Source organism: Polyodon spathula, chromosome 4 (assembly GCF_017654505.1).
Source record: "Polyodon spathula isolate WHYD16114869_AA chromosome 4, ASM1765450v1, whole genome shotgun sequence".
In the NCBI taxonomy this organism is placed as follows: Eukaryota; Metazoa; Chordata; class Actinopteri; order Acipenseriformes; family Polyodontidae; genus Polyodon; species Polyodon spathula.
The window spans coordinates 46,865,956-47,010,134 of record NC_054537.1 but is presented as its reverse complement, the minus strand read 5'-3'; the positions used below and the strand labels follow the sequence as shown (position 1 = coordinate 47,010,134).

Here is a 144,179-nt window from a genome sequence, read left to right as displayed (position 1 = left end):
CAGTCTCTTGGAAGAAAGTGACAACCGTACTGTGTTGTGGGTAGCAAATCTTCGGGACACTCAGGAGAAAGGCGAAGACACTGAATCAACACTAATCATTAACAAAGCACCAATCTGTAGTTTTCAGGACAGTGATCTATCTTACTCTGTCGCACCCTTGTCTCCGTCTAGTGAAGAGCCTTCAGTATTGTTCTCACAAGTACGCCAAGATGTTGACTCTGTGGCACCCTTATTTCCGCCTAGTGAAATACTTCCAGTAGTGTCCCCTACAGACTCACACACTAACATGCAGCAACCACCTTTGACACAACATGTATATACTTCTCCAGATTCTCAAGGTTTGATTAGAACAAGGTTAGGTAGAATAATTAGACCTGTAAATCGTCTAATCCAAACAATGGCCTGTCAAAAATTGTTAACCCATTTCAATGTCAGTGGATGATCGTATTGTAGTTTTATTTATATATTATTTTGTCAGTGTATAGTAGTCTGAGTAATAGGTAAGGTACAAATGGCTTAGTAGTTGTGGAGTAGGAAAAAGAGGCATAACATAAGTTTCAGTTGTGTATATGAATTGATATGTATAAGGGCATATCTATCCATGGGTTTAACCACTTTTCTACTTTAATCTTGTATCAGGATGGCTTCAATAGCAGGCAAACTAAAATACCAACTGAATCACTCATGTCAAAATGTTGTGTCTTTCTGAGACCTGTAGCTTGCTACTACTATGGTGCAAATGTATATGTATTTTATGCTCAGGACCGATGAAAACTTTATGCTAATGAGGTAATAGTTAACATTTATCTCAATTCATTAAAACCATGCCATCATAGACAAAAATCGTTGGGGCTTAACGACGCATCTGAATGATCTCTTATGAAAAGCAACTGTCGTTAAATAGACGGCTATGGACAAAATCCGATCATGTACTCTTGTTATCTCATTTCGACAGACGTTAACCTTTTATTATTAGATCCCCAAGTTTCTTATTTCTAAAGATTAACAACGCCATACTCTAGGCATTCTCCACTGTGAAATGCTAGGTTGTTGACACTTCTGCCAAGCTGTGACACCCCATGCTTTCAGCCCAAAAAGCACCCTGATCATGTTGAGTATTACAGGACTGTATAATGGGAGAACAGCCCCGAACCCGAATTGTTTTGGTTGCAACCATACTTTTCACACATTCTTCATGCTTTCAGCAGTCCTAGTGCACAGACTGTTGAAAGCATGAAGTATGCGTGAGTGTATAAAGCATAGATTATTTTAACTATTTAGGGTCCAGGGCAGGTACAGCAAGTAAACTTAGGAACTTGGTCATACCAAAAGCCCTAAAATGTAACCCAAAATGACTCAAAGGTGCAGCAGCACCAGAGCCAACTAACGTAAACTGAGACTTAGAGTTAAGTTGTAGAAAGTTGTTATCTAACCATTCTTTTATTTTCAGTACAGCAGCATCTGCAGGCTTCAAAGACAAATATAATCGGTTGTTAACAGAGAAATTGAATTCTACTCCAAACAATAGGATATGCCCTAGAGGCAGATATTGTAGTAAACATTTGCAAACTGAACATTTGCCTATGGCAATGTAGCATTGCATTTTCGGTAGATGGTTTAAATGCAGTGCCAGGCATACATAATTGGTAACTATCAAGTACAGCACAAAGATTAAGAGGTATAAAAATAGACAACAGAGATAATACAAGTCAAATGGATGTTTAATATGGAATTGTTAATATTCAGAAGAAAACTGCCTTAGGGGTAAGTATTATTTCCATACTGAAAAAAAACCAAAACAAATTCACATAGTATGCAGATTCTATGCCAAAACACAGTGTAATAGGACTTCAAGGTGGAAGGTAAGACCTTCAAAAGTACAACAATATACAAACAAACATAAGAATAGAAGATTGACATACTGTTGAGCTATTCAAGAGAAACTTCCAAACATGGATTTTAAAGGACAATAGGGGTTAGGCAAATTCTTCCCTACAGTAACCAAAATGATCAGGTGGATCCACCACTCTAAGCTGTTCGAAATCTGCTTTGCTTTGAATAGAGCATTATATGCTTCGGTATCATTTCTTTGTTATCCAGAAGGGAAAAGTGATTTATTTCCAGAATGTAGTCCAGGCCCTAAAATCAGATTTCAGATTTTTGTTTGAACCCGTGAGAAATATAATGTTTCTCATATTGCTTTGATAGCGGGATTCCTGGGGCTGGTATTATGACGAATTCAGTGCCCCTTAGGATTCATGTGTCCCTGATGGATGTGTGCATGCGCTTGCAACAAACCTTGCTATCTGCCAACAGGAGCCTGTGATTCCTCGCTCACGGCGCAATGCACTTAATTTGTCATTGCAATCCACATTAGACAAAAGCAGCGCCTGCTGCAAACGGGAGCGAGTTTATATAGCTTCTGGGCTGCAGGTGTTTGTGTAAACTTGTGATTTGGTGATTCCACATCCAGAATAGATTGTTTAAAAACTAACAAAAAAACCTGCAACGATTCAGGTGGGTAATTAAATGAAGTGTTGTGACAAATTGTACGTGTATTTTTCACAGACCACAATAAACAAACTGAGACATGGTCATTTATATTTATTTATTATTACTACACAAGTAATCTACCACATGTAACTGAATCCAGTTATTGTATAAGTCAGTTAAATGCAGTACAATCTTCTAAATGTTTATTTACTTATTTGTTTGTAAGTAACTTAATTCCTACCAGCTTTTCAGAACTGTCACACACAGATAAACCAACAGCAACGTTGAACTTGAAAGGAGATTATAATTATTATTTATTTGCGATCTGAAAAAGAATCATAGTAGTGCATTTTGCCGTGTAGTGCATTTACAGTTCTCAGCCATGCATTGCCATGCAAAAACAAGGGGACACTGAAATGTAGTGTCCCTCCTGGAAATCAAGCAGCAGCTATCCAAAAAGTACCAAACTTAGACAGTGTGTATGTGTGTGTCTCAACTGCATACTCAGTAAGGTTTGCATTTGCACTCAGTAAACAAGGGGGCACCATTTTTTACATTTGCCCTGGAAGATTTGGTGTCCCCTCTGTAAATCAAGCATCACTCGCTCGCGCTCAGTGTGTATTGGCCTGACGCAAAAATTTACAGACCCCTAGTGCCTGCTCGCTAAGGGTCTGTATACCCCCTTTGATTACATGGACTTCTAAATGTTACACTGCCGTTGCTTGAGGCCAGTGTGGATCGGCCTTTATAAACGTACAAGATAAGAGGAAAATACCCCGAGAAGGCCACGAAGGGGGAAAAATTCATCATCCGGAGGATGGCAGAACAATATGTGGTTCAAGGTAATTCAAAGCTTGGATGGGTTGCAAATGTATATAAATTCAAATTAAATTTCAAAAAAACCCCAATTGTGTAGCTATCTTATCAGGAGACGTGGTGGTGGCTGTATTTGCCAAATAAATAATAGAGTAATATTATTTTTGTCGCTTTACAATGTCTAAGGTATCTTCACTACAATGAAAACATAAATAGCCAACGTAACTTATTTTCAGCAACAGATGGTACTGTAATCGTATTAGCCTAATACTATATTGTTGGAAAGCTGTATATTAACTTTGTAATTCACCAAACCTTTCGTTTAACAGAACTCATATATTCATCCTTAGTAACCTATCTCAACTAGAAAAAAAGCAGGCACGGCTAACTACAGGACTACAGATCAAAGTCACAGCTATAGCTGAATATATGTTTACAACCACATCTTAGTGTTTTTTTCCTTATTATTTTCTTTTGTTTATTAGACGGAGAGCTCTATTATATACATAAGAAGGGTACAGAACCATCAATGAAGGTGAAGGTGGCGCTGAAGAGGCACACTGTCTGTTCCTGGAATTTCATGCACGTGCTATAGGGGCACACTGTGGCCGACATAGAACCAGAGAGGCAATTTCCTCCAGATATTAATGGCCTGGAATGAGTTCCGATATTGATAATTGGGCAAGTTCTTTTTGATGGGTGTACATGACCCACACAGTTTTTGGTTATAAAAATACATAAATCAAAAGGAAGTTTAAACAACAGCTTAACTGAGTTTTCTTAGCATTGTAAAATCTTACACTCTGTGATAAAGTTTAAAAACATTTTTATGCAAGTGCCATACTTTTATAGGCTATGAGACTGACACCAGCTGTTTGCTAAATACCTGGTAACATTTCATTAAATTAACAAAAAGAAAAATTCCAATAATTCACACTTTGGTATCATAATATGAAAGAGAAATGCGATGTGAGTAATCATGTGTTTAGACTAGTATTCAAATATATATATATAGTTTTTACTATTAATGTGCATGTTATTTTGCCAAGGGCAATATTATAGTTGTAGGAATACAAACAAGAAAACTTTTCAATAGAGTTTATGTACTCCAAATAAAATTTAAATTTAAGTTTTTCATATTTTAAAAAAAACTACAGAACTACATTAATCAGGTTTTCAAAATTGTCTTAATTAACTTGATGCATTAAACATTCTTTTTGATCTCTCTAGTCCAACAAAGGCTGTTGAGATTGTTCCTAGTTCATTTGTAGTGTAACAAAAATATAAACTTAGAGCAACTATTTTAAGAACTAATTTTACGATTATACTGTATTTACTAATAGCCATTTTCTATACTTTTGAGGCATAAGCAATTAGGAAATAACACTTACTACCCAGGAACAAAAAAAAAAAAAAAAAAATTGTTACACGGTGTTATTATTATTATTATTAGTATTATTGTTATTATTATTAATTGGTATTTATTTGCTTGTTTTATGTGGGTGTGTGTAAGCTAGAAAATGGATGGAGACTATCCATTGTAGCATCTGGTTCAGTCACTGCAGAGGAGGAGGCCCTAACTGAGGAGGAGATCGAGAGCATAGACGCCATGGAGGAGGACCTCCCTGATGAACAGTTGCTGCAGGATGATGAGGAGAATGATCTGGACGAGCCCCAGCACTTCAACTGCAGGGTAGTTTTGAAAATAAATAAATACAGCAGAATATGGAAGGTTTTTTTGTATCCCTTCATCCCAAATAAAATTCTTAATATCAGTTTTATTTGTAATATTTGTAATATGCTTTTTTTTCCAAACAATGAAAGAGACACATTTTTACTTGACAATTTGTGTGTTGTTCCTTTATTTTTATACTGAAATATAATTGTATCTCTCAAACAGGGCAATAATGTTTCCAATCTCACCTTTTGGCAAGTCTTAGCCCTGGTCTGCCTTTGCCATTTCGGAGGTTGATTTTTGTAAAATACGTTGCATTGTAAAACCTTATCTAGCTCTGCAACTTGCAGGTGTTATTATACCACATGGTGCTACAGAAAAAAATGTAACAATGACAAAGAATAAAATTACTTGAGAAGAAAAAAATTAAAGCCATATAATCGTAATCAATACAAACTTTCACCTCTAGACTCTAGTTACACTTAAAGTATACCTTTTTCAATAGGAGAACAGAACAGTTGAGGACGTGCTTGGGGAAGAAGTTGCGTTTCCATGTATAAAATTACAGGACAAAATTTATGAGACCGTGAAGGCAAATACACAAACAGCAGTAAACAAAACAAAGGCCCGAAAAGAAACTGCAGGGGTGGTCAGACACACATTCACAGTAGGTGAAAAGGTACTAAGGAAGAACAGCAGGAAAGGGGGGAAAATGGATTGGGACCTTCTGGGCCCTTTCACCATTACAGCTGTACAGGGTAAAAGTGCAGATTTGACCGATGAGAAAGGAAAGGTCTTTCCAAGAATCAGCTTGGGTGACTTTGTGCCCTATACAGAAGCGGTTCCTCGTGTACTACACAAAGTACTTTCTAGGGTTGCTCCAAAAAGACCTGCATCTCCCGCCCCAGCTGTAGTCATTCCAGGATCTCCGGCCCCAGCAGAAGTAGCCAGTCCAGGATCTCCTGCTCCAGCTGTAGACAGTCCAAGATCTCCGGCTCCAGCAGAAGTAGTCAGTCCAGGATCGCTGACCCCAGCTGTAGTCAGTCCAGGATCTTCAGCCCCAGCAGAAGTAGTCAGTCCAGGATCGCAGACCCCAGCTGTAGTCAGTCAAGGATCTCAAGGCCCCAGCAGAAGTAGTTAGTCCAGGAACTCCGGCCCCAGCTGTAGACAGTCCAGTTACTCTTGAGAAAAGTGAATTGCGTAAAGTTTTTCTTGTCATACAACTGTGCATATTAAATAATTCTCCATGGGTAACTTTTTTTGACAACACAAACTATTCACATATAATATGTGAATAAATGAACCGTAATAGAACAAATACAAAATTGTAGTACTCTGTAAGTCTACTTTTTAATGTGTCTCAAAATGTGCAAACTTTTTGCAGATGTTGAAGCAGCTTGGTCTGGGAAAGGAAGCCATGTGTTGCTGTCGAAAATTGGCCCATATAAATTATTTTACTGGGACATAGAACGCCTTGCCTCTGATAGGGAGCTTGAGGGTGAGGTATGCTGCATTCCGATTCTGTCTGAAACAAACAGAAGTAATGGTTTCATATGTACTTTATGCATTCAAGTAAGTAGAATGTATTGTATTAACTTGCTTGCTTATATTGATTTTACCTGGCACCTAGTGTGTTGAGACATAAAGGGCTATGAATAAAATAAGTTTAAAAACAAACTTTCTGCTGTCTAGTCAGCATTATAAATATTTTATTTGGTATTTAGGTTTGAATATTTTTGGTTTCCTCTGCGTTCAGAGATAGTGCAGGCATGCAAGACACATTTTAAAAGGACAAAAATACACCATGATATATATGTACATGATTATCTTTTTCAAGGTAATAAATGCATATATGACAGCACTGGTGAGGAGATTTAATCTTGAAGGGGACGAAAAAGCCTTCCTCATTGAATCATTCACCATAAGCAAAAATATGGCAGGGCTCATATCAAACACTGAGAAAGGTACATCAAGCCTCATTTCAAAATACAGCACCTTGAGAATAATAAAAATCAATAATGGATATGTTATTTTACAAAAAGAGTTTATATTGGATACCTTACATGCTGTTATTAATTTGTTATATCTCTATCTATTTCAGCTTGATCCCAGCAAGTACAATTTGATTTTGGGCATTATAAATGAACATCACCATCGAGGAGGTTGATTAAAGAAACTTAGTCTCAAGAGTTGTAGTGTAGTGAACAGTTTTGTTGTGTTTTTAAACTTTTTCAACTCCAACTCCAAACAGTCCTTTTTGTTATGTTGTACTGTTTGCTCCTCCAATAAAAACAAGAAAGTTGTTATGCAAGTGAGAGCGAGAGACGCTAACAGTATAAGTTTGGTAGTTTTTGGAAAGCTCCTGCTTGATTCACAAAGGGGACACCAAATTTTTGCAGTGACTGTAAAAAATGGTGCCGTCTTGTTTATTGCGTGCAAGTGCACACCAGAAATGACAAACCTATTTAGTATGCAGGTGAGAGAGAGACACACTAACAGTATAAGATTTGTACTTTTTGGAAAGCTCCTGCTTGATTCACAGAGGGGGCACCAAATTTTCCAGGGCGACTGAGGGAAATGGTGCCCCTTGTTTATTGAGTGCAAATGCACAGCAGAGTGACACAAACCTATTTAGTATGCAGGTGAGAGAGAGACACACTACCAGTATAAGTTTGGTACTGTTTGGAAAGCTGCTGCTTGATTCACAGAGAGGGCACCAAATTTTCCAGGACGACTGAAGAAAATAGTGCCCCTTGTTTATTGTGTGCAAATGTTCACCATAATGACAGACCTATTTAGTATGCAGGTGAGAGAGAGACACACTAACAGTATAAGTTTGGTACTTTTTGGAAAGGTCCTGCTTGATTTATTGAGGGCCGTGAGTGAGGAATCACACGCTCCCGTTGGCAGATAGCAAGGTTTGTTGCAAGCGCATGCGCACATCCATCAGGGACACATGAATCCTAAGGGGCACTGAATTCAAAACTTTGGTAATCAGATTTCCGCGTTTTGATCTGCATTATATTACACAATTAGGTTTTTGAAAACATCAACATCGGGATTACTGAGATCTGGATTTCGTTTTGGTATCCGATCACACTTTTAATCACGATTAAATGTTGTAGTTGGGTTTTTTCAGAGATCAGGATTACTTTGATCCAAAATACCAGGATTAATGTGATACTACTGTGGAGTCAGAAATTTAGCTTTTAAATAATCATAGAACAGCGATATTTGTTTGAATTGTCATAGCAATCACACACTGTATGTCAAAATCGAGTGTTTTAATAGAACATTTACATTTTTGTATCCATTCAAGCAAAAAGGAAAAGAATATTTATTAGCATAGCTTTAATAAAAAAATATAAATAAAGCATACGCCTTCACATACGCCTCCTTCAAGCTTGTCTGAGAGATGCTGGACTCCCGATCAACAAGGAAGATGATGAAGTAGTCTAAAAACACATAATTTTTTCAAAAGTTTTATTTTTATTCCATTTAGATTTATTTAATTTAAGCTAAGTAGGGATACATAAAATAACCACTATTTGCATGTGTTATATGTGCACCAACATTAAACATGATTTTGTTAAAAAATAATACAAAAAAGTTAAGTATTGCTCATTATTACCACAATCATATTTCTTTTATTAAATTAGGTTATATGTTAAATAATGGCATCTTAAAATAAGTAAATAAATAAAAACTATAAGCTGTGAAGAACTAGCCTACTTAAAAAAGCTGGATTTCATAATCAAGATTATTTATTATCTGGATAAATGTAAATATAGGATTACAAAGCACTTTTATCCTGGGGATCAAAACGGTGTAGTGTGTCGGTGACAGATCAGCGGCAGGGCTAAGATATAACGTGATTTGTAGGAGCATGACATGGCCAATATTTTTTGAATTCGGATCATTTAAAAAGGTCTTTGGACTTGTAACAGGGCAAGCAGCCCTGATCAGTATTTATTTTAGAACAGGGTTTCCCCCTCCGCCCCTCTACTGTGATTTGTGTTTGTTTATTTATTTATTATTTATATATATAAATGTGGGCAAAGCGCCATGTGGGTTATTGTTTTGATTTTGCAGGTAATGGATTTAACATTAATTAAAACTCATGCAGAAGGTGGCCATCTCCCGAATTAATTAAGTGATTAATTTGTTGCTAATCGGGAGATGGTCACCTGTATAAATACCGGCAAATCTCTGCACTTCTGGGTGGGTGTACAGAGGATTGCAAAGAGTACTGAGATCAAGAGCGAGCACAAGAAGCAAAAGTTACTCAGTCAGTGAAGTCTATGACTATGAATCAAAATGGATTTAATTAGGAGTTTTTGCCACTGATCAACACAAAAAAGTCCATAATGTCAAAGTGAAAAATAAAATCTACAAATTACAAATACATAAAACAGAAAAAAATTACATAAAATACAAAACAGAAAATAATTGATTGCATAAGTATTCACCCCCTTGAGTCAATATTTGGTAGAGGCATCTTTGGCAGCAATTACAGCCATGAGTCTATTTGGATAAGTCTCTACCAGCTTTGAATATCTGGTCACTGCAATTTTTGCCCATTCTTCTTTGCAAAATTGCTCAAAATCCATCAAGTTGGATGGGGACCTTTGGTGACCAGCAATTTTCCATGCTTTCCACATATTCTTAATTGGATTGAGGTCTGGGCTTTGACTGGGCCACTCCAGGACATTGACTTTTTTGTTTTTAAGCCACCAGTGTGGCTTTGGTTGTATGTTTGGGGTCATTGTCCTGTTGGAACATGAATCTTCTTCCAAGCCCCAGGCCTCTTGCAGACTTCAGCAAGTTTTCCTCCAGGATTTCTCTGTACTTTGCTGCATCCATTTTGCCCTCTATCTTCACGAGCTTTCCAGGCCCTGACGCAGAGAAGCATCCCCATAGCATGATGCTGCCACCACCATGCTTCACAGTAGGGATGGTGTTCTCAGGATGATGTGCGATGTTAGGCTTGGGCCAAACATAGCGCTTAGCGTTGAGGCCAAAAAGCTCTATTTTGATCTCATCAGACCATAGCTATTCAATGCCTTGGAAATATTCTTATGTCCTACCCCTGATTGGTGCTTTTGAAAAACCTTATTCCGGATTTGCTTTGAATGTTCCTTCATCTTCATGATGTCGTTTTTGTTAGGAAATGTACTAACCAACTGTGGGACCTCCCAGAGACCTGAAATCATGTGAAACAACTTAATTGCACACAGGTGGACTCCATTCAACTAATTAAGTGACTTCTAAAGACAATTAGTTGTACCAGAGCTTATTGACGTGTGTCATAGCAAATAATAGTGAATACTTATGCAATCAATTATTTTCTGTTTTATATTTGTAATTAACTTAGATAATTAACTTATCCAGATAGACTCATGGCTGCAATTGCTGCCAACGGTGCCTCTACCAAATATTGACTCGGGGGTGAATACTTATGCAATCAATTATTTTCTGTTTTATATGTGTAGTTAATTTAGAACAATTTGTAGATTTTATTTTTCACTTTGACATTATGGATTTTTTGTGTTGATCATTGGCAAAAACTCCTAATTAAATCCGTTTTGATTCCATGTTGTAACACAATAAAATGTGGAAAAGTCCAAGGGGGGTGAATACTTTTGAGAGCCACTGTATACCTCAAGTGTTGAGACCTTAGTAAGACCTCATCTAGAATATTGTGTTCCGTTGTGGATACCTTGCTACAAAAAGGATATTGCTGCTCTAGAAAGAGTGCAAAGAAGAGCAACCAGAATTATCACAACCAGACATTAGACAAAAGGGCATTCTGAAGAGAAAATAGGAGGCACTTTTTTACACAGAGAATTGTGAGAGTCTGGAACCAGCAGCGGGTGCATGCAAAGTAAACCCAGCTCGATGGCTGCTACGGCTTCGGCCATCAGACCCAATAATCTTTGTCACAACACCAAGGTCACCTTCGACTCTTGTTGGAACAGGGAGAGGCATTCTTGAATAGCTCCTACCCTGTCGTCCAACAAGAATGCACGCATCATACTGGAGTCCAGCCAGAGCTCCACCGGTGTAAGCCGAATCTTTGCTGTGTCACAGTCGGAATGTAGGCCACTGCTCCCGCTCGTGACTGGGAACAAATCAACCAATCGTCGAGGTAGTTCAATACTCTTATCCCCTGCAACCGCACTTTGAAAATGTATGAGGAGCTAAGGAGAGGTCGAACGACAGCACGAAAAACTCATAAATGCTCCCCTGAAAGGCGAAGTGGAGGTACTTCCTGTGCGTGGGATGAATGGGAACATGGAAGTATGCGTCCCGTAAGTCCACTGTGGTAAACCTGTCACCCTGCCGGATGGACTGGAGAATGTGATGGTGATTCAGCATTTAGAACCTCCTTTACTTCAAAAACTCGTTGAGGAGTCTCAGGTCTAGGATGGGACAAAATCCTTCTTGGGTACCAGGAAGTAGAACTCATCTCCATGGGATGTGGGATCTACAAGACGAATGGCTTACTTGCGCCACTTCCTGCTGATGTTCTGAGACAAAGAGGGTCTGTCATGGATGTGTTTGTAACCCCTCGGATGGGAGGAGGCTTCGCTTTCTCGGTGGGAGCCCTGCAGGATCTCCACTGCTGGGTTTGGGCACACAGTGTCTTTAGGTTATCCCCCCCCTGGCAAAGTCTTGACCAAGACCGCAATGGTGGAATCAACTGGGGGAAAACCTGCCAGGCCCAGTTTCTCTGTGCCTTCCAAGGAAGCAAGCTGGGTCATTTGCTTTAGCACACTTGGTGCTGAGGCCAGATGATCCCAAGAGAAGCGCACCTCCTCCATGAAATCGGGGAATGCTGGGAAGGGCTGCATCCGGAACACGGTGCGGCATGGCTCAGCCACTGTCATCCAAAGGACCTGCAAAATGGTTGCAGCACGTCCCATCAGTGCCGACATGGGGGCACACTAGCTTCCGAGGCAACCTTGGAACTAGGCTCTGCCTCAGTAGAGTGCAGGCTCCTCTCCTTCCTCCACCTGTGGGGGAAATAGCCCTCACCCCAGGAGGCCGCTATCAAAAGCGCATCTTCCTCTGCCATCAGTGTTGCGATTCCCGCTCACCCTAAGCTCCCTTGGGGGAGACAGGACCTGGGCCATCTGTGCCTTGAGGTCCATTATGTCCCTCACCTGCCTCAAGCACTTAACCAACTTTTCTTGTGGAGATAGGGAGTGGCTACGAGGGATTGACAACCAAGCCTGTGCACAAGGAATATCCTGCGAGGGGCTCTGAGTCAATTGAAGGAGCAAGGGGACCGGGGCTCCAAGGCCCGTTGACGGCTCGGCCACAGGACAGAGCTTCCACTCCCATGACTGTAGCCAGCCTATTGCAAAGCATTCAAGGCTGAAAAGCCACACAGATATCACCCTGCAGGACGTGCAAGCATGAAACCACAACATGATTGCTGTCACTTTTTAATACTGCCAGGTATTAATAGTGGGTGCAGAAATTTTTTTACATACCACCATTGGCCTCTAGAGTCCCACTTTAGTGCCGCTAAACATGGTTTGCGGGTGCTTAAACACCACGTGCACCAAGGTAGGGAGCACGAGGCACTAAGTACCGCATGCACTGCCAAACACTGTGGACTGAGCACTGCGGGTGCTATGCACACCAAGCTTACTCAGTGCATCGAGCACCACATGCACCTAGCACTATGTGTACCAAGTGTATCAAGTAATACAATGAGGGCTAATCCTCCACCGTTATTTAAGTAATGCCTTGTGGCAATGTGCCACGCCGCTGTATGTATTTTTGTGTTCTGTGTTGTGTGTGGTGTGTTAATGTTGGTGTATAGGTATTGGGACACAGGATATAAATGGGTCTGTGTAGCATGAGTGATTTAAAATATATAATTGTATTTAGGCACAGGGATTGCACTTCATTTAAAGTATTTAATAGTATGTGAGCACTGGGATTGCACAAATTAGTTCACGTGCTGGGATTCAAGTGAATAATTAATTAGTAATTGAATCCCAGCACAACAGTATATATATAAATGCACGTTTCACTCACTCGGGGTTGGGTGTTCGTGAGTGGAGAATGGGTTTGGAAACGGAGGTAATAATAAAAATAATAATAATAATAATAATCAGCATAAAAAAACAACAACTCACCGTGTTTGTCTGTATAGTCCGTTTTGTTTTTTCTCTTTGTTTTGGCTACCAGTGCCATGTTTTGTTTGTTTTCTTCACCCTTTTACAATAAACCGGCTCAAGCAAGCACCTTTTTGCACCATACCTGCAGTGTCTGTCTCTTTCTGCTTCTGGCCTGATGTCACCACTCATGTCATCCTGTCACATGCCTACAGAATTTATGTTTTGGAATATGGCATTCTGGTATTTAACAATACTGGTTCAGGCTGTATTGTTAAATTCGAGTTTGAAAGAAAACGGTAAAAAAAAGGGACAGAGGGATTTTTTAAATTGGAAGGGATGGGGCTAATTTCCCCTACCTGCCTGGGTTTATTATGTTCAGGTGGCTGGGGTTTGATTAGTTGATTAGATTATTAGTTTAATTAACGATCAATCAGCACCCAGCCACCTGACATAAAAGGAGGCCTCTGCTTCCCATTAGAAGGAGGGAGTTGAGGAAGCAGGTTGGTGGTTTGTTGTTTGTATTTTTGAAAGTTTGAATCCAGTGAAGGCATTGCCCAGCCTGGAAACCATTTTTTTTTTTTTTGTAAATTTTGTTTTGTTGTCTTTTCTATTTGTGTTTAAATATCTTTGTTTTGCCCTTGTGCACTTTATTTTTGTGTTTATTGTAAAATTGTTATTTTTTTGAACTGCAGTCTGTCTCTGGGCCTCTATCTACTCGCCAGCCTGCCACGGGGACAGATGTAGCTAGAACAAATACAGAACAGCTGGTTGTAGGCACATCTGAATGATGTAGCTATATTTAAAATCATAGAGTCAGAAATTCAGACATACACATTAGAAATAGGAAAGTTGTAACTGTATAAGAATTTAAAAAGATATAAGTTGTAGTTAAACTGTAGACTGTTCATATGAAGCTGTATAGAGTTATTGTTGTTGAACATATTGCTGTAAAATGGAAAGATTTTCCACCTGTTTGACTGTCATGGATGTAAGTAAATAAAACATATTGTTTCGGAAATTTGAAAAGTCTATACGCCCAGAATTATTCTATATGAAGTAAGAAGTTAAACTAATATACGAAACACAGTAACTGGATGATGCGTCGCAATGTATAAGCAACCTATTACAAAGAAGTGGTACATTTGTTTATTAAAAAGCCACCACACATTCCATATTTTATTCCTTTGTCCTGGTGATGTATTTCTAGCTTGTAACACATCTTCATGTGTTAGAAGTACTGCTTGTACCAAAATCTCCAATTCCATATTGGTAAATTGGTATGCATGCACCGAAGTACTGTGCACACCAAGCATCGTGCGCACAGAGGCACCGAAGTACCCTGACCACGTGTAGTCACACACCTGGCCAGTGCACAGCATATACCAGGGAGACACACAGGCTGAAGCCGCGGCGGGTAAGTGAAAAAACAACAGGGGCCCAACACACTAAGATGGGTGGACTGAGGCAGCCGGTGAGGTCTACTCGACAGCCGGGCAGGTTAGAACGCAGTCCTGGAGGATGAATTACATGGGTGACTGGCTGCTGTTGTGTAGTTTGTTTATTTATTTATTTATTTAAACTGTACTGCAGCTAAAATTCACAGCACAACACAGGCAAAGGGGGATTGTGTGACAGGCAACAAAAACAGTACACAATAATATTTGTTTATATTTCGCCCAAGCTGCACGCATGGCTGGTGGTGGAATCACTCAACGGCTGGCATACAGCAGAGCCTAGCCCCGGCGGAGGAACAGCGTTCTCCCCAAGAGTGTAAGCTTGAAAAGACAACACATATTCACCCCTTAATCAATACTGGTGAGGCAGACTGTGAAGAAAGGGCAAGAAAGAAGGTAAGAATTAAAGCTGTTGTTTCCAGGAAAGCAGCAAGCCAGCTTTCAGCATGAATGCTCTTTCAAAAAAGACACTCAGTTTAGTAAACACTGATGCTTACCTTACTGTAGGTGAGAGGCAAAAGAGAATATGGCTTCTGTGGGTTGACTGTAATCCCTCGGTAGGCTGGACCGAGGACGTCACTCCCCAGAGGGGACTATCAGCAGCTCTGACATAAAATGCTCAGTGAATAGTTACCTACGTTAGGCATATCACATAAGTTTGTTAGTGGTCATCTTCAAATTGAAAGGGAACTAGTGTTGTGATGAACATTGGTCATATGAAACACATCTTCTGCTTTAATAAAGTGATCATTAAATGTCAACTTTTTATCTGTCACCACTAGGTTGTTAGAAATAATTGCAGTAGATAATAGAGATTTTGGGCGACAGTTTTAGTAGATTTTTTTGATACTGATGATATTTTTGGTTTTGAAAGATAACACCGTGTAACAATTTTTTTTTTTTTTGTTCCTGGGTAATAAGTGTTATTTCCTAATTGCTTATGCCTCAAAAGTATAGAAAATGGCTATTATTCCCCTACTGTAAATACAGTATAATCGTAAATCTCGAAAAACTACTCACTTCTAAATCTTTTGTAGTCATTTTTGTATTACTTTAGTATAAATACATGTTAATTTGGATTCATATGTTGTTTTTTTCTGACTTTATGTGAACGAAAAGACACACATTTGCCCGTTTTCCCATTAGAAATAGTGATATTTAAAAATATCACTGCAAAAAAAAAAATAAAGCAAAGTTTATGGGGAATAATAGCCATTTTCTATACTTTTGAGGCATAAGCAATTAGGAAATAACACTTACTACCCAGGAACAAAAATTGTATTACATAGTGTTATCCATCCTTGTTCACACACAGAAAAAATAAACTAATAATAATAATAATAATAATAATAATAATAATAATAATAATAATGACTGTTCTTTACACACACACACACACACACAAAAGTAAACTAATAAAATTTTAACTTTATATATCATAATATCAATATATATATATATATATATATATATATATATATATATATATATATATATATATATATATATATATATATATATATATACACACACACACACAATAATAAAATACATAGCTAAATAATAATCTGATGTAATTTATAACAGAGACTAAAATATTGTCTCTGATTTTTGTACACACACAAACACACACACATACACATTTGTAAACGATTATTTTTGCTTATTATGGCCGTAATTATGTACCGAGATACATTTATATTACAAGTATTATTATTTATTATTATTATATTAGTGGATCCTTATTTAAATAATAATAATAATAATAATAATAACACTATGTAACACAATTTTTGTTCCTGGGTAGTAAGTGTTATTTCCTAATTGCTTATGTCTCAAACGTTTAGAAAATGGCTATTTGCTTTTGTGACCAGGACAGTGATAGTTCAATGTAAATACAGTATAATCGTAAATATCGAAAAACTACTCACTTCTAAATCTTTTGTAGTCATTTTTGTATTACTTTAATATAAATACATGTTAATTTGGATTCATATGTTGTTTTTTTCTGACTTTATGTGAACGAAAAGACACACATTTGCCCGTTTTCCCATTGGAAATAGTGATATTTTGAAATATCACTGTCCTGGTCACAAAAGCAAAGTTTGTGGGGAATAATAGCCATTTTCTATACTTTTGAGGCATAAGCAATTAGGAAATAACACTTACTACCCAGGAACAAAAAAAAAAAAAAAAAAAATTGTTACACGGTGTTATTATTATTATTATTATTATTATTATTATTATTATTATTATTATTAATTGGTATTTATTTGCTTGTTTTATGTGGGTGTGTGTAAGCTAGAAAATGGATGGAGACTATCCATTGTAGCATCTGGTTCAGTCACTGCAGAGGAGGAGGCCCTAACTGAGGAGGAGATCGAGAGCATAGACGCCATGGAGGAGGACCTCCCTGATGAACAGTTGCTGCAGGATGATGAGGAGAATGATCTGGACGAGCCCCAGCACAGCAATTCAACTGCAGGGTAGTTTTGAAAATAAATAAATACAGCAGAATATGGAAGGTTTTTTTGTATCCCTTCATCCCAAATAAAATTCTTAATATCAGTTTTATTTGTAATATTTGTAATATGCTTTTTTTTCCAAACAATAAAAGAGACACATTTTTACTTGATAATTTGTGTGTTGTTCCTTTATTTTTATACTGAAATATAATTGTATCTCAAACAGGGCAATAATGTTTCCAATCTCACCTTTTGGCAAGTCTTAGCCCTGGTCTGCCTTTGCCATTTCGGAGGTTGATTTTTGTAAAATACGTTGCATTGTAAAACCTTATCTAGCTCTGCAACTGTACAAGATATTTCAATTCTGTTTTCAAATTTGAAATCCTTGACCAATTGTAAATTGTAAGTTTTTTTTTTTTTTTTATATGAAACTTGGAAAAAAGTTGAAATTGACCATATTTAAAAATAGTACTTATTATTTTACATTTGTCATTTCAGAGATTGATTTTTATAAAATACTATGCATTGTAAAATCTAGCGCCACAACTGTACAAGATATATCAATTCTGATTTCAGATTTGAAATTCTTGGAAAACTGCAGCTACAATATGTTCTAAGTTTTTATATATATAAAAAACACCTGGAAAGAGGTTGAAATTGGCAATTTTAAATATTATTTATTATTTTTCATGTCTCATTAGTCAAAGGGTTTTTTTTCCTCTCCACTGAGCGTCACGTACACACATAACCATCTCACACTAAACTTGTCTAACCTACTCTTCTTGTTTGTCTTGTATGTACTTCTTGCTTTTATGTTATGCACTGCCGCGCCTACTGTTGTTTGTCTCACGGTGGAGTTCTGTGGGGAGCCAGGGAGCCATCCTTTGGGTGGCAAGTCTCACTTTCCCAACCTCAGGTCAGCTACGCTACCTCTTCTTTCGCATAGGGGGGTTCTCATGATGTGTCAGAGGAGACCACTGGCCAAACTATCCTTTCACAGCTCATGCCTCATGCCTAACTTACCTCATCACGTGCAGTCCCTGCTCTATTTCCTTTTGGGACATGGCCCGTTTTACGCTCCCTGTGCCCAAGTCCCAGACTAACCCATCTGCTCTGTTTTACAGGTTCTGTGGGACGCCTCTCTGCTCCTGGCTTTGGAGCCCTGAGCCTCACCTCACCCGAGTCAAGGAACCCTTTACTGTCATTTTCTTTCAGGTCCTAAATGCACCAGGACTGTTCCTATCGCCCGAGAGGCGCCTCTGCCGAGTTAGAGCCCTTTTATGTTTTCAGATCCTTGGGCTAGCATGTTTCAAGACTGAGCCCTCTTCGCAGAGCAGGACGGCTCTCCAGTCGGCGATCTCTTCCTTTCCAATTTCCAAGTCTGGGCCTTCTCAGCCCGGTTCTAAGTCCGGGCTAGCAGCTCACTCCTCCTCTCCACCCGCTATTGTCCCACTAACAGCTTGTTTCTGCTTCCTGTTTTGTCCTCATAGCACCAGCTCATGTCCTATAAAATGTTATTATTGTCCCAGCTGTCCTTAAAGATCTACGGTGACAGTGACTATATCATACATCATACACCTTACATACTCCATACAATATCATACTCCTTCTCAAAAATGCAGCAATAGGCAAAACATTTATGTTCTTTGTAGGCAAATAAAGTCATTTCTTTTAAAAATAGTAGAAGTACAGTTATATAGATACATAGAGGAATAGGGCAGCTATAAATAATTTAATAGAGTATTTACATCATATTTTTTTAAAAGATTATAAACCTCACTTTCAAGAACACTAGGAGAGAAGCAGTGGGGAAGGGCTTGCAAAGTTTGAGAAAGCAGCAGTTTGCCAGTGGGCATAGAAGTTGGCATGGAAGAGGTAGAGTCAGTGACATACATTCTCGACCAGGCTGTAAATACAAATCTAGAGAAAGAGTAGTATTTCAGCAATAATTGGTAAGCTTCATTCTATATACAGTCAAACCTGCTTAATATCACGTCAAAAGGGGCTGAGCATAAACTGTGACACTAAGCAGAATTGAGATTATTAGTAGTTCATAACAACCTAACAAACTAAATGACCACATACACATTTAAACCAATTTAAGTTGTCTTTTAAGTCCTCATACTTTCCAGTACGCATTATTTTAGTAGTAGAAGTCACTTGTGATAGGCACTCAAAATTGCATTCCTGTTTTTAAGAAGCTTTAAGATCGCTGATGGGTCCAAAGAAAATTTGTAAGATGGAGTTGGTTTGTTTTTTTCTCTCCTTTCTTGGATTGAGCAATTATTTCAGCCTTAGTGGCTATGTTTAAATCTTTTAGTTTCTGAGTCTTTTTCATCAGCTGGGTGATCATGTGACCACAAGGATGTCAGTATGGTGTATACAGAATGTGTCAAAATCCCGTACAGTTGATGCCGGCATTTTGAATTGATATTAAGGGGGATGGAAATGAATTGTATGACTGTTGCATTTCCTTGATATTAAGCAAAGTGTGAAAATAACCAAACTTTCCACTGACTCCCATTATATTGTGGTCTGGATGATAACAATGTGATGATAATAAGTGGGGTGTGACATTAACCGGGTGATATTAAGCGTGTTTCCCTATATGGAAAAATGCAAAACCTATATACATATGTACACAAAGACAGACCTCTCAATAACCTGTATTAAAGAAAACGTGTCATCCCTATTTAATACAAGGAGGGACTTACATGGCATACCATTGACACATGTCCATGCGTGCATTCAACTGTATTGTAGAATCCAGCTATCACATCCAGATATAGGATTTAATTAATGTATGTAGCTATCATGTGTCTTTTCATCCTCTCCTTCTATATCTGAAACTTTATATGCACAGGTGTGACAAATGTATAGACAAACAGGTCCCTCAACTGGGGATGAGTGAAGAAATGTAATATTTTTTCTATTATATAAAAACACAAACACAATATTCCCTTTGCCACCCCTTCAACCAAACTTCCCTTAATAATTTACACAATTATATTCCCTTTATTCCCAATATCTTTAGTTTGCCCATTTGCCTTTTGTTTGACACACTGAATAAATATTGACCTAAAAGTCAGGAACTAAAATCAAGCTTTCGAAACTGTGAGCTTTAAAAAAAATTATGATTCCTACATAGCAAATAGCTATGTGTTAGTCCCCATCTTATTATTTAAAGATTGTAAACACAAGGCATTCCAGTAACACTTGTCATTCAAATGATACATGTAATAAACTATTCAATTAATATAAAGAAAACAATATATTATACATTATTCATAAATCATCCAAAGCATTGAGGCCTGTCAGAGTTTGGGTAACTGCAAGGTAATGACACCTGGATTGTGCCAAGAATTGCTGCATTTCTGTCTACTGGCATGAGAGGATGGTGGACCATATTTTGAACTTTACCAAATGCTGTTTAGCTTCTATGTTTGATGCCACTTTCAGTTTTCCACTCTGTGGTTTGTTTTTGTTTTTTTTGGGGGGGGGGAGGGGGGGGCAGACGGACGACGACACTGTAATTGTGTTGCAAAAAAAAAAACCGCATATGTCAACATGACCTACACGTAAAATAGTATAACGTCAATTACAACAACAGACAGGTGCTTCTCAAGATATTGCCTTCAATACTTTAAAAAATAAATAAATTATACAGCATGTTGAATAGTAACACATTACCAACTTTTATAAAATTCAGATGTGTTTAATTAAATTCAGGCAAATGTAGCTTTCAAAAGATCTGCCAATCAGGTCTGACCGGTAAGGCAGTTCTCACACACATACAAAATGTCCTTATAATCTTGCAAAAGGAAAAGGCAAAGGGATACATTTGTATAAACTCACAGTATGTGGGACAGACAGAGCAGTGGACATTTAAATACAAGATTAAATGTACGTATTTTACTGAATATATGGGAAAGTCCGGAATTAGCCTACTGCTTGAATGAGACTAACATTTCTCAGATGACTTGATTTATAAAAATGTATAAAAATTTGCCCAAAATTACAAATAATGCTTTTAAGTTATTGCTTGATCTTGAAGTAGTACTTTAGCTAACACTGGTTTTGAATTGAACTTTATATATTAACAAAAATAAGTGTTTTTTTTTTTTTTGTATTGAGATAATACAGTTCAGACAGACACATTACACGTTTATGCCATTTTTAAAGAGACAACAATTTTTTAAAATCATATAAAAAAGCTACCACTGTATTGTATGTTTAAAAATAATAATAATTATATTATAATATTGGGGGAGACTGTGAAATAGCAAGGGTCTCTGCAAGACAATTCTGTACGTTTTAAAGGGTTGCTCCTAGAAAACATCAAATATTAAGGTATTTTAACAGCCTAATACAAAAATATTCATATTCTTCCCAGAGATTCATGATTCTTCAAAATTTAAGGGTTGGAGTTTTTTTTTTTTTTAAACTTTTCAATACTAAGAATAAATGTCTCAAAACCCTACTCTCTCTCTATCTATGTGTCCACGAGTATTCAGATCCTCATTCATTTATGGGGATTGCATGTTCTTGCATAGCTCAAGAAGTTTATTGGGGAGATCACCTTTGTCCTGCAGGGCTTTCAATAGCTTTCCAACTGTGGTGCCTCGCTGGCCTTCCCTCATTTTCCACATCTCAAGCATCTGGTGAACCTTCTCTTTCAGTCCATCCCGTTCGTAGTCGTGATCAATCTCTTCAATTTCTGGCTCTCTAATGCCAAGTTTCCGGGCACAGTGTTTCCAGTTTCTGCCAAGGTTGTCTCGAAGCAGTTGAAGATGTTCTTCCTCAACTGGATTATTCTCTAAATAAAAAAGTAATTAAAAAAAACACAAAAATGCATAAGGGTATGGTAATAAAAATAAACATATGATTTACAACCTTGTATGGAATTTGACAAAAATGCTACTAAACACATTTAACCAGTGGCGGCTCGTCATAAGAGGCTATGGAGTCCAAGACTATGTGTAATTTTGTAAAAGTAAAAAAAGCTTACCTTATGTCATGATTTCAAAGGTCTACTGTATTGCTATTGGCTAATGTAGCCTCAAAGTGGCTAAATGGGTGGGGGGGGAGTCTTCCACCTGCAGTCACCCTCACAGTTTTACTGTATTTGCATTGGCTACACGATGCAGGCTTGCAGCTAGCTTCTACCACTCATAAATAGACTTAATCTCGATGTGTCTGTTGCCAGGCAGGTTATGTGTGGTTACTACTCCATTAAGTTTTGATTTCCGTAGAGTATGTTGTAGATTTTTTAAAATTCATACACCTTTTTCCTTGCTTTCAATTGAGAAAAAACAAGAATAAAAAATAACAATAAAGTTGGACCCAAATTGGACCTTCTTCAACAGGGCGGACAAAAACAAAATTGCCTTTTAAATGCTCATGGTATGAAAAAACAAAATGGCTGACTGCAAGTATTTACAGTTTGGTTTTTCAAACTGGCTCATCTTCCAAATATTTTTTCTACAAATGACATCACTCAGGATTCATCAGCCAAGTTCATAATGTTTTTGTTATATTCTGTTGCTTGACGTGTGTGCTGCGTATACTATATTACTGTATTACACTTCTTATTAAATTACGAAGTACCTTCTGAAACATGTAACATTTTACTGTGTACAATCTCTCTCTCTCTCCTAATGCCATAAGGACCTTTTTTTATTGTGTTACATGTTCCCATGTGTTGCTGCAACTGTTTACGTAAGGTGTGTGTTTTTACATTTTGACCACTTTTTTAAAACTTTTACAGGCATTCCCTGTCTCAAGATGGCTTCAAGATGGATGATAGGAAATGTAGTTCTGTGAGGTGCAATGCAATATAAAAGTTTTAAAAAGTGGTCAAAATGTAATTAAAACAATACACACACCTTACGTAAACAGTTATAGCAAAACATGGGAACATGTAACACAATAAAATAAAAAGGTCTGGCAGTGGCAGTGGTGCTGCGTTCCACTGTAGTGCAACTACTGAGGGTGGAGGTGGTCTCCTCACCTTTCCCCCCTTCTCTGTAGCAGGCTCCCTTCCCTTGGGCTCCGGCCCCAGAATTTCTGGCAGCGCAAATGCTGCTGCTGGATACAACAAAGCCCCTGGTAAAGACAAGCAGGCATCCCTGGGCGGTGACAAGCAGACCTCCCCAGGCGACGGCGAGCAGACCTCCCCAGGCGATGGCGAGCAGGCCTCCCCAGGCAACGGCGAGCAGACCTCCCCAGGCGACGGAAAGCAGGCCTCCCCAGGCGACGGCGAGCAGGCCTCCCCAGGCGAAGGCAAGCAGGCCTCCCCAAGCGACGGAGAGGACATCCCCAGGCGATGGCGAGCAGGCCTCCCCAGGCGACGGAGCGGACATCCCCAGGCGATGGCGAGCAGGCCTCCCCAGGCGATGGAGCGGACATCCCCAGGCGATGGCGAGCAGGCCTCCCCAGGCGACGACGAGCAGGCCTCCCCAGGTGACGACGAGCAGGCCTCCCCAGGTGGTGCGGAACAGGCCACCCCGGGCTTTGCATGCTTGGCCTCCCTGGGCATCGCAGGCTCGGCAGCCCTGGGCGGTGCAGGCTCGGCAGACCTGGGCGGTGCAGGCTCGGCAGACCTGGGCGGTGCAGGCTTTGCAGGCTATGGCCAGGAGTTGATCCTTGGGAGGTAGCTTCAGCTTTTCTGGTGGTGGTGGCAGGAGCAACATGTAGTCTCCCTCTAGCGGTGGAGGCGGGAGCAACAGGTAGTCTCCCTCTAGTGGTGGAGGCAGGAGAAGCAGGTAGCCTCCCTCTAGCAGTGAAGGCGGGAGACTGGTGCGGCTCTTAAATTAGGCTTTGGCTGAGGGCACTCGGCCTCCCCCTTCTTGGGCTTGTTTATGCTTTTAGAAGAAAGTACAGTATGTAATCAATCGAGTCAAGCGCAGCTATGCTCTTTTTTGCAAAACCAGCAGAGATGCCATTTTGCTTTTTCTGCACTGCTAAATACAGTGGCGACGATCTGCAGTATCATGACGGTAGATCAAAACATGTGGACAATCTTCCGACCAGCAGGCTGGTGAGAACGACTTGAATGGTCTCCAAATGACTGAATTAAAAATGAATGTACACAGTCATATATGTGTCTTTGTCATTTCCTGAGATCTGGAGTGCCAAAACACACCAACAAGACGTTCAGTATAGGTGGAAAACAAGTTGTGGTCGCACTGTGGCGTTTGGGGACACAAATGTGTTTTTTTTCTTACCACAGAATATTAAACAACTGTACTTTGATTAAATAAAAAAATTAAAAAGTATATATATATATTTACTATTGTTATGAATTTACTACTCATTAATATCACAAAATCAACTTGACTCATCAGGCACCTATACTTTTAGCCATGTTTATCACATGGAAACATCTGATAAAAGATGCCATCATTACTTGCGCATATATCCACTGAGCACTTACTGTGGTTGTTTTAGTGCCGTTTTAACACACACAAACTCACACACACACAGTTGCTGCGCATTAAGTAACAAAACTGAATTAATAACAAAACTCACTACTCGTTCCTAACTGGATTAACTAGTGTGGTTCCCGCTGCCTTTTGCAAACCCAACGGGGTGTCTACTTAAACATTATTAATAGCAAAAGGTGAACTCGCAACCACATTTAGGCTGTGTGTGTAGATGCCTAAGTGTGCAATTACTGTCAATTTACTACTACTGCGGCAGAAAAAAATGCCCAAGCAATTTGGAAAGTAACTGAAAAAAAAAAACATTTCATACAGGGTATAGAACGCGAAAAACTATTTACATATATCTCAAAAATAGATACAAATCTTCATTTATTATTATTTATTTAATGAATAAAAACCAAAAAACAGCAGCCCTACTTACGATCCTTAGACTTACATTATAGACATGTAGCCCTTAACAGTCCTTAACACTGTTTCTCAATTTGCCACAACCCTTGGACAATGTTATGATTAATGCCACAATAACTGGCGAACTCCGTTAGTTAGCAAGTACAGTACTGTGCTTCCAGCTCTCAGAACTGTTGTCTGCAAAAGGTAAGATGCAAATTCTTCAGACAGTAAAGGCCATTGTACAGTGGATCCATTTCGTCATTTACATCCTGCATCCGAAAAAGTGCGCCAGTTCATTACACACTAGATGTGTTAATATTGTATTTCAGAGTTTTGATGTGCAGTGGAGGCTTTATAGTAAATATACCTAGCTTAGGTATTTTAATACAAAATAAATACAATTCTGTTGTTAATTCTTACATAACTTTGAACACAAAAAAATATTAAAATGTAGTATAAACTTAACCACTTCAACACCATGACGTACGCACGTACAGCAAATGAACACGCACTTACAGTACCATGCTGTACCTGCGTACGTCAAGTTTCCCATTGTATTCTATGAGCGGTTTCTCAGTCTAGCGTTTCAGGTTTCATTCCCTAAGGCAGTGCTAGTGCTGTGGAATGTGCAGTGAAAGTCGGGGGAGGGTCAGGTGACATTTGTATCCAATTGCATTTCATGTAGCAATTCCAATCTACCTGTAGGCTTTTAGAAGACTGAGATACATCACGGGAAGCCATTCAACTTTTACAAGTATATATATATATATATATATATATATATATATATATATATATATATATATATATATATATATATATATATATATATTATAATTTTTAATTATTATTATTAGTTTTACTTGTTAGTTGTATTTTATATAGTTTTTAGCGAAAGATAAACATGGCAATGTACGTGGTCTTTCTATAATGAGCAATGGGAGTGAAGTTGGTTCGGAGGATTTCGATACCAGCGACAGTGATGCTGACTTATCACTCAACGAGGATGATGAAGAGGCTGTGGACCGCAAAACAGGTGCAGGGTCTAATACGAAAATGAAAACAAAAGTAAAAGACACAAGAAAAATGTGCAGCGGTTGCAAAGGCAACCCTGGGTTCTGTTGTATTGAACATTTCAATAAATGGCACAAAGCAAGTCGACAATGGCACATGTTTTGATGTTGTTTGATTTTTATTTGATAATTACTGTTTACTGATTATTATTGTTATTAGCGTTCTTAGCAGCGTTTTTATCTCTATATTGAGCATGGGTATGTGGTACACAGGAGCATAAAGGGTTAATGAAAAACAGTTTAGGTCATTCATTTGTGTTTTATTCATCATATAGTAACATGTTAAACCAATTACAGGTTTGAAAACATCATTACTATTTTCAAAATCTGGTACCTCGGAAGGGGTTTCATTTTTACATCTGGAGTTGAAGTGGTTAATGATCAGAAAACACTGATGAAAGTTAAGATGTTTGCTAATTATTACGGTTCAACTAGATCATCAATAATGTTGTTACGCAATACATAATAAAAAAGTTATAAAAAACATATGATATTACACAACATAGCTGTTATAGCACCAGAAACCATATGACCAATATTTAATTTTTCAAACACTCGATCCTGTAATAAATATATCTAAAAGTTGGGAAGCTAGCAATGAGCTACCGAAAATACTTTACCATAATGACCTTCTATTCTCTGTGTATGGAGCCAGAAATTCCATCACTTTCATGTAGTGCCCCTTTTTTCTGACTGTTAAGCCCTGACCGCTCTTGCCCTGTCATGCTTCTTTCTCTGATATGTGTCTCCAGGTTAGGCCATTGTTTCTTTACTTCCTCGACTACAATTGAAATAAAAAGTATATGCTTGTAATAACCTATACTGCACTAAATACACATGTTTATGCATGCTATCAGTTCATAATTTCATGTTTTATAATACGTATAATTCATACCCAAGCCCACGGCAATCTTTCCATATGTTTTCTTTTTTTCAAAGTCTTTGTAATCTTTGTTGGATTTATCAAACACATTTTTGCTTGGCAACACACACAATTAGTTTCTCCATTTGGTTCAGGGAACTGCAAGTCGTTCTTGTCGTTTTTCATTGGTCAATGTCATTTTTAACACACAGCAAATCGGATCAAATCGAACTTGTTTTGATTCTAGAATTGATGCATCACCGTCGTACAACAATTACGGACTCGGTGTGCAAGACACAATAGGGGTGCACATTGTTTTTTCTTCTTACGCACACGTTAAAATCTGATGCATGATTGGATCCAGTGTGCAATGGCCATGTGCAATGGCCCTAAGAAACACGTGTTTCTTAAATGCCTATATACCCCTAAAGAAGAGACCTTGAAAGTGAAACTTAAAGAAACAGGGGTTCTTTACAAATCAGACTGCAGGCATAATGATTGCATGTCCCTGCTTCAGCTTCATTTAGTGTTCCTATGTGGTATGTACAGTAATTTCATATGATATCGCACTGTGGGTGGGGGCGTCGTCACAGCCTGAAACATTTGCAAAAAAAGTTTGAGAACACCCTGCTCTAAATCACTGTAGGAAGAGTGATAAAAACAAAACATAACAACGTGTTCTTGCTTTTCTGTTCTGTACCACATCATGGATGATTACTACTTTGTTACCTGTCTGACAATGTGGGCAATAACCCTTACACTATCAGTGCACTACTGTGGCAATTTTGAAAAGAGCTTTGAAACACACTTTCAAGTTATAAGTGTAAAAAGTTGTCAGGATGTTAACAATGAAAACAGTTGTGGCAACACATGGAAATGTGTAACGCTATATTTTTCGGAAGCCTGCTACTTACTCTTTAAGTGAAGATCCTGACCCTTCAAGCTAGGGGTGCACAACATACGGTCCACTGCCTCCTTAATCCAGCCAGTAATCATTTTAAAATGATGGATTAAAACTGACCCGCTGGCAAGCACATATTACAGTTGTTCTGTAACTAATCAACACAGCCAGGTTCGCTCTCATAATACAAAACATGTTTTGACGGTCTTTGCATGCATCATAGCGAGAGTTTCAGAAGCGGGAATTAAATGTGAGGTTTTCAATGGTTCAGTGGTGGCGATTTTTCTCTTCCAGACAAAAAGCAAAACACAAGTAAATGAAACTGAGCTGACCTGAAAAGAGAAAGGATTTGTTTTGGAAAATATATACTGGGTGAGAAAATTCACAAATATGTCTCCATTGAAGCCAGACACTGGTAAAAAGAGAAAGATTCATCATGAACACCGGCAGTTTAACCCAGGGTGGACAGAAAGGCTGGATGTCTACACTTGTCTTTTCTGACTTGAATGTACTGCCATTCTGAAAGAATACAATTTCCGTTGTCATCATGAGACAAAACAGGCAAAATACACTTGCTGGGAGAGCTAAAAAAACTGAACATCTCAGAATGTACTTATCAGGCCAGCAAGGTGTTTTTGAACATAAAACACAAGGAATCTCAATCTGCTACGATAGCAAGTTTCAAAGTCGCTCAGCTCATTGCAAAATCAGGATGCCCTTTCGCACATGGAGATTTTGTAAAAGAATGTCTGACGGAAATATGTGAGGTCATTTGTAATACCTAAAAATGTCTACATTTCCAGCTGATGAGCGAAAAAGCTTATGTAATGATTCTGTGTACTTCTCAGCTGCACTTGATGAAAGCACGATGCCAGAGACAGGGCACAACTTTTAATTTTCATTCGTGGAATAATGAGAAAATCTGAAGTCCACCAGGAGATGGCACCGCTTTTATATCTGCGTGGCAGAACCCCTGGCTCTGACATTTTTAATCCATTTAAAATAGCAGTAGAACAATTACATTTGCCCTGAGACAAGCTGGTGGGGGTGACTACCAATGGTGCACCGGTATGACAGGTGCTAGTAAAGGGTTCATTGGATGTGTAAAGAAGCAGATCGGTGAAAGAGCTGATCTACTGAAGTAGTACCAGGTCATGGACTTTGTTGTGTCGACAGTTAACTTCATTCATGCACGTTCTTTAAATCATCGTGAATTTCAGTAATTTTGTGAAAACATAAGTGCCATTTATGGTGATGTTGTGTATCACACAGGTGTCAGATGGCTTTGCCGTGGCAACATCTTAAAGCGTTTCTTTGCACTGAGAAATGAAACAAAAACATTCCTGCAAAAGAAAGGTTGGAACACCTCTGTTATAGAAGGCAGTGAATGGATTCTTGATCTTGCTTTTTTAACTGATATTACAGCTCATCTTAATGATTTAAGCCTGAAGTTACAGGCAGTCAGCTTATTTCTGATTTGTTTGAGGTTGCCTGTGATTTTGAAATTAAATGAAAGCTGTTCACAAACCAGCTTGAGAAAGGGCAACCGACACACATTGAGGCATGTCAAGAAGCTTTTCCACAGGACACAACATACAAATGGAATCGCCATGTAGGTGTACTAAAACAATGGCAGGAAGTGTTTGGCAGCAGATTTGAGCAGTTCAAGAGTGAGCCAGCCTTGTTTAAACTCTTTTTAGACCCTTTATCTGTTGATGCTGAACGTGTCCCTGACGAATTCCAACTGGAAATCATTGAACTGCAGTGTTCCAGTATGTTGAAGAACAAGCATACAAAAGTGTCGTTGTTGGAATTCTACTGATCTTTGGATGATGATTAGTTTTCCAATCTCTGCAGAGAAGCTTTAAAGTTGGTCTTCTTGTTTGGCAGGACTTCTGCCTGTGAGCCGGTGTTCTCCATTATGAGCCTGAACAAGACTGACGGATGATAACCTGCATGCTGCACTCCACTACTTCACTGGAGCCCAACACCCAAAATCTGGTGTCCCAGAAACGCTGCCACTGAAATATTTACCAGTCGGAGAGGGTGAGTACTAAAAATCATATTATTATTGTCTTTAGGTACCAGGGTTTAAAAAAAATGCATATGGTACGCAATATGTGGGAATAATTATTTACCTCATGAATTTTGGCCCTTGGTTAGTTGGCTTTCTCTGTATCTGGCCCCTCACAAAATATAGCTGTGCACCCCTGCTTTTAAGTGGAGCATTTCCAAATGAGAAATTCTGTTTCACCATAAAGTTGTTCCCTAAGCCGATGTGTTCTCTTAGGAGGTGTTCCTATATGCAGAGACTACTGTATATAACAATTTGCCATATCGTATGTATTGCCGATAAGCTTTTCCCCCCTTTTTCTCCCCATTTTCTATTACAAAAAAAAAACAAAAAACAAAACTTCCAAACACTGGATCACATTGTTAACTAGCTTGTTAAACCAAGATCCAATTCCATAGCAAGACTACCTGTAATGGTCTTTCACAGTTCTTTCCTACTCTCTAGATGAATGCGAACAGAAGCAGGGTAGGGTACTGAAAGGTAAAAAGCTCGAGAGGCAGGCAAGGACTTTTGCTGTACATACAGTATTGTGATTTGTGATTCCTATGAAAATTGAAGATTCTACTGAATCGACAGGGTCAGGTTAACCATTAATATATTAAAAAATGTGATGCATCGTCCCTGCCTAGTTTACATTAGAAGACCTTTAAAAGAAAAGTGTTACCACATTCCTCAAGTCTCTATTAATACTAAAGAGCCAGCTGCTATTGATCCACTATTGCGTTTTTATCATTTTATCTGCTTCTTTCATTACGCTTGTCTGGAAAATTATAGCTGCCTAGGACTGAACTGACTTACTAATTCCATTCAAATCATGTGAAAAAATGGCCTTTCAGCTTGGATGAGGTTAAGCCAGCAGTTGAAAGGTCACATTGTCACATGGTTTGAATGAAGTGCACGTTCAAACTAAGAGCGACCGATACAGATAGAAACGATAACACAGCAATAATGGTCACAAAACCAATAACCAAACACACTGATTACAAACACATAAAAAGTGTGTTAAACAAAATTAGAAGTACAGATAGCTGCGAAATCAGTGGAGGAAAATGTATTTAAAAACGGTATGTTTAACAACAACAAATGTCCTTGCAAAGTCTGACCACACACAAAATATAGCCTTCACTAGCCTAAGCGGTAAGACAGACAGCATATCAGAGTTAGACTAAATGTATCTACTACATGGTGGCATCTTCTGTCTGTCTGTCAAATTTGAATTTTTACATGTGCATACAATAGACTGTCGTCTTTTTTTTTTAAAATCTATCTCATGTAACTGCTAGCTTACATTTTGCGAATAAAGCTGTAAAATGTTATAACTATAATGGAAATGTTTAGCTTCACTTACATTTACCCTGTCTGATTAATATGGTAAGTGACTCTTTTTTTTTTTTAACAAAATAGCATACACTGCTGGGAAATCCTTTCACAAATTTAAAATGGAGATCATTTAGTTTTCAGATTAACATATGTTTTTTAATCCTTTTTTTCCTTCAAAAACACAAATGAAATGAATTGTCATTTTACAAACGGGTCCTGATATAAAAAAAAAATCACAAGGTATTACTCCTCACCAAACATTTGTATAATTTCCACAGGACAGTTGTTGCTTTGTGGGCTAGACGGGCATGGATCTGAACTGATGGTCTGGCTTCCGATGCTCAGGTGATTGTAATTGCCTATCTGCACTCCACTGGCATTGTTTATAATCCAGTTTCCTGTCCCTACAAAAACAGAAGACCAGAACATACATAATTAATACTGTTTCCATGCTAGGCAATAATATTGTAGGTAGAACAAATTAATTAGTTTGGGAGATCTTGTGAGCTTGAGTGTAAAACTGACAGAATATTTTTGCAAAAGGTGAATAACATTTTAATGCATCCACATCAACAGGGGCCAGCATGCATTAAAAAGGATTGGTTTGATGTCACAAGCAGGCAAATCAGAGGGTTAAATCCTTACCTAAAAAGTCATTTGGATTTAGCAGTCCTGGTATTGAAGCATGAGAGTTATTAGGCCATACACACTTAGTAGCATTGGGGGTGGTGATGTTTTCTAAAATAAGAATGGGGAGGAAGCATTAAATTATTTTTAGGTTTGAAAATCTTTTCATTCGAAATGTTTCTTCTTCCCCTACAGTACTGCCACTGGTTGATCAGCAGTGACATGTCTACCAGCATTAATTCCAGCAAAAGTCAAACTTTAATTAGTTAACTACTGTGACAGAGATCAAATGAAGCTTGGTGTGAGATCTCCTTCCCAACCTGTGAGGGCACTAGAAAGAAGGAACAGAGTAACCTTAAGTAAATGACAAGACAATTTATTCCGTAGGGTAGGTGGAAGTCTGCCATTTAGAAAGGGGGCGGAGCTACGGCACCCAAGCTCACTGACCCGGACAGTAAGAACATAAGAACATAAGAACATAAGAACATAAGAAAGTTTACAAACGAGAGGAGGCCATTCGGCCCATCTTGCTCGTTTGGTTGTTAGTAGCTTATTGATCCCAAAATCTCATCAAGCAGCTTCTTGAAGGATCCCAGGGTGTCAGCTTCAACAACATTACTGGGGAGTTGATTCCAGACCCTCACAATTCTCTGTGTAAAAAAGTGTCTCCTATTTTCTGTTCTGAATGCCCCTTTTTCTAAACTCCATTTGTGACCCCTGGTCCTTGTTTCTTTTTTCAGGCTGAAAAAGTCCCTTGCGTCGACACTGTCAATACCTTTTAGAATTTTGAATGCTTGAATTAGGTCGCCACGTAGTCTTCTTTGTTCAAGACTGAACAGATTCAATTCTTTTAGCCTGTCTGCATATGACATGCCTTTTAAGCCCGGAATAATTCTGGTCGCTCTTCTTTGCACTCTTTCTAGAGCAGCAATATCTTTTTTATAGCGAGGTGACCAGAACTGCACACAATAGACTGCGTGGCATCCGAGGATTGGAGGAGCGGATGTGCTTGTTAACCTAGGGGTCATGGGCGAGGGTATAAATAGGGTGTGTGGCTTCAGTGATCTGTTCCTTTGCATTTGGTTAATATAAACAACCTAGAAGGCGCCCGTATTGTCTGTACCAAAACCGTGAGTGTTCTGTTTCGTCTGTGTAATAACACTGTTTGTCTTGTGTGTTGTTTCTCACATAGAATACTGAGCACGATCCGGAGCTGCAGCCACAGGCCAGCGTAAAACCCGGACATCACCACTCACCGTTCCACTACAGGAACTGTCTTTTTGCACCACTAGCACTAAAATCACGCACTATTAGAATTGTGTCTGTGTTTTGTGTTTTGTGTGGGTGAAAGAACCGGACTTTGGGTTACGTGTCAAACTCGTGGGATTACAAACAAGAGTGATACACGCCGCTGTACCACTTCCATCATTATTATTGTTTGCAGGTTTGCCATAAAGCTCTGGACATTACAATAATTAATAAACACCCCTGCACCTGTAAATCATTCATCTGTGTAATTAATCCGCTCTGCACTGCACTCGCCACTTTGCCACACTACATATAAACTGCTGCATTTTGAAACAATCATCATACTATGTTAGAACAAACCAAACACTTAACCAGTGGCACGCCAATACAAATCACGCTTACAGTGCATCTCTATATTTACACAACCCTGCTACGACTACCTTCAATTTTAGTTCAACCACACAAATACAACAACATCATTGTATCAATCAAATTCAGGAGTGTTCACAACAGTAAAGTTGCAGTACCCATAAATAAGCATTAGAGAGCAAAACCATTTATTCAGCTGCAAACCTCTCATCATCTGAAATGTCTTCAATTAGTCTTTGCTTTGCACAGTATCATTAGACAGCGGGACACATTTGATTTTTGGTGCAGCCTCCTTACTTAGCATTATCTTCAGGGATGTCCACACTGAGGCAGGTCACCAATCTCTATGGGGCTGTTTTGCTTTTGTAATACAGAGAGATGCTAGAGAACTTTTTTTTTTTTTTAAATCGAGAAATTGAGGACAAACTTTTTTTTTAAATGTTTCCACCACATTGAATAATAAGCAAATGGTGTGTAGTGAAAGTAGCAAGATTTCTCTGAAGATATTTCTGATAGACTTCCTAATAATATGACAAACAGTATTTGTGGTTGACTCCATTGTATAAGGCGAATAGTGAACTGTTAGACAAATTCTTTATAAAACAAAAAAATCTAGTAATTTGTGTTTTTGAAATTTTTATTACAAATAAAAAAGAACACATATTACCGTGCTATACAAATATATTTGCAAGTGTTAACTATATCCTGTTCACAGACACACCAAACTAAATTACATGATTAGCCATTTTTCATTTATGATATGATAAGGCTTACATCTTAATAACAGTAATCTTAATATAGCGCCTTTCATAGTGGACCACCATCACAAAGCGCTTTACAAGATACGAGACTAGGATGTGTGAACTATGCATCAGCTGCTGAGTCACTTACAACAACGTCTCACCTGAAAGACGGAGCAAAAGGAGGTTAAGTGACTTGCTCAGGGTCACACAGTGAGGTAATGGCTGAGCTGGGATTTGAACCCGGGACCTCCTGTTTACAAGCCTGTTTCTTTAACCACCGCTTTGCCCCTCGAACACATTTATGTTGTAACAAACGTGTGTGTGTGTGTGTGTGTGTGTGTGTGTGTGTGTGTGTGTGTGTGTGTGTGTGTGTTTGTGTGGTGTGTGTGTGTGTGTGTGTGTGTGTGTGTGTGTGGGGGGGGGGGGGGGGGGGGGGGGGGGGGGGGATGTGCAGATGATCCACCAAGTACAAGTATTAGTAATGCAGGCCTTTTGTTTTTGTGAAAAGATAAACTAAGACATACCTTTATCTTGTGATGGGTAACGATTTATAGGACTGAAGGGCATCCCCTGCATAGCTTCTGACTCTGGAACTGGAAACCCAGCTGGCAAAGAATTCATGCGTTGAAACAGAGGATTATATGGGAATGGTGCGCCCGTGCTGTATGGATATGGACTACCCGGTACAGGCCCCACAGTTCCAGGACTGTTATACATGCCAGGGTAGTTGAATGGTTGGTTAACCTCTGTCTTCTGACTTGTATCACTGGTATTAGGATATACTTTGGATTCTCCAGGGGAAGACAGCCCTAGATAAGGCTTCCTCTTGGGCACCTCTTTATTCCTGGCTGCAGATTCTCCAGTGGAAGCCTTCTCATAAGAAGGATTGTTGGAGACTCTTCTGTTTCTTTCTTCTCTAAGCGGATCAAGTGTGCTGCCTGAGGCATGCTGTTGATCCATGCGGCTACCGTACTTGTGGTATTTGTACTCCCCGTCTAGTTTCTGCTGCAGAATGTTCTCACCAGGTGTAGCATCAATCTGGATGGAATTCTCAGAAAAAAAGATGTCCTCAACGCTGGTTTCAACAGGCGATTCTTGGGAGCTGCGCAAGGAACTAGGGTGATCTAAGCAAGAAAAATGAACACCCAATTACCAAACAGATGAAGTCACCTACCAAGATATTAGTGTAAACAGATTTTAATGCACTGTAACAATTATATTTAACAAAAAAATGTAAAAGAAAAAAAAACCTCAGAGAGAAATGTGGTGTGGCGAGAGCCTTGCACTAGCTCTGGATTTTGGATTGAATATTTTTGTAAGAACACTTTGTAGTCGGAAATGTGCAGGGTATCTTATTGTAGATGATTTACTGATATTTTGAAAATTTACTCTACTAAAAATTTTGACTGCATGAACCTACCATAGGCATATTACATGTGCTACTGGACAGTATTTTATGTGGGATTAATTTATTCACATTTATTTTTCTTAGATATTTAAACTGATCTATATTCAAATGAGCAGTTACCCTATTAAGGCAAGTACCGTCGGTTTACTCTAACAAAGTTAATGTTAATGAAAGACTACAAAAGCCTACATTTACTCACTAAGAACTGTTTTAAAAGATGAAGTCATTGGCAATGCAGCTCAACTGTTTGTAACTCAAAGTAGCATACTCACTGTACAGGTACTAGCATATGGGGGACCTCTGTGCAAACAATGGTTATCTATATACTGTTTAAACAACTTTCTTTATAAATATTTTTACCTGTGCAAATCTGTACTTGACTGTGCACAAAAGGAAAAACATCCTTTCGTACTGCCCTATGAGCTGTGCCGATCAAGTTGTAGTTTCACACAATGAAGCCCAACCATTTTTTATTTGTTAGCAAACAAGGCAGCCATTGTAAGAATTCTTCTTAATGACGATTGTATTTTACAATGTGTTAGTATGTGGCGAGTCATTCATTTACATATAAGAACATAAGAAGAACATAAGAAAGTTTACAAACGAGAGGAGGCCATTCGGCCCATCTTGCTCGTTTGGTTGTTAGTAGCTTATTGATACCAGAATCTCATTAAGCAGCTTCTTGTAAGAACCCAGTTTCTTTGGGTGTGATATATGGAACCATCGCACAAAAATGTGCAGCGGCCGAACTACCTCCTCACTTAGTAATAGCCCATCTAAACTGAAATTAATGGCATATCTGAGAAATACTTTTAATTTGGAATTGTTATTTATGTTAACTGTCATAAACTGTGTAGTACCTTGTGTGGGCTCTAATGTCAACAACTTCATTTTTTCCAGAAAATCTTCTGGTCCTTCATATGCTTTCTGCAAGTAAAGAAAAAACAGTGCTTTGAGTTACAACCGTTAAATATATATTTAAAAATTCTATGACATGGTCGTTGGATTCCTTGGGTTAAGAAACTGAGCAAACGTCCAAACTGATAAAACGTGGTAAGATTAGAGACCAAGAAGACAAAAAATTAGGGTAGTCAGTTAATTACAGTTAACTTCCGTGATTAACACAATCATTTTTTTGGATTTTTTTAACGCATGTTAATCACACTCCTGTCTTAGCATCCCGCAATTCATTTCCTGCAGCGCCATTTTAGTGCATGCCAGGATAGGATTAGTGTAGTCTTCGTTTGAATATAACATGTCACTGAACCGTATTATGTAATAAAGCACTCAAACGGAAGGACTTGTTAGGGGGCTTAGGTTGGCCAGGGTGTCCTCGGCTCACTGCGCACCAGCAACACCTGTATCTGGCAGAGCGGCTGTGGGCTTGCCTGTAAGCTGCCCAGAGCTGCTTTGTCCTCTGATGCTGCAGCTCTGAGGTGGCTGCATGGTGAATCCGCAGTGTGTAAAGAAGCGGTCGGCTGACAGCACATGCTTCGGAGGACATCACGTGCTCATCTTCCCCGCTCCCTAGTCAGCACATGGGTGGTAGTGGTGAGTTCTAACAAAAAATAACTGGATACTCTAAACATTAAGAATGTACAGTTGCTGCCTCAGCTTGCTAAGACAGCTTTGCCTGTGTCACAGGGATAACCCTCAGGCATTATGCAAATAGCAAACAATGTACAGTAAAAATGTACAGTTGCTGACTGGGAGGTACATTAGTGCGCAATGGGGGTTACATATCTCCTACGCCCCCACTCCCATTCTAGGCATCGCCCCTGCTGAGGCTGGGCACGTCTGCTGAAGCAGCAATGCCGTTGTGTAACAGGGAGGGAGCTGCAGCTCCTGTATAAAGTATGTACTGTAACAGGGCTGGTGCAGTATACAGTACTTGTAACAAAATCCTGCTGTCTCAAACAACACAACAGCAACCCTGCTGTACTGTATGTTACAGGCAAGTACTGTAAAACAGCTAAAAACAGCGCGAGTCGAGCCTCAAACCGGTTGGCTGATCCTGGACTCACTGTTTTGTAGCACAATATCACTTTTGAACAGAGTCTGAGCGGTGATAAACCGAGGCTGAACTGAGCAGACAGTAAAATGAACCGAGATGAACCGATCAGTTCACAGCCGGATGTTGCTGTGCTGTACAGTACCTTGAAAGGCACAGTTCAGTGGGTGGTTATACCCTGTATGATAAGATTCGGGTACACCGGTGCAGCAACCTCGTTCACTGTTGAGTATGTATACAGGGTCGGGAACGGAGCAGGTCTGTGACCCACAGTTACCGCAAAAGCAATATATAGGGGTGCCCACTTATATAGCTATAGGCAAACCAACACAGCCTTAAGACTAGGGAAAGCCCACTGACAGAGTGGCTACAGCCTTTGTAATGGACACTGCAAGCAGAGACCAAGGTGGCACGAAACACTGCAGGAAAGACTGCAAGCAGTCAGACATAACGCTAGCCTATTGACTGTGTAGTGAATCGGAGTGGTAACCTCGTTCGTTGTACAGAATTTGTACCGGCGGGAACGGGGTAGGCATGAACATACATTTACCACTTAAGCAGACTATAGGAGTGTCCACCTAAAGCGCTTCTGGCACACTCTGTCCTAAGACTGGAGAAAGCCTGCTGTAAACCGTGTCAGCCTTCGCAATGACACTGCAATCAGAGACCAGGGCGGCAATGAAACACAACGGGAGGGGCTGGGGACAGCCAGACCCAAAGCAGAGCTGAGCCCAGCAACTGCTAGTGAATTAGAATAGTAATCTCGTTCGATGTACAGTGTACCGGCAGGAACAGGAGCAGGTCTTACCACGGGAGCAATCTAAACCGGTGCCCACCTACAGCGCTCTTGGTTATTCCAACAGTCTGAAAACTGAGGTAACCTACTATTAGAGCCCTAAAAGTCTTCACAAAAATTCTACAAGCAGAATTAATGTGGCAGCAAGACAATTAGGCAGAAAACCCAAAACGCATGTCTCAGTCCGACAGGTGCACTAGAATGTCTGTGAAAAGAAATAGAAAAATACACACAGAGAAACAATTTTTTCTCACACAAAAACATTAAACACTTGATTATCGTTAGTCATGTATAATTTTCATAATACAAAACTAAATTTTTATATTCAACTTCAACTAAACTAGCAGCCTGAGCGAGAACACAAGTAGCCGAATTAAGGTTGTTCTATCTTGGGGAAGTGGCGACGGAGCCATCGGCCTCATACGGGGCACTGAGAGACTTAACTAAAACCATGGCTGAGTGCACAATACGTGTAGATAGCAATTACTGTAATCACATAAATATAAATCACAATAACAGTAGAATTATGCAAGCGAATAAGCAGATAAAAGTAAATCCATCACTTATCTCTTCGTAGTCAACCTTGTCACAGGTCAGATGAAAGGAAAAATTATACTGAGATCTGTGCGTGCAGTCTATTTATGCCCTCGGGGTGGGCATGACTGTGTCACAGGCTCTGACAAGCAGTCTTTGTTATATCTATGATGATGATGATGATGATGATGATGATGATACTAATAATAATAGCATCAGTAATACAACAAACCTAAATGAGGTTGATGCAGTAACTGTATTAATTAAATATGTGATTAAAACCAAGATTAATCGTGTTTAATTTTTTTTTTTATCTCTTGACAGCCCTAAAAAATTAAAATGATTAAAATTGAAATGCTTAACAGCAACACAATTAAAAGTAGTCAGCTTTCGCTACAGTAAAGGACATTGCAAATTTAAGTAGAGAGCATGTTCTATGGCAAATGACTCCAAACTGTGTTATACAGAAAATAAGTCAATAAATGGCATGTGAATACTTGCCTTCAGGTTTTCCAGGTCTCTTTCTATGTCTTTGGTCAGGTGCTTTGTGTAAAAAGGAGTGAATTTTTTTAAGCAGTCTACAAAAAAAGGGGATGAAAGACAGGAAACACAATTAGATTGACATACAATACCAGGGCGTGTGTGTAACATTTTTCAATGTTGTTCCTGATTATGTTAAAATCTTGGTTGCAGTACCCATTGCTACTGTACTTGCCACACCCAGAACATGTGTGTCATTTCACATTAGGCTAGGCTAATTCATTATCATTTGACTTCTGGTGGCCTGGGCTTGATTGAGTTTGCTGATCTCAAGCTAGACTCAGTGGACATGATCCACATCCCAAAGCCACCACACAATGTGGTATTGTTTGCAGTCTGCTTGGGACTTACCATTTCTGTAAGTATTACTTTCAAGTCGGAAAGGCCAATTTAGGCCAGGTCTTATACACTCAGCACTTGGATATCTGTTACCCCGATGCACGTCAGTCGTGTTTTACCGCCCTTGTATTAAGAATAAAATCAATCCCCATTATACATATGTAACAAATTAATGCACCTACCCATCACACGCGACCACTTTTGTGATACAAAGGCAAATCTCTTCAATGTTACAATTTATTTGAATATCTGTTACAGCTCGTGTTTTTTTTTTCTCTCCGCATGCTAAATCAGTCTGAGCAGTTGCTAGTAATTAATAGATACAGACAATAATTCTACTCGCTACCAAACCACGCCCCAGTCTTGACTGCTCATGAATATGCATGACAGTGGCAATTTCTTTATATTTTATCTTTATCTTTAATTATATCGTTGTTGTACTTTACTGTATTTTGCTTTATATGTTACTGTTTGCGTTTTTTTTTGGTGGGGGGGGGGGCGGGTTCCGGTAAATAGTGAGACTCTGCAGTTACAAAGCGCTTCCTCCATTTTCACCTGACAATGCAGCCAAAATAAAGCGAAGAGACAAGCTATGGTAATGTAATAATTATGTAATTTTTTTAAAATATGGGATCTCTAGTTGTTGTGCATTTTCATTTGCAAGCGAACAGTGACATTAGGGCCTTATCGAGTACTATATTCTGGAATGTTGAATACTGTCTTTGGATACTGTTTTAATTCTGGAAACTTTTTTTTTATGTTTTGCTAAATAGCATTATCTTTTATGTTGTACGCACGGGGAATTTTACATACTGCTACAATATGAATCAGGATTTAAAAGTATGTCCTGTATTACAATCCACGTATCGTTTTTTTTGGCAAGTGATATTTTCATTATCACATCGTTCTGAATTAAAATACTTCTTTTGAAAATATAGAACTGTACCAACAAAACCAATACAGTACATCTAAATGGAAGGCTACTTATTTTCAGATATGTATTTTTGATATTGCATCATTTTTGTGTTCCCTGAAAAATGGACAAGGGTTGGAACAGGCTAAAATGAAATAATCAGATATACACCATTTTAACCATCTTATATTTTATAGGATTGGATATGCGAGTGCTGACTGTAGTGTATAACATTATGAAAATATCTACTTGTTTATTATGTTACAGTAACATTGTCAGTATGGTAACATTGTCAAACCTGAGTTGATATAATTATATTATTATATTATTATTATAATAATATAATATATTAGTATATTAATATATTTATTTGGCAGGTGCTTTTATCCAAGACGACTTACAGATGTAACAGGGTAGTACAGCGTTACAATGCAAGCTTAATATTTAAGTGCAGTATATTTACAATAAGTGCAAATAATACAACTATAACACAATATGAACTCAGATGTAACAAGTTAGGATTACAACACGCTGTTGTTAATAGGCATCCTTTATTTTTAACATTAAACATACTTACCTGTGAATGCTGGGCGCTTCGTAGAATCAGCACCCCAGCAGAGCTTCATTAAGTTTGTAATCTCCTCTGGTGTAGAGACGGGAATGTCACTCAGGTCTGGACGATCACCTTTACAGACACTATGGTAAACATGACCTTCATTGTGTGCATCTGGAATAAGGAAAAAGGGAAGACTATTGACTTTCTTTTATGGCTAACTTTATAATGTTTTTCTGGTTTTATTAACTTCATTTTTCTTGCTTACTTGTAGCTTTTTTTTGTTTTGTTTTATGTTAAACTTTTTTTTTTTTTCGGTACTTTCACTTTTATATAACCATGAAATTATTGTTTTCAGTTACTTTCCAAAATTCTTGGGTGTTTTTTTTTTTTTCTGTCACAGTATGTATAGCAACTCGACAGTGCTTTCACACTTGCACCTTCTTTCCTTTGCTGTCTTCCACAACTAAATCCTTATGTTCACAGCCATATTCTTCTCAGGTTCTGTGTGTTTAGGCATTTGTTTACATTTCGCACAACTTGCAACTCTGTTTAAATTCCACAAGCATGTAAAGTAACCCTACTGAACTGTAATATAGCTTTAAGTTTCGCAAGAAAGAACAATGCTTTGTATTAAATCGTAATGGTGTTTTAAATCTCACAAGCGTGTTACAATCCTCCAATAGAAATGTAGAAATGTGCTCCCACTCTGTAGTTGGAGTTGGTTTAAAGTATTCAGACTGAATCAATGTGAGATATCAGTCAGGAAGCATGGACATTGCCCAACTGCACTGGGAAAGTATTTTTTAAATTTTTTTGCAGGTTATTTTATTTTTTCACAGAGAAATGGGTTAAGTCAACATGAATTTAGTAACCATTTTCTGTGTTTTTCTGGTGTTTAATGGATATCGATTTCATTTTTTTGTATCGAGAGGGGTGTTTTATTGATTTTGAATCGGATAATCAGATTTTGAATCAGTTTAATCGAAAATCAGCCCTAATCGTGTATCAAAATAAATACAATTACATACAATTCATATTGTGTTATTGATCCTGAATCATGATCAATTTTGACCAAACATAGATTTTTCTAAGCAGTAGCTTCATATGTTACAATAATTCATATAAGAAAAATATCAACACCAAAGGTCCCGGTGTCCTGACATTTTACTCAAAAATGTTTTTTTTAAGTCCAGTTTTTCAGCCTCTACCTATAGCGAGACATACTCTGAATAACTTTTGTCAAAATAAAACAAGTATTGCAGTGAAAACAAAATAATATTAAAAGACAAGGTACTAGGGTAATGAATGGTGAATCGTGACTATCACAGACATATGTGCTTATTCCTTAGTGCGCCATGTACTTTCATTTAGTTTATAGTCAATATGAATCTACATTTATGCAATGTGGTAATTTTGTAGCTGTTCAGTTCTGGAGGGATTTAGCCCAGGCAGAGCAGCGAGAGGTTGCAAGCATCCAAATTCGCCAGGTAAAACTACATCAACAACATTAATAAATAGAGCCTGACACAGTGAGTAAAGAAAGAAAGAAAGAAAGAAAGAAAGAAAGAAAGAAAGAAAGAAAGAAAGAAAAATGCCAAAATGTACTTTTCATCATCATCATCATATTATTATTATTATTATTATTATTATTATTATTATTATTATTATTAATAATAAATAATAATAATAATAAAATAATAATAATAATAATAATAAACTCAACTCAATATAAAAGTATGGAATATGTGTAACACAGACATTAGCTAACTTTAAGAAAAAAATTTCTAAGAGTGAGAGGGTGGCTATTTAAATAACCATTAAAATAGGCTATGTTTAAATGGTTTAATTAGTCTTTTCAATTATATAATAATGTGTCCCAGTTTTGAGCTTTGAAAATCTGATCACCCTATCCCATTCTTTCTAACCACAACATGATTCTACAATAAACTTGCCAGTGTCAGTGGGTGACATTATGATCATTAAGAAGCTCTGCTGTATGCAGATATTTTTAATTGTGCATTACAAAAACCAAGACCAAACACAAATCATTGTTGGATCCCGAAGGTTTGTACTTACTCTCGTATGGCTCCTTATTTGCCAGAATGACCCAGACTACAATGCCAAAACTGTATACGTCTGATTTTTCAGTGGATCTGGTGTGGATGCTGTCCAGGTGTTCCGGGGCCATGTAATAAAGAGTGCCTGCGTTGGTCTGTGTTTTCCTATGTGAGCGGCTCTGCCTTCTGGACTCCTCCTTGGTCAGTTTGCTCCAGGCTTGACAGGTGGCCAGCCCGAGGTCTGCAATCTTCATCAGTAAGAAAACCAGACAAAGTACATAAGCAACATCCACATCACCCACAAAAGATACAAACAAGAACAAAATATCTGTGGCGCTGAAGTTTCTCTGTCATAAGATCTACATAGGCACAATCTTTAGTACTACATCATTATGCAGATCATATTCAGAGAATACCTAAGAACTCTTGATCAACTAAAATTCAAAATCCAGTTTCACTGCAAAATTTGTATTTCTCATCATATAGTTAAAAAATATCAATGTAGTATGTGTACCACTTACATTTCTAGAACATTGACAGTACATGCAGTTCCAATGTGTTACAAAATATTCATTTTCTACTTTGTAAGTAAATGTAACTTGCTTAGATCTAGTTATAAGCTGGCTGTACAATAGTACAGTAAGTGTATGGTTAGTAACAGTGAACTGCAGGCCCTGAAAACCATTGTTTTATTTGTATAAGAAAGTACCTTTACATGAACATCTTTATCAATTAAGATGTTCTCAGGTTTAAGGTCCTTGTGTACAATGTTTTTCTGGTTTAAATAAACCATCCCTTCAATGATCTCTAAAATGATTCTTCCCTTTATGGAAATTGGCACAGATACCTGAAGCAAAGAAAACATGAACTGCATTACTGAAATGTTTTTTTTTTCTGTTATCTAAATCATTTCATGACAAAATCTTCATAGGGAAAAATATTTTCACCAAAGCTTAATTGAAGCCTTCTGCTAATATAATTGCAATTGGAGTACAAAAATTGAATACACACTTAATTTATTGCATTACATTTAAAGCAAAGCCTTTTTTATTTTAAAAATAAGCAACAACACAGTTCCTCTTTAAATACACACATTTTTGAGCAGCATAAGCAGGTTGCCTTTGGGAATGTACTCCATCACAAGGGCGTGGTTGCCTTCTTCTAAGATCACACCAAGCAGCTTTACAATCCTTTCATGAGTCAGTCTGTTCATTATTTCACCTTCGTCCAGGAGGGCTTTAGAGCTGAGGCAGGAAATCAACAGTGATACACTAACCATATCAAAGCAGTGACCTAAAGACCTGGATCTAATGTCTCTACCTAAAATTCTACAAAAATCTAACACACATTCCAGCTACAAAAGTCACCTAGTCATCTGTGCAACTTGTCACTGTACAGTACACACATAATTAATTTTCTGCTAAGTATATCACATGTTAAAGAGTTCAAGATGGTTCCTTAGTTCCATGACAGCAGTCTCTCCTTGGGTATCCCTCATAGCAGTACTACAAACCCCATGAATTGACTTACTCAGTGCATAGTGGTCCTGTGTAGACTGTTTTTAACACCACAAAGCCATGTGTCTCATGAAGACAAAGTGAAACCTTCCCAAATCCCCCATAGTCCAGAAGCTCTTTCTTGGTGAACTCTTTGGAGCTCATGCGGATACTGTCCAATGCCATGGCTCTTCTTCAAGTACGTTACCTTATTAAAAGACTTCAGAGGGAAAACAAGGCTATTAGTAATACTGTAGCAATACATTTGCTTCATTCTGTTTAAAGTGGTTGTCGCTAACAAAATAATTGTCTTATCTGTCGCTAAAAAACATACATTTTTAATTTGACACATCTGTTTTCATGCCTGATACTGTAGCTGGTGCTTAATTTGTACAGAAAGAGGTGCTGGGGCACAAGCAATGACAATATAAACGTTCTTAAGAACCGCACATTAAACATTATAACACGTTTATTTGAAAGAGTATTGTACGTACTAGTGTTAGATGTTTAAAATCACGCATTCTACATCACATAGAAAGTAGTAGTATGTGCAGAAAAATAAATTAAAAACAACTGCATTAAAATAAATAAATAAATATGCTTGTAAGTATACATAGGCACTTAAACCATAGGGCAGAGGGGGATGTGCCACCTCCACTTTGATTACGGGGGGGGACAGACTATCTATATGTTTTGCCAAACAATTTTTTTTGCAGTGTATAAACAGTATTATTCGTTTGGTTTTGCATTTAAACGGTTTAAAATTAAACACAAAAATGGAAATGCATTTCTGAGGGCTCCAGACGCCCAACACTGATTGTGGCAGGGCAGGGCCCTGTCTGTAAATATTGTGCTGTGGTGATTTGGGGGTGGTTGGCAGGGATGGGGTTAATTTCCTATCCCTGCCAAAATACATGTGAGAATGTGGCTGGAGGTAATTGCCTAATTGATAATTAGGCTCCAGCCACATGAAGCGCCGGTGTTGTATACAATTGTTCCCACCATACAAATTTTCCCAACCCAACTTCCGGTTCCGTCGCAGGATTCTTTTTTTTCCGTAAGGGAATGTTAACAGCACAGACAATGTTTTCATGTTGAAAAATTAATGAAAAATTAACTAACCTTAATACTGTTGCTGAATTACTGTGGGCTGCAAACAAGTAATACCGATCGGCTGCTCACTATACTGCCTCTGAACAGACCTTTGAACAGCTGAGCAACATTACAGATTTGATTGTGAGACTAATTGCATGCTATGGCGATTTAATGTTAATTAAAAGAAAACAGTGACATTGACCCATTAGTGACTGCAAGTAAGTAAGTAATAATTACTACTATGACTACTACTACTACTAATAATAATACTAATAAAATATTATGCAATGCATTTCAAATACTGACAATTAAAAAAAAAATATAGGCCTAAACAATGAAACGTAGGGACTGGGCGAACCCTGGTGTCATTAATAATGTATTTTTTGCTAATAAATATTTAATTACTACAAGCCAATCAGAGCTTTCCACTATTGTGATATCAAATCCTGTGACGGGACCGGAAGTTGGAGTGGGAAAATTTGTACGGTGGGAACTACTGTATACGACACCTGAATGCTGTGTTTCCGTTTTGTTTGTGTGCATACAGAGGGCGAGTACAGGGGAGCTGCAGCTGCAGAGCCAGCACACACCCGATCACAACCCTCACAGCACAGCACAGACAAGAAAGACATGCACCACCATCCCGGGTTTTGGAGAGCACCTAGATTGTCAGTGTGTTTTGTATTTAGGACTAACGTGCTGTGTACCCCCCTGACACCATCGCTATTAGAGGGACAACTTTATTATTTTAAATAATGAGACATTTTGCCACTAAAAGTACTGTCTAGACTTGCAGTCTATCACCCACTTACCACCTGACAGAGCCATACCGTTATTATCATTATTATTAGGCTTCTGAGCAGGGCTTGGGAAGCCTATTGTTAAAGTTTTTTGTTTTTTTGTTTTTTGTTTTTTTTAGGCTTCCCAGCCAAAGGCTGGGAAGCCTATTGTTATTGTTAACAGTTTTATTTATTTTAAATTTTTTTCTTTCCAAAACTTTAAACTGCTGCTGCTTCGAAGCTGTGTGACTGATCAGGTTCTGACTGGGCAGGTAACAAGCTGGATACATTGGCTGTCCCTGCAATCGGCGCTGTGACGCATTTTTCTATAAAACCTTCTTCTAGAAAGCTTCTTCTTGGGAACCGGTGAAGCGATTGATCTGAAACTTGGCAAATATCATCAGCATCCAAACCCGCATTAGGTTTGCGAAGCAGAAGCTGCTGTGATAAATTTTAATGTCAAAATGGCTGCCACAATTCTTATCCAAACGCTCCCCTAACAACAAACTGCTGTTTGAAAACCATTTGACCAACAAACTGAAGATAGCCACCAGTTATACGTTTACATTTGAAATGCATTTCAAAGTTATTTAAATTTTCCTTTTAGCACCCAAGTCAAAAAATTACTTGTGCTCTTTCCAAATCCAAGTCTTAATAATTCTCAGGAGCTTCCATAGTCATGTTTTTCATCCTCACTTAACGAGTGTTTGCTGGTCTGCGAAAGTAGGAAAGATGTCGGAATAGTTCTCAGTAAAAACCCTGTAGGCCTCATCCATGGTCTTAAAGCCATGATTTCTGAGCATTTGTCATACTTGTCCAAATTCTTGGCTGAGAGTTAACATGTAAGATGCTCTGATACAGATTAGTGAGTCGATGCGCTATCAGGGATGTGCACAGCACTACATGGGACACGGACCTCTGCAGGGCTTTATTTATTTATTTATTTATTTATTTATTTATTTATTTATTTTAAACAGGATGGATGCAGGGAGTAGTGTGGAACCTTTGTTTCACGTTTTATTGCATAAAACTACCTCATAATATAAATGAAATTATTGGACAGGGATGAAAAGGGGAAATTATATCTTTTACATCTGCTTTTTAGAAACGCACTGCTGTTATTCTTTGCATTTTATTAAAATGTCCTGAAATGCCCGGGACACATGTAGTTTTTGAAAACGAAGATACCCCGGGTACAAATGTTTAGTTGTACATGAATAAAAAACCCTTAAAAAAAAAAAAAAAAAAAATATATATATATATATATATATATATATATATATATATATATATATATATATATATATATATATATATACACACACACATATACACACTGTGTGTATATATAATATCCCCCTCTATTCACAAATTACACAGAAAAGAAGCAAATTTTTTATATTTTTCTAAACAAACGATTTGCGTAAAAGTGTACTGGTTAATTAGTGTTTATACATAATTTATTTACACATATGCATTCTCTGAATTAATATTGAATAAAAACAAAAGCATCCTTTTAAAATGATGTTGTATGTATTCACAGAGATAATAAACCGCTTCATTGGAGTTTATACGTTTAAAATTCCCGTCCCCAATAAGTAACATCCTGTACACTCCACATCATTTGTTTATTTTTCAAATTGATTCCCACCCACCACTTCTTCATATTCCATTGTTTTTTATAAGTACTGGGACCAGCACTGGCATTTACATTAGCTGGATCCGAGGACACCCCAAAGCCCCAGTGCATTATTTATCAGGAGGTTTTGTTAAACAACTCTTAAACACAGCAAATTGAGATGTCATTTATCTACAAAGCATTCAGAATGTGATTTTTTTTTTTTTTAAAGAAACAGGAACTTTGCCTTCAACATTCCTTGCTGACCTGATAGTGAAGATCAAGCCCAGGAATCTCATTAAGTTAGGTACGTTATATATTATATATATATATATATATATATATATATATATATATATGTATGTATATGTGTGTGTGTGTGTGTGTGTGTGTATATATATATATATATATATATATATATATATATATATATATATAATATGCTTTACTTTGTACATGTACTTAAACATTTACACATAAAAACTAGTTTCAAAATGCTGATGTGAAAAGAATGTGTGGCAAATGATCCATGGGAAAAATCCAAACACTAAGTGGTTCCTACACTGAAAAAGATTGGGAACCACTGATCTAGAATATCCATCAATAGCACTGTTAATGCAGATTCCATAGGGTTTCGGTCAGTTTATCGTAGGAATCAAGATGCCACTGAAAATGAGGGCCTGAGTTATGGTATGTTCTGTGCCTTAACTGAACACCTTGGCTGTTAACAATATTAAGCAAAGGGTCTTACGTCATTCTGGCTGACAACAAATCTTACTTGAATGCATTTCAAGTGCATTCATTTGTATTAATGCAATTGTCCAGATTGTTCAATTTCTTGCATTAAATACAGAGCTAAGTCTGTCAGATTGGTGCTTACACCTAAGTGTTCTACTGCATAACACTTCCAATGCACTAAACAGTCCAAAATTTCCTGAGTTGTGAAAATTTACTTGAGCTAGTGAGATACCGCATTATGTATTTATGTATTTATTTGGTACAAGGTGACTAGCAGGTGTTACAGGGCAATACAGGGTTACAACACAAGCTTAATAAATACAGTTTACAGTAAGTGTAAATAATACTGTAGCAACCCTGGTTCTGCTGTAACTGCATTCGGGAAGGTTCTGTGACCCAGGGTCAACAGTTCAATTGCAGCAGGTGTTCAGCGACGCTGACACCATGGTACAAAACAACATCTAAAACAACCTTTTCATTTTGTTCTACTGTATACTGCATTTACTTATGTCTTATTACAAACATATTCAGACAAACTGCAACTAAACTGGGGAAAAATTAGACACACATGGCAGTATTGTCACTCTCAATCATGTGTAGTTTTATATCGCGTAATTAGCTTTAGTAAGTTATACTTTTTATTATAGTGTGTTTGAGGTTCTACAGCATTTTGGTACCTTAGATACATATAATTGTCTACAGCTCTTCACAAACATTTGTAAGTTTCTGGTGGGACTATCTTACATGGAACTTGCCGCAAAACTTTACAGTTTACTTTTTTGTATTTTTCAGGTGCTGTATTTTAGGTGTGCACGATGGGCCCATGTCAGCTGCGTCAGCATAGCTGAAAGTGCCAAGAACCTCAAAAACATTGATACTGAGTTTATATGTGCTAACTGTGCAATGTAGCCTCAATATTGACGGAAATATTGTTTTATTTTCCTATAAACCATAAAAAATTAAAAATGAGAACCATATTTTTTGTGTTTATGTACAGTGGCTCTCAAAAATATTCACCCCCCTTGGACATTTCCACATTTTATGGTGTAACAACATGGAATCAAAATGGATTTAATTAGAAGTTTTTGCCACTGATCAACACAAAAAAAGTCCATAATGTCAAAGTGAAAAATAAAATCTAAAAATTGTTCTAAATTAATTACAAATATAAAACAGAAAATAATTGATTGCATAAGTACTCACCCCCTTTGCTATGACTCACCTAAATAAGCTCTGGTGCAACCAACTGTCTTTAGAAGTCACATAATTAGTTGAATGGAGTCCACCTGTGTGCAATTAGGTGTTTCACATGATTTCAGGTTAAATACACCTGTCTCTGGGAGGTCCCATAGTTGGTTAGTACATTTCCTAACAAAAACTACATCACGAAGACGAAGGAACATTCAAAGCAAATCCGGAATAAGGTTCTTCAAAAGCACCAATCAGGGGTAGGACATAAGAACATTTCCAATGTTCTTGAATATTCCACAGAGCACAGTAAAGTCCATTATTAAGAAATGGAGAGAATATGGCACAACTGTGAATCTGTCTAGAACAGGCCGTCCTCAAAATCTGGGCAAGAAGGTCACTAGTCAGGGAGGCCACCAAGAGGCCTACGACAACTCTAGAGTAGTTACTGTCTTCCACTGCTGAGCTGGGAGACACTGTGCATACAGCAAAAATAGCCCAGGTGCTTCACAAAACTGGCCTTTATGGGAGAATGGCAAAAAGAAAGCTGTTGTTGAAAAAACTCACCTCAAATCTCAGCTAGAGTTTGCAGAAGGCATGTGGGAGACTCTGAGACCAAGTGGAAGAAGATTCTACGGTCTGATGAGACCAAAATAGAGCTTTTTGGCCTCAATGCTGAGCTATGTTTGGCGCAAGTCTAACACCGCACATCATCCTGAGAACACAATCCATACTATGAAGCATGGTGGTGGCAGCTTCATGCTATGGGATGACTCTCTGTGTCAGGGCCTGGAAAGCTCGTGAAGACATAGGGCAAAATGGATGCAGCAAAGTACAAAGAAATCCTGCAGGAAAACCTGCTGGTCTGCAAGAGACCTGGGACTTGGGAGAAGATTCATCTTCCAGCAGGACAACGACCCCAAACATACAACCAAAGCCACACTGGAGTGGCTTAAAAACAAAAAGGTCAATGTCCTGGGTGCCTCTACCAAATACTGAATCAAGGGGGTGAATAATTACGCAATCAGTTATTTTCTGTTTTGTATCTGTAATTAATTTAGAACAATCTGTAGGTTTTATTTTTCACTTTAACATTATGGACTTTTTTTGTGATCAGTGGCAAAAACTCCTAGATAATTAGGTAACGGCACCAGTACCGAACCCTGTACTTATTAAAATTGTTATTGTTATGTCAATAAATGTTAAGTTTTACAACAACTTTGTGTGTGTTCTTTGCATTTAAAAATGGTTTAATATAGTTCAGAACAGGATAATAAAAGGTCGACCAGCTTATACAGAGCCTTTTTGAATAATCACTTGGGTTGTTGTAAAAGGTAGGTGTGTACATTAGAAGTCAACGCTTGTTTAGCAGAGTCTGCAGTTCAGCTTTCACTTCAGCCTTGACTTTGTTGTACGTCTGTGGAACTATAACCTCAGAGAATTGTTTCCTGCTGGGTACTTGTTATCGTGGGTCCAGGATGTACACCAAGCCTCTGAAGTCTGCAGAATCAACCATTCTGTTTGGCCTGAGTTCTTTAATTTAAAAAAACGTTGAACTTTTCCGTGATCATTTTCACCTTTGCTAAATTAGCTGGATAGTTCACCCCGAGTATAGATGTGATTGTCTGCTTGCCTGAAATCAACGTAATTAGCCTTTACTTGTTCACTGGGACTCAAATTTCCTTCTGCCAGTAAGACCCCTGGGTGATAGCGGTGAACGTGATATACAAGGTCGTTGGTACTGCTGTCATGCCAAATCCACCCCCCCCCCCCATAAAGTAAATTAACAAACGTTATTAATATGCATCCAAACAACAAAACAACCAGCACTATTGGTGTGTCTGTATGAGTTACACGTAAATACGTAAACATACTCACATATCTATGGTTTAATTTTATATATATATATATATATATATATATATATATATATATATATATATATATATATATATATATTAGTACAAAAGTGTTTCATGAAAACTAACAAAATGTGAAATGACAACATAAACAAACTGGTCGTTGAACAAAGTCATCAAATAATGTAACGTGTTTGCGATTAAAACTAAGAAGGGTTAATGAATAAACTTGTAAATGATAACTGTGTGTTAATGAACAAATAAGTTTGGTTTAAAATAAATATTAATGTACAGGAATAATACATTGGGGCCTTATGAGCCTGCAGAGGTAAACATTAATGTACAGGAATAATACAATGGGGCCTTATGAGCCTGCAGAGGTTACTGGAGTCAGGGTTGACTTCAGACTGAGTTAATGTATGTACTCCATGTACATAAGCTTATATATTAGCATATATTAATTAATGTAAACATGTATTTCTATTTTATAGTTGTCCAATGAAGACATAATGTATTGATTCATTATATGTACGTTATTATGTTGCCTTTAATTGTTGTTTGGAATAAATTGGACTACTGTGCTTAAATTGTAGTACACTTCCTGTTAATAAAAAGAGCTATTTATTGAACCGCTGTCAAATAGTACCGCGACAGCTGTTATTTTGGTTCTTTTTTAAACCTATTTCTTCAATTTTGGAATTATGTAGGCATTATAGCTTGTGTGTTGATGTAAAGTATAACAGTGTAATTGTTTAATCTTTCAGTAAATAACGTGTATTACATTATTAAAATATACGGAAATGCCCATCCCTAGCCAAAAGCTCCACTTTGGAGAAAACGTAACACATACCGAGGAGTTTACAACTCTGCATTACTATATAATATCAAGGTAAGTTGGCTTAGTAACATTTTAAAATCATTGTAGATGAAGTTCTAATTGATTTTCACATTTTATTTCCCTTTATTTCACTTGTCGAAACTGTCTCGCTAGAAGTAAGTACATGCATTTATTTTCCATATAAATCCACCCTCTATACATAAGTCCATGCATCACGATTATCCAGAAAACTGGGCTGCTTCTAAAGGACTCCAATACATTTCTGAAGTGAAGTGCATTTAGAAATGGCTATGGAATGCAACTTTAGATTCGGTCTACAAACATGTCAGCGTGTTTGCGTTGTTTCTGAGATTTAAAGCCACACTTTTTTTTTTTTTTTTAATTACTGTTTTTCTGACAGTACCGAGTACTTTAATGTGAAAAGCAGTTCGCAGTGGCCCAAGTAAGTTTCTCTACGCTGTCTTCAAGAAACACATCACTCTACAATAAAATGTGTATATTAAAAAAGAATAATTCACTTATACTCACTTTGATACATTTGTTTTTTGGGTTGTTTTCTAAACTTCTTAGTCTGTGTTTATTTCCTCTTCACAAGCCAGTGTGAAAGTGAAACTGCGTTGCGTGTTTTAAATTCCAGTAAAAGGCGTTACTATTTCCCTGTAGACGTAGCTAATCAATGTCTGTAACATGGATTTATCTTTCTTTGCATTCTGCGTTTTTAATTCCAGTTACATTGATACAAGTTTTGCCGTTTAAACTAATCTAAATGTTGTTTTAAGAAGTAGAAACAGCGTCTATATGTAGCACACACTTATAACACATTGTGTACATACCGTCTTTGTTATGTAAATAGAATCCCAGACATTTATTCTACATAAATGGACATCCATAACTCATAACCTAGTCAGTTGTGGCAGTTTATCATGACAATCTCTTCATGGAATTCTCTTGATAAATGTTAAGGAGTGTCAATATTAATATTAATAAAACAAAGTCATAACATTAAACAATGTCAGTGACTGAGGTGTTTAGTTTCAATGATCTTGTGCAACTTTTAATTTTATGCTTGAAGAAGCTGGATGCTTAAAACTTATTATAGACATTTGAAAAATGTAGGTAGAATGAATGTTTTTTGCAAAATATTTGACTGAATTGGACTTGAACAGCCTCATTCCCAACAATCCTGTGTGTAAAAAAAAACAAAACATTCAGAACATTTTATGAGTGTGACACTTTTTAAAATTAATTGGTGGCTCAGTTGATTAGGACAGATGTCCCTTACTGTGTTGGTAGTTATACAGTAGTTAAGGTTCACCTACACAATTCAGGTTTATCTTTCATTCCCTTATGTATGTGTTTGTAACTTTGGTTTTACTGTAGTTCCTGTTGCTTGTGATTTATGAAATGGATGCCTATGTCTCTTACACATTTCTGATGTGTCATTTTTGTTTCTGATTTAAACTTCTGAGTAATACATGTTTTTTATAATTACAAAACTTTAGAAGTATCTCTCTGCGACGTAAGCATTTGTTTAATCAAGTTTATGCTTATTTTTCTTCTTGCATCACAGCCTCTCATAAACCCTGTATAATAATACACATTGGTTGTCTTTCAAATGCTTGTTAACTTTTATGAATTAAATCTCCATTATAGGAACATTCCTTGAGAGATTTCCCATTACAAATCTAACAAACTCACTGTTTCGGGGTGGGGGAGGATGGGGATAGGGGAATGACTATTGCATACCCCATAGTAATCATTTTTAAACTAGCCTCATTTTACAAAGCTTGTCCAGGCTTGCTCAGACAGTGCTTTTAAAAACCTGGTAATTTTATTACAAATATGAGATATATAATAATATATTTTATAAATTTTGAGTCTATACAATTTGAAAGTCAGGCCTATTGAGTGTGTTACTACCAAAGAAAAGAGTAGATGAATAGCAAACCAAAGAACAGAAAAAGAGAAGAGACACAGAATTCTAGTTTTTTTCAGAGCAGAGAAAAAGGGAAGTTAAACCACAGCAACTACAAAGTGCAAAAAACAAAAAGAAAACTTCTGTGAAGGTTCTGGAGAAAACAATGCTTAGACAAAAGTGAGCAGATTTTATTCTATTAGTAATTAACAGCTATATTTAATTTTATTAGTAATTAACAGCTATATTTAATTTTATTAGTAATTAACAGCTTTTAAAATACACAACTGAGTACCTAATCCCCCTTTTCACACATAAATGCTACTCGAGACGTTGCAAATACCCATTACACACCACAAAACTGTATAATCTATGCTGGTATAATGCTGTCATAACCCTTTTACACAGCCAGAGGGATCATGTGAGTACAGCTTTCAAACCTGTCAGTCTACAAATCATTTTCATTGCAATGTAAACGAAACAAAATCCCAAAACAAAATGACACCTTCGTTTGTCGAAGAAGTACATTTGGCTGCATTTTGTTTGCTTTTAATTTTCATATTACACAATATAAAAACATGTTAAGTGTCAAATTGCACTAGCGACAGGCACAATGTAGGACACATATTTTATTGCAAAGAAGGCAAAAAAGAAAAGATTACTGTAGTGTACTGTAAACTTCCCTGTGTTTGCTTTGTCCTCTCCTCTCGATTTAATATATATATATATATATATATATATATTATATATATATATATATATATATATATATATATATATATATATTTATATATATATACCACATGGTGTGTGTTATAATACACCACACGAATATTTTTTTTTAAAATGAAAATTTTTAAATATGAAATGCATAGTTTCGTTATTTTTTTTTTTATACTTGTATTAAATGTATTCATCTGTTAAAAAAACTAGATCAGATTTGTCTTTTCAAAGGCGTTGATTGCGCATTGCATACTGAGTGCCAGCAGTTCCCTTTAAAGTATGAAATGTAACCATTACTGAATGGGTGTTTAACTACTAAAAAGACCTGAATCCTGAACATTGTATACTGTAATGGGGAAACAATATAGGCAGAGGAGATGTTGAGTGACTAAGGCAAGAAGAGGAGCAGTACACAGTACTTGCAGCTGAATAAAGTCTTTATTTCATGCCTGCAACTGGCCGTGGGCAAAGCAATGCACAGTGTCCAGGCGATTTTGCAAGCACCTTGCTTACTCAGGCCCTGGGGTATCCTCTGCAGCATCGGGTTGCTGGTCAAACAATAACTCAGCCAGGGCTCTGATCTCCCAGCCAAGCATCAACAAAGTACGGGTTCAGCTGGTAGACTCCTACACGGCAGGCTAACAGGACCAGGGGCAGTTGGTGGCTAGCGGTGACAACAGCCAACTGGCCGGAGAGGGTACGGTTAACTGCTCCACCAGCCCATCGCTCTGGGGGTGCAGAGGAGTGATGCGGGTCTTATGTATCCCCAGGCAATGTCACATCTCCGCAAGACCCGGGACTCAAAGTTGCACTGCCTGTCCATGTGCAGCTCCTGTGGTACTCCAAGCCGGCAGAAAAAGCCTTCCAACAGTACTTTTGCCACTCTCTGCGCTTCTTGATCTGTGGTTGCATATGCCTTTGGCCACTTTGTGAAGTAGTCCATAGCTACCACAATGTAGCAGTTCCCCCAACCAGACTGCAGAAAGGGGCCCAGGATATCGACCCTCGATCCATCTCAGGGGCTCCCTGACTGGAAACTGCTGCAGTGGGGTGTGCGACCGGCTGACGCACTCACCACAGCGCCTGCAGAAATCCTCCACGTCCAGACAGGAGTGGCCCCAGTAGAACGCCTGTTGGAGCCACTTCAGTGTTTTGGCAGCCCCAAAGTGTCCTGAACCTGTGCCATGATGAACATGTAGTACTGTGGTGTGTAGGGAGTGCAGCACCACGATCTGCCACCTCACCTTCCAGCCTGCTGGCTTCTTACCCGCAGTATACCCCGTCCCTGGCTAGACTGCTCCACTGTGCCCAGAGCGACTTTGTCTCTGGAGACTGCAGGGCTATACTGTCCCACAGTGGACTCTGGTGTTCCTCCAGCCAGTGCAGCACTGCCACAGATCAGCATCCCGATCTTTCTTCCGCCTCCACCGATGCTGTGACCATGGTCAGCTCACTACAGGTTGCAGTGGTCAGGTCTCCCGCACTACCAGGTGCTGTTCTTGGTCCCTACCCCCTCTCTGCTCGGTCACAACCAGCTCTTCCTCCCGGATATCCTGCTTTTGTCAGTGCCTGCAGTCCTCAGTACAGAGGTGACGGGACAGCACGCCCACTTTGTTGTGGCGAGTCCCAGCTCTGTGCTGGATTCGGTAATTGAAGGGCGGTAGCATCTCGATCCAGCACCCCACCTGCCCCTCTGGTTCCCTTAATGACAGCAGCCATTGCAACGCAGCATGATCCTTTCGTAAGAAGAAGAGCAATCCACACAGATAGTGACAGAAATGGCAGCGCGCTGCCACTACTGCAAGTAACTCCTGTCAGGTGACACAGTACTGCTGCTCTGCCTTGTTCAGGGACCGACTGAAATAAGCCACTACCCGCTCTCACCCTATTGTGACAACACAACTTCGATCCCTTCATTGCTGGCATCGTTATCAAGTAGAGACGGGAGAGTTTGATTAGGGAGAAACAGTACAGGTGCCATTTCAAAGCAAAAGAACTCCAGGACAAAGTTATTGAAAGATACAGATCAGGGTATGGGTATAAAAAAATATCAAAGACCTTGAATATCCCTTGAATGGTTAAGATGATTAAGACCATGCTAGATCAGACCTTCCCTCCAAACTGAATGATCAAGCAAGAAACTGCAAGAGCTACAGGCTTTTATGGCCAAGACTGGTCAAAGTGTGCATGTGACAACAATATCCCAAGCACACCACAAATCTGGCCTGTATGGTAGGGTGGCAAGAAGGAAGCCATTACTCAAGAAGGCCCACCTTGAATCCCGTTTGAAGTATGCAAAAAAACACTCAGGAGATTCTGTAGCCATGTGGTCTGACAAAACTCAAATTGAACTTTTTGGCCTAAATGCAAAGCGCTATGTTTGGCGCAAACCCAACACCGCGCATCACCCAAAGAACACCATCCCTACTGTGAAGCATGGTGGTGGCAGCATCATGTTATGGGGATGTTTCTCATTGGCAGGGACTGGGGCACTTGTCAGGATAGAAGGGAAAATGAATGGAGCAAGGTACAGAGAAGTCCTTGAGGAAAACTTTCTGCCTTCTGCAAGAAAGCTGAAACTGGGAAGGAAGTTTACCTTCGTGCATGACAATGACCCAAAGCACACAGCCAAAGCTACACTGGAGTGGCTAAGGAACAAAAAGGTAAATGTCCTTGAGTGGCCCAGTCAGAGCCCCGACCTAAATCCAATTGAAAATTTGTGGCATGACTTGAAGATTGCTGTTCATCAACGCTCCCCAAGGAACTTGACAGAGCTTGAACAGTTTTGCAAAGAAGAATGGTCAAATATTGCCAAATCTAGGTGTGCAAAGTTGGTAGAGACCTATCCCAACACACTCACAGCTGTAATTGCTGCCAAAGGTGCTTCCACCAAGTATTAACTCAGGGGGGTGGGGACTTATCCAATTCTGATCTTTCAGTTTTGTATTTTTAAAATATCATTTTTTTCTCAATAAAACCTTTTTCCCCCTTAACAGTGTGGAGTATGGTGTGTAGATAAGTGGAAAAAAAATCCTAATTTAAATGCATGAAACTCTGAGGCACTGACACAACAAAATGTGAAAAAAGTTCAAGGGGGTGTAGACTTTCTATAGGCACTGTGTGTATGTGTGTGTATATATATATATATATATATATATATATATATATATATATATATATATATATATATATATATATACACACAGTACTGTGCAAAAGTTTTAGGGAGGTGTGAAAAAATGCTGTAAAGTAAGATTGCTTTCAAAAATAGACATGTTAATAGATTATATTTATCAATTAACAAAATGCAAAGTGAGCGAACAGAAGAAAAATCTAAATCAAATCCATATTTGGTGTGACCACCCTTTGCCTTCAAAACAGCATCAATTCTTCTAGGTACACTTGCACACAGTTTTTGAAGGAACTTGGCAGGTAGGTTGGCCCAAACATCTTGGAGAACTAACCACAGTTCTTCTGTGGATTTAGGCAGCTTCAGTTGCTTCTCTCTCTTCATGTAATCCCAGACAGACTCGATGATGTTGAGATCAGGGCTCTGTGGGGGCCATACCATCACTTCCAGGACTCCTTGTTCTTCTTTACGCTGAAGATAGTTCTTAATGACTTTCGCTGTATGTTTGGGGTCATTGTCATGCTGCAGAATAAATTTGGGGCCAATCAGATGCCTCCCTGATGGTATTGCATGATGGATAAGTATCTGCCTGTACTTCTCAGCATTGAGGAGACCATTAATTCTGACCAAATCCCCAACTCCATTTGCAGAATTGCAGTCCCAAACTTGCAAGGAACCTCCACCATGCTTCACTGTTGCCTGCAGACACTCATTCGTGTACCGCTCTCCAGCCCTTCGGCGAACAAACTGCCTTCTGCTACAGCCAAATATTTCAAATTTTGACTCATCAGTCCAGAGCACCTGCTGCCATTTTTCTGCACCCCAGTTCCTGTGTTTTTGTGCACAGTTGAGTCGCTTGGCCTTGTTTCCACGTCGGAGGTATGGCTTTTTGGCCGCAAGTCTTCCATGAAGGCCACTTCTGACCAGACTTCTCCGGACAGTAGATGGGTGTACCAGGGTCCCACTGTTTTCTGCCAATTCTGAGCTGATGGCATTGCTGGACATCTTCCGATTGCAAAGGGAAGTAAGCAGGATGTGTTTTTCATCTGCTGCAGTAAGTTTCCTTGGCGGACCACTGCGTCTACGGTCCTCAACGTTGCCCTTTTCTTTGTGCTTCTTCAAAAGAGCTTGGACAGCACATCTGGACACCCCTGTCTGCCTTGAAATTTCTGCCTGGGAGAGACCTTGCTGATGAGTATAACTACCTTGTGTCTTGTTGCTGTGCTCAGTCTTGCCATGGTGTATGACTTTTGACAGTAAACTGTCTTCAGCAACCTCACCTTGTTAGCTGAGTTTGGCTGTTCCTCACCCAGTTTTATTCCTCCTACACAGCTGTTTCTGTTTCAGTTAATGATTGTGTTTCAACCTACATATTGAATTGATGATCATTAGCACCTGTTTGGTATAATTGTTTAATCATACACCTGACTATATGCCTACAAAATCCCTGACTTTGTGCAAGTGTACCTAGAAGAATTGATGCTGTTTTGAAGGCAAAGGGTGGTCACACCAAATATGGATTTGATTTAGATTTTTCTTCTGTTCACTCACTTTGCATTTTGTTAATTGATAAATATAAACTATTAACATGTCTATTTTTGAAAGCATTCTTACTTTACAGCATTTTTTCACACCTGCCTAAAACTTTTGCACAGTAGTACTATATATATATATATATATATATATATATATATATATATATATATATATATATATATATATATATATAATGTGTGTGTTGATATAAATTTAAATGTAAACATGACAAATGTAACAACTGTATTTCTCACACTGCGTGGTTATTTTTTAAATGTAGCTATACAGCACCATCTTGTGGAAATCAAAGGTAATTAACATCTGTTTAGATTCAATTACATATTTTTTTCAATCACTTCTGAAAAATGCTGGAATTAACATATGAATTTAACATTTATGTAACTACAGTCCAACCTTATAGCAAAGTAAAGAAAAGGGAGAATATCTCATACAGATTTTATGTATTATATGTTAGTTATATTAATATCAATATTCCATACCTGAATGGATTGGCTTAATTTACTTACTTAAAGGACCGTTTCCACCTAGTGGTCACACATTGTACTTTCTGCATGCGACCTTCTCTGGCTCTATGTACTTATTTATGTATGTATGTGTGACAGGCTGGCGAGTGGATAGAGGCCCAGAGACAGACTGCAGTTCAAAAAAAAAAATACTTTAATTTTAAATAAACACAAAATAAAAGTGCACAATGGCGAAAACAAAGATATTTAAACACAAATAACAAAACACAAAGCAAAACTTACAAAAATAAAGGTTTCCATGCTGGGCGATTCCTTCACTGGATGAGAAAATTCACAAAATCGCCAACGCCAACTTGCTTCCTCAGCTTCCTCCTCTCCCTAATGGGAAGCTGAGGCCTCCTTTTATGTCAGGTGGCTGGGTGCTGATTGATCGTTAATTATGCTAATCAACCCCAGCCACCTGAACACAATAAACCCAGGCAGGTAGGTAATTTAACCCCATCCCTGCCAATATATAAAGGGCAGAGCTCTGCTCTGCCACAGTATGTTACTTGTGAATTTCTAGCCTCCTTTCTTTGTAGAATTTTTGCATACAATGTATTAAACAGCTCTTTTTCGTGAACAACTACCGTAATATCACTGCAAGTTTACGAACAGCATAAATTATTGCTTATTATACAGGAAAGATCAGAATTTGCATCTCATCTCAATGCCAAAAGTCAAGATTTAGAACTTCCCTCTGGCAAAGATAAATGAGTGGTATAGTGAACAGGAAGAAGTAGTAAGCAAATATAATAGGATCAAGCTATGGCTACTGCAGACTCCGACCTGCATCTATGGCAACGGTCAAAAAGAAAAGAAACTAATTTCCACGAAGATAAAATTGACTTGTTAGTTAGTGAAATGGAAAAAAAATCAGGAAATATTATTTAACGCTTTTCAGGGCCAAAAAACATTAAGAAACTAAACATGGCAAGAAATAACTAACAAAATAAATTCACTGGAACACTGCAAGCGACAGACACTTGACAGTAAATAAATAGACCTTAGAAGATTACAAAAAAGAAAGCAGTAGAAAATAAAAAACAAACAGGATAAACTGAATGTGATGTGTTCAGAGACACTGGAACAATAACCCCTGTATATGATGGAAGCTACCGCACCCCCTAGTTCCAGATCCCCTGGATGTGTTAAATCCTGGCAGATCCTGGCACAGCAAAAACAAACCAAAATGTAAATCTAAAAGAAAGGGTCCCCAAAAACGGAAAGCATAATTAAACCTAAGCTTGTTTCTATATATGGACGTTTATCATGTTTGTACTCATCTGTACCCTAACCATGCTTCCCTGTGCTTTCAGTGCTTTAATTTAAGAATATCACCTAAGAATTTTGGAATGAGGGAAAAAGTTACAACAATTATTTATTTCAGCAATTTTTTTTGTAAAACTTCAGAAATGCTAATTTAAAAGTATTCATACCCTTTGATGCTGTTGTAGTATTGTCTACAAGCTGCTACAAATTTGATAATTCAGAACCTAATTCTAGAAAATGTTGGATTGTATGTGAACATTCTAAAAGGGTTAGTTATAGGATCATTGCTATCATTACCAATAAGTCAATATGGAAAAAAAGTGAGAAGTGAGTAGTTTGAGACTTAAGATTATACAGTATTTACAGTATAATCGTAAATCTCAAAAAACTACTCATTTCTAAATCTTTTGTAGTCATTTTTGTATTACTTTAGTATAAATACATGTTAATTTGGATTCATATGTTGTTTTTTTCTGACTTTATTTGAACAAAAAGACACACATTTGCCTGTTTTCCCATTGGAAATAGTGATATTTTGAAATTTTGTGGGGAATAATAGCCATTTTCTATACTTTTGAGGCATAAGCAATTAGGAAATAACACTTACTACCCAGGAACAAATTGTGTTACATAGTGTAATCAAAGTGAATTAGCTGCAGGTGGGACTGGGGTTTCCATTTCAACCATAGGTCGGGTATTGCATGGTGAAGGTCTCAACGGTTGCAGGCCAAGGAAAAAGCCTTTTAGGAAAAAGTCAAAAGGTCAAAAGTTCTGGTCAAAGGTTTTGTGGAGTGATAAAACAAAAGCTATTTGGTCAGGCTGATAGTCGTTGCGTTTGCAGAAAGTCTGGAGAGGGGTACAAAGAAAAGAACAACATAACTTCTGTCAAGCATGGGGTTGTTTTTCCCATAATGGCACAATAAATTTAGTTCCAATTTAGTTGGTTAAAAAAGGATAAAATCAAGGTTGTGTAATGCCCTAGACAAAGTCCTGATCTAAATCCATTTGAAAATATTTGGTATGTTGAAGAAGGCTGTGCACAACAGAAGTCCTCAGAAGATGAATGAACTGGAACAATTTGTGTTCAAAATTCACTAAAGAATCATCCAAAAGCTCATTGACCAATATACTAATCATTTTAAAAGAGGTTATTAATGCTCAAGATGCCTCAACTATCTATTAATTTCATGTTTCTTGTCAGGGTATGAATACTTTTCAATTAGCGTTTTTGGAGTTTTGCAAACAAATTGCTGATATAAATAATTGTAGAAGTCCTTGTAACTTTTTTTCCTCATCCACAAAAGCAAAACTTTTGCTACAAAAGATTCTTCCTATATTTTTTTTTCAGAAATATCTAGAAATTTCCATTGGGGTATGTACACTTTTGACTACAATTATGTTCCCACTTGGTCAAATTCTTAGACATCATGGTGTGAATTTCCATCTCAATGCTGATGACACTCAGATTTACTTGAAAACTAAACCTGACATTGAAGTGACTATTTCCGTGCTTACTAATTACAACTGATATTAAACTTTGAATGCAACAAAATTGTTTGATATTGAACAGTGAGAAAGCTGATGTCATGTTACTAGGTTCTCCTTACCAACAGTGTAAATCTAACAGTTTAAGCATGGCTATCGATGGTGTACAGACTGAGTTTTGGTGTACTGACTGTCATTTTTGGCCCTATCTTAACTTTTGAGCCTCATGTACAGAATATCGCCAAGATGTCCTTTATTTCATTTTAGGAATATCGCACAGCTACGTCCTGTTCTCTCTATGCCTGCTGCAGAGAAACTGGTCCATGCCTTTGTCTCGTCCAGACTTGACTACTGTAATGCCTGAAACAAACTGCAGTATGTTCAAAACTCATCAGCCAGGGGTTTTACTAGCTAGTGATCGTATTCTGAAATCCTTACATTGGCTTCCTGTTAAGTTTCACATTAATTTTAAAATCTTGCTATTGACTTTTAAGGCTTTGAAGGGTGTCTCTCCCCTTACATAACTGACATTTTGTTTATTTATACCCCTAGATGCAATTTGTGGTCCACTGATGTTGAACTCTTATGTGTCCCCACAACTAAATTATGAACTGTGGGTAATCGGGCCTTCTGTTCCTATGCGCCCAGGTTGTGGAATGTCCTTCCCAAAAAAATGAGGGACTCTGAATCCTTGGGTGTTTTTAAATCTCGCCTTAAAACATATTTGTTTAACTGGCTTTTTTAATTTAATCTTTTGATATTTTTCTTATTGTTTTATTTTGTGTTCTTATGTACAGTGTTTTGTGATGACTTGTCTTGAAGGTGCTTTAGAAAATGAAGATTATTATTATTATATTATCAATTGTTAACGGTAATCAAGAGAAATTACTATCATGGTGGTAAAAAAAAAGGTGGAGGTACAAGCAAAGCTAATCTGAATTCAGTACAAGCAAAAGCTAATCTGAATTCTCTGAGCAACTGCATCCCAGACTGTAGCTATAAATGGAATATTAAGCATCACTGTGATATACAGCTTCAACCAAAGGTAAAGATCAATAGCACATCAGATCTTTCCTTACCTTACCTTAATATCATGAAAATGCATAAGGAAGTGGAAATGGAAAAACTTGGGTTCTTGGCCCAGTTTCTTGTATACCCAGAGAGTGCATGCAATCAAACTGTGTACCTAAACTCTAACTCAATCCCAAACTCTATTAGACTTAGAGGTAGATGTACTAAAGTGTTGCAATAGTGGCAAACCAGTTGCAAACGAGCCTAGGGTGAAATGTACTAAACACGCGCAATGCCATTAGCGACTTTTTAGGGAATGCTTTGCGGCAGAATTTTTCTTTGTGCTTCAACCTTAGATGAATATGTAATTATGGGCGTTCCTGCCTAAATTGCAGGAAACTGGTGGAGACAGTGCAAATCAAGGTTCTCAAATATTATAATGACAAGTACTAAAGCTGCCGGCAATTGCGACACTTACAATTGCATCAGAACTTTTGAAAGCATGTTTTAAACAGTCGCAATTAGCAAACCTTTAAAAGGCAGGATGAAAAACACTGTCCCCTAACCACGGCCGCTGTGATTGCAACAAGATGGAGACAGTGCCTTCAGCAAGAATGACTGATTTGTAGGATGAGAAGAGAAAGGATATTTCATACCCGCATTACCCTCTTTGATTTCAATGAAGACCAAGTTAAGCACAAGTACATGCTCAGCAGCAATGTCATTCTTGAGCTGCTGTCTGATTTAAAAGATGACCTGGAGCCTGTCACCCAGAGAAGCCATGCTATTCCTTCAGTGGTCAAACTATTGTCCACCCTGCATTATCTTGCCTCTGCGTCCTTGCAGGAGACTGTGGCAGCTGTTGCTGGCATTTCCAAGTCTATTTTTTCTCATGCATTGCCAGTTGTGCTCAATGCATTTTTGAGTCGAATACCGAAATACCTATTTGTTCCTAAAAGCAGGGTGTACTTACAAGCCATGAAAACAAATTTCTATGACATTTCTGGTTTCCACAACGCGTTTGGAGCAATAGACTGCACACAAGTGCCGCTAACTCCTCCAGCTCATTCTGAGCATCTGTACAGGAGTAGGAAACACCGGTCCTACTAATTACCACAAAGTACCACAAACTATCCTTAGTAACATAAACAACAATGCATTTTACTCTTAGAAAATCATGCATGCTAAATAAATAACAGACACAAAAACATATATAATTTGAGGCAATATACTTTATTGCCTTGCAGTGAAGTACTTCATAATAAGAAAACTTGATGTTTATATAAACGAGGATAACTAAAGGTAACTATTCATTTTATTTATATATATATATATATATATATATATATATATATATATATATATATATATATATATATAGAGAGAGAGAGAGAGAGAGAGAGAGAGAGAGAGAGAGAGAGAGAGAGAGAGAGAGAGCACACAGGTAATGAAAATAAACATAGAGAACTTCATGTAATGTACTATATTAGATAAAGACTCAAACACTGTTTACTAGTAGGCTGGTTTACAGTGGGATCCTGTCATACAGGGGAGATATAGGTGAGAAGAGAGAAGAAATATATGGAAGAAGGATAGTTTCGATCATGTTGTGATGTGATACGTTCTCAATGCTTATTTCCATTAATGGTGTTTAAAAATTCATTAATAGACTTATGTTTAGTTATCCTCATTTATATAAACATGTTAAATATATTCTTGTGAAGTACTGCACTAAAACGCAATAAAGTACATCGGCTCAGATGATACAAATGCATTGTTGTTTATGCTATTTAAAGATTGTTTGTGGTAGTTTGGGGTAATTAGTGGGACTGAACACACCATGGGCCCGATATTCGAAAGTTTTGCGCACCACGCAGAGGGGTATGCGCGTCTGTGACAAAGACAGCCGTAGTGGGGACGTCAGACCAGAAGAAACACACAGTACTGACAGAGGAAATGATAAATGGATGCGCTGCTGCACAGTTTATTATTACAAAATAAAACAGGACAAAAACAGGACATGGCACTGGCAGCCAAAACAAAGAGACAAACAAAACGGACTAACACTAAACAAAACACGGTGAGCAGATATTTTACTTCTATTATTATTATCACAATTATTACCTCCATCTTCTATCCCATTCTCCACTCACCGAACACACAACCACGAGTGGGTGAAAACATGTTGCATTTATGCAGCTGTACCGAGACTTGATTGCTAATCAATCATTCAATTGGAGTCTTGGTACAACTGCACGTGAATTAATAAGTGCAATTCCCCGTGCTCACATATTACTTTTTACTTGCACGTGAAGTGCTGTGCAATCCTCGTGCCTAAATAAATATACATTTTAAAGACTTATGTTACACAGACCCGTTTATATCCCGTGTACCAATGACTACACACCAACATTAACATATAACACAAAATACACACAGGGGCAGGCACTTTGCCACAGCGTCGCAAATGGCCGTTGTACCGAAATTGTGCCAAGTTCCCATAGTTGAAATGTCCTTTTGCGCTGTGCAGAAATAAAATGTATGCATCGCGCAATATGGGGGGAGTGGCTGATAATATGCGTGATCTTGATATATTCAAAGGTATGGCCAAGCACAAAACCAGGTTTGTGATGCGCAGAATAAGGACTGTAAAAGGACTGCGTTAACACTACCATTACAGCACTGACTACAAACAGGCAACAATGGGAAACATGGGTAGCATGCAGCGTGTCCGTCGACATTTGGATGTGAATCATGCAAGGCACACCCAGCAACAGCAACCCCGACATAGGCGAAGATATGCTGAAAGGGTGTACTGGCCTCGGCACACATATGAGGAGCTCAGTAATGAGCAAGTTGTGTCCAGGTATAGTCTCGACCGAGACATGCTGACTCATCTATGTCACAGGCTGCATGATGACCTGGACAGAACAAACCTGCACAGTCATGCCTTGTCTGAGCAACTGGTAGTGTCTGCCTGTGTGTGTATCCTGGCTACCGGGACCTTCCAGAAGGTAACAGGTGATAGAGAGGGGATCACCCAGTCAGCCGTGTCCTGCCAGCTCAACAGGTTCATAACCGCATTGCTGGAACATATTAAATTCCCCAGTACCAGAGCAAATGGAAGAGATAATGCAGGGTTTTTATGAGGTTACGCACCTATCGCACGTGGTAGGTGCAATTGACTGCACCCATATTGCTATCCGGGCATAATTCCGGTTGTCCTGTTCTATCAGGATTCCAGTTGTATTCAGAATAGTGGAAATTTGAATAGCTACTCCATGCCATGTAAGCAGGATATTCCGAATGAATCCGTCCGTATTGTGGATACCAAATACCGACTTAGTATTAGGATACGATAAGTTTTTTAGTAGATCAACAGTCAATACCAGGAGATTGTCATTGTCATTTAGTATTGTCATTTAGAGCATTTATTTGCAGAAAATGACAACTGGTCAAAATAACAAAAAAGATGCAGTGTTGTCAGACCTTGAATAATGCAAAGAAAATAAGTTCAGATTCATTTTTAAACAACACAATACTAATGTTTTAACTTAGGAAGAGTTCAGAAATCAATATTTGGTGAAATAACTCTGATTTTCAAGCACAGCTTTCATGCGTCTTGGCATGCTCTCCACAAGTCTTTCACATTGATGTTGGGTGACTTTATGCCACTCCTGGCACGAAAATTCAAGCAGCTTGGCTTTGTTTGATGGCTTGTAACCATCCATCTTCCTCTTGATCACATTCCAGAGGTTTTCAGTGGGGTTCAGGTCTGGAGATTGGGCTGGCCATGACAGGGTCTTGATCTGGTGGTCCTCCATCCACACCTTGATTGACCTGGCTGTGTGGCATGGAGCATTGTCCTGCTGGAAAAACCAATCCTCAGAGTTGGGGAACATTGTCAGAGCAGAAGGAAGCAAGTTTTCTTCCGACAACCTTGTACTTGGCTTGATTCATGCCAAAGCTGCCCGATTCCAGCCTTGCTGAAGCACCCCCAGATCATCACCGTTCCTCCACCACATTTCACAGTGGAATAAAAGTATAAAAATGCTTGATTGATGTTTACTGCAGGTGAATGACCTCGTTACATTTACAAATCAGAGAGTGTGCTACCACAGCAGACTTTGTCACGGCACGACTTATATAAAAAAAAAAAAATAATCATTCAGAAAAAAAAGACAGTATCCAAAACCTTTTTAAAATTTTACTTCAAAAGCATACAGCTATGTCTGATCAGCTGGTCTTTAAAGAAACCTATTTAGTATTTCTTTGTAATACAATACTGTCCGTTTTCAATAAAACAGTGGCGTTATCAGTACATTCATTTGAAAACTCGGCGCCTAACTATGGAGCCAGTTGTGTATTTGAATGGTCTGTATGTATGTGTGCACGATAAATTGTGTGGTCTCGTCTGCTGTCATATCGGTACATACTGTGGCGACACCAATGATAGTAGCTTGTCAGGGTAATGCCATTACTAATGGTGACTGTCCATCATTCTGCATTCTCGCTTGGCTGTTGTGTGCAGTTGCTATATTGGGAGTGAATCCGCAGACGATTTTGCGAGGCACAAACAGATTTGCGAATTGCTCAAAAAACTGCTATATTCCAATGTCACGCAACTGCTTTGTGCTGTTTTGGAATCCTCTCATTTTGTGCCAAAGCACTATTTTTTTGCGAGGCACAGATTTAGCGAGGGGATTGCGGGAAGATCGAAGATTGGGCCCCTATTCTATTAATGTGCAGGGGGTTTGTAATTGTGCACAATTTAGCACTGCACCACTGACTAACATAAAAAAAAAAAAAAAAAAAAAAAAAAAAAAAAAAATGACAATATAGATTTGGCTTATAGGCTACTCATGATTATATGAATTAGTGGTATAATGGTAAATTTGTTGCTGGTCCCTTGAAATTCGTATTAATGAGAATTGACTGTCCTGCTATAAGTATCATAACTTGTCAGTGCGACACCATGATCTATTTTGTGTTAATTGTCTAGGCTAAAAATAATAATCATTTTAAAAATTCTGCTAAAATCATGTAGTTTCAATTTAAAATAATATTTTGTTCATATTGTACACCAATGTGTACAATGCATCAGCATGGTTTATTTTGTGTTACCGGTAGCCTACAGCAAGCTAAATTAAAAAAAATAGAGTGTGCTAGGCATTCATTTGACTTTACTACTGCACTGTATATTGTATAGGCCTACTGTACAGATTTATATTTTTTACATCATAAAATAACATTAGTGTTATTTCAGTGCTGATTTGCGATTTTATTGGGTTTTTTTTAAACCCGAAACCTCCTTATGTCAGATAAACATGTCTGGTTTAGTGAAGGGCTACTGTGTGATTTTATGAAAAGCTTTTTGATAGAAACACATTTTTTATTTGGGGGTAAAGGTGGGAGGCCCACTATAGAATCTGATGGGAAAAAACTGACTGAAATAAATGTTGCACGACTCTCGAAATGCTAAAGATCTCACTACGACGATGCAACAAATATTTTAATTCGTATATTATGGCTCTCTTCATTAACATATTTTCTCTCAGTACGTACGACAAAATGTATACTTTGCAAATTGTCACAACGAAAATGCAAATTGTGGTATCTTTGCGCTGCGACTGGCCCATCTTAGTACATCTACCCCTTAATATCCTTCCAAGTGGCTTACTTTTATAGTCTGATCTTTGAAACTGTTTAGGCCTGAGTATTGTAATGTTATAGTGTCCTTTTTGCCCTTGCTCTTTGCAACAATTTGGGCCTTTGTTTTATAACAGCAGTTTTGTGTTATAAAACCCAGGCAACAATTCCATTCAGCCCTTGGATAATAGTCGTTCACAATCACATCACCAAACCACCAATACATTTTACGCATTTGGCATTTACAGGATGGGCAAGCCTATAATTCCTTTACACTTGCTTCAGTGACATCTAGGATAACTAATGAGCTCTTCATCTCCCTAACCCAATTTATATTACACATTTTAATGCCATGGCTTATTCTATACTAAAATGTACTCTTGATACACATCAGTCATCAACTTTTTTGTCATATTGATTTTTTGTGCCTACCTGCAATGCAGGGATCTATATTACTGACTTACTTGTTTGCACTCGTATCACAGGACCAATTTTGTCTTTTGGTTCTTTTACCCAATTTGGAATATGGAAATATCTCCAAGCAATACCAGATGGAAAGTTATTGCAGCTTCCTGGTACCTAATCACTTCAATGTTTTTGGGTACAAAACACTGTAGCTTGTGTATCTTTTGCGCATGTGAAAAAAAAATAAAATGTTATGTGATGCATTGACAGACTGACTGCATATACTTTATATAAACCAATATGAAATTATGAAATGGTATGATCCAATTTGTGGAAAGCAAGGAAGCATAAGAAGAAATACATATAATAGCATATACAGATGCTTATAAAAGTTTCCTATGCTTTTCCCATGGTTATACTATACATTTACCATAGGTTAACATGCTATTTTCATATATTTTAGCATGCCTATAAATACTTTATTGCACTTTGATTTGCTTTTATAAACTTGTATAAGGGTAAGCTTAGATCTATTATAGTTAGAACTATTTTAATTTAAAAACTAACAAACAAAAGTATGTCATTATTTATTTCCCTTTGTTGTTTTCTCAATTTAGTGGGGTACCCCCACCCTCCACATAGAGACACCTACAGCAAGAGAAAACTATGAGAACAGGTCAGCTTTCCTCAGAGCAGCAGCCATTCTTCCATAACCTCTACCCCTAACACAAACCCTTTCACGTTTCAGAATCATTTCCTTAAAGTACAGCTGCAGAGTATGTGTGCCCCCCGCCCTCCCACTGCTTCCTCCAAGACGCCCACAGACAACATAGTGCATCTTAAAAATCCCCTTCAGCTCATCCCGTCTGTGATTCAGCAGTCAGTGCCATGCGAAAGAGCATTATGGGGTTTTCCTGTTAACTTATAATGACCCTCTTGAATGCTAAAGAAATGGAGACCAATAGCTGCGTCAATCAAAACCACATTGTTTATAGTGTCATTGTTTTCTCTCTGATTTACTGCTGTGGTTTTTGTAAAACTTAAAGAACGGTAACACTCAGATACCTGGGAACTAAGTTGGGATGTACAAAAATACAGAACTATTGTTTAATTATTTTTCCAAATATTGGATGCTGCTGAATTTCAATTTTGACAAAGTGTAGGATTTGTCAGAATTAAAAGTAGGCTGGCCAGCATTCATGTCAAATTTGTCATGCAGATTGACACAATAGCATGCAGCACATTATGATGAAATACAAGTGTGGACGCATAGAACAAAAAAGGGTTAGAAGAATGTTATGAGAATGTATGCTCTGTTTAATGCCTATATAGGCCCTGATCTAAGAGAAGCACAGTTGTCCAGTTGTCACACAACTTCTTTAGCGCTTTAAGCTTGGTAAAGAATAGATGATAACTGCATAAATTCACTGTAGTGTCTATATGTTGACACAATATATAGTATTGTAACATAATATGGGTGCATTTGGAGACATCCTGCTTCTTTTTCTGTGTCTACATCCATAAGACAATACGTTTTTGCATATAGGTGTGGGGTTACTTAGTTATGATGTCTAGACCATGACCCTGTTATCATTCTGTATTCTTAGACTGCATTAGGATTAAGAGTCAGGATAAAGTTGAACCATGCCTGCTGCTACGAAAGACCTGTTATGATTCTAAAACATTGAAGCATTTGTGCAACCTTTTCTCCAGAGAATTAGCAATTCTGAAGCCTGAAGTAGTTTAATGGTTGGGCTTGTAATTTCATCTTTGAAGAAATAATGACAGCAACTTTAAAGACCAATTAAAACAGGTTAGGTTAAACTTGTTATTTTGTACTTATTTTAAGCTGCTATAAAGATAATGACACCATTATTTAAATAATTGTAGGCTAATTAGTGGATTTGGCCATGATGGGGTTAACAACTCCAGCTCAAGAATTCCAGGTGCACTTGGATTAACTGAGTGCTAATTAACCTGACCACATGTAAAAAATTTAGATCAGATAGCTGTGTGGGTTGCTACAGAGCATGCATGTTAAGAAAAACTGCTAAAAGGTGACTTTTGTTTTGGATTTTGATTTTATTTTGTGATTTATCAATAAAGGTGCATGATCTTGTGAATTAATTATGTTGTTCCTGCTTGCTTGCCTGCCCATCAGCCACCCTGTTACACTATAGTTAAGCACTGTATTGTAAATGGATGAGAAAGGCATGGTAAGCAATGGTTTGCCTGAAGAGAACTTTGGTTTAAACATTGAAGTTTGTTTTACAACAAAACTTTTTTTTTTTTTTTCAGACAAGAAAAACACCTCCCCTAAACAATTTGCAGGAAAAGGGCTTTTAAAACTACACTTCATTTTCAATTTGAATGTGTATAATGCATCTTAAAAAAGACAATTGTATGAAGTCACATGGAAGAAAAAAAATTGGACTCTTGATAATCTCTTAAATATTTAACACATTTTGTATACAATGAACAGATTATACCCACATACAATCCTCAAGGAGGCAGTACATCTATGGCAGTTATCATGTTCACTATGTAGTGTGGCAGTAGTTTTAAATGATATTTCTTATACAAAGGCATCATCATGCTTAATAAAATAAAATATAAATACATTTGAGGTCTTAGTCATTACGACTGTAATAACCATACACCCCCATTTCATGTTCAACAAACAACTTAAAAAAATACAAGCATTTCAATTTACCGGCACAGTGAATCATGTACAAGTGTGAAGGGCCGCTTCATCCATTGATCATTTTCACTTTCTTTGTTTATAAGCTGGGAAAGCACCAGATTGGAACTGCCATGAAACTGGCAGCAGCCTGTTATAATTGCTACACTCTGAATTGCTTTCAAGTACTAGAAAACTGTCTTCTAGTTTCAGTAAACACCCCCTCTCTGTTTACTCTTGTGTTACCATATAAAACCACAAATCGAAACTATCAAACCCAAGACAATGTGTTACTAAAAATATAACATCTGAAGAATAGACTAGGGTAAAAACATAGTATATACCTACTGGAAATTACATGGCAAACTATGTATATTTATAACCTGTGTATCTCTTCATATACCCATATGAAAAACAACCACTGTGAAAATGCAGTAGGTTTATAGTAACAGCAGAGTGCAGCTAGACAGTGTGCAATAAGATCTTATGATAAAATGTATTCAATCTGTAATCGTACTGTATACATCCATCTATACATACATGATTTAGCAGGCCACATTCCTAATTGAATTATGCAATGTGTCTTGAGGCGAGAGTGTTCCTGTGATAAAGATATAATTCTGTTTTTATTGGTGATATCTTAACAATGGAACCCCACCTGTATGGTGGTTATCTGTTAATGCCATTACACTTATTGGCATAGCCACCATAAGTTGCCTTAGTAAAACCAACTTTAATTTCTAGTCAATGTTTTTATAGCATTTATTATCATGCTATATGTACACAATACAGTTTTTGAGGTGCTGTATCATTTTAAATCACTGCCACTATTACCCCTTCTCCATCAGACCCGTGAGGGCTTGGTACATTATGGATACAGGTATGTTGGTTTTCCACTGATTATTTGTCAAGCTGAGCAAGAACCAAACCATGAAACTCTGGCCTCACAAGACATGTGAATCTGGCTCGGAGCCAAGCTGGGCCAGGGGCGGGGTTAAGGATTTTCATCATTACATTCCATCAGTCAGCACACTCTGGAAAGACAAACAGCAAACAACATGGTGGGCAGCAAGTGAAATGAGAGAAAAGTACAGCCATGGGATGCTGATGAAGTGCAGGCTCCAGTTTCTAGAAAGTAGAGAAAGTTTATGCCCGAATTTATGACGATTTGAAGCATAAGAACATAGACCACAGGTACGGTACTGTGAACAGGATGGCTGGTGGTGATGTCAGACCTGGGAAAAAAGCACACAGTGTGCTGAGTGAATTGTGAATTGTGCTGTTGCACAAGTTTATTGCAAAACACAAAGGTTTAACAAGACAAAAACACTTTGTAAAATAAAACCGCACAGTAGCCAAAAACAAACAAACACCGGACGAAACAACAAACAAGGATCGTGCTGATTCCACTCCCACCACCATAACAATTGTCATTGTTTATTATTATTCTCCTCTCTCTTTCTCTTTTGCCCTTGAACACAAAACCCAGAGTGACTCTTTTTATGCAGCTGTACTGAGACTTGATTACTTATCAATCATTCAATTGGAATCTCGGTACATCTGCACGTGAACTAATTGTGCTCCCCGTACTTCCATCCTAATACCCACTATAATTTTATGTGGAGTGATTGTGCATTTTGACACAACATGCCATCTCACTCACTTGGAGGGAGATCACTGTCAAAAATATTAGTATGCATAAAAATAATTACAGGTACAAATTAAAAATACAAGTACAAATCAAAAAAAAATTCCAAGTACAAATTAGAAAATTCTGAGTACAAAGTAAAAAATACGAGTGCAATTCAAAAAATACAAATATGAGTATGACTCAAAAAAAGCTACGGGTACAAATCACAAAGTTACGAGTTGGACAGAGTGTGAAATCACTGTAAAAAATATATCACAGGACAGGCTGTTGATTGGGAGAACAGCCAATGAGATTGCTGATATAGACGGGAAGGAGTGGCTGCATACGTGTTATTATTTCTACGATCTATGTATTCACTTGAGAAGAGCTTTTTATAGCCGAAGTGCTGTCCGAAATTGCCTGCTTCATGGTTTGATCTTTGGCTTGGTTGTCAGGGATGGGATAGGCAGTGATCAACAGTGATATTGGTGGCATCTCAATTCTTCAACTTTTTTGATAGCGGGTTAATTAGGTTAATTGATTATTAAGTATATTTTTTATTGATTATTATCATCATTAATATTATTTCAATCACTACAATTATTAGGCTTAGGCCTACTATTGACCTACTGAGATGGAGCCTGGTGGATCACCAGCTCATTACTGCATCGCCAAAATGATACAGACAGAGACAAGGCATTCTCTGCATCCACTGATGCTCCAAGGCCAAGTATGTTACGATCGGTTTAGATTCTATTCAACAAGTATTTCAACAAAACTACAGTTGCTATTGTAAAGCATGGGTTTTAAATGGTTGATTCTCTTATACAGTATATAAAATATGAATAAAGCTAAATAAATACAGTTCACCTATTATAATCACACTGCTGCCATACGTTGTATGGAATATATGAATATTCATGAGCAGGCAATTACGGACAGCACTTTGGTGATAAAGAGCTGAACAAAGACGGCTGGAGTGGGGGACATCAGACCAGAAACAGGAAATAAACGACAGAGAGGTGGAGCTGGGTGGAGCTGAGTGATTGGTACCGCTCAGCATTTAATAATTTAAACAAGCAGAAAATTAAAGGCTGCAACGGCAAACAAGACACAGGACACGGCACTCGTCGCCAAACGGACTATACAGACAAAACACGGTGAGCTTCTATTTTTAACTATTATTATTACAATTACCTCCGCCTCCAATCCCGTTCTCCACTCACCGAACACATAACCCTGAGTGAGTGAAAACATGCAGCTTTTATGCAGCTGTACCAAGACTCGATTGCTAATCAATCATTCAATTGGAGTCGCGGTACAACCGCACGTGAATTAATAAAGTGCAATTCCCCGTGCTCAGATATTCCTACATTTTACTTGCTCGTGAAGTGCTGTGCAATCCTCGTGCCTAAATACAAATATACAATTTAAATACTTGTGTTACACAGACCTATTTATATCCTGTGTACCAATGACTATACACCAACATTAACACACAACATACAACATAAAATACATACAGGGGCAGGCACTTTGCCACAAGAGCCCTTGTCAGGCCAAGTGAATATATCAATTGTAGAAATAATAACACGTATGCAGCAAGACACCTATCTCCACTGAAGTCTGGGGATGCTGTTCACATGAAGTTGGATGGACAGCTGTTGTTACTGGATGCAACTTTACACCACGATCCCACAATCAAAACAATACAAGGAGCCGAGTTCCGACGTAACCGTCATCACCTACAGCGGTTGCCAGCAGAATGTTCGCCTCATCTCCCAGTTCTGGATGATGGCAATCCTGTTGTGAGTCTAGAGCCCGGTATGCCAGGGCCTGTTCCACCTGGGACTCTTGCCCTTAACAAGGTTACCATGATTCCTACCTCCCGAGATGGACTTACAGTTACTCAATCTGGTCATGTAGTTCGACCAGTGATTCACTTAGATTTGTAATAAAAAAAAGGGGGGGGGAAGATGTCATGTAATTGTTAGAATTGTTTACTGTGCCTTTAACAGTACATAACCAGTAGTGGAAGTGAGCTAGCTAATAGTCAGAGGTTATGAAGAGAACTTAAGGAGGATACATGTTAAAACAGCAGGAGCGGTAATGTTGCCTTGAGTTATCTAAATAAAACACAGTTAACTAGACTTGGTGACTTGGTGGTTCAACTCATTAACATGACAATTACAAGTACAAATTATTTTTTCGCTTACGAATATTTTTTGTGCTCTCCCTCCTAACAGTACAAAGGCTCCCACAGTGTAGCTCAACTCGTAGTAGACATCATCATTATATGCTACAGCCCGATCACATGATAAGGGTGAAAATGTAGGTACTAAAACTAAATTTATTTCATAACAATAACTAAACCTGAAACTTAAGGTTCGTGGGGTATTGGCCATAACTTTAAATACACACAACAATAACTTAACCCTAAACCTAAGGTTCATGGGTATTATGGTCATGCGTTAAGGGTGTTGAGATTCAATGAAACATTGCATAAATTAGTTGCGCACACAGCACTACCCTATGTGTACCAATAGTAGTAGTATGAATTGAATGACAGTACATCTCTAGCTGTCAAAATTGTAGACTGCATGTATGGTCCAGTTTATTTTTGCTTATTAACAAATACCTCTGTGCTACTAAAGCACCAGCTGCAAGCCACCCAGGCCTTGTCTTTCTTCTGGATGTCTTTGTAGTCGTTTAATTTGCAATCATATAATAATGGATACTGCTGCACCTCATCGTTGTCCATGATGAACTTGTTTTGAGGAGTGTTGTGTTTTGAAGTGTGTGTTTGACGTGTGTCAAGAGTGTTAACCTTGCTTCTGATTGTCAGTTTCATTCCAGTCGTGCGACGGAAAGAAAAATAGAAACAGGTTCTATTTTAGCAACGCAAAATTTTCTCAAAGCACCGTCACTCGCTGCTGGTGTGGATACTCCCATTTGACTGCAGTGACTTCTAAATTATTCACTTGCATCCTGTGTGGATAAGGCCTTACACATCGACAGACACAGAACTTGCAGTTTATGAACACTTATGTGCACTTTTATTATTTACAATAACATATGACTCAGCCTGTTTCATCACAGCCCTGACTGCATGCCTTCTCCTGCCTTTATGCACAGGGAGGTCCGAACACTCTGGCAGGGTCCGGGAGCACAGGACAAGAGATCGCACCCACCAGCGCCGGACTGTGTCACTGGTGGTAGTCGGGCTCCTCACCTCCTCCTCCCCCTTTTCTGTAGCCGTTGGCAGTACATCTTGGTCTGATGGCTGTACCTTCCGCTCCATCGGCTGCAACCCTTGTTCTGGTGCAGGCTACGCCCCCCTCTCAAACAGCAGCTTAAGCTCCGAAGACTGCCCCGCCAGTTCCGGCAACTGCCATTTTTGCTTTAGTTGCTCGTTGCTTTGCTGCTGTGATCTTTAATAATGCCTTTAGTATTTCCTCCATTTTTTTCCCTTCCGTTCACTTCTGTGCTGGGTGTGTAGAGCACACATCCCACTGCTGCCAACAAATGTAAACAGCCTTACGGCTGAGGCTTTTTCCACCTGTAGACATCAACACAGACACAGGACTTGCAGTTTATGGGCACTTATGTGCACTTTTATTTTTTACGCTAACAAAACAAATAATTAAAACAAACCCTAACTCCACTTTGGAGTACTAACTAAACTTTCCCTGTCCCTCACTACAGCTGCACGGCTAAGCTGTTTACCAGCCCAAAACAAAACAAAACAACACAAAACACTTTCACATACGTTCACAGTACCTTCCTGCTTTAGTCAATCTTTTCAGCAGCTGGCTCTTTCTCCTTCAGCCTGTTACATAGAAGCCTTGCTGCAAGGCTTCTCCTGCCTTTATGCTGGGGTTAATTGGACAGGTGCTTCCTCTTTCCTGCAGTCCCGGAGCATTCTGGGAGTTATAGTCCTGCAGCTCCCTCCTTGGACTACAACTTTTCTCCTTTTGACACACTTACTAAATATTTTTTTTAATGGAATTTTTAAAGGTAATATAAGACTTGATTTCTGATTGTATTCATTATTCAGTGCTGTAAATAAGTAAATAACAGATGTTACTCAAAGACTCACTTTCATTGTTTACAAAGACCTCCGAGGTTGAGTGTATTGTATCTCAAACCAGGCAATTTTGAATTTCTGCAGCAGTTTAAGTTTGGAAATGATGTTGTTCCTTATTGAATAAACAAACAAACAAAAAAATGCAATCTCAGGAAAATTTGACTTTGCCCTTGAGCTAGCTTCAAAACATGGCCCAGTATTTTTTGTTTTTCACTGACATATGTAGTTATTTTAATTTCATTGATATATGTTGTCATCTGTGACTGTATTGGGAGCATGTTGCTATGGTTGCTACAGTAAACTTGTTTGATGTTAAGTCAATCAAAATTGGACCAGAATAGGGTAGGTGAAGATTTTTTTCACACACACTTTATTAACATCACAAAAGAGCATTCAAAAGATACAGTTTGCACACAAAAGCATTTTCTTATAATCTTATTGGTAATACTCACCGAATAGAAATTCAGTGAACCTATGTGTTACTGTATAAAGTAATTCCTCCACATCATACACACATACTATAAAAATAACAAAACCATAATGAATCAATGAATTAAACAATCTGAATGAACAAATTCATGTTTGGCTATTTGGAGAAAATACTGAACATTGCAAGAGTTTACCAGGACAATTCAATGATAACGCTATAATGCTTTCACTCAAGGGAAAATATTAGGCCAAAAACTTGTGGTATGGAGAAAAGGGGCAACACACTGATAATGCTGAAAACAGGAAGCTCAGTGTTTTTGCTCACACAAAGAAAAGTACAGACTGGTTACTGGTAAGACTTAATCAGCTCTGCAGAGTGGAAGCTGCCGTATTTCCTTCCACCCGTTTAAGTGGAAGAACTTTGTTTTGATTCTTCTTAAGAAGACCGAGATAACCTAGATAAGACAGACAGAATGCCAATATTGACTTTGTTTTTAAAGGTTACTAGAGTGTGGTTATGTGGAGTGTGCATTTTTGGAGCATGTTACAACATTAGATAACCTGGTTCAGGTGCCTGCTAGCAATGCTAGTAAAATCATTGCAAAGACACAGAGTGCTTGCTTATCTCTCACATTTTTTTTTTTTTCTGAATTAAACCTGATTAACAGGCCAGTAAATACAGTTGCACCATTTCTTGTATTTGTCCTTTATAAGTGTGGTATAATTAATCTTCAAAAAGCACACCTGCTTTCCATTTCTTAATTCAATAAACCATCGATGTATCAAACAACCTTTTAATAATAGTATTCCCATAGTAATAGTACTGGGTTGTAAACCCTAACTAACCCAATGCACATGTTGGACTACATAATACAAAATATGTTTTGCATCTAGAATTAACACATTTTGCTTTATAAAGTTGAATGAAACCTGTGGAATAATGTTAACATATTGAATTGCATACCACTTTGTAAAGTTCCATAGCATAACATACAATAATTCCTAATTGAAAATAGATTCGTAACACCAGTTTGGAAAATTTGATTGTGTGTTGCCATAGAACAGGGAAAAATGTGGGTCAGAAAGCAGCACTGTATTTTTTTTATTGTGTTTAATTGATTGCCAAGTTATTTAGTTGACCCTTTATTTATTTATTTTTTCATTCTGCTGCTATTTGAATTGTTAGATTCAAGGCCTTCGTTCTGTTGGACTGGTTTAGAGTAAGATACAACAAATGTGCATAAGAGCATGAAAGCTGGTGGAGCAAGCCTGACTGGACAGAAATTCGCCCTATAAAAGGATCTGTCTGTATATGTGTGTAAGGTATATTTGGTCCTGCGATATCATATAACTTATCTGAGCACCCTACAGGGTTATAAAAATGTCCTACAGGTCGTTTGCTGTGTTGTTGCATCCCTGCATTGTGCATCATGGCTATTTTTGTCACGGCACAAGGACATACTTGTAACATGAATCGTCACCACTGAAATGAATACCATGACAAAATATGTAGCAAAGCCGCTGAATGCTGAATCAGATTCCTGAAATAACACCACTTACAGGGAGCTTACTTATATATACAATAATGGGATATAATGTTGGTTTAAAAAAAAAAAAATCACAAAAATGCTAAATATATTGACCGTTCACAGTGCCTTAACACATTAGTTTTTAAAGAGTAAGTTTAGTTTTAGATATAATCAGTGTTAAGGTGCTTTGAGCTAAATTCAGGAGCTGCTCCTTTGTTCCTAGCAGCTTATCAGAAAATATCAAAATGTAAAGAAAATAATTAATTGCAAACATCCTAATAGTTAAAGGGACAGAAAAAAAAAACAAAAAAACAAAAACGTTAACAGTGTTATTTGAGGCTAGCAACTAGAATTACCTGCCACTCGTAGTTGGCTGCTTTCAATCCAACAACTTTTAAATAAGTTTCTGGACATTAGCTGTATCTGACTTTCAAATTCTAGATTGCTTTGTGAAAAGTTACTGTAGAGTACCTCAAGTTATTGTGTTAATATGAGTTAAAGCTTTGTGAATGTGGCTCTTAATGTGTATATTTCCTGGCAGATGCACAAATCTCAACAAGTCAAATATATATATATATAAAAAAATACTGTAAAGATTCTTAGGAGATCCAGTTCATTGTCAAAGGTTAATATAGTGACAACATTTCTGCCTGAGACCTCACTATCCATCTTCTTTGAGTATCTAGTACACTTGACATGACTCATTATTTATTCAGTAAGCTCTTTGTTTCCAATAAGTGCTTGATATTTTCCATGGCTTTGAGATTTACCATGATATAGCCTGATGAGGAGGGCACGCTGTATTCTGGTTTTGTGTTTATCATCTCTGTTCACCCATGTTAGAATACTGAATAATTTGCAGAAACTTTCATTTCATATAATTTTGATATTGATTGCTTCTTTGGATCAAAAAGTTTATAATACGTAACAATATTTTCATGTTACACACATGCAGTTTTGTTCATAATTCACAGAGTACAAGCTGTCCTTTTGTTGATTTGATCTGATGGCCCTCCCCTTGTTGGATCGCATCTATAAGAGTCCTCCATGTTTTCTTTACTTTTTAAATGTTTTTGTGTCCCTAGGAAAATGCATTGGCTACAACACCTTGTATGAGCTGTGGTGGTTGTCCTAAATTGTGCAATATAAAGGTCCATTGTTTAGTGCCTCCATCTATGTTCCATTGCTCTGCAGTGTTTTTTAACCACAGCAGCATGAAGGTATCAAAATTATTTACTGTTACACTTCACAAGGGGCAGAAGCCACTGGCAGCTCACTAATTGGCAAATCATTTTAAGAACACTACTCTGGGTCACCCTGGTTACACTCTGCTAACAGGTGCTGTTGTACCCACATCTGGACAAAGCAAGCACTTTTTCGTTATAGTTATTTTGCTATTTGGTAGATTCAATGTGTCTCCTAACATATGTTTCATGAGTTCATGCAATTGAAATACTTAAAAAAAAAAAAAAAAAAAAAAAAAAGGGCGGGGGGGGGAATCCCTACAGTTTGTCAAATTCCCTGTAGTTCAGGTTTTGAGTCATGCTTGCTGTGTGTGGAAAAAAAAAAAAAAAAAAAAAAAAAAAAAATCCTGTCAGTATTTATATTCAAAACTGGCGTTGTAATTGCAAATACTAATTTGCATCCTCTTGCACAAAATGCTAGTCGCAATCAAACTTTCTGGGTTTTTAATTAAATAGTATAAGTCACTATTAAATATTTAATATTAACGTTACCATATTCACAAATAAATAAATACCAAAGTGTCCTTATAATGTACATTTCCTTTCATAACAACCGCACTTCCTTTAGCTGTAGCTTACAGTAACCGACCTCGAAGAGCACGCTTTTCACTTGGACTCCCCACAAATTGAAATATGGGAATTGTAGTCCCCGTGAACCTTAAGAACTACAACTCCTAGGGTCCTCCGCGTTCAACTGGATGTACACAGACTTGTTCAGACTGTAGTATTACTGACTACTGACTGCAAGCTTGTCAATCATCACAAGAGTTCCAAGCTGGTCTTGTGGAAAATTGAAAACCACAAAAAGTGAAGAACCGACCTTGTATTTGAAAGCATTTCAGCTGTTTTGCTAAAATCAAGTCTGCAGTGAAAATGGGAAATGGGATGAACAAGGTATTTTGTTGTTTTGCATGCAGGCATGTTGTTGAATACATGAGGTGTTTTTTTTTTTTGTTTGTTTTTTTTCTCCGTTTCATATAGTAACTTGTTAAAGTAGTAACTTACTGCATAACCGTAGTTACGGCGGCTAGCCATATAATAATTAAAGTGTATTAAACACGTGTAGTCATAAAAAAAAAAAAAAAAACAGATCATGTTTAGCTGTCTTACTCGTTTCTGCTACCGGTGTGCTGTAAGATACTCATCACAGGAAGCATTTGGGATGGTACTTTATTATTAACTGATAATCATGACAGTGTTAAAACAAACCTATAACAACTAGCTAAAGTCAGTTTCCGATTTGTTAAAGTACTATTGTGTCTTATTTCTGAAATAGACCAATTATGCTGGCACTGTAGTGCAACTGCACAACAGGTTATAATATATTCATGTTATCTTTGCGGAAGTTATACCGCTGACTAAATCGTGTGCGTAGCAAGAACCATGTTGCCGACAGTAGATTCACTTTTCACTCAGACAGCCAAACCCAATACAATGGAAAGTGTATTGTTATGTTAGTTACATTTGTCTTGCAGTACACCTGCTCTACAGGCCCGCTGTGTAAATTTGAAGGAAGATATGCTTATATCACTCTAAGAACTGAGGGAAAATAGTGACAATAAGTGAAATTGACTTCATCAAGAGTTCACCAGCCTGGCAAAATAATGATAAAAGTCTTGATAAGAAAAAATGCGCCTGCTTTGCTGTGGAACTCGAAATATAGGATACTACTTGATACTGGTATAAATAATAAAAATAATTTAAAATACCAAGTGCTCTATATAGTACAGGTACAACACATTGTAATATATAATAACACAAGGAAGCTGTAAACATACATATGGCAGTGTTCTTTATGTTGTATTGTCCCACACATGCTTTGTGACAGAACATTTAAATACTGTTGGCATGTTGATGAAACACTACTGTCAGTAGTGGGCCCTCCTTCCAGTAATGCTGAGCAGAATTCCATACTTTCCAACATTTGGAAACTGTTCAGCGGAACACTCGTTTGGGGGGGCATACACATCATACACATGGGAAGAGTCATACACAAAAAACACTTATTATCATATAATAGACTACCCCCCCCCCCCCCCAAAAAAAAAAAAAAAAAAACAACACGAAACAACCACCATGACAGTAAAAATAGACACAATTAAGCATTTTTACCTTTATATAAGTTATTGATCAGCAGATGTCTCAGCCACACGAAGAGTACAGCATGTGGTTTTCACTAACTACTGTGCAGAATAAATTATTTTGTTTTCTATGGGTAAATAGCAGGACTTTCTTCCTTTGCATCGTGACACGGGACATTTGCTAGGAAATCGGGACGGTGCCGACCATATAGGGACTGTTGGCATGTATGGTATGCCTATTAGAAATACAAATCAGCCCATTGGCAATATTCCAGATGGCCTTTCTGTTTCTTAAATATTCTGTTTAACAGTGTTTGCTGCCTTGCAGCTTGGAAGGATTTGTGTGATTAGATATCTGAGAGAACTTTATTTTTAGCCTATACAAATCATTCACCCTGTGTCAGTTTCTGTGATAAAACACAGCATTAGCCCGATTCATCTCAGCTAGATAGTGGTATTAGTAAATAGTAAATTTAAAACAGGTATACATCTGCCCCTTACTGTTTATATATATATATATATATATATATATATATATATATATATATATATATATATATATACATATATATATATATATATATATATATAAATATACATAATCAGATACATTTCCCATAATTTAAAAATGGTCATTCTGTTGTCATAGGAATGACCTGTCAGTGATTTTGTGTTAGTTACACTGATCAGCTATGGTGTAAAATGTAGTGAATATAAATACTGAGGTTAACCCAAAGAGCATTGATATATTTAGCCCACATTGTTATTTCATTGTTTTCTGTATAAATAATTTAATTTAAGAATGGAAAACAAATTAATCCTATATAGTACTTCAGTTACAACCAGTCTACCATGCAGAAGGTCTAAGCAAATGCCTCATGTTTAGTTATACATGGTAAATGGTGTAGAGGAATGGGAATATCCGAGCAGTGTACTCTCTGATCAATACCGGTACGCTGTTCTTGCCAATACATTGTATTAATCCCATTACACTGTTACTGCTTTTAACATTTTCTAGATATTTTATGCACCTGGTATTATGCATGACCACTTTTTAAAAAAAAAAAGATTTTGAATAATAATAAAAACTCCCAAAAATATAAAAGCATGATCACTTTAATATGCAGCAAAAAAGTATTTACTTTTTTTACTTGTACTTTTAATTATGGACACATACAGTAGCCATTACACTTCCTGCAGTAGTTACTGTGTTTGGTAGTATTTATTCAAAGGTTACAAGTATCCCTTTGTGCTGTTTGTTGATTTCTGTTTCATTCACAGATAATAGAAGTTTATTCTGTTGTGCTAACCACCACATGTCTTCAGATGTATTTAGGGAAACTCCTGCGGTCATGTAAGAAAGGCTGATAGGACATAACATCATCGGCAGTACTTTTCTGTGACTTAGCCAGTCAGAGTCAGTCAGCATCTGCACTGGTTATTGTTATAAAACTATATAGAGAATGTCTTAATGAATGTCAAAACATTTAGCTTTATAGTTTAAAACAAGTCAACAGCCACACACAAATCAATCATATTTTTTAATGGTATGTTTTTAGTGATATGGTATCACAATTAGATGTTTCTATTTCCAAGGTTATCATATCATGACAATTCTTTCTGCATCTTCCTGGATTGTCTGTACAGATATTCTTGTACAGTATGTTATGACATACATTAAGCACTGGTTAGCTCTTCAGTTTCCACTGGGAGGTACAGCATATCAGCACAGGCTTCATTTGGGTTGCATGGAAAGCATAAAGTGTGTAGAGTAATAAGACCCAAGACCCAATTATATTTGTTTTCTCTTTCTAGGTCCTGCCAGGTTTATACCTTGGGAACTTTAAAGGTAGGTGTGAATGTGAATATATCATTACCTGTCACACCACCTTAAAATTACAACATTACTTTACACCATTGTTTCACAATTTTCTGACAACCAAATATCATGTTAAAATATTGATGTAACTTAATAGAAAACACTTTAGTGCAGTGAATAAATTAACTTTTGTTTCTGTAGCACATTCAGTCGGAAGAAGGATAATTGGTACTATAACAGTAACATGTACTATAGTAATAGTTGCTATCACAGATATATATATATATATAATATTATATATATATATATAATATATATATTGTAAGGTAGCAGGGAGGGGGTTAAAATCCTTCACTGCTAAAACATGTGAACATGCACATTTGGGTGTTATTGAACTAATTGTTTAATTGTTTATTGCTTAATTGTGTTATTGTTTAGTAAGTCCCTGCACCTGGTGGTAGTTGTAAATTAGAGCCAGGGGCAGGGTATTTAAGAGAGACAGGCAGTTTGTTCAGGGCTGCTGTGCGTAGCGAGGCAGAAGGCGTGGTCTGCTTCCAAGCAGTCAAGGTAAAGTGCTGTAGGAAACCTGTGTAAGTTTTATGTCTTGGGTACCGGTAAACAGCTTAGCTGTCTGGGATAGTAGTGAGGGAATCCTGTGTGTAACAGTTAGTGCTCCAAAGAAGGAGATAGATGTTTGTTTGTTTTGTTTATTTGATTGGTGTTTATTGAAAGTGCGCGTCAGCGCTTAAATCAATTCCATTTCTGTGTCCTGAGCCGAACGAACCTGAACGAACCGTGAGAGTTGCGCAATCTTTCACATGTGGTACCAGAAGTGTGTGTGGGCGCCCCTATGACCCAGTAAAAATGGAAAGCTTAAAAGAATTGATCGCTATGATCAACAGAAACACTGCTGCCCAGATTGAGCAGAATAAGTGGTGGAGGTTGAAACTTGGACTGCCAGAGCCAGAGCCGACAGAGCTGGATCTGCTGCTACAAAAATGGGAGCAGGAAAGAAAAGCCCCGCCGCCGCTCCCAGAGCCCAGAGAGGAGGAGCCGCCGCTCCCAGAGCCCAGAGAGGGAGGAGCCGCCGCTCCCAGAGCCAGAGAGGGAGGAGCCGCCGCTCCCAGAGCCCAGAGGGGAGGAGCCGCCGCTCCCAGAGCCCAGAGGGGAGGAGCCGCCGCTCCCAGAGCCCAGAGGGGAGGAGCCGCCGCTCCCAGAGCCCAGAGGGGAGGAGCCGCCGCTCCCAGAGCCCAGAGGGGAGGAGCCGCCGCTCCCAGAGCCCAGAGGGGAGGAGCCGTCGCTCCCAGAGCCCAGAGGGGAGGAGCCGTCGCTCCCAGGGCCCAGAGAGGAGGAGCCGCCGCTCCCAGAGCCCAGAGGGGAGGAGCCGCCGCTCCCAGGGCCCAGAGAGGAGGAGCCGCCGCTCCCAGAGCCCAGAGAGGGAGGAGCCGCCGCTCCCAGAGCCCAGAGAGGAGGAGCCGCCGCTCCCAGGGCCCAGAGAGGAGGAGCCGCCGCTCCCAGGGCCCAGAGAGGAGGAGCCGCCGCTCCCAGAGCCCAGAGAGGAGGAGCCGCCGCTCCCAGAGCCCAGAGAGGAGGAAGCAATGAACAAAGAGGAGGAGGTGAGGTGCCCACCTCCATTACCCCAGCGAACCAGTCCGGCACTGCCAGTTGCGGTCCCTTGCCCCTTGCTCCTGGATACCCTGCCGGTCTTCCTAGACCTTCCTGCGCTGAACCTGGAGCCCAGGCATCTGCAACATTGACCACAGCTTTTCCCCTGGTTCCCTGCTCCGCTCTTCCCAAGCACCCAGACGTCGCTGGGCTGCTGCCAGACGTCGCTGTTGCTCCCCCTGTTCGCTGCTTCGCTCCCTGTTGTGTGAAATTTAATTACTTTAAATTTAAAAGGAAGTTGATGTGGAAGTAAATAAGACAATTACTTCACAGAGTAATTTTAATAGGTCCTTTATTATTTCACACACACACACACACACACACGCAGTTACATACACAGATGCTATACTGCGAATAACGATATCCCTAATGGGACACAACCCAACAAGGTTACATACAAAGATTATATTAATCACAGATCAATACAATCCATGAGACGCAACTGAACTAATTCTTACCCTTCCAAGCGGATCGGGAGAGCCCTTCGACCCTGGTAAGAGAAAGCAGCTGTCTCCAACAAATTACCGAGCAGGACTGCGCGCTAATCCTCACGGCTGACTCTCATCAGAGCAGAGGAGAACCCCCGTCCTTTATAACTTACCAAGTTAGGCTTTTGCATGCGAGAGAGTAATTGGCCAGATCACTCCCTCGAGGCTCGGCCCTCTGAATAAACTATTCCTTTCCCTAGAACATTCTAACCAAAACAAGTTATATAAACGTGACAAAAACAAGTTATATAAGATATGGGGTTAATATAGGGCAAGGGCAAAGATGAACTCGAACGCATTTCTAGAACTTTCTAAAACACACTTTTTTTTTTATTACACTCCCCCTGGGTGATCGGACATCGCTGCGCCGGTCCCCAGTGGAAGATCTCTGTCCACTGCTGCATCCTCCTGTTCCTCGGTCGTCGCTTCGGTCGGCCCTGTCATCCCGGTGGGGTCCCTTGTTGCCGGTTCATGGTCCCTTCCCGGAAGTGCTGGAAGGTTCGACCCACCCTCAAGTCCGCCCGTGGAAGAGGCCAGAAACTGACATTTCGGGACTTGAATGTGGGTGGTTGTGTTTTAGGGGAGGGGGTGGCCTTGGTATGGCCGATCAGTGTTTCACACTTGAGGGGGAGGATGTGTAAGGTAGCAGGGAGGGGGTTAAAATCCTTCCCTGCTAAAACATGTGAAAATGCACATTTGGGTGTTATTGAACTAATTGTTTAATTGTTTATTGCTTAATTGTGTTATTATTTAGTAATCCTCTGCACCTGGTGGTAGTTGTAAATTAGAGCCAGGTCCAGGGTATAAGAGAGACAGGCAGTTTGTTCAGGGCTGCTGTGCGTAACGAGGCAGAAGGTGTGGTCTGTTTCCAAGCAGTCAAGATAAAGTGCTGTAGGAAACCTGTGTAAGTTTTATGTTTTGGGTACCGGTAAACAGCTTAGCTGTCCGGGATAATAGTGAGGGAATCCTGTGTGTAACAGTTAGTGCTCCAAAGAAGGAGAGAGGTGTTTGTTTTGTTTATTTGATTGGTGTTTATTAAAAGTGCGCGTCAGCGCTTAAATCAATTCCATTTATGTGTCCTGGGTCTATTTTAAAAGGGGCAACGAACCGTGAGAATCTTTCACAATATATATACATATAGATAGATATATAAAAATTGTAAGAGTTTCTGCATGCTATACACTGGATGTGGGATATGAGAGGTGTGAAGTTTGCTCCAGTTATCATTGAGCATCTCTAGATGTTTTATGACATTTATAGCAGGAGATAAGGACATTCAGTAAACAACCACTGTAGCTAACATTACTTAGGAAAATAAAACCCACAGGAAATGTATAGTAACAGGTGATAGGGTTATATTGTACACGAGTAATTACCGTGTCATTGGCACTGAATGTTAAATGATTAAAAACTAGATGAAGACATGTTATAGTTTGGTAACCACTTGTCAGTGTGGGTTTTGAGTTCAAAAAATATGTTTCACAAATGTCATGGAAAGGGAGTTCTTCTCTTCAATACTTAAAAAAAAAAAAAAAAAAAAAAAAAAAATGTACTGTTGAATTTTTTTTTCTCTTTTTGTACTTAAACGGAATAGTGAAGTGAACCGATGAAATAAGCAACTCAGTTATTTAATTTAGAGGCTCGCAGAAGCGTGTTCAGAAATAACTGATTGTCAAAGCTTGTTTTTATAACCAATCTGACTCGCTGTGAAATAATTTTTTTCTTTTAGCCTAGTTTTTTTTTTTTTTTTTTTAACAATTTGTTTAATCGTACAATTATGTGCTCATAAGGGTTAGATCATGTTTCAGTTCCCTTTTAAAGTATCAATTGTTGAAGCAAAGGTTGAATTCTCAGTTTCAATAGGACACGGTGCTAACGCTGGATCAGCAGACCCATTACAATATACAAAATAACGTTGTATTAAGTTTCATGGGATACTGTGTATCCCAAAACAGGTAATTGTCTTCACTGTGTTATGTTTGGGTAACAAAGGGTTATTGGGACGGGTTGTCTGGTGGGTTTCTATAACCTTTGAAAATGTTATGTCAGTAAGATACATATTCCCAAGCCAACCAAGGATATAAATAAGTAACATGTTACAGGTACAAGTGCCATTAAAATGGAGGTCACATGGGTATCCATGTGGCTCACCTGGTAGAAACATAGCTGCGTGGTCATACAGTGCAGGTTCGCGTCATGGCTTGCGAAGTCGGCCGTTCTTTCCTGGGGAAAAGAAACAAAAAACTGGGTTTAAATTAACACAAAAAGTGTGAAATGCAAAACCTCTCTGTCGTCATGGATATTCACTCTCCACAACAGTATGTGAACAACATCTCATTTTCCCAAATAATGTGAATGTTACTACTTCTAATGTTATACAACATTTATTTTAAAGTCTTTATGTCTTCTAAATGAATCCAAAGTCATTTGTAGTAGGGTATAAAGGTACTTTATACCTGGTACTTCTGTGAGCCTTCTGAAAAAATACAGTTCTATTAATAACACATGCAATGTTAACTATTTCACATTATTATCCAGTCTGATTCTTGCAGACTAATTTGTCACAGCATAAAATAATGACACAGAAAAACTAAACAAACAGCCTCATCACTTTTGAATACTGCTTGACAGTAAGGGGTTTGGAAATGCAAGATGTTAAACACCAGCAAGGGGCGCCCTTCTTATGAACCAGAGTAAACAGATTAAGATCAAGCACATACAGGTTTACTAAACTGGTCCCTAGGGATTATTAAAGAACAGAGGGGACAGCCCTGTGAAAATCTCTGGTTGAGCTGGCCTTCAGTTTGTGCTGGCACATTAGTAATTTCAGTTTTTTTTATGGAATTAAAATGAATTCTATTTGTATACGGTTTTTTTTTTTTTTTTTTTTTTTTTTTTTTACAAACGGCATTTGCAGGCAGGTGAAGATCCAGGATTGATACACATTTCAAAACAAGACAAGTAATCATTGCAACAATTTGAACATTTCCTCAATCCCAGCTTGTAATATGAATATGTTTTGCAACCTGGAATCTTTAAATATTTCCCTGCTGCTTTGTTTCGGTCATGTTAATAAATTAGCAGCTGGAGTATAGTTCTAATTTAAGTCTTTCTTGCTGTGGTGTATACAAAATAACTGTAAAAGTATTGTTTGTGATTCTGACCAAGAATGAGTGCCAGTTGTCACATCAGTGGCTTGAAATGCTGTGTTACGTGATTCTTCTGCATTATACTAGAACTTAGTATTTTTCTGGGGAGTATTCTCTGACACACTGTAGACAAGCTAAGCAGATCAGTTAGAACACAATCACCTAGGTACTGTATACAGCATGGCTTCCCAACCCTTGTTCTGGGGATCCCATGTGTCTTCTGCATTCCAATTGACCTCTCAGTTACTTAACCAAACCCTTAACTGAACTACTAATTTGCTTAATTAGACCTTTTTTTTTTTTTTAACCTTTTTTTTCAGCTCTTAAACAGTTGCAGATTTCAAGTTAGCTATAACATTTTATAAGTAACTTGAACTCTGCAATTTTTAGCAGTTGAGAACATTTAAAAAAGGTCTGACAGAAGGTCCAGGACCTCCATGGCCGAAGGGGGTCCACCTCCACCGTAACCCTAACCAGCCCGCCCTCTAACCCACCCACAAGAATCCGGAGGGCGAAAACCGGACATGGGGGTTGGTGTTTTAAGAGGGGAGGTGGCTGATTGCAGCCATGTGTGCGTTGCACAATGGGGGAGGTATGTAGCAGGGCAAAATCTGCTGCTGTAAATACTGTGTGTGTGGGAAAGTTTGGCAGGGATGGGGTTAAATCTGTCCCGGCCAGCAATCACTGGTGTGGCCATTCCCCAATTAGGTTATTAATGCTAATTAGGGAGTGGCCACATGTATAAAAAGAACCAGAAATCCTTTGTTTGGTGAGGTGGTTGTTCTAGTGTTAGCAATATGCTAGTGAAGGCTAATGTCCAGCCCACACAGTTGCATACATACTGTTGTTTAAACCTTTTATTTCAGCCATTGTGCTAGTTTGTTTGTTCCTGTTTATTTGTTGTTTTGTTTTACATGTTCACTCTAGTGCTTAAAACTGCAGCTTTCTGTATCTGGGTCTCTTTCCTGCCGGTAGTCAGCCTGGTCTGTTACACTATCCTGTCACAAGTATATTTTAATAACCACCGCAATATTTATTTTTTGTTATTTCTTATAGTGAATGGAAATGCATTACATGGGTCTGAATGTTGCCTAATGAATTTTAGACTAATCACTGAGCTTTTATTGATCATTCAGTTGAGAATAGTTGGCGATAACTCAGTGACCTAAAGTCGTATTCCTTTTTATCTGAACATTTTAACTGTAAAAACTATAAAAAAGCAACCCAGAACAATGACCTCTCTCTAGGAGTGAAATGTGTGCTTCACAAAAAATTAGTTAATGCATATCATAATCCCAGTAAACTGTTTTAAAAAAATACATATCTTTGTAAAACTGATATCAGTGGATTTTAGCAATGTACAATAGCTATATTTTAATAACTTGCTTCAACTTTGCAAGAGAAAAAAAGCAAAAATATGAACACGTTGCCAAAGTGTTATTATTTAATAGCATGGCTCAATGTGTTTTGTATTTCTGTGCATTTTCCTGTCTGTCTGTCTATACTCAACATGGAGGTGACTCCTTTAAACCAAGATACCACTCATCAAATCTTAACACAAGGCTTAAATACCTCCATAAATAAATCTGTTGAATTGCAAATAATTTTGCTTCTTTTTTTAGAAGAATATGGTCTCAACATTTGTTGTTTAAGTACTTTGTTGGTCTTTTTTAGAAACATAGGTTTTCCGGTTGTTCTTTCAGTTCAGGTTGAGAAAGAGTTTATCATGTTTTTTCTTTGGCCATGTGTTTTTGTGTGTGTGCTGCTGTGTGTATTTGTGTGTGGAGCAATTATATTGAACACTTAGACATTGTGGTTTCTATGTATATAATAATAAACAATTAAATTCTTGCAGATGCTCGGGACAGGGAAGAGCTTTCTAAGCACAATATCACACACATTCTTTCAATACATGACAGTGCTGCACCAATACTTCAGGTAAGAGCTTCCTAACCATTGATTCTCTGCTTTACACTGTTATTATAATTAATAAATACTATAGGAGTCAAGGGATGTAATTAATCAGTGGACTGCCATCATAAGCATTAAGTATTCATTTAGTATGACAGGCTGATAGTATTAAAACCCAAGATGGTTTTATTTATAAACAATATAACCCTCACAATACAACATTGGCCCTGTTTGGATGCAAGACACATTTTAAGGAATAAAATCAGTTGAAAATCAATAAGTATTCCAAACAGTATTTTATCTGTTCCTTTTTGCAACAGAGTTGCTTTTTGCTACTTCTGTATGGTTGGATTTATTCCTATCAGAAAAATGACTACTACCTTTTGCACTTGCTTCAGGCCCCTTTGTTTTAGGTGGTGGTAATAAAGGGTAGGAAAAATGATTTTAAAACCTTGGGGACTACATCTAATGACTGAAACCACAAGTAAGCCGATTTTCATCTGAACGAAAGAACAGCTTGCGAAAAGTGCATATCGAACATCTGTAAACTGTTGCTATAAGGAGAACCTTATACAGGTTGTTTCCCAGCAAGTCTTTCTTATATTATATAAAGATGATACACTTATAGTGAGTTATAGTAGGGTGTAGTCAAATATGTTTGGAGGAGTGTGCCTAAGTTGCAGTGTGAATACAAAATAAAACTAATAAAAGACCACTCAGGCAACCATCTAAGAATGTTTTTTTGTTTTTTTGTCAGATGATTTAACATGGGAGTCATATATTATATACAGCATATTAACATCTGTTAAAGTGGTCATTTATACACAATTAAATACAATATATTACTGCAATTGGGGAAATCTCCCTCTCAACAGGCAGTAAATTACAAACCAATACTGTCCTGAAAACTGTGAATTTGAGGATATAGAAATAAATTAATTAAATAAACCAAGCAAAATATAAAATGGGTCATTCCAGTGAAATGGACCAAATTTAAAGTCTTTACTCCAGAGAGCAATTGAAGGGGATATAAAACCGTTAGAAATAACTCAGTTGGAAGGTTATATTATGTCTGTGTGCCTGTGTAATGGCATTCATAACGGTGATGAGGGATAGACAGTGTTCACGTAAAATAGCAGTTACCACAATAAGTCTGAGCACTGGGTGTTGTGGAGTTATGCAAGACTAGAGATACAACCAGTCATATATTCAGTATATCAGGGCCCTTGGCCCATAATACACATTTATAATACATAATCTCCATAAAACATATTCAGTTTATTTTGTGTACTCATTTCTCATTTGTAAATAGTTTTTTTTTATATATGGAATTGTTGTTTGGGTGATTTGAAACTATTATTTTTTTTTATTTTTTTTTAAAGAATAAACTGTTCCTCAAAAGTAACCATGTATGTTTCATACAGATGGGAAAAGATGATAAAACGTCACTAGTATACCTACTGTTGTGTTAAGAACTAGTACCGTAGTTTTAAAAAAAATATTAATGGCCTGGAGATACTGTAATAGTATAACAAAAAAAATTGAAACATTTGAATTTATTGCAAACATAGAAGGTGGTATGTGTGTGTTTTTTGTTGACCCTGACTATAACGTCCCCCTCGTTTATTGCCCGTATTTGCCCATGGCCCTTACCAGGCGGTATAAAGAGGGTTGACGGTATATATTTGAGTTCCTTTCAGCATAATAAAACTGGTCATGCATTGCGTGCTTTGACTTCTAAACAGTCTACAGTACAAAGGGTGTTTCTCAGAATGCATGTGATTTTTTTATTTCATAGTCTAGGCCAGTTTGAGTCAGCAGGTCTGGTATAAGTTGTGTTTACGTTACAGTTGTGAGAGCTGCCTACAGAGTACAGTTAGAGAGAGCCCTTGCTCACCACACATTTCACACATTCTTTACTGAGAACCCTGCCCTACACTGGCTTTAATTAACCGTGCTATAGTAAATTTCAGAAACCACTTGTTGTTTCTGATTGAAATGATAACAGATGATTGATGATGAAGGTGCCCAACTAGCTTCATATAACCCTCCCCTTTCCTAAAATAAATATTCAATTGTCGATTGGATACATAACCATGTTACAATAGTTGATGTGGTATAGACTGTACTGTATCAACAAGGATAATAGATGAAAAGAAACATTTGCATTAATATAAATTATATGGATAAAATTGTGTCAAGTGCTTCATCGCCCAGTCATTCTGTGGTAGGATTTATTCCCAAATAAAATCGTCATTTTTTTTTTTTTTTTTGTAATTAATAATAATAATAAAAAAAAATGGAAAAGTAAATACATGTTAACTCACAGCTTCAGATTTTGCCTGTTTCGAGTGTTCATTATACATCTATTTTATCTCACTTTCAGTGGCTCTGAATCTGATGAAACTGATTTGTTAGATTCAGAGCTATGGTAGCTAGTGGGAAACGCAAACAACTAAAGACAAAATTAGATTTTGCATAATCTTAGTAAATCTTCCTATGTGTTTGTATTCCTAAAGTGGACTGGTTTAGTGTTACTATTATAAACCAACTATCACAGATTATTCACCTGGCAATAATAATAATAATAATAATAATAATAATAATAATAATAATAATAATAATAATAATAATAATAACTAGAGTTGCAAGCAAGTTTACGGCTTCCAAGCAGTTATTGTGAAATTTAAGCGCATTGTTTGTTTAGATCAAACATTATCATCACTGTGAAGTTACAAGAGTTTACATGTGTCTGTGTTCATTTTATGAAACATGCAAAATTTGAGCAAAAAGTGGATATGGCGGCCAAACTATGTGACCAATCAGCTTCATTACGTTACTGCCATTACTTCTCATAGTCCTCTACTATTATACAAAGTTTCATAAGTCTACTGCATTGTACCACTGACATGTACTGCAATATGTGCAAAAAGATCAATGCTGAAATCTCATTGGCCCCCAGTAGCCATGTATTTTCTGTAGCAACTTCCCTTGAACAAGAGTAAAAGATAATCATACTTAAATCATGTATGCTCATTTTTGCTTCAATGGGATAAGCGGTTTCTGAGATGTTTGTTATTGATGTTAAGCAACATGGCTGCCATACCATGCAACCGATCAGCTCCTGATGCACATGCCCCAATCTTGGACTGTTCTTTAACATGTATAGTGAATTTCATAACTCTACATGTTATATAATGACCATCTGCAGTCAAAGGGAAGTTATAGGCAGTTTTATAGCCAGTTTTAAATTTGCCCTTTGGCAGAGGTCATGGGGAATTAAATTTTTCTATAGGGCATATATGGGTTACTATACATGTTACGTAACAACCACACCCCTATCTGCAGTCAATATGAAGTTATAGACAGTTTTGTAGCCAGTTGCCTATGCATATGATGTCATCCACCGTGGCAGCCGTGATTTTCACAGTAGCAACTTCCCTTGAACAAGCCTAACAGACTAACCATACTGAGATGTTTTATTCCAATTTTTGTTTCAATCGGATAAGCGGTTTCAAGATTATGTTTGAATTTTGATGATTTTATATTTTTATGGTAATTTTATGACATAATCAGTGTGGTTGCCAAACTAATCAACTTCATATTAATATTTCATATTAATTTTTTCAGAACTCAGCAGTAAGTAGTTTTCAATACATAGGCGTTTTAATCCAATATGGCTGCCGAACTATATGACTTAACCAAATTTGCAGGCTATCACCGACTATTGCACGTAGGCATCTCCAGCGTACTAAATTTCGTGAGTTTTTGAGCAACTTTTGGAAAAAAAAATAAGAATAATCCTAACAAAAACAATAGACTTTCCCAGTCTTCGACTTGGAAGCCTAAATATTATGAAATTGATTGATTTGCTGAAACCCGGTCTACTGCCATTAAATCCTGCTCCAGATATTTAGAGTAGATTATTTTTTCGTTGTGCTGCCAGATTAAACTTGCAGGTAATGTCACGTGATTCTAGTTGTGATGAAAAGTTAATGTGTGGGGGGGTGGTCCTCCTGCCTACACAACTTTAGAAAGAGTCATGATCCTGTGACACCAATTGAAATGCATTCATCATTTAGCATTACCAGCAAAATCGATGAGGCTAGCTGCCTAATTCAAATATATTAGTGAAGCAAAATTGAAAATGAGAAAATGCAAGGTTTCACATTTTGGATTCCAGATGCAGGTTGTGGTCACAGTATAAACAATTTTCAATTGTGATAAAACTTAGTATGGCCAAGTTACTGAGTGTTTCAAGGTCTAGATCTGGCCAATGAATGAGACAACCAAGGGTATGCAGCAGCATCAGAACCTTATTGTTAAATTGAAAAAAAAGTCATCTTTGTCACAACAGTATGATAGTCAGGTGTAACTGAAGCAGGGTGATGCAATAGCTAACATCTGCTGGGGATATAGGTGATATTTTTAGATATATCTAGAAAACTGCTTATGTAATTGTGATGCAACCTGGTTAAGACATTATTTAGCACAAACTACTGAGACACAAGTGTCAGAATCTGGTAGTATGAAAAATAGTTTGTCACACTTTTTTCATGATACAGATTGCTGATTTTGTATTTTGCCTTGAGGTAAAACTAAATACAAAGTGAAAATGACAAGGCTTGCCTTTTAAGGACATACAGTATCACTTTGTTTCGAGAAAACAGATGCCTCGATACATTTGGTTATAACCCTGACTTGTATTTATAAGTTCGTGTTTCTGTACTTATGAAGCTCCAGCAGATATTTTCATTATTTAAAATTACTCACCAGTATGCCAGTTCTAGATGCTGTTTTGAAAATATGTACTGTATTTTACTCTCATTTGAGGAAAAAAAAAGTTATTTAAATTGTTAACTTACTAAGCTGCTTTGTTGGTCACCCACATGAAGACAAAGCTTTATGAAAAACAAATAAAATATGTTAATTAAAGCATGTTAATTAAGATTAATATTGTTTTATTTGGTGTATATATACAGGGCAGAGGTTGGGCACAAACCATCGACCTCACACACTGCAAGCGACTGTCTTAATCACTACGCAAAAGAGCAGGGCTCGTCTGCATTCAGAGTTATAGAGCTTTTAGACTCCTCTCACTTCACTGACGGGACAGAATCTGTAACAGCAGTGCATCTCGCAGCACTGCTTGCTACATATGCAGATTTTAAGTTCAAGACACTGCAGATGGTAAAACATTTTTGCTAATACTGTTGCTTTGTGGCAGGGAGTACCTTCCAGTGCTGTAGATCACACGCTCTGATTTTTGAAGAGAGATAACATACAGGTGTTTTTAATTCCATCCAATAACATTTGATCCAGAATTAAAGTGCTCTATAAAAAAGGAGCAAAAAGAAGATAACAGGGCAGTGCAAAAGTGGTAAGAGAATTGATTTTAAAATCTTGGTTCAGTTCTTTAACAGTAAAAAGTCATCAACAGCATTTAAAGTACACCCTTTTATAAACTGAAGTTAGCTTTTGCATGTCTTTTCTTAAAACTGTAAAATCTTTCACATTAAGTTTACTTGGTCAGTTATAGCAATATTGTTTTTTGTTTATTTAGCAGACAAGGCGACTTACAGAGACTAGGGTGTGTGAACTATGCATCAGCTGCAGAGTCACATACAGCAACGTCTCATCTGAAAGACGGAGCACAAGGTGGTTAAGTGACTTGCTCAGGGTCACACAGTGAGTCAGTGGCTGAGCCGGGATTTGAACCAGGGACCTCCTGGTAGCTAAACCGGGGGCATAGAAAACTGGTAAATTGGTGCCGGCTTCAATGGTAAGATAAAACTAGATTAAAAAAAAAAAAATTAAAAAAAGTGTTACTAATGAGTCAACACTCTGTTTAAATGCCGTTCTGTCTAATGGTGTTAAAATGCACACATGTTCTTCTAATACTTCCATATGTTACGGTTCAGCACTGAGTCATTAGGAGCTTGGAGTACTGTTATACCACTGAAGAAACAGTTCAGTAGAAGGGCTGGCTTTCTCAGTGGTACGTGTGTAGGTGTATTGGACATCCTTCACAGGGCCAGGAGGATTTCCTCATGCAACCGAAAACTGAAAATGAAGCACTGCTCCCAATTTTAGATTTTCACTGAAATACTGTTTTGACCAAAAAAAGAACTCTGCTGCTAGATGATTGGCATGATTAATTTGCCAGGGCTTATATTGTGTGATCTGTGCATATATTTGTATTTTTTTTTTAACTAACCTGAAACACTTAGCAGGTGTTGGAGGTTTTTGATATTTGCATTTTGTTTAGTAAATTTAACTCTAGGGTTAACCCCGGCTTTAAGAGTTGTCAATTTCTTGGAAATCATTGACGATTTTGTTTTAAAAATATGTTACGTAAGTTAAAATGTGGGGGCCATATTACTAATAAGGTTTCGAGTGACAAGTATTATTCAGCATTTTCTGAAAGGGGATTTTAGTTACTCTTTATTTTTCACCAATGTCACCGTTAATTGTATCTTTTAATACGTTTTGTGAACTGTTACTCATTAGCCCAAAATGCAAACGGATAATGAAAGAACAGCTTCTTATAGTTACACCTATAACTGAACTTACCTGTAAAAAGCTAAGAAAAGTCTTGAAATGTAATACTTTTATTAGTGCAACATGTCCTATAATGTCTATTTAGGTCAGCTATTTAAAACATTACAATAATTTCACATTATTAGTTTTCCAGGCTATCTGTAATTATGTATTTTATTGGTTTTTTCAATAAGTTTTTTTTTTTTTTTTTTTTTAAAGTAATTAAATTTACAGTAGCAGATCAGGTGTTTGTGATAATACAAACCATTTTGTAAATGGTAAGAAACATTCCCCTGATGGTAGGGAGATCATTTATTCGTTTTTCTGTTTGTTAATCATTGGTTTCAAAACACCGCAGTGAGTAAAACCTTTACTAGAACTTAAAACAACTAACTGAAAGTCAACTGAAAGACATTTTCTGTCAAGGTAAATCTTGTGTTACAAATAACCATAGCAACAAAATTATTTAGAAATGGTCTCAATCACTGCAATGGGAATAAAATATCAGTTTCTTTTTTCTCCCCTCACTAAATTTCTGTTTTCGTCTGAATCTTACTTTCCTGCACTGTTTGCTTTCATGGATTTCTGAAATCATTTGCTTAGCCTTCATCCCTTCTGTTTCCTGTGTTGATTATGGAAACAGAAAGGATTATCTACTGACTGGTTAAACATGAATAGCAATCCATTTGACTTAAGCTCTACAATATAGGTGTGTGTGTGTGCACAAAGTTTTCTACACTTTTTAATTTGCTCTAATTTTTTGAAAACACTCCCTGTTATGTTACATAATATGTACAGTGTTAAATACAACTTGAGTTATTATATTGTTTTTAGAAAATTTACTGCATTTGTCTCTTTAAAATTACTTTGAGAAAAGGCCCTGTGATGTGTTCATTGTATAGTGCTCCCCTTTATAAGGCAGCCTTTATAGTACTGTATGGTCATGGCTCCCATTTGCCCCATAATGCCATTCCTCTAGCACCTCCATACTCGTTATAAGGCAGAAGACAAATTGCATGGTCTTGTAAGCTTGGCTCGCGACTATAGCGTTAGGTGGAGCACTGAATGACTTTTCTTATAATTTCCCTACAACTAAAGCATCAGTTGAAGAAGGTACACAGTCATTTTAATTAATGCATTCACAAATATGAATTCAGCCCATGTGTGTAAAATGATTGAAACACATCCACATAATACCAACCATAGGTAAATAAAACGTGTTTTATTATCCGATTAGTTTAAAACTCTCACTTGTTTTAAGAGTGTGTGCTAGTTGTCTTGTGACAGTATCTGTTGAAGTGACTGCAGGCAGGCAGGGTTTCGGAAACAGTGCAGGGCGTAGGTTTTGGTGGTTAATGTTATTGAAACAGAAAAATGAGAAGGCTGAGATTTGGAGTTTCAAAATCAGAAGTATGCAAGTTTTTATTTCACAAAGCATACCTTTTTAGAAAAGAGAAAAAAAGTATCAGTTTTATACTGCAGTTTCCCTGTCGCTATTAGACAGATGTACAGTATTTCAGTCTTCTTTACTACACAGTAAATATCTCAGGTATGTTGTGCACAGTGCTCCAGGTAAGACTTTTGGCCATTGAGTAATTTATTTTCCAATTTAGACACTATGCCTATGAGCAAAATGTACTTTGGGTGAGTGAAATGCAACATTACCTTGAAGTACTTTTAATAAATACTGTACACATGGTTTTACTTATTTTCCGCCTGAAAAAATCCAACAGTGTCTTTTCAGCCATTTAGTCCTGCTTAATAGTATTAAAAACATTATATTTTGGGTAGCTGCTGCTCTCTGTGTGCTCACAGTCTCTCCTCCCTCTAGTACTATACTGTTACATTTTTTTTTTCCTCAGTCTCTGTGCTTTGCTTTCTAAGTAGACATACTTATTGGTGACGTGTTTTTGGCAATTCCCAGGCAGGCTACAATTAGCTACTGCGTGCAGTATATTCACAATTCACCATTGAGATGCCAGGAACCAACAAAGTACAAGAAGCTTGATAACATGTGAACTCAAGCTGTGCAGCAAAATTGCTGTGTGTATTCTTTAAGCTTTTTATCATACATCGTTTTTTTTTCAGTGCGTGAAACATCCACTACACAGCTTATGTGGCGCGCTGGCTGTACAGTTGCTATGATACGCTACTTTGACTGAAACTGCATTAATGTGAGGTTGAATTTAATAGCATTTCCAAGCCACTTTGTAAGGATTTGTCTGCTACTGTAGTATATTAAAAACAAACTGGTTGGTCTAGTGAGCCACCTTGGCTGTTTCAGATCTGTATAGTTAGTTGTTTGTTTAACACTCTTTCTTAAATATTGAATTCTGAGAAGTTTGAGGAAATGTGTAATTTGTTTGTACAATGGTTCCTCGTGTGTGTTCAAGTGCATTCAGGTATTTGCACCTGCATTGAAGCGGTTTTATAAGTTATGTTTGCAAAGTTTACATGCAGAAAAAGATTATATGGATGACATCTATTTATATTTTCAACATGCAACATTTTATTACTTAAGGATAATATACCTTTTATGGAATAGTCCCCAAAGCATCAGAAAACTCCTAATTTCCTAAGATTCCATGACACCCTAGACTAGGTGAACAGAGCTGTGATCTGAGCCCTGGCGACAACAATAAAGGATGAGATCCTCCCAATAGTACTCAAAGAAATGAAAGAAGTAATTTACAAACCGCTAACCAAGATCATGCAGCAGTCTCTTGATACAGGGATGGTACCGACAGACTGGAAAATTGCAAACGTAATACCGATCCACAAAAAGGGAAACAAAACTGAACCAGGTAACTACAGACCAGTAAGCCTGACTTCTATTATATGCAAACTTATGAAAACTATAATAAGATCCAAAATGGAAAATTACCTATATGATAACAGGGTCCTGAGAGACAGTCAACATGGTTTTAGGAAAGGGAGATCGTGTCTAACTAACTTGCTTGATTTTTTTGAGGATGCAACATCAATAATGGATAATTGCAAAGCATACGACATGGTTTATTTAGATTTCCAGAAAGCTTTTGACAAAGTCCCGCACAAAAGATTATTTCTCAAACTGAACGCAGTTGGGATTCAAGGAAACGCATGTACATGGATTAAGGAGTGGTTAACATGTAGAAAACAGAAAGTACTGATTAGAGGAAAAACCTCAGAATGGAGTGTGGTAACCAGTGGTGTACCACAGGGATCAGTATTAGGTCCTCTGCTATTCCTAATCTACATTAATGATTTAGATTCTGATATAGTAAGCAAACTTGTTAAATTTGCAGACGACACAAAAGTAGGAGGAGTGGTAAACACTGTTGTAGTAGCAAAGGTCATTCGAAATGATCTAGACAAGATTCAAAACTGGGCAGACACATGGCAAATGACATTTAATAGAGAAAAGTGTAAGGTACTGCACGCAGGAAATAAAAATGTACATTATAAATATCATATGGGAGAGACTGAAAGTGGAGAAGGAATCTAAGAAAAAGACCTAGGAGTTTTTGTTGACTCAGGAATGTCTTCATCTAGACAATGTGGGGAAGCTATAAAAAAGGCTAACAAGATGCTCGGATACATTGTGAAAAGTGTTGAATTTAAATCAAGGGTAATCAAGCAAGTAATGTTAAAACTGTACAGTGCACTAGTAAGACCTCATCTTGAATATTGTGTTCAGTTCCGGTCACCTCGCTATAAAAAAGATATTGCTGCTCTAGAAAGAGTGCAAAGAAGAGCGACCAGAATTATTCCGGGCTTAAAAGGCATGTCATATGCAGACAGGCTAAAAGAATTGAATCTGTTCAAAGAAGACTACGCGGTGATCTAATTCAAGCATTCAAAATTCTAAAAGGTATTGACAATGTCGACCCAAGGGACTTTTTCAGCCTGAAAAAAGAAACAAGGACCAGGGGTCACAAATGGAGATTAGACAAAGGGGCATTCAGAACAGAAAATAGGCACTTTTTTACACAGGGAATTGTGAGGGTCTGGAATCAACTCCCCAGTAATGTTGTTGAAGCTGACACCTTGGGATCCTTCAAGAAGCTGCTTGATGAGATTCTGGGATCAATAAGCTACTAACAACCAAACAAGCAAGATGGGCCGAATGGCTTCCTCTCGTTTGTAAACTTTCTTATGTTTTTAAATGCTGTGCCTTACGTGAATACTTGGAATGAACTGATGGGAGACATGCATATTGATGAATTTTCTGTCAGTGTCCTCCTTCAGTATTGCTTACCTATTTAAGTGTCTAGTTTTCATTTATTTTTGTAACAGTAAAAACAAAGACTGAGATAAAATTAAAAAAAAGATTAAAACATATTTGATATACTATTTGTTGAAGTCACTGCCCTGTTTTAAATCAAGGACAAAGGCACATTTTCCGATACAGTAGATCTGAAATATTGCATTGTATAAAACTAGGAAAACACATTATAATTATTGTTCTAGAAGATTCTTGATAGCAATAGAGCATTACAACTCTGAAAATGCCCCAGCATTCCAAATAAACTGCATACCAGATTGATAATCAACTAAAACTGCTTTTTTAATGTATCTTTTACATGGTATAATTGGTGCGGCAGAAAAACTATATTTGTAGTATAGGAGAACTGTTTTCTCGTTTAATTGTTTTTTTTTCATTTATTTTAAAACATTTGGCTTTTTTTTTCGCATCCTGTGCACATCAGACAGCAGTTTCATCCATTTCAGTCTTCTAATGTGTCAAAACAGTACCAACTGAAACAGCTGTAGCTTTTTGTGTGGTTTCCAGTGAATAAAGTAGGTATTTTATTAACCACTTGTAGTACGCTGCTTTCTAGCGTACATCTCTTTAGCCCCATTTTAACACATTGTAGTTTAACTGCCATAATAGCATATAGTTTTTTTTTACATTACCTGTGCATTATAAATCATGGGGTGTGATACAGAGAGCACTGTTTAGAGAGCACATGTAGTTCATTCATTTTTGACAAATATTCAAACTTTGCGCATAGCAAATCATAAGCTGTAAAAACTAAAAATGGATGGAGCTGATTTCGATCTTTGATCTAGAGACTGGCATAAGTAGGGAAAGACTGGCCAGGCTTTTCAATTACAGGAATTCCAAATCCCAAAAATAGAGAATGTAAGTAAAATAAGAAAAAACTAGTCTGCAATGTATGCATACAATATAACCTGCGTAAGAATTGTGTACAAATATTCTGCAACAATAATGGGGAAGCAGAAGAATCTCAATGTCTTAACAAGGCACATAGCAGTTCCCTGCAATTGGCTTGTCCCTCATCACAGTGGCTGCATTGACCAGCCTGTTACTGGAAGGGCATAGTTGAAAACCACCGAAGGAAAGCACAAAAACATATTACAGATCGAGCTCACAGGTGTGTGCAATGCGTTGTGACAAGCTAAGACATGCTACAGTGGCCCAAACCTTCAACACTTGGCAAAACACTTAAACAATATGACGCAATCTACGTGCTCTACCTCATGTTAAGGCAAGGCAAAGATTGTAGAAATCTCTAGAAATAGCCTGTAGCAGTAGTTTCTGTGGTTCGAAAGCTAGATGGACAGAGTGCCAAGTTGCTGTAATACTTCAGACAAAAATTCTAAAAGAAAAAGCATGTACAAAATGGCAATAAACATAAGAGCTTGTTGGAATCTGTAGGTGCAGTAGCTAGAGAGGCATAAAAAAGGAATGTAAAGAGAGGAGGAGGTAGCAGACTTTGTGACCGCCATTAACCTATGCAGTTGCTCATGCAAAATATGCTACTTAATGCTAAATATAGTTTTTTCCATTGGGGATTTTTTTTTTTTTTTTTTTTTTTTTTTTTTAAATGTTTAACGCCTTCCCCTTTCTAAGAGTATAAGACAGAGGAATTAACTATAGATTTTATGAATGGGGGTAGAAAATCCGGAACCAGGTACCTACCGTGAAAAATAATACAAAAATAACATATATTAATGTTTTAAGCGCATGATGCATATTTAAATACTATATAGTTCACATACATTTAGTCCCTACAGAGTTTGACTTGTGTAATCTTTTTCAGTATTGGAAACATCGAAATAATAATAATATAACATCTCCATTTAAATACAGTTATTAATGTTAAATGCACATCATGCTGCAGGATTCTTTGCGACATACATTAGTCATATTTTATTGTTGTTCTTTTTAACATGGCTGTTATGTTCAGTTTTAAAACTAATGCAGTAGTACAGCACCGCTGTTACGTTATGGACTATTGCAACAGCTACCGTAAATTGAGCCAGCTGGGTTTTGACAGCAGTCGCAAAAGAGACTGTGTCTGATCGTCACTAAATTCTGTCTTGTGAAAACATAACAATTGCATCCAAGCAAAACATTGGGTGGAATTTCTTTACCAAGCAGGAGAAAATTGAACTTGCATTCATAGGAGAAAGCACAATTAGTTAATGTGGTCCACATTATTTTATTTATTTGCGTATTTATTTTTAAATAAAAGCTACTTCTTTTATCTTTTTGGTAAAAACTATATCTGCGCAATAACTGTAGATAAAGCATTCCGTATTGGAAGCCACGCGGTTATTAATGGATCATACAGTTACCACTGACGTAAACCAAAAGGATGTTGTTATGCTGTTTTCGTTCCCGATTTAGTTCCTGAGAAGTCTAGTCGCCACAGTTATTCAGGTGTACTTGCCGCTGTGTGTGATTGCTTTCTGTAAAACATTGATGACCTGTCAGTTAAGAAAAGGCTTAATGCAAAAGCTTGTTTTAATGTTGTATTTATTAGGCCAGACAGAGACCCGCGCTTACAACGGTATTGTCATATTTTCTACATTTTCTTTAAATTCTCAAATTAATAAATTGATACATGGGTAGTAAAAAGAGTCTTGGGTAGCGTCGGGTAATTTAAAACCTGACGAGTACCCAGGTTTTCAGGTACCCGTGCCGACATCTAATTATTATATATATTTGTGACAAAGTCAGCCCTGTACTTTATTAATCCCAAAGACTGACTTCACAAAACTCTATGTTCTTCTTTAAATAACAATCGTCCAACAATATCGGGCCCTACCTAAACCAACGCCAGGAACCAACGAAGTACAAGAAGCTTAACATGAGAACTTAGGCTGTGCAGCAAAATTGCTGTGTGCATTCTTTAAGCTTTACATTGAAATATCATACAAAACTGAAGAAGGAAATAACAATACTGCTGCACATAAATAGACTGATCTAACCGTAATGCAGCAAAAAGCTTTTTTTTCCCCAGTGAAACCAGGCCTGAACATGTTTAACCTGTGCTTACCCAAGCACACTTAATCAGTGTACTGATTACTTGATATGTTTGACTTCAGTTTGATTAAAAATTCCAAATGCAACTACTGTAGCTCTTACAAAAAATATTGATTAATATTGAAAAGCAAAACAGCTCGACTAAACTCAAACGAGTAAAAATGTACTGCATCACGCTCTTCTCTATTAATCCCCATAAATACCATACAAAGGCTCCAAATGTAATTGTTATGTAACTTCTGTGAATTCTATCAGTGTGTGTGTCAACTTTTAAAACTGCATATTAAAATAATAATTACAAATGGGGATTTTTTTGTCTGTTGAGCAGTACTTTCAAGGCTGGGTCCATGTTTTGAGTGTAAGCTAGGTCCCCAGGGTCTGGTTCTTAGATGTGTGTCAGTGCAGGTTGCATACAGGAAAAGCACACCAGTGCCCAAGAGACAGAGTAGCGTGAAAGGATAGGTGTGATGTACCTTGACACATTGCTGATAACACAATGTTTAAATGCTAATCCTCTTCCTAGATTTTGTTTTCATTTGTTCTATAGAAATATATGTGTATTTCATGCACTTTCACACAAGAGTAATATCTGTTGTGGCAGAGCACAGGCTCTGCACATGTGTGTTTTTGTGGCTGGCAGCCAACTTGGCTCAGGTTAAAAGGAACAGCCATGAGGGATAACTTTGCACAGCCCAGTGTAAATTGGTTAATTGTTAATTGGAGAAGTGTGGAATGTGGCTAAGTGGTGATTGGATGATTAATTGCCAATCCCTTGGCCACATTGTATAAAAGACAAAATAAATGTTTGTTTGTCGAGCGTGTAGGAGCGAGAGAGGAGATGGTTCAATGAAGGTTTTGTCAAGTGTAAACTGTGGGACATATTCCCTGAATATGATAATAATACATGAACGTGTATTGGAAATGTAACTGGATTAATTAATTAAACTGTGTGTCTTGAGAAACAGGGCAAACTGCTGTCTTGAGAAGAGGGCCTCTTTCCTGCAGACATACTGAACTATGTGACCTAATGAATGAGGTGAAGATGGCGCCTGGACTTGATTAAGCTGAGCGGACAGTTGAATTATGTACAGCTAAGTCACACGTGCAACAACAATCATTTTGACGCAAGGAAGACATAAACTAGTGATGTCCCAGTGGAAAAGGACATTAAAACTTCAAAGGACTGGATGTTTAAAAAAGACAGTGGTTATTTAGCAGAGTGGAAAGGCTGTAAATATCCAACCAAAACTAAACATTTTGTGCTCCACATTGAATTTTAAACAAGGTGCTATGACTCTGCCTGAAAATGGACCCAAGACGTGACTGCCTGAAAACGGACTCAAGAAGAGGAAGCAAGCTGTAAGCAAGTCTCCACCACAAGCAACGAGACTGAGGCCTGGCTGGAGGACTGCCGTAAAACATACAGCGACTGTTATCAGACAAACCAATCTGGGTCTGCTGTACACCTAAAGCCACTGTGTCCAAAAGAAACTGACTAGATTCAGTGAAGAGGACAGAGCGGACGGGCACTGTTGTGGATCCTATACTGAGGACTGAAGACTTTGTTCTATCGAGAATTGAAAGCTTTGTTGCAGAGTTTGATATAATGTAGGATTGAAGACTTCAGTGCTAAGAGGAGAGATTTTGTACTGGACTCTTCAACAGATTGAGTTTCCAAGCCAGCAGACCAAAGGTCTAAGCTTCAAGGAACCGCTGAGTATAATTCCAGTTGCATTTTCCTTTCATGGAACTAAATTAATTAATTGTAACACATTCACATAGAATCAAACTGTTAATGATTTAGTTTGCACACTTTAAGTGTGAAATAACTTTTAGTGAAACTTGATGAAGTAACTATAAGTAATCTACCTCATATATATGACAAATGTCTTGAAAAGTAAACTTGCAATATCCTTAATCTATACACTGTTAGTACGCTTAATGTGATATATTCTGAGATTGTCTGCATCATTTCAGTTGAGGCTGTGCTTGTATGTGGGTGTGTGTGTGAGCAAATTACTAGCTGTGTCACAGCTTGCTTGAGCTGCTGCATTGGCTGCTTTGTGTGTGAGGAGACAGGCGGTGTCATATTTCAATTGCCTGCTAGCCAGTATGAGTTCAGTGAGAGCTTTGGACTTGTGTTTGATGCTTAGAAACTAAGATTTACTTTTCTGATTTTCTGTTTAATATTTGTGTACTTAAATAAAATACTACTGTTGATTAAACCTTCCTTGTGTGTAGCCTGTGTTTGTGTGTTCATAGTAAATCTTTCATCTTTGTAACATGTCAATTAACTATTATTAATAAGAGAACTAATCAATCCAGATAAACATTAAATTATCAATTATTGAATTGCTCCAACAAAACAGTGCAGGAGAGAGAAGGGAAGAAAGGTAATTTTAATCACTGAGATAGCTGTGCTAAGGTGCTGTTTTTGTTTAAACTTTTATTTGGTTCCTGTGTTTTGTTTGTTTTATAATTCAAGTGTGCAAATGTGCTAAACTGCAGTTACTGCCTCTGTGTTTGCTGTTTCTGTCACTGACCAGCCCTGATCGCATGCCACTCTTACCACTATATATAATTACAGTCAACCTCTGCTTTAGACTGTTGATGGATGGACAACAACACCTGTGCCTTCTGTCAGTTCTTTTGTCAATTCAGCGCTTGTTTTCTTTCTATTCCATAATGATATTATCTTCTAGTATTGCTCATCCTTGTCAGACAGCTTTTTGGGTCTTCCAGTTTTGTATTTGTCATTTACAGATGATGTTTCCCTGTACTTGTTGAAGGTTTACGTGACCTGCTGGATATACAGTTGTGTAAGGCTTTTGCTCCGTATCCTTCATCTCCTATTTCACATATTATTCAAATTTAAATTTAATTTTTCATTCTTACCTCGCCCTGGTTAAGATTTACTTCACCTCGGAATGGCACAGAACCAGAAGAAGAAACTTTTCTCCCAGCTGGCGTCTTCCTCTAAAGGCGGCTTTTCTTATGAAATCCCTCCCTCAGTGGTTTCTGTCTTTGGCTGACAAAAAAAATGCTTGCACACCGCATTTAGGAAGAACCCTCTGTCTCTCTCAGGGAAAAAAATTAAATTCTTCGCAATTACACCACGCAATGCCGCAAGGGCTTCTTCCAGCTGATCAGCTTGGCTTGTTCACAAGGACTGCAAACTTTTCTGCTGTACCCGGCCACCCTTAAACTTATCCACAAATCTGAAGAACATCTGTTTAAAACAGCAGCAGACGCTGAGGAGTTCCTGGATTCGCTGGGGTCTTCAGGTTCGGTACGGGCCCAACGTCCTCCTTCTCCCGAAAGGATGGAACATGATGGAAGAAGACCCTTCGCCAGCGCCTCGGACTTGAGTAGTTGCTGATCGATCTGTTGGCCCCTCGTGTTTGGATTGATGCTGGAATCAACATCACGGAGTTGGGACTTGATAGTTATTGAAGTTCTCTTTGGTTTTAGGTTTTTCTGTTATCTACTTATAATGCCCTACTGTTATCAGGGACATATATTAACCTTGAGTAATTACAGTTATATTTTGTCGGGAAATTACTATTACTGCAGGCGTGTGTGTGTTTGTATATATGTATATATAAGGTTACCTGCGATATATGTTTGCCCTTATTTAACCTTGTTTACGTATGTGGCAGGAAAAGGTGTTGCGGTGACGTCAGGCCAGAAGGCGGAACAAACACAGACAGATGCGGCGTGCACCGCACCACAAACAACAAAAATAAATAAAATATTTAAACAAAAATAAACGCTGCTCACAGAGCAAAATAAAAGGTTTTAAATAAATCACAAACACAAACTACAAATATAGGTCAGGCTGGGTGATCGTCTTCACTGTTCCTATATTTTGTTGTTTTAAATTAATCATTAATCTTTCCTCTCGCTCTCCCGTTCTCCACTTCCAAACACACCACCCTGAGTACAGAGAGCTGCAGGTACTTATGCAGGTGACCATCTCCCGATTAGCAACAAATTAATCACTTAATTAATTTGGGATATGGCCACCTTCTGTACAAGTTTTCAATGTGGATGGGGCTTCCCATCCACGCTGCAAAACAATACAAAAACAATAGCAAAACGAAATGTACGGCCACGCCGTCGTATATACAAATATAAAACAATAAACAAAACACATGGCGGTTCGCCGTCATTCTCTCTCTCTCTCTCTCTCTCTCTCTCTCTCTATATATATATATATATACACACACACACACACAAATAAATACAATAAAATAAATCATAAAAGAAACAAATACAAAATAACACAGAAGCGGAAGGGGAAACCCTGTTATAAAAAAAAATACTGAACAGGGCTGCTCGCCCTGCTACAACATGTTATAGGTACATTTTGCTATTCAAACTATATGTGTGTGTGTGTGTGTGGGGGGGGGGTGTATGTGAAAAGAAGACTTTCTGTCTGAAACCATCAGGGTCACGGATAATAGATTTGTTTTAGGGGGAGGGGGGTGCAGTACGTTTTATTGTTCGGCACCATTTTCAGAATGTTCCAGGGTGGGACTATGTTTTAGTTATTTTCATTCTTGCTGGGTGGGTATAGGGGGAGGAGGGGAGGGGGAATACCTTATGGGATCGTATACTGCTTTAGCTCCCTTTGTTATTGCTTCTTTATTTCACTTAGATTACTCATAGGATCTTTTGATTGCTGGTTACTGATCTGTAAGTTTACCGTCAATACTCATGACTAGTTTGCCGTTCTTATCCTGGAATGTGCAGGGTCTGAACACACCTCATAAACGAACAAGCTGTCTTAACGTCCTGCATAGGAAAAGAGTTGATATTGCCATGTTTCAAGAAATGCATCTCATGCAGAAAGACATTCTTAGACTTGCAAATATATATTATTATGTCATAGCATCCTCAAATAAAAAAAAAAATAAGGGGGTTCTGATTGTTGGGTGGAGAAACCTGCAGTTTACTCTTCTGGATTCGAGAAGTGACATGGAAGGTAGAATAACATGCGTAAAGACAGTTGTTAAGGGTAAAAATAGCTTTTGCTTTGGTTTATGCACCAAATTCTTTTGATAAGTTTTTTTTATTTTTTGACAAAACTAATGCTTGAGCTGTCAAAGTTCCGATTGATTATTGGAAGCGATTTCAACGCTGTTTCAGAGCATGCTTTGGACAGGACTGGATTAGCAGAGGGTAGGGATCAGCGTTTAGTGTCCACTGCACTACAGAGCTTGGCGTCTGATATAGGTGTTGTAGTTTTATGGCATGTAATGAGTCCCTCAATCATAAATTTTATTTTCGTAGCGTGGGATCTTTTTAAAGAAGTTCACAATATAGATTTGCTGCCAATTTTGCTTTCAGATCACAGTGCAATGGTCTGTGGAAGCAGCTATCTCCTTTGTTTGTGTCTGTGGTGCTGGGGCTCTGTGTATTGCTTAGATACGCCCCTTTTTTTCAGCTTCATTCAGCTCCTATCGGTCTCACTCAGCCATTGAAAGATTTTCTCTGCATTTTTCCGGAGAAAAAACATCTAGAGACCAGTGCTTGATGTCATTTTGATGATGTCAGACAGGTACTGTCTGGTCTAATATAGGCTTTGTCTCCAAGAACCCTAATTATCCCTAATTATCATTTTCTTCACAGACTATATCTGACCCCTCGTGAACGATTTCGAATGAAACTTGTCCCTACCCCTGCATGTTTGCTTTGCTCTCAGGGTACCCACAGCACTTTCTTACATATGGACAGACAGACAGAAATGATAACACTATGGCAAAAATCTAGTTTCTCCTCCGTGGAATGGCGTCCATGTGTTGCTAGTGAGTACGTCCTATGACACAGACTCTGCATCTACCTACTGACAACCATAGATATAGAATGTTAGATATGCTGACAATGAGTAAGGATGTGCATGACTTGTCCTGCCTCATCTGCAGTGGGTTACGGGGGTTCGGTTTCTTTCGCCGCCCACCCGCACTGCCCCGCCCCCTGGTCCTCCCACCACCATGCTGTGAAAAATTCCTGTTGAGAACCCTGTAAATATATATAGTATATAGTCTACTGGGTTCTCTGCAGGAATTATGTATAGCTGGGTGGCAGAGCATTATAGCCTGGGGCACTTTTAATGGAACAATAACATTGCCTTACCTTAAATATTTAAGATAAAGAATTATAATAATAAGAAGAAATTGAATAAGTAAGGGATAATATATGACTGGAGTTAATATTAACAAAGCCATATGTTAATACAACACAATGCACAAGCCCTGGTGGGCACAATTTTCAAAAGGTTGTAACTCCAGTGTTATCAAGAAATCGGTATGTAGCATTGATTTTGCATTTTAAGCGGTCGTTATGCCTATTTCGTTCTTAAATAATCGTGCTAAAGTGATTTCCGAAATTGTTGATTTCTGAAATAATGTTTATCTTAATGAGCAGTGCTTCTTTTGATTACATATTTGTTTGTTTGGGAATTTTAAAGGAAATCTGTGTTAATTGTTATAATTTATTAGGAGTTCATTTGCACTTGGAAAAGGAGGGTTTCAATTAACAAAAAAAACAATAACAGATTTGTTCAATTGCTTGAACCATTTGTAACCTTAAGAAACGCTTGTTATATTCCTAAAATGATATACCGTTATTTGCACCCAGTGTAGTGTTACTACCAAGAAATTGTCAATGCAACCGCAGCCTAGTTGAACTCTGGATATATACATTATATGACAACTGACCTCTACTGTAGATTTTATTTCAGTTATACAAATAAAAACCGAAGAGTAAATAATGAAATCTTGGTATAGAAAACTGCATACTATTACAATAAAGTTTCCTTACAGGTGAGTGCGGATTTGCAATGTGTCCTTTTTAAGGAGTTCTGATGAAATTTTAAAAGCATAATAAATATATGATGAAATGTTACATATATGGTATACATGCATAATAACTAACAACTACAAACACAAATGTCACTTCAAACGCATGTCTGTATAGCCTACTTGTACATCCTAATATACGTACAAAAGTAAATTCCAGCCAAGCCTACATAGCCTACACATGAGCTGACAAGTCTACCATACCTACTGCCCTGTCCAAAAACAAGGAAAAAATTAATTTTTTTCTTAACCAAAAAAAGGTTGTTAAATGCACATTGAAAGAGTTGTATATAATAAACTATGGCAAAATATCCCACCGAATGAGGGCAATGGACTAGTGAAACCTATTATTTTAGAAACTATTATTTTAAATCCATGTCATTTGATTTATACCCACACTTCAGGTAACCATAAATCAACATTTTATATGTGAAGTGTTCTAAATAAATGTACATTCTCGATGAGAAAATGCACAATTTTAAATGAACATAGATATTCCCATTATTATTTCCATTTGGCTGCTGCTCGCAGATGGGAGAGCCGTCTCCCTGTACGCTTGTAGTTTCCATAACAACAAATTCTGCTTCCATTCATTTTTCTTGATCTCGATAACATGCGTTTTGATTAACAAGTTCCTCTTATCTAGTTGATGAGACAGAAAGTGATGTACGTGACCTGTGTAACGTCAGAGTGGGTCATAATATCATTTTGTGTATGAAATTAACAGAATTGAAATATATAGAGGGGGGTCCTAAGCCATTCTCTGTGTCTACTTGGTTTCTGGTCACAAACTTCCCCACTGACAGGGAATGCATTTAAAAAGAGTCATAAACTAACTGCTGGACAAGTATTTCATCTCCCCCCATTGCTGGATGAATCATTTTGCGCGGTCAGTATCTTGCAGAGGGTACAAGCCAGACAGTCCTGAGTGCTTTGAACTGTCTGGCTTTTGTTCCCAACTGGTCCGCTGTTTCTCTCCAGCTGACAGAGGGTGAAACAGCGGACCAGTTGAGAACAATGGGCCGTCTAGGAATGGGAAGTGAGAATCACAAAAGTTGCCTTTCAAAGGATGTGCTTCTCGTATGGCACGTATCCCACACTTGTAGGGTTTGAGTCTTGGGAGCATAATTGCTTGAATTCACAGAAGGCAAGGAAGAAGCAGTGTTCTGAAGAATGGCTAAAATCAGCTTTGAAGAGAGCCCTAGCGCTTTGCCCTACGAGATGCTGAAACAGTAAATGGGACACTGCCTTGATCTGAAAGTGGGTCTTGGTTTCCACGTCGCTCCATGAAACGGATGGAAATATAGCCAGTAGCTGGGCCTAAGGTCATGTACTAGCCATACAGAAGAATTGCAACGAGAACACCTCTACGAACTACATAACTTTTCAATTGCAACACATTCTCTGCACTGAGTTACGTCTGATCAACTGAACTATTTCCAGTTGGAAAACTGCCAGCAACAACTAATTCTGCAAGCCTTGGAGATCAACAATAACTATTTGTTATTGCAAGCCTATGCAACAATGCATACTTCAAGCAAAGTACCGTCTTCTTTCATTGGAACTTCAGATCCAGAGAGGGCAGCTGCAGAAGACTTCTTCTTTGTTGAAAAGTATTCAGCATATTAAATATTTTATGACTCAAAAAAAATTAACTGTAGTAAATGCTATCAAGTTAGTGGATAAATTGTTCTAGGAATATAATATAACTTCTTGTTTTAGAGTGTGTAAGAAATGTATTTTGTTTGTTTGAAATGTGTTGCCTCAAGAGTTGCCTTGTAAATGCAGAGAACTTGATCATTGCCCCATTTCTGAGTTAATTTGAATATATAATCAATTGAGGTTAATAACATATTAGTAGTTTGGTAGGTCACGTGTAAACTAAATAAATTAACATGGTAAAATTAATTTGCTAAATTAGGTACTGGAATGTTGGATTCTGTTCTGAATGGGAATTCATTCTTGTGCGTCGATTACAATGAGAAACGAGTGTTGAAAATACTAATGCAAAGTAGACACTTTATGTGATCAGCCATAATTAATATTAGTTTATTAACCATGTATACTAATAATGTTATGGTCTTTGTAATTGTTTGACTATGAAATCAATGAACTGTATACTATTCACTCATATCTCTAACCAATAGTCTTTCCTTTCTGTAATATTAGATTAGTTGTGCACCCCTTTTTATTCTTAAATAAACTATTGTTTTATATTTCTGACACATGAATATCGGTTATTGTCAAGGGAATCAGAGTTCTACATGATCCTGAACTTAAATGTGGTATGTCTCATTTCTTACTATATTTAAATAAATTGTATACCTAATTCACTACACCTGCGACAATTATGCTTTTAATGAGAAATGTGTTCATTAATGATCTCATTGATTCAATTTCAAAGCATTAACGGTTTGATTTTATTAACAGATTTCGTTTGAAAGTCACTTGCTACTGTTTGATACACTAACATTGTTTTTTGAAAATACTTCCTGGAGTGTTATCCCGCTTCTAAAACGGATACAAGTTAAGTTTTTTTTAAATTTTTTTTTTTTTTTAAAACACAAACAATTTTATCGCAGTCCCTGAAAAAAGGTTATATTTGTTGTAAACATTAAACTGGATGTTTTCAACATTTCCATTTATTGTAATGAATTCAAGTGAATGACGTCTCTGTGCTGGTCTCAATTGCTCCGTAAACAGACCTGACATAACCTGTTAGCCTTGAGTGACCAAGCATTTAAAAATGCCAATAATATATATATATAATATATATATATATATATATATATATATATATATATATATATATATATATATATAATATTATATATATATATATATATATTATATTATAAAAAATAAATGAAAAAATTTAGTTTTTCTCCCTATTTGGCATACCCTGACACCCTGGCCGACCCAAGTCCCCGCTTCTTGTAATTCTATGCACTTGTGCACTGTCATGCCTCCGAAAATATTACGAAAGGATTGTCACTCATTTTTAAAAACTTCAAAAGACCTCACACAACAATGTGTATATGTATTGGTAGTTTTATATGTTGTGTATTGATAATTTATTAATTGAGCTGTACTTCGGCAAAAAATAATTCTGCTGTGCATTGTACTGTTTAACTGCAGGGTAATGGCCAATCAGCACTGAACATCCAAACATTCCTTTTTATAAATAAAGATCATAGCTGAAGATTTGCAGCTCTGACTGTGGTGGTACCTCATGGATGCATTGTAATTTCACAGATTATGAATTCACATCAATCAATTTCTGCTGTAATTACCAATTTAAAAAGTAACAATCTTTTTTTTTTCCCCCCTTTTGGTAAATTCGTGTTAATGAAAAGTAAATAATTTTTCAGTCAGCTATACTGTTTATTGTGTGGTCTGCCAAGATAAAAAAAAAAAAAAAAAAAAAAACATTCAGATGGTCCGCGAACAAAATAGTTTGAGAACCACTGCTCGAAATGAACAGGAAGTCATTTCAGATATCTCCAAATGACTTCTTATGAAAATGCTCTGTTTTGAATGGACTTCCTCTCCATTTTGAGATACCGTATTACTTCAATTTGGCGTCGCCCTTCAATTAAAGACGCACCCAGTGTGGACGCCGCAGTAATATATCAGCTTTATAATAGAGGCCGCCCTCGAATAAACGTCTATCAAGAAAGAAACATTAACGTATTCTTTTTTCCCCCCTACTAAAAAAAACACACACATAAACAAATAAGCAGACAACACTGACTATGTACATGTAACACCCCGAAGAGACGGGCGACTCAATCTAGCATGTACATTACAAACAAATGTATGCACACATAGTAGGCACATTTTATTTTATGGTACAGTTCTGAAAGAAAATCCAAGATAAACTACGTACAGAACAGCAGTACTTCTGAAGTTGTAGGTGGTTTTGTTGTTTTGTTTTCAGTTCAATTGTAATTCCCATACTCAATCCCCTTCAAATAAAAACAACGCGCTTACTATCTATGAGAAGATTTAGTTTTGGTTTCTCTTGCAGAGAAATTACAAAAAAGCAAGTTACAGAGGAAAAAAAATAACCAAGTAGGATTTATTGAGTTTTTACAGAAATCAAGCTGATATTCTAAGGTAGTTTTGGTGCAGAAAAACATCTACATCACACTGTTGGACTTAACTGCCACACCAGCATTGCCCCGCCCCTTAACAACACACATCCACACACATGATTCGCTGGTACAGTACTCCCTGACCGTCCACATCCCATCTAATAGGCTCTCGTTAAGTGTCAGTAAATGTACTGTATTCAAGCCCCAAAAACACACAGGAGTATAGTGCTGTAGCTCGGAGCATATTACGCGCCACTTCTAAAATGTCGTAAAGCATGTAATAAAACATTGCAGTTTTTGTAAAGCATAGTATTATTAATAAAGGCAGTCTTTGTATAATCGCTGCCCTCGTTTAAGGGCTGCAGTCATTTTGATCAATTTAAAATAAACGCTGCGGTGCCAAATTGAAGTAATACGATCTCTCCAAATGAACAGGAAGTTATTTTGAGATGTCTTCAAATGACTTAGAGATATCTTTAAATAATATGGAAACCATGTGGAATTTGCTAGCATGGTACGCCAAACTGTCTAGATGGCTCTATAGGGCGCATCCTGTACTCTATGTGGAGCACCTTTACTGGATGTGCCACTCGGGAGCCCCCACAACTGCCTTTATCGGCAGCAGTATCCCATGCTGTCATTTTGTTAGCGGGGGCTAAGTGTAGCCATCGTAGATCTTATCCAAAAGAATGAAAAATGTGAAGTGTATGACACAGGGACGTGGTCCGAGATTAATATATTTTGGATCTCTGTGGACTTCACGAACTGCAAAATATTACAGGATACTCAAGCAATTACTTTGTAATGTTTATTTTAAAAATGAGCAACATCACTTGAAGCCAAATGAGCTTCCTGCAAACATGGAATATCAACCTTTTTTCTTAAAAGATAATGTAAGCACTGTGCTCTCTTTATCAGATGTTTGGCCCCTCACAAATTTCAAAAATTAATAACAATACTACCCATGGTCAAAAAGAAAAGACCAGGGAGAATGAACGAGTAAAAGTCTTAGCACTCAGAGAGCAAGAAAATATGACACGGAGAAAGATCCCTGACAAGACACTTGTCAGATAGCAATATCGTATAGGACAGCAGCATAGTAATGACAAAAACACAGAAAAATTAACAGAGATGGGAGCCTGGTTACAAAATTTTAAGGTGTTAAAGAGAGCCAAAGGGAGCACACTACATATCAGAAAACTCAAGCCACAATTAACATATGTACCCCCTCTCGCTCGCAGTTTCCACTCTCTATCTACCCCCAATCCCAAAATCTCAGCCTCTCCTTCCCTAATATTTGGGTAGCATTGGTAATTTTGGGCTGACATAACAAGTATTACCAATATGCATAACAATATATCATTGAATACAATTAGTCACAGAATCAGGCAACCCCCATCTGAAGAGAGGATGAGAGAATGCTGGCACACTATAGCTGCTGCTTCTTTGTCACCTTTTTAGTTTTTCTTTTTTCTTTTCTTTGCTTTTCGGGATCTTTTTAAATTATTTTTTATTTTATTATTTTTATGATATTTTAAATTAGTTTTATACATCCTTCTAATCAGCCTAGTTTTTACTTTTATTAGTTCTTTTTACATGATTCTGCCTGCTATGCTGGATTTGCCTCCATTGACTTACCTGTCTGATCCATTGGAATTGCTGCTGGTGCTCACTTGTGGTCAAGTCTGCGCTGGTGTCTACTGTCTATCTGCCCATTGTTTTTTTGGTCCTGCTTGCTGGCTGCTGTGGGACTTGTGAGACTTGTGTCTGCCCGCTCCTCCTTTTCTGCCTGTGGCACTCTGTTGATCTTGCTGCTGACTATCTGAACCGAGGGCCGTCTGCAAGCGGCAACTAATCTTCTCTACCCTTCCTGCTTGCATCACTGAACTGGTTCTGCCACCATCGGTCTTGTCACCGACGTATACTTGAACTGAGTTTTTGTGTCCCGACTCTGTCTGCATGCTTCACTGGTCCTGTTATCGCCGGTTTTGCTGCTGACTTATACCTGAAATGAGCACTTTTGTCTTGGTCTGCTTGCTTGCATTATTGAGCTGGTCCTGCTACCCTCAGTCTGCTGGTCTGGCTGATGACTACCTGCATTGAGCTCCTGTTTGCAAATGGCAATTGGAATTTGTCTTGCCGTACTACACTGCTTCTCACTGCCGGTCTGTGACCTCTCCCTGCTGTGCAGATTATTTCTGCTCCCTCACTGCTACACTGAACTCTCAACGACTCTGGTAAATTGAACATTTTCCTGGACTGCGGTATACTGTACTTTTCCCAGACTAAGGCAGTGTGTTTTTGTTGTTCTATTTTTCACGCTTACTGTATTTAAAGCGTGTTGGCACTTTTTCAATTTCCCATGATGTTTTGACTGTTTGTCACAGGCTTGGAATAGTGCGTAGACCAAGATATTTGCATAGGGGCTCTGGACGCGGTTTTATTTATGATTATTCTAACAATACCAATGTTAATGTCACTACTATTTGGTCTCGCCGGAGACTCCACTTGGCTAGGTGCACTGGTGTTAGACCTAGCAGTTTATGCTGTCTTCCTAAGGCTACCTTTGAGTCGCAGCATATAAATCAATCACTACCATCTAGGTCGGTTAAAGTTGCATTATTCAATACTCGTTCTCTTGATTTTGTATGTCTGAATGAAACCTTGCATCAACAACATTTCAGGCTTTGGTTTTCTTGAAAAAGCCTGCGCCTCTGGTCATGGTGGGGGGTTGGCTGTTGTATACTGACTTGGTTACAATATCAGAGCGGTGGCTGTTGCTTTTTTTTTTTTTAAATCTCATTTGAGTGTCTAGCTTTTAAATTAATTTTTTTCATACCTGTGGCGGTGTTTCTTTTATATCGGCCCCCTAAACAAAATATCGGCCCCCGTCGGACCTGTTGACGTTTTTACGTCTGATGTACGATCGGATTCTGCTCGCAGGTGATTGCAGTATTCATGTTGACTCTCAGTCCTTTCTCTATCAAATACATTTTTGGCTGTTTTGGATTGCTGTAGATTCACACAACATGTAAATGTCCCTACTCAAAATCAAGGTCATATCACCACGGGTCCGCCAGTTATTAATCTCCAAGTCCTTGATCTTACAATTTCTGATCGTGTGGCCATTTTGTTTAACGTGGATCTACCAGTACCAGTAATCAAAGCTAAACGTACTGCTCAATTTTGCAATGTTAAATCTGTAAATTCAATTGCATTTGCTGAAAACCTTTTTGGTACATCACTGTATGGTGATCATCCCCGGGCATTGGTGGACATGGTGGAGTCTTATAACACAAACTTACGTAATGTTGTTGATAGTTTAGCTCCTGAGAAAACACACTTAGTTTCCTACACGCATTGTTCACCATGGTACAATGATCAGCTATGCTCCATGAAAACAGCAGGGCGTAGGCTTGAACACAGGTGGTGGGACACTGGTGTAACTGTTCATCTTCAAATATGGAGAGAGCATAAAGGCATATCTTAAATTCAGCCAGATTGCTTTTTTATTCTAACCTAATTAGAGACTGTTCTTCAGGCACCTCTTTTCAACAATACATCAATACGTTTGCCAACACCTACTGGCTCTAAAGAGCAATGTGACAAGTTTCTTGACTACTTCACAAGTAAAATTGACAGTATTATACATCAACTGTTCTGTTCCACATGCTGTCTTGCCATTTGCCACATTGATTTTTACATGTACCTACTTGTCCTATTTCGCTGAGGTTACTCCTTCTAGCTTAGTCACTAAAATGAAACCGACCTCTTGTTTCTTGGATCCAGCACCAACATCAGTTATTGTGTCTCATGTCCCAGTTCTCAGCTTGATGGTGACCGACGCCATCTCTTAGCATTTAAATATGCCGTTGTGACTCCTTTGCTTAAAAAAACAAATCTAGATCCAGGTGCTGTCTGTAATTATAGGTCTATTTCCAATCTGCCATTTCTGTCCAAAATTTTAGAATGTGTGGTGACTCATCAGTTACAGGGTCATCTCTTGAAATGGGACATCTATGAACCCTTGCAGTGAGGTTTTAGATCACGACCCAGCACAGAAACAGCCCTTGTTAAGGTTATTAACAATGGCCGTTGCTTCAGGTGCACTGACCATTTTGGTCCTGTTAGACCTCAGTGCTGCTTTCGACATCGTAAACCACTCCATTCTAATCAATCATTTGGAATGTTGTGTGGGTATTGCTGGTACTGTTTTACAGTGGTTTGTAAAATCTCAAACAGTGCATTTCTGTGGGTGGCTATACATCTGACTCTAGTTCAGAATCTACAGGCGTGCCACAGGGCTCCATTCTAGGACCCTTACTTTTTAACATCTATATGCTGCCACTTGGACAGATTATGTCATAATGGTGTGAGCTTTCACTTATACACAGACAACACACAATTATATATTCAGACTACACCCGATACAAACGTGGCTGTCTCGGTACTTAATGACTGTATTGTAGTAATGATACTTGGCTCTCCCCTACCACTGAGAAACATTGATTGTTTTAGTATGGTGATTGACGGGCTAGGACACTAATACTGTTGATGCTTTTAAAAAAAACAACTACAAATGCATCTCTGTGTACAGGCATTTCATCATGGTTAGGCTTATGTCACTGTGCAATGTTTTATTTTATAACCTGTTTTATTTTTACTGTACGTTGTATACTTGTTGTTTTGTGCTTTGTGTCGTTATTTCTAGTATTATTGTCCTAAACTGTACAGCGTTTTGCGGTGCTTTCATATCACTGTACTGTACAAAATACGGATTATTATTGTATGTTGTGTGGTTGTTGTATTTTTTAAAAACTGTTTAAAAATATGTTTATTCTACAAATTAATAAAGAACACAACCAAATATATTAACATAATATATTTGATATAGCTTCAAAAATCTCCTAACTTTACCCTTCCAAATGATACAGTAATATATCTGGGCTGTGTGTGCAGCTGTTACTCTGTTTCTGTGCATGCATCACAATACTGGACTGCTAAAAAATAGCATTTTTCATAATTTGTCAGTGTTGTCATTTTATTCAAGGGACCTTGTGCAAAAATGAAATGTACTTCAAAGTTTTGATGCAATTTTTTTTTTTTTTTTTTTACATAGTGAAAATATCAATGACATGACTCCATTGACTCAATAGAAACATTAAACTTTTTTTTTTTAATATTATTTTCGTTAAACAGACCTAGCGCAGAAAGTATTTAGTTACCATACAGTCTCTTCAGCGACAGTAACATACATCAAGTCCCTCACTAATTAACTGCCTATTTACAGTAAATACTGCCCATGCCATCTATAAAAATACAGTAAGATCAAATGAAAATACAAAAGTACTGCACAGTGGAAATCAAATCAGCATGAAGGAACAAACACCAAAAAAAGGCTTATTTTAGAATGTTGTACAATTCAGCATTAACTCAAAAAGCAGGCTACTGAAAGATATTTTACGTACGTGTTTATAAGGAGCTTCATTCTGGCACAAATATTTAAATTATGGATTAAACGCAAGCCTACAACAGAACTCTACGTTTTCTTTTTTCTTTTTTTTGAACAAATGTTTTATTTATTTAAAGAGAAAAGAACAACATGGAACAATACATAACACAACATAATATAAAAACCCAAACACAAACCGCCCCTCCCCCCCATGTTTTATTTTTTCATAGTTTGTTGTCTGTCACTTAAAATCAGTGAATATTTTGAGAGAAAAACGTTCAGTCAACAGAAATCACAGGGTACATGAGACAAGAGATCTCAATACTGGATAAGCTGGCATTCTGGGAATGGCATTTTGAGATAAATTACTTAAATTACTGAGAATATTGGAGATTTGGTGGGGGTCTGTATGCTACACTTTTGATTTGATTTGAAAAACTGCTTATCAGATTGTGACTAAACGTTTCATTGCTAATTGTTATTCTGTGCTAATACTGTAATACTGTTAGTATATGTCATTTGCATCATAATGGTAGCTCTGGTTTTAAATTTACAGCCGTGGCAGGGGATTTTAGTTTCTGTTTTTATTATTTAAAAATATGTATTTTGTAAATAGTTGTGATATGGCAGTTTGTCTGGTTGAATACAATTATTTTAATATTAAAAATCTAACACCCCATATTTTAGTAAGAGGGTATATTAGGAGAGGTCACTTCAAAGGGTCCCAGTTAGAAAAGATTGGAGAATCTTTGGAGGCAATTTGGTGTTTTATTAAAAATGTATACAATGTAAACCCCAGATAAACCCCTCCTCCCTTTATCCTCCTTGTAAAGTTGCGAGTGAGCAATCGACAATGACTGGCTTTTCATTTTAGAAATTAACCTTTAATGTCAACTTCCAGTCAAGCAGTGCATTTACCATGTGCTGAGCACTAAACAGCTGTTGTAGCAGAGAAGATTATTTGTGGCAGGTGTTTTTACGAGAAAAGAGTTAAAAGTACCCGGTGCTTCACAATCTGTGCTTTCAGCTTGTATCCCTTTCCTAATGTTCCACAGGTGCTTTCTCTGGGTTGTTCAGTTTACGGTATCTGAGGATGTACAGCACCAGTGTTATGCATGCACATGTTTTTTGAAGGGGAACGAGCTGTTGTCTTTTGATAAATCATGAAATCCCCACTGCCGGTGAAGTCTGTGGAGCAGGTCCTAATGATCACAGATGAGTGGGGGGTCTTTCACTGGTCCCAAAACTTCAGTGTGTGTATGGCTAGGTTATCTCCAAAATCTATATGCATATATTTTATGTTTATTGTATTTGTTTATAATCATCTAGAATTAGCCTACATATAGTGCAAGCCTATCAGCAATATAGAATTAATGAAGGTGACAAATTATATTTCTAATTAAATTTAAATAACTGCAACACTGTGTGCCATTTATTATTATTTACTGTAAAGTTAACCAAAATAGATTTAGACTAACCACACTTCTTACTCTACCCGATATGTTCTTATGTGGCATTATTATTATTATTATTATTATTATTATTATTATTATATTATTATTATTATTATTATTATTATCTCTTAATCAGAGGACTAGTGTCAGTGTGTTACTTCAGTTAGCCAGACTTTGGAATTTAAGAAGCAAATTCAATCTTGAGCCACATAATATCATTCTTGAATTAAAGAACCTTGTGAATAAAGCTGACAACTTCCCAGTGTTTACACTAAAAAGTTAGACTGCAAAAATGTAATTATTGCACACAATCTGCTCAAAAGCATATTACACAGCAGTGTAGGTGAAGGTACAGATTATTGATTTCACATTGTACTAGTGTGTGCTTAGATATTTAATCAGGAACTTCAATTGAAGATGTGTTCTGACTTGTAAAGATTGTCATCTGCACTCAGCATATTCTGTTTTGTTTCCAGTTACGGTAACTATGACGAAGCAGGTTGTCAGCTGCCAGTAATTGGTGGTGATTTTTATATAGACATTCGAAATGCCACGTAACTGCCTGTAGTCTGAACTACACTGAATTATTGTATGAGAAAAGTATCCCAGAAGTAAGAATAGGTTGTGCAAGATTTACTTTACCCCACTGAATTAACTACAAAACAAATATATTTATTTGTATTTATTTATTTGGCAGATGCCTTTGTCCAAGGCGACTTACAGATATTACAGGGCAGTACAGGGTTGCAATGCAAGGTTCATATTAAAATACAGTATAGTTTACAGTAAGTGCAATAATACTAATATAATACAATATGAAATAGGATAAAGTAAGTTCTATCTACAGTGACACAGTGGGTCTTGAGGAGGAAGCGAAAGACAGTGAGAGATGGATCAGTCCTGAAGTGATCTGGTAGTTCGTTCCCACACAGGGGGGCTAGGAAAGAAAAGAAGCGGGCACCACAGTTTTTTTTATTTGATCCCTGCCATTGTCGTGTCTTCACAGTAAACAAAGTGGACATTGACACATGTTCATAAAGTAATTATAACTTGACACTTCAGGTAAAATACAGTGCCTTGCAAAAGTATTCAGACCCTTCCTATGGTGTCCCATTTTGTGAAATTACAAAATGATGCATACACATTTTTTTAAACTTAATAGTTTATTCAAAACTTGATTGCTCAAACTGAAGACTTGTAAGGGTAAGATTAGTTTTTGCTGACATTTATTTAACTTAAGAGAAAAAACTGAAATATGTTGATTGCGTAAGTATTCAGACCAGTCAACTCAATATTTGGAAGCACCTTTGGTAGCAATTACAGCCGCAAGTCTTTTTGGGTAAGCCTCTACCAACTTTGCACGCTGGCTTGGTGCAATTTGTGCCCATTCTTCGTGGCAGATTTGCTCAAGCTCTCTCAAGTTGCTTGGGGATCTCTTATGGACAGCAGTTTTCAAGTCTTTCCACAGATTCTTAATAGGATTCAAGTCAGGATTTTGACTGGACCGCTCAAGGCATTCACTTTCTTATTCTTAAGTCACTCCAGTGTAGCTTTGGCCTTGTGCTTTGGATAATTGTCCTGCTGAATTTTCGCCCCAGTTTTAAGTCATTAGAAGACTGAAACAGGTTTTCCTTTAGTATTTGCTTGTACTTTGCTCCATCCATTTTTCCTTCAATCCTAACAAGCTCCAGTCCCTGCTGAGGAGAAGCATCCCCATAGCATGATGCTGCCACCACCATGCTTGGCTGCAGGGATGGTGTTGACTGGGAGATGTGCTGTGTTGGGTCTGCGCAAAAAGTAACGCTTGGCATTTAGACCGAAAAGTTCCAATTTGGTCTTGTCTGACCACAACACCTTTTGCCACATTTTTGCAGGATCATTCAGGTGCTTTGTTGCAAACTCCATGCAGGCTGTGAGATGGCTTATTTTTAGTAATGGCTTCCTTCTTGCCACCATGCCATACAGGCTACTTTTGTGAAGTGTTCTGGATATTGTTGACTGATGCACATTTTCTCCCTTCTCAGTCATTGAACTCTGTAGCTCTTTCAAAGTTGTCATTGGCCTTACAGTGGCATCCCTCACCAGTTTCCTCCTTGCCCGGCTGCTCAGTTTGGAGGGACAGCCTGATCTAGGCAGTGTCTGGGTGGTACGATACACCTTCCATTTTTGATGATTGAGTAGACTGTGCTCAGACTGTGTGTGTAGACTTCGATATTTTTTTTTGTACCCTTCTCCTGATCTGTGCATTTCAATGACTTTGTCCCTGACTTGCTTTGAAAGCTCCTTGGTCTTCAAGATTGAGTCTTTGCTTGAAATTCACTACCTGACCAAGGAACCTAACAGAGACAGGTGCTTTTATTCTGAAATCATGAGAACCATTAATATTGCACAGAGACCGAACTACTCAACTAATTGTGTGGCTCATTAAGGTCATTTTGTGCACCTGAATTAATTTAGGTATGCCTCAGCAAAGGGTTTGAATACTTAGGCAATCATGACTTTTACATTTTTATTTCATATTAATTATCTATTATTTCTTTTTGTTTTTGCTTTGAATGTGTGGAGTAGGTTGTGTATATAACATATATTAATTCCTACTTCAAAGTGTCATGACTGCAAGCTTTAAAGCAACACAATGTGAAAACTGTGAGAGGGTCTGAATACTTTTGCAAGGCACTGTATATGTGAAAAAGAGGGTGTTACACAATGAAAAATACCACAATATTTACTCCCCATTTTATTTTTCTTTCATTACATTCCACATAACAAAAACTAGGGTTACAACATAAAATAAAAACAAAACATTGAACACTAGATTAAACATTTCCTTTACAAGGTGGGCCAGAGTTGGGAAACGCAAAGCATTTTGGAGTGACGTACCTGATCTGTGTCATATGAGAAATGGATCCTGATTATCTCGTTTCCCATATCTGAAGCCACACATGACTAGGTAACGATCAGTATTTGGCAGCCAGTAACACAGACATATTTTTTTGCCTTGTCTTTAGCAAAGAGGGGCTCCTGAGTGGCGCATTCCAGTAAAGGCACTTCGCTTGGAGTTTGAGTCCAGGCTATCTCATTGCCAACTGTGACCGGGAGTTCCCAGTTCGCATAATTGGCTGAGCGCCGTCCGGTTAGATCGGCAGGGCAATCCACGGTTCACCGCGCACCAGCGACTCCTGTGGTTGATATGGCGTCTGCAGGTCTGCAGTGGAACCATTCAGATCTGTGTTGACCTCCGGCACTATAGGTCTGATGGCTTCAATGTTGATCTGCAGTGGGAAAAACACGACTAGGGGGATTGCAGCTTTGAAAGGGGATTAATAAAAATATAATTGTCGAGTCCAAATTGGGGAGAAAACGAGTAAAAATCATTAGTGACGACAAAAAAAAAAGTGTAGCAAAACGAGTACTACTGCTGCATGTGAAACCATTACTTATACTCTTTGGATAGTAGTACAAGGTGATAAAGCAACTTTCTGTTTGTGAATAGCCCTTCAAATTGTGTTGATCCCTTTATAAAGTAAAGATCTCTTAACGGATTGCATATTCTCTGTCCCCAGGAGATGACATACCTTTGCATTCCTGCTGCCGACTCGCCTTCACAGAATTTGTAAGTTTTTTGTAACTGTTGTTGTAATCACAAATATTAACATGCTTTCAGTTCCAACGCCAACAAGGCTATTCTGCCTACACATTTCATAGCCAGTAAGATTAGTCATAAATACTTTGCACTTTATTTGGATCTCTCATGTTTCTGGTTGCAACCTGTGAGGATGAGACCCTCACTGTAATATTTCAATGTCTGTTATTGTGTTTATTATTGTTAATGTTATTCTACTGCTGATAGAGATGCAGTTTATGTGTCGTGTATACTGTTGAGCAAGTGTATTTGATATATGGTTGAGTATTGCTGTATTCAGATTAGGCTGCTTCCCTTAATGAAGTTGCCGGAGCTGTACATGTGGGACAAGGGTTTTGTTATAGCAATACGGTAATCTTCCAAGAGAAGAGGTAATGCTAATGTTTACTGGTAATAGTTAGGGACTAACAATGATAATAATATATTATCTTATATTTCTGGGAGGATTTGTTGCAAATGAATATTGTTACCACGTACAGTAGATGCAGTAGGGAAATTGCTGACTAACACTTGACTGCCAGCTTAAATGGCCAAGGAAATGACCCACTCCTTCAGCCATGGTAGTAAATGGATAACAATTTTGAGTACCACTTCACTTGTGAGAAATTTTAATATTTTGCATATATTTGAGGAGACAAACTCCAGACCATCCCACCCCACCGCCATTATTTTTGGAAGATAGTATGTGTACAACTCCCAAAATTTGTGGTTTGCTGGGAAGCATAAAGAACAGAATACTCCTGGAAATTGTTGATATTTGGCCAATATATTTCATGAATATCAAATTGTATTTAAACCATCAAAACAAAAGCTAAAAAATTAAATGACCACAAATGAGGTAAAGCACATACCACTGTATCTTAAGTCACACCTCCATTCACTTTTTACTTACACTGATAAGAAGTGTATCTACCTCTTTAGTACAGACTATCTGAAACTTTGGCTACTGCAAATGGCAAACAAACAGAATGTCCTCTTCACTGGTATTTATAGTGTTCGTTTTTTTGTGCCCATTTCCTGTTATATGACAGAAGAGCAACAAAAGCATCTCAGGAAGGAAGCATTGGTTTTCTCTCAGATTACAAAATTGACTAATATTTGAAATGGTTATTTTTGACTTAATTTTTTTAAACTCTTCAATACAACAGATTTGTATTCAGATGAGCCAGCTCGAAGAGTTTCAAACAAATTTAATTTGATGTTATAGAGGTTTGTATTTATATAAAAAAAAAGTTTAGATGCTCTATCCTTAAGCCCCATCTTTTCCTGAAAGGAATAAAACTGTAAAGAAGCAAGACTTTCTGTGACTCACACTAGGATTACATTTGAATTACCCTGTATGCCACCACTATCCTTATAGCAGCTTTTAAAAATGACAAAATAGCAAAACATTAACAACTGTGATAGGTGATCTGCTGAACCCCCATAATGCGTCCGTAAATCATGTTTAACAACTGTAAAGTCCGATTTAAAATGGTGTGCATCTGCTATCAAATTTGCACTTTGCCATCATTAATCATTATCATTATCATTAAAATTATATTGAAAAGCATTAAAATGAAAAAAACTTCTTAAGAAGTGCAAACCATTGTAGAAGTGAGTAACTAAGAGCTGTATAAAAGCACACATCTGCAGAGTCCTGTCATTGGCTTCAGGATGGCTGCTGTGGTACACTTCCTGATGCTGCGCCATTTGGCTCATGTTGAGGAGAGGCAGGAATACATTTGGAGGAGAAGTGTAAGATGAAGAAGACCATACATATTCAATCCCAGGATCACTTTGTTTGGGATGCCGGAGGATGCAGTGCTAAAGCATTATCATCTCACTCTGCAGGTCATCCTAGACCTAGTAGCTGAACTGGGGGATTGAGCTAGACCCCAGCGTCAATCTAGGGACCACTATTCCTGCACATTTGAAAGTTCTGTATTCTCTGCACTACTTAGTAACCTCTGGTTCCTTTCAGACCATAGTTGGGATGTCTGGAGGGATAGCCTAAACCACCTTTTCCAGAGTGATTGGCACATTTCTGAATGTCTTGCTGAAAAGGGCAGGCCAATACATATCATTTCCTAATGACACTAGCATAACTGGTGTTTGCTGAGGCTTTTCCAAACAACTCCGTAAGGACTCTCAGCTCCTTCTCAGAGCATGTTTCTGTTTTCTTTTCCCTGCACCAGAGGACTTTGCTGCCCTTCCACTGACTTTTTTTTTTTTTTTTTTGGGTTGTGTCTTTGTGCTCCACAAATGTCATGCAGTGACTACTGCTCTCTGTATTCCTAACTGTGCAAATGTGGCCACTAAGTAGTCGATGCACTCATTGTCGTAATTGTGTATCATTATTTGTCTGTGTTGAGTAATTTGCATTCTTAAGCTTACATAGGGTGCAGTGAAAAGTAATTGCCTGGCTGCAATGCAGTTCTAATTTTGGATCCACAATTATTTGCACTGCACCTATACTTACACCCCACTGCCTCATAGATGTTATTGTCTTTTTGTCCATTCATGCTCTTCAGCTTTGATAAAGAAAGTTGTTTCACTTTTTACAGGCAAAAGTGTTGTTGATCTTTTGATTGTTTTCGTTTTTTCTGCTTGAGTAATACCTTTCAAGAGGTAATGTGTTTTCTTTAAATCAAAAGAAATAATTCTGGTGACACTGATTTTTGTTTATTTATTTTGCAGGACCCAATATTTCAAAGAGAGCATTAAGTTTATTCATCAATGCCGGCTTCAAAAAGAAGGGTGTCTTGTCCACTGGTAAGTAGCAATTGTAACAAATGTTTTGTTAATTCATCAAATTTAAGTGAGGACACATATCAGGGGTTGCTCAGTGCTTCATTTGTTCAGTGTATGACAATTTTAGTTTTGGGGTTTGAGAGTGGCAGTATTGTTACATTGATGTTTGGGAGTGGAATACTTCAAACTAAAAGTCTGTGAAAGCTTGAAAATTGTGCAATCTGTGAAATTTACAATGTCAGTGTTGTTAAAAGAAATTAATTTTATATTGACACTTCTGTCACATAATATGATGCTAATAGAAAATGGTCAGTGAACAATAATGTATACACATATCGACTGTTACTAAGAGTAAATACTTGTGTGTAGGCTGTCTGAGCAGTTAGAATGCGCAGCTTTGCAGTTCTCTCACTCAAAATTATATATTTTTAAATAAAATCTACAGCTAAAAAAAGTTTTGCACCACCTAGAATTTCAGGATTGAGACATCATTTAAAAAAAAACAAAACTATATGAACATAATGTGGATATTTTATTTAACATCATGCAATCAAAGAAACTACAAAATGATATCGCAAAAGTCTATTTCAAGCCTTAATAGCAGTACAGTATCCCATGTTAGATTTTAAAATGTCAATTTAACAGTTAATCGTTAGGTATATGGAAAACTACAAAGCAGTATGTAATGCAATGTTAATGTAACATTACACTATGTAACACAATTTTTGTTCCTCAGTAGGAAGTGTTATTTCCTAATTGCTTATGCCTCAGAAGTATAGAAAATGGCTATTATTCCCCACAAACTTTGCTTTTGTGACCAGGACTGTGATATTTTGAAATGTACCTATTTCCAATGAGAAAACGGTCTTTTCGTTCACATAAAGTCAGAAAAAAACAACATATGAATCCAAATTAACATGTATTTATACTAAAGTAATACAAAAATGACTACAAAAGATGAGTAGTTTTTCAGGATTTACGATTATACTGTAAATCACTTTTACGAATCAGCCCCCAAATGTAGTCTCCCATCATGTTCTCGTTATACTGTCCTTGGTAGCGGTGTTCAAAGTCCAGTATATCCTGGTGGAAGCACTCGCTTGCTCCTCCGAATACGCTCCCATGTTCTCCTTGAATTTATCAAGATATCAAGGATATGGACTTTGAGGGACATCCTACAGCCCATTGTGCCGTAGTTCTTCACCAGAGTCTCAACCAGCTCCACATAGTTTTCGGCCTTGTGATTGCCCAGGAATCCCCGAACCACTGCGACAAAGCTGTTCCAAGCCGCTTTCTCCTTACTAGTGAGCTTCTTGGGGAATTCATTGCACTCCAGGATCTTCTTTATCTGTGGTCCGACGAAGACACCGGCTTTGACCTTTGCCTCAGGCAGCTTAGGGAAGAAGTCTTGAAGGTACTTGAAGGCTGCCGACTCCTTATCTAGAGCTCTGACAAATTGTTTCATAAGGCCCAATTTGATGTGCAGTGGTGGCATTAGCACCTTCCAGGGGTCCACCAGTGGCTCCCACTTGACATTGTTCCTCCCCACAGAGAACTTGGTCCGCTGTGGCCAGTCCCACCTGTGGTAGTGCACCTTGGTGTCCCTGCTGTCCCAAAGGCAAAGATAGCAGGGAAACTTGGTAAAACCACCTTGGAGACCCATCAGGAATGCCACCATTGCAGCCTCTTGATGCCATATCAGAAAAATGCAGCTATGTATCCACTTAGGCAGCTGGAACTAAACTGAACTGGTGGGCTTAATGTCCCTGTATTTATACTACTATTTATATTACTGGAAAGTTCTAGAACGTTCTAGAAGTTACTCCAAGTTTACTCAGCACTGAATCTATCTGGAATGTTCTGGAAAATAGGTAAATTTCAAAATATCACTGCGCTGGTCACAAAATCAAAATTTGTGGGGAATAATTACACGGTGTTATTCAACATATTTTCATTCGACTTTATAAAGCAAAGTTAGTTAATTCTATAGGGTGATGCGAAACATGTGGCCATAGCTGTACTCCTTGGATGTTTTAAACAGTTTACATATAATACAAATATAAAATTCCAAAAATAAAACAAACCATTTACTTGGAACTGAGACAATTACAAAATTTAATAACATATAAAAACAAATCTAATTATAACATATTTCTAAATATATTCCCAGGGTCGATCTATAGCTCTATATATATATATATATATATATTATATATATATATATATATATATATATATATATATATATATATATATATGTAGAGCGACCCTATTAAGCGACGACTAAAGTGATAATTCATGTGTGTAGGCACATAGTAAACAATTTTTGAATACAGTATAATCGTAAATCTCGAAAAACTGCTCACTTCTAAATCTTTTGTAGTAATTTTTGTATTACTTTAGTATAAATACATGTTAATTTGGATTCATATGTTGTTTTTTTCTGACTTTATGTGAAGAAAAGACACACATTTGCCCGTTTTCCCATTGGAAATAGTGATATTTTGAAATATCACTGTCCTGGTCACAAAAGCAAAGTTTGTGGGGAATAATAGCCATTTTCTATACTTTTGAGGCATAAGCAATTAGGAAATAACACTTACTACCCAGGAACAAAAAAAACAAAAAAAAATTGTTACACAGTGTTTTCAATGCTATAAAACACACCAATAAAAAACATCTGTGGCTTGGCTGGTCAGTTTACAGGTTGATCAAATCAACCCCTGAGTTTCAGCCAAGCTTCAAATTTAATAACTAACACATTTAGGATAAACAGAGACTAGAAGTTTGGGCAAAGCCAAATAAATTCAGAACTGCAATACAATTACTAGAAGTTATACTACTTTAAACTCAGTAGAAGCGGGGTAGAAGAATTATATATCTGAAAAATGTAGGAAGTAGGAAATATACTAATATAGCAATATAACAATATAGGAAATAAAAACAGATGGGCTTTAGGGAGTATTTTCTTGGAGTTCCCAACTCTATCTGATAAGACCACCCCCATTATAAAAACTGTCTGCTAGGGACTGTAGCGAACATATGAAGCATGGTATGTAGAAAACAAAACTTTAGACTTATCTGCAAGTGCATATGCAGAAAAAAAATACACTGAAGGAAGATGTGGTATCAGAATAAGAGAAAGTTACACCTTTTTTAGAATGCATTTCCTCTTGTTAACGATCAGGCCACTGTGTCAGGGTACAGCAGAAGTTTACTCTCTGACACACTGCACACAATTCTATGTAAACAGATAATGCTGATTGTGGGGATTGTCTGCCTGGATGAAGGCACCACCAACTAACCTTTCCTGTGTGCCTAAACTCCTGTCTTTGCAGCCTCGCTGGTGTTTCCCGCAGTGTCACTCTTGTAGTTGCGTACATCATGACTGTCACAGACTTGGGATGGCAGGATGCATTGTCGGCAGTCCGAGTGGCTAGAGCCTGTGCTGGCCCCAACGCTGGCTTTCTGAGGCAGCTCGAAGAGTTTCAAAAAAATGAAGTGCACAATGTGAGTTACAAAAATTGAGTGGAACAAATGTCGATATATCTTTTAGAAGTTAAATGAAATGTAGCTTTAATTTGTAGCTGAGTAATATTTTCACATAACACACAGTGGCACCTGTGGCTAAAAGTTGTTGTTGTCGCTACAGTATTTGTTACAGCTCTTATTGCTCATTATTGGATATACCAAGTAATCAATTGAAAAAAATAAAAGTATTGCTGAAAACAATGTGCTATACAAATCTGTAGAGAATATTTAGAAACCACTTGTGCAGTTTTCATAGACTCATTATTTCAGAGACTATAATAAACAATACTGACTTAAGACTGTGTTTTTCATGATCTAGTTAACAATGCTATTGGATTAATTTGTGGTAAAATGAAACTCGCAGTACGAAAGTAAAGAATGTAGACAATGTTTAATTCACTGTTTAGTTTTGATTGCACATAATGCACCAAGTTTCTACTTTGTAACATTTCTATGACCCAAACTCATAACCCTCAGAACTTTATATCTAGCTACATTTAAAGTTTCAGGTGTACTATACAGTAGACGCAACCACAGACTAGTGGAATTTTAAATATTTTTTTTCCCTGGTATTTGAAACTGTGGTCTTTGTTGTACATCGTTGTATCCCTTCCTATACCATAAACCATATTGCCTATATGAAAAGAACCACTGTTCATTGACTATTTTCCATGCAGGTTAATTTACACATGAAATGACAATGCATGTGCACGTTTGGGAGAATTACTCGTGTAAATCAGGTTTGTGGCCGAAAAAAGAACGGCCAAAGAGAGGGATAGGGTAAATCTCATTTCTGCCCTCCGCGTTAATAAATATAGTTGGTGAACTGGATGTCATGAGCCAGCTCGATCGCCCAAAATAATGCAACAAACAAGTTGCTGATGCCCTCTCAGAACTGACCAAATAAAACTGCAAATGAAAATATTGATTGTGCTTTATTTGTTTGCATCATTAATATTTAACACAACAGTAAATCCAACACAACTTAAAAGAAAGGAGAGAATCTGACAGCACGAGCCCCCGCAGATCGCTGCTGTCCAATTGAAACTGGTGGCTGAGGTAACCTTTACAGTTGCCAAGTCCGCTTATAATAAGCGGGATTGTTTTTTGTTTGTGTTTTTTTTTTTTTTTTGGAGAGTCGCGGGTTGGAATTTGCATAAACATCCACACACTAACATGGGTTGTGCTTGTTTTGTGATTGTTTTGAAAGGCAGTGTCACTTTTTTTTTTCTCGTGAGACTTGGCAACACTGGTAACAGTCTGTCTCACAGGCAGCCACGGATTCCTGAACACCTAATTTTGTTGTTGACAAGAGTTTATGCAGGATACAGCAGGCAGTGGCAATTTTGGGAACGAACTAATGCTGCACTTAAGCCCATTTCATCAGTATCTGCCACCTCCCTTGTTTGCCCAAGCGTGGCGTTGAATGCTTCCTCAGCAGCTGTTAGCCATCCGGACGGGTAGGGTTTCTAAGCCAGAGTAGTGTACACAGCCTCACCTGATCCCCTATGTGCTGTGTTGCCTAAATGAAAGGGAAATATATATAACGCCTGTGCCAGTTTTCAGCCATGGTGATCTGCAATACCTGTTTGTCAGTTTCATTTTACACCTCTGAGTTCATTTTTAATTAATAAGTCGTAAAATAAATTTATTGAAACAGTATTCACTACTAACGACACGAATCGCCACTAATGACATTGAAAAACAATTTGGGCAAGAGCAGTAAAACACATTATTAACCAACCAGGCATGAGGTATTTTGCTTTATTACAGCAGCTTAGATACACTGAACTAACAGTTTCAATAGTTAAAAATAAATAATAATAAAAATAATTATATCAAAATTACGTAAGTAAAATAAAAAAGCTAACGTGGGCTGCATTGTTTTGTTAAAGTAGCAAATCGCTGACTTGGTTATAAAGACTTGCCTCTAAAAACACTATTTTATAATGTAAAGCGCCTGTCTAAAGTGGAAGGCACTGATTGCACTAAGTCCGTACTGCAATAAAATGCACAGGAGTCATTTAAAAGGGTGTTTTATTTACACAAATATTATCGTTAAATATATGAGTGCCCCAATGACCCAAACTGCCTGTGGCAAAGTGGTTTGCCATGCGCAGGTGTAGAGGTGCAGTGCGTTTGACAAACAACAAAGTTCACAGTCCAAACAATTCTTTAATTGTTTTATTTGTAATCCAGGTCATGTTGGTGACCGCAAATAATAATCCCAGGACAGTTTAAACCATGGGTTACAGTCCCAAAATAATAAACACAGTTTAAACACACACACAACACAAACACAATCACAAGTCCAGAGCGACAGAGTGAGTGCTAACGTGCAAGTGTTGAAATACAATTTATTAGTGAAAAGTAGTGCAGTGCTGTCCGGCTTGGTGCTGGCCTTTGGCGACAGCTCCCGGAATGTGTTAACCGTCTAACAAGAACAAACGAGTACAATTAGAAATGACAAAACAAACAAACACTAAACACTCATGGTTCTTTTATTACTCTCCTTTAGCGGTTCTCTTGCAAGTATAACAAAGGAGCAGTTTTTTCGGCCACATCCCTTTTTGTCCCTTCATCCCGCCCCCTTGGTTAGTGAGTGCAATCGCTTTTCCTCCAATCTGCGATTGCCACATCGCTTCCCGTCTGGGGCAATGACTTGGTGTACTGTGACTCCGCCCCCTTTCTAGATGGTCGACTTCCACCTTTCCCTGGAATGAACTGTCAGACCATCCAGTCTGGGGCACACTGTTCCCTTTACACAGCGCCCTCACAGGGAGGGAGGGAGATTTATAACCAAGATTTATTATTTCTCTATCACACTGCCCTGTCAAGTCATTGGACAAGTATACAGCTCTGGAAAAAATTAAGAGACCACTGCAAATTTTTCTTAAATCAGTATCTCTACATGTATGGCAGCCATTCCATTCCAGTGTCTGTTGAATTCCAACACAGGCACACCTCATTTTACTGAATGAGGTACTGATTAGGGGATCACCTGAACCAAAAATGTTATTTAACGAGGAAAAGTATAAAAACCACTCCTGTGGTCATCACTATCCTCTTGCAATACGACCAGCTGGATGGCAAAACAGTGCTAGTAGTACCTCAAAAGTAATTGGAATAAAAAAATAACTATTGACCATGCAGAAAGAGTTGAAAAGGAAAGTTTTGAGTGAGGAAAAGAAGGGTTCAATTCTGGCTTTACTGGCAGAGGGATACACTGAGCGTCGGGTTGCTTCCATCCTTAAAATTTCAAAGATGGCGGTTCATAAGAACAAGGTCAAGCAGCACACATTGGGGACAACAAAGCTACAGACCGGCAGAGGGCGAAAACGACTCTCCACTGACCGGGATGACCGCCAACTCATTCAAATGTCACTCAGCAACCGTAGGATGACATCAAGTGACCTACAAAAAGAATGGCAAACGGCAGCTGGGGTGAAGTGCACGGCGAGGACGGTTCGAAACAGGCTCCTAGGTGCAGGGCTGAAGTCGTGCAAAGCTAGAAAAAAAACCTTCATCAATGAGAAGCAAAGAAGAGCCAGGCTGAGGTTTGCAAAAGACCATAAGGATTGGACCGAAGAGGACTGGGTCAAGGTCATCTTCTCTGATGAGTCCAATTTTCAGCTTTGCCCAACACCTGGTTGTCTAATGGTTAGACAGAGACCTGGAGAGGCCTACAAGCCACAGTGTCTCACACCCACTGTGAAATGTGGTGGAGGATCGGTGATGATCTGGGTGTGCTTCAGCAAGGCTGGAATCGGGCAGATTTGTCCTTGTGAAGGACGCATGAATCAAGCCAAGTACAAGGTTGTCGGAAGGAAACTTGCTTCCTTCTGCTCTGACAATGTTCCCCAACTCTGAGGACTGGTTTTTCCAGCAGGACAATGCTTCATGCCACACAGCCAGGTCAATCAAGGTGTGGATGGAGGACCACCAGATCAAGACCCTGTCATGGCCAGCCCAATCTCCAGACCTGAACCCCATTGAAAACCTCTGGAATGTGATCAAGAGGAAGACGGATGGTCACAAGCCATCAAACAAAGCCAAGCTGCTTGAATTTTTGCGCCAGGAGTGGCATAAAGTCACCCAACATCAATGTGAAAGACTGGTGGAGAGCATGCCAAGACACATGAAAGCTGTGATTGAAAATCAGGGTTATTCCACCAAATATTGATTTCTGAACTCTTCCTAAGTTAACACATTAGTATTGTGTTGTTTAAAAATGAATATGAACTTATTTTCTTTGCATTATTCAAGGTCTGACAACACTGCATCTTTTTTGTTATTTTGACCAGTTGTCATTTTCTGCAAATAAAAAAATGCTCTAAATGATAATATTTTTATATGGAATTTGGGAGAAATGTTGTTTTGTACACTAACTTTATAGAGAAGTTCATCATTGTTCTAAAGGAGGACATTTTAAGAAGGATATGTAAAAAAAAGAAAAACTGAGAATTGAAATAAATATTTAATATAAATAACAATGATAATTAATTGTGTTGTAACATAGAAGTATAAAAGCAGCAAGACCCTCCACATGGGGCATGACCAGGCATTATGGACCGTTTGGGTGTAATAGCGCCCTTGACTTTGTCTTGAGCCCCATTACCCAAATCGTCCATAATGCTTGGAAATGGCCGATGTGGAGGGTCTTATTGCTTTCGTATATACAGTCAATCCCATTTACAGCGTACCTGGGATATAACGTACACACTGATATAAAGAACCAGTTTCAAGGAACTGAATAAAATGTTCTTGTTGTTACTATATCTTGTCAACACTTTGTGATGGTGGTCCACTATGAAAGTTGCTATATAAAATAGATTGATTGATATTAAATCTTGATTCTCCGCTGATAGTGCATGGTTCCTGTTATGACGCACACACCGCGATGGCACGCAGTGGTCTGTGCTGCGCATATTGCATACTCGTAGGCCTACTTCTTGCTGTTTGAACTTGACCTTGCTCTCTATTATTGTAATTTATGAAGTATTATGGCCAGCGCTAAAAGATTGTCAATTTCACTTAAGGACAAACTGTACATTATTGGAGAAATTTTAAAGGGATGAAAGTAGTCACAATTATGTTGTCAAAGAGCTCAAGTTTAAAAAGCAGCAGTCACTGAGACAATCACCTAAGGCCCTGTCCACATTAGAGCAAAAAAAACGGCAACCGAGTTCAAAACCGATTTACCTGAACCCTAGCCCATCAGTGGTAGAGCATCCAGATTGCCATAATAAAACCGAGTTAGTTTAACCCAGCTGTTGTTGAAAAAACACTTTGCTGGATGACTGTATCCCACTGTAATCTTATTTCTTTTTCCCCCTCGTAAATATTGTTGTTTATTTTCATTGAACTCGGGAGCAGAATGGAGGAGCTATGAGAAAGTGCCTAAGTAATCAAAAGGGGAATAATTTGTATGGGGGAAAAAAATGCAGACGCCATGGTAAATAACTGAGATGGGCATTTGCACAAAGGGAGATAAGATGTTCTTTAATTTAATTAAAAGTCGAAATAAAGACCTTTTAACTTGCTAATATGTGACGTGATCTAAGATAATTTAAAAAGTGTTTTGGACCCACTTTAAGTTTTGTGTACTACAATATATTTGCATATCTGACCGTACCAATGGAATCTGACAAGAATAAATCCTGTATTTTAATTTGGGCTTGTCTTTATTCTCTTCTTATGTAACCAGGGGGGTTATGGCAACGTACTACTGCAAAGCACTAGGGGATATATCAGAGGATACTGTGTAACCAGACTCGAACACGGTTCATGTCCAGGTTACAGTTAAACCAGTTTATCTAACCCAGTTATGCCGACAGCCATGTTCGAGACTACCTTCTGAGAGGGTTTCAAACTCAGTTGTTGAACTCAGTTATGAACCGTGTTTAGTGTGGATGCAAATCGATTTAATCACTTTTAAGCAGGTTTTGAACCCTTAACTCAGTTCTAAAACACTAGTGTGGCCAGGGCCTAAAAGACTTCTTAAAATAGCGTACAGGCAATGATTACCGTACTGTACTTGAACTGACAGTTTGTATGGTAATGTTTATTGACTTGTATATTATTTTTATTATTATTATTTATTATTGCTACAATTTATTACAGTACTGCATCTTTTTATTAATTCATTTATTTTACTAATTACAGTTAAGTATTATTCAATACATTACATGTTTTTTGTTATTTTGTATAATTCATTTAGCTGACCATCTTTATCCAAGGCAACATAGAATTACTGTATTAATTAAAATACAGAATATTATATACTGTATAGTAATGTACAGTACTACTTACATGTTACATTATTTTGTATTGTTTCTTCTGTAATAAACCTTTATACTACATACATTGTATATGTACATTAATCCATTACTACTGTACTAGGTTTTGATTTTTGTGCTGATTTGGCAGGTATGTGCATGTACCTGGTTATTACATACCTTGGTTATAACATACTATTTTTACAGCCCCAAGGCAGTACGTTGTATCAGAATTTCACAGTATATATGTATGTATGTACATATATATGTGTGTGTATGTACTGTATGTGTATATAATTGTGATCAGTCCACAATTCTAAACCTGTTTTATTTATTTTTTTAGTTCAGGCAGTGGCTGAAAGAAGAATACAAGCAGAATCCTTTTAAAGATGATGAAGAAGTTCAGATTCTTTTATCTAAGAGCAGCAAGCCTAACGGTGTGGAAGTCAACGTCGCAGGGATGGTGAATACCTGACCGCATCAGGACTGCTGCACAGCAGTATCTAAAGCTTTGTAATACCTTTTACAAGTTACCCATAATACCTTTTGTGTGGCATTGCCCCTGTGGAATACATTTTAAAAACAGCTCCAAGATCAGAAATAAAAAATCTAGTGGGAATGATTTCCCCATTAGTAACAATTTATCAGATGACCTGTGATTTGCAGGTTTCAAACCTTACCCTGATGTCATTTGAAAATTGAAGATCCTCCCTGGGTTTGTCATGTAAATAATGCTGAAATTATAGTTTAATAATATGTCCTGTGCTGTGCTAGTTTGTTTTTAGAGGAATCATTTCAAGCTATTTTATGCAACTTATTTACCTTGTTTCACTGGAGCTTTTTGCTACACATAGGGTATTATTGGCAACTGCAAATTTCTGAACAGACTTTTGACACAATCTATGGAGTGCCTATTTGCATGGTATTTTATTTGGTTATACTGTAGGTGACATTTTTGTGTTGCATCTTCCTTAAATTGAAAAGTGGGGTTGCTGGGGTATTGTCATTAATTCTGCACAACTTTACATGTTATTTTTGTACAGCTACCTCCAACAGGAATGTCTGTGTTTTTTTTTTTGTTTGTTTGTTTCTTTATTTTTTTTTTTTATAACTACTGCTCAAATTCAGTTGAGATTTTATGTCTGTGTGTGTGTGTGTGTGTGTGTGTGTCTATAATATATATATATAGTAGGGCTACAGTAGAAAATGATTGACCCGAAGGAAGACTATATAACAATAGTCTTCCCAAGGGGCATTTAATTTTCCATTATGGCTGAGTCTGCAGTACATATTTATTATATGAATCAGTCAAGAAAATAAATGAGACAAGGTTGGATAGGTACAACTTTATATATTTTGTTTAAATATAGCTGATACAGCATACGTAAATAAATAGACATATATTTTATTTAAATATGGCTGATTCAGCATAAGTAAATAAATAAATAACAGAAAATGTTTTTTGAAGTTCATTCCATATAGTTAGCAAAGTTTGGTTTGCTGACTGCTGCATAAGCCAGTTTATATCCTGCCTGTTATATGTTTTTGTCGAGTTGAATGTTTTTATTTCAGAAAACAAAGTCAGAAAACAGTGACAGTGACATTTTAATTACCATTTTAGTGTTTGGAGCATCTTTCTTTTGTGGTATGTTTTGTAATTCATTTTCTGTTAACTCACAGAATCGGTGTAGAACCATTTTGTGTGCAGAGTGCAGGGGAGAAAGGCATTCCTTTGAAAAGGGGCAGGACTGACAGTGAACCAATCACATGACAGGCCAAGACGATTGACCGGTTGTGTATTGATGTTAGGGAAATAGTTCAACAATCTGTCCCTCCTTTGATGAGCTTTTAAACAATCACAGGCCAAAATTTCCAACCACTGATTATATATATATATATATATATATATATATATATATATATATATATATATATATATATATATATATATTGCTGTGCAGAAGTCTTCGATTTTTTTGGGGCGAGGGGTTATACTACCATAGAATCAACCCAAGCCATCTACAGAACATCATATCTCATATGCATTTTTTTTTTTTTTTTTTTTTTGGATGCTTTGTGCGCCCCGCTTGGATCTCTTCGCATCTGGCCGGGTTGAGAACCACTGGGTAAATGTGACGGATTAGCTATTACAACACTTCATATTAGCTGCTCTTGTATAGTTTTCTTTTAGTTGTTGTGATCAAACGTTTTTGAAGATTCTGATCAATGTGAATAAAAGATTGCTAAATGACAAGCTCGTTTTCTTCTCACCCAAACTAAGCTGTATTAATAACAGTCAAAGTTGTTATAATAGTGGAAAGCACTAGTGGAGGCTTTCAGTACATTTTTGATGCTCATAACATCGATATATATATATATATATTGTAACTCCTGGTTGTTTCTAAGACCTTTGCACAGCAGTGTGTGTGTGTGTGTGTGTGTTTGTGTTTGTGTATATATACACTATATATATTTTTCACTGTTCTAATACCCATGTGCCAAAAAAAATAATAAAAAAAATAACCATGCACAAATAATACCTGAGATTTCAGATCTTGTGCTTCAAGTGAGCTGAACAAGCTGTACAGTACAGTAGTTGTTCTGTGTTGTTCTGTGCTTTGATTGAATAAATTGTAAAGAGTTTTCGTTTTGGATCCAACAATACAGACTCTTAAGTCCGATTGATTACGTTTCCTGTTACATCCGATTGATTACAGTTCCTGTTCAGCTACAATCTTTTTTTTTTTTTTTTTTTCACAATAGACTTCAGCTTTAAAGGTTAATATGTGTTTTATGAACATTTAAAATGACATCAGGGGACTTACGCAGCACCCTTTTTTCAGGCAAACCCTTTACTTTGTATTTAACCATTTAACACTAGAACTGCCGCGCCAAACCTAAAACCACCGCCGGCAGTCATTATGATGGTTATGTTTTCAACAATATCCATATTAAAATGGAAGACATGTGTCACTCAGTGAAGCACAGAGTCCAGGTTGAGCTGCTGAAGCCTGGCTGCTGCTTTGTAGTTTTCTGATCTAAATGTTTCTGCCAAAGTGCTGTATCTGCACTTCTTGATTCGTTAGCATAAC

At 37.8% G+C, this 144,179-nt stretch overlaps 2 protein-coding genes across 4 annotated transcripts; one reads left to right on the top strand and one right to left on the bottom strand.

Moving 5' to 3' along the window:
* Positions 1 to 20,594: 20,594 nt before the first annotated feature.
* On the bottom strand, positions 20,595 to 53,570 carry ripk1l (receptor (TNFRSF)-interacting serine-threonine kinase 1, like). 3 transcript variants are annotated; one of them, XM_041248017.1, is made up of 12 exons: positions 53,384 to 53,569; positions 44,775 to 44,960; positions 44,338 to 44,488; positions 43,954 to 44,091; positions 43,264 to 43,492; positions 41,209 to 41,358; positions 39,341 to 39,417; positions 36,359 to 36,425; positions 34,615 to 35,214; positions 31,749 to 31,841; positions 31,358 to 31,507; positions 20,595 to 21,854 (listed from the first exon to the last, which is right to left on the bottom strand). In XM_041248017.1, the coding sequence occupies exons 2-12, from the start codon at positions 44,924 to 44,926 to the stop codon at positions 21,565 to 21,567; spliced, it is 2,097 nt and encodes a 698-aa protein (XP_041103951.1). In that variant the 5' UTR covers positions 44,927 to 44,960; positions 53,384 to 53,569; the 3' UTR covers positions 20,595 to 21,564. The 3 variants fall into 3 exon arrangements, with proteins under 3 accessions (XP_041103951.1, XP_041103952.1, XP_041103953.1); XM_041248018.1 differs by lacking the exon at positions 31,749 to 31,841 and having other exon boundaries at positions 53,384 to 53,570; XM_041248019.1 differs by lacking the exons at positions 31,358 to 31,507; positions 31,749 to 31,841 and having other exon boundaries at positions 53,384 to 53,570.
* Positions 53,571 to 82,815: 29,245 nt separating this feature from the next.
* Positions 82,816 to 142,391, top strand: dusp22b (dual specificity phosphatase 22b). The gene is made up of 7 exons (XM_041248016.1): positions 82,816 to 82,998; positions 86,001 to 86,034; positions 93,162 to 93,244; positions 128,466 to 128,515; positions 131,225 to 131,299; positions 134,617 to 134,788; positions 141,431 to 142,391. The coding sequence occupies exons 1-7, from the start codon at positions 82,978 to 82,980 to the stop codon at positions 141,560 to 141,562; spliced, it is 567 nt and encodes a 188-aa protein (XP_041103950.1). The 5' UTR covers positions 82,816 to 82,977; the 3' UTR covers positions 141,563 to 142,391.
* The last annotated feature ends 1,788 nt before the right edge of the window (positions 142,392 to 144,179 follow it).

Excerpts from the sequence above, each read along its gene's own strand:
- ripk1l (XM_041248017.1), bottom strand. The coding sequence starts at position 44,926 with ATGGCATTGGACAGTATCCGCATGAGCTCCAAAGAGTTCACCAAGAAA. Across the intron at positions 43,493-43,953 it reads ATAAAGATGTTCATGTAAAG|ATTGCAGACCTCGGGCTGGC; the intron begins GTACTTTCTTAT and ends TTACTGATGAAG. Across the intron at positions 31,508-31,748 it reads AAATCCAAATGACTTTTTAG|GGACAGGAAACTGGATTATA; the intron begins GTAAGGATTTAA and ends CTGTTTTTGTAG.
- dusp22b (XM_041248016.1), top strand. The coding sequence starts at position 82,978 with ATGGGAAATGGGATGAACAAG. Across the intron at positions 86,035-93,161 it reads ATACCTTGGGAACTTTAAAG|ATGCTCGGGACAGGGAAGAG; the intron begins GTAGGTGTGAAT and ends AAATTCTTGCAG. Across the intron at positions 134,789-141,430 it reads AAAAAAATGAAGTGCACAAT|TTCAGGCAGTGGCTGAAAGA; the intron begins GTGAGTTACAAA and ends TTATTTTTTTAG.